General features: G+C 39.0%; 5 protein-coding genes and 4 long non-coding RNA genes across 10 annotated transcripts; 6 read left to right on the top strand and 3 right to left on the bottom strand.

Moving 5' to 3' along the window:
* Nucleotides 1-18,623: 18,623 nt before the first annotated feature.
* Nucleotides 18,624-28,062, top strand: LOC124288612 (sulfotransferase 1B1-like). The gene is made up of 6 exons (XM_046725170.1): nt 18,624-18,776; nt 22,596-22,794; nt 24,021-24,341; nt 24,579-24,682; nt 25,467-25,629; nt 27,543-28,062. Exons 1-6 carry the CDS (start codon nt 18,750-18,752, stop codon nt 27,659-27,661), a joined length of 933 nt encoding a protein of 310 aa, XP_046581126.1. The 5' UTR covers nt 18,624-18,749; the 3' UTR covers nt 27,662-28,062.
* Nucleotides 28,063-37,386: 9,324 nt separating this feature from the next.
* Nucleotides 37,387-47,876, top strand: LOC124288616. The gene is made up of 3 exons (XR_006901493.1): nt 37,387-38,381; nt 45,903-46,068; nt 47,774-47,876. It is a non-coding gene; the product is annotated as an uncharacterized LOC124288616 (long non-coding RNA).
* Nucleotides 40,946-60,492, bottom strand: LOC124288620. The gene is made up of 3 exons (XR_006901497.1): nt 60,382-60,492; nt 45,293-45,295; nt 40,946-40,957 (listed from the first exon to the last, which is right to left on the bottom strand). It is a non-coding gene; the product is annotated as an uncharacterized LOC124288620 (long non-coding RNA).
* LOC124288614 (sulfotransferase 1C2A-like) lies at nt 53,379-85,465 on the top strand. 2 transcript variants are annotated; one of them, XM_046725171.1, is made up of 6 exons: nt 81,451-81,565; nt 81,784-81,982; nt 82,923-83,244; nt 83,837-83,940; nt 84,274-84,436; nt 84,812-85,465. In XM_046725171.1, exons 3-6 carry the CDS (start codon nt 83,109-83,111, stop codon nt 84,943-84,945), a joined length of 537 nt encoding a protein of 178 aa, XP_046581127.1. In that variant the 5' UTR covers nt 81,451-81,565; nt 81,784-81,982; nt 82,923-83,108; the 3' UTR covers nt 84,946-85,465. The 2 variants fall into 2 exon arrangements, with proteins under 2 accessions (XP_046581128.1, XP_046581127.1); XM_046725172.1 differs by lacking the exons at nt 81,451-81,565; nt 81,784-81,982 and adding an exon at nt 53,379-53,503.
* On the bottom strand, nt 61,335-69,038 carry LOC124288623 (sulfotransferase 1B1-like). The gene is made up of 7 exons (XM_046725176.1): nt 69,012-69,038; nt 68,025-68,165; nt 64,794-64,992; nt 63,217-63,540; nt 62,331-62,434; nt 61,793-61,955; nt 61,335-61,456 (listed from the first exon to the last, which is right to left on the bottom strand). Exons 1-7 carry the CDS (start codon nt 69,036-69,038, stop codon nt 61,335-61,337), a joined length of 1,080 nt encoding a protein of 359 aa, XP_046581132.1.
* Nucleotides 70,894-76,138, top strand: LOC124288622 (sulfotransferase 6B1-like). The gene is made up of 6 exons (XM_046725175.1): nt 70,894-70,929; nt 71,302-71,500; nt 72,344-72,575; nt 74,292-74,634; nt 75,630-75,792; nt 76,023-76,138. The coding sequence occupies exons 1-6, from the start codon at nt 70,894-70,896 to the stop codon at nt 76,136-76,138; spliced, it is 1,089 nt and encodes a 362-aa protein (XP_046581131.1).
* Nucleotides 80,517-82,914, bottom strand: LOC124288617. The gene is made up of 3 exons (XR_006901494.1): nt 82,735-82,914; nt 80,901-80,902; nt 80,517-80,528 (listed from the first exon to the last, which is right to left on the bottom strand). It is a non-coding gene; the product is annotated as an uncharacterized LOC124288617 (long non-coding RNA).
* Nucleotides 85,466-87,179: 1,714 nt separating the features above from the next.
* LOC124288618 lies at nt 87,180-87,494 on the top strand. Its single transcript, XR_006901495.1, has 2 exons — nt 87,180-87,232; nt 87,380-87,494. It is a non-coding gene; the product is annotated as an uncharacterized LOC124288618 (long non-coding RNA).
* A 26,971-nt stretch (nt 87,495-114,465) lies between these two features.
* Nucleotides 114,466-122,240, top strand: LOC124288610 (sulfotransferase 1B1-like). The gene is made up of 6 exons (XM_046725165.1): nt 114,466-114,569; nt 115,118-115,316; nt 116,799-117,119; nt 120,006-120,109; nt 120,445-120,607; nt 120,835-122,240. The coding sequence occupies exons 1-6, from the start codon at nt 114,534-114,536 to the stop codon at nt 121,053-121,055; spliced, it is 1,044 nt and encodes a 347-aa protein (XP_046581121.1). The 5' UTR covers nt 114,466-114,533; the 3' UTR covers nt 121,056-122,240.
* The last annotated feature ends 4,230 nt before the right edge of the window (nt 122,241-126,470 follow it).

Below are 126,470 nucleotides of genomic sequence, written 5' to 3'. Positions count from 1 at the left end.
ATGCTCATGCTGTTGATGACTGGATCGTCTGGTCCAGACTCGATTATTTACAGACCGCCGCCATGTAGCTGGAATATTGTTGAGTGCAGCCTAAAACTAAACTCACTCGCTCACTCACTCCAAACTGTGAAAATTAGGAACACCTCTAGCTACCAACAATGTCAACAAGAACATAATGGAGTCCCTGCATCAATACATCTTCAAGACTAAACGAATTGATAAATTATTCTAGACCAATATCTGTAAACAAATAATGAAATGTAACTGCAAGTTCAAGGTTCCTAAGCACGTACAATGCACATTTACCCTACCTCATGTAATAATGTCTATCTCTGATTGATTCACGTGACCTTGAACAAATGGTGGACGGAAAAAAGTCATGAAAAAAAAAAACTATTATAAAACATCATGTTCTCCAGTTATTAACTTTATTTATACTATTTCACTTTCAAGTTAATTATTCCTTCAGTGTGACGCTGTATGACTTTATTCCTACCCAATCTATGACTTTTTTCCATGACTTTTTTTCCTATGACTTTTTTTCTACAACCGAAGAAATTACAATGTATGCCGGGTGCACGGTTGTACACTGCTTGGGTGGTGTTGTACAAATCATCAGGCAGAATAAATCATTTATATCCCGCCCCATGGAAAAAACCGGTATCTTCCCATAAGATAGACCTCCCAAAAGACAAACCGCTTAAAACGGTGTCTGCACAGGACGTCGACCTTTGGGTGAAATGTCACGGTTCAGGTAAGAAAAAAGGTCGACGTCCTGTCCATTTGACATTATCAGGGGATTAAAAAAGACAAGTGTTTACACAAGGTGATAATCCGGATTATGCGGTTGAAAGCACAGACAACAGGAGAAAAGTATTATATTTCGTCCATTTTATTTCTGATTCCAAAGCAGGTGAGATGCAGCATCTGCAAAATCTCTTGTGTTTATGAGGCCATTCCTAAGATTATGTCTTAGGACGTCCAGGCGACGTTCCAAATCCCTGTACTTTTTTTTTCTTCAAGGGACGTTTTTGTCCACCGCCGAACTGTAACAGGCGGACTTCAGTGTGAGTCTGCTCCTTTGCAAGAAACTTGATCATTTCAAAGATATTGGGGTGCGCCTTCCCCACCAATCTCTTGAGACGAGAGTGCCACCCTTCTAAATGGTTGTTGGTGCGGGGGCCATCAGAATCATGGTGGTTCCACTGTGGTCTATGGAGGTCACCCTCGATCCAGTAGCTGGTGATGTAGTCACTGATGTCTCGGCATCGTGGGTCGTCGGGTATTGTTGGTAATGTGTCCAGCCACAGCTCCTCAACCTTTAGATATAGAAAAAATTGATTAATACCATGCATGATATATCTACATATTGTGTTTAGTAATTGTAATTTAGCAAATCTTTATTACACATATTTTAATACATACCTCGTGGACTGGTATCAGTGGCAGCACAGCACAGCACAGCACATCTCCTGATGAGGCTTTATGAAGCTGTACCCTTGATAGACAGACAGACAGACAGACAGACAGACAGACAGACAGATATAGTTTATTAAGGTGTCACGTGAACGATTACATGAAATAAAATACACAATATATATAATAAAATATCGTTCACCCAGCCAATAAGGCTTATGGGACACCATACACAATTTAATAACTATGTATATTTTGTTTTAGAGTAAAATATAAGAGGTAGTTTAAATGAGTAACATTTTTACAGGAATAGGAGTCGTCTTCTAAACATGTTATTCACAGTGGTTGGTAAAATTAGCGGGTCTGACGACATTAAAATACTTTATAAATGCACATTGTTATCATACTTAAAATCTCCATTTATAAGATGATATCTAAGATCCTGATAAAAATAACAGTGCAAAAGAAAATGTATCTCGTCTTCCACACAATTACAGCAAGGACAAATTCTCTCACACAGAGGGGTGGGGGGTTTGCTATAACGACCTGTTTCTATACGTAATTTTAGATTACCGCAGCGTAGTTTGGTCAGGTTACTTCTCTTAGCTCTGTTGATAATTTGTAGGTATAACTCAGGATGTCGATCTTTCTTGAATAATCTGTACGTTCGAAGCTTATTTCCATTTACTTTGTTCTTGTCGTTCCACATTTCTGTAAACCATATTTCCTCATCTAGTTTCATTAAAACACTTTTCATTGTTAAAATAGTCATCTTCACAGGGTCTAGAGATGTTAAAATGGAGTCCAACTTCAGTTTTTTCCCGAGATGCTGTGCTGTGTAAGCAAAGGATCCTCTTTTCTTTATAGACCAGTGGAAAAGTATGTTTGGTAATCCGTTGGTTATCTGTTTGGCTGATTTGATATAAAAACGGAACGCTTCAATCCTCTGCTTTGTAAGACAAGTTGCCCAGCCCATTTCACCGTGGATAGCAATAGTGGATGTATTACGCGGCACTCCAAGGAAAAAACGACAGGGGTTCTATTCTGTATACTACTGATTTCACGGTGTCCGTACATCCCCCAGATAGGCGCACAGTATAACAGTATAGGTTGTACAGTAGATTCGTACAGTTTTCTGTAGACGTCATAAGCCATGTCACCACACTGTTTATACTTTGTAATCAGGAGAGATAGCGCTCTACTTGCACTCTTGGCAATTTCCTTCACTGCATATTTCAAATTCAAATGTTCCTGGAACCATAGTCCTAGATATTTGTAAGTATCAACGTAGTCAAGGCTCATATTACAACAGTTAAACTGAAACTGAACGAGAAATCCCATCTTTCCTGAAATGCACAATCTTAGATTTGTTGATATTTATTGACAGTCTCCACTTGTAACACCAACTTGAAACAATGTTCAACATTCTCTGAAGCTTTTCTTCTGTGGGGGCGATTAAAACAATATCATCAGCATATAGTAAAATTGACACAAACATATCATCAACTGGTACACCATCATTAAGCTCGTCGATCTCTTGAGCCAGGTCATTTATGTAGAGAGAAAACAGAGTTGGCGACATCATGCAACCTTGCTTCACACATGTGTTTACTGTAAAAAAAGGAGTAAGGTGTTTATTAACTCTAACAGTACTGGTAGTGTTCCTATACAGCGACTGTATGGAGGCAAATATCTTCCCACCAATTCCAGCTTTCCGTAGCTTCAACCAGAGGCAGTTCCTGTCAACGTTGTCGAAAGCTTTCTTTAAATCAATAAAACACGTAAAACTTCAACACTTAGAGTCCAACCGCGACTTCAATATGGTATACAGAGAGTATATGTGGTCGAAACAGCTTCTTTCCTTCCTAAAACCATTCTGAGCATCTGATAGCAAGTTACTTGAATCTAGCCATTTTGATATGCGTTGGTTTAAGATTTCACAGTATATTTTACATGGCACGGAAATGAGAGATATTCCACGGTATGACAAAGGTTGACGGAGATCTGTATCACTCTTGACAATCGGGTTGATAATCGACTGAGTCGAGCTTGTGGGCGCTGTTCCAGTATCAAAACAGATGGTAAAAAGTTTAAACAAAATGTCAATACTGCTGTCATTTTTCAATGCTTCAGCTGTTAAATCATCAATACCGGCTGCTTTCCCATTCTTAGCACGGTGTACCGCTCTCGTGACCTCCTCCCGGGTAATAGGGCCGTTAAGCGTAACGTTCTCGTGCTGCTGCTCCCCGTTACCGTTACTCAGCCGTTCAAGCTCGTGCATCACGTGCGTCATGTGATCTTCGTCATACGGCTGATCGTTGTTTCCCGAGTACAGTTTCTCAAAGTCACTGTTCCACCTCTTTAGAACATCATTAACATCACAGACAACTGTACCGTCCTCTAAAATCACTTCCTCTGGAATAACACATTTTCTTTCATTTGCGATACCAATGTTTCCTATTAACTTCCAAAAGTCTGTATCTGTTTGATTTAATTTCTGTAGTAAATTGTTCTGTTTCTCTGATTGGTGTCTCCTCTTGAATTTTCTATTCATTCTGTCGAATACCTTTCTCTCTACACAATACTGGCGTCTCAGTTTGGATCTAGTGTTACCTCCGCCTTTACACTTGAGCCAAGCACGTTCACAATTGCTGGTAATGTTCCACTGTTGTTGCAGCTCACTGTTCCAATAAGGTTTCCTGAAAGAACTTCTTTTTGTGTTATCAGGTTTACGTTTCGACACACCACACCTATCCTCAATTTCGCTGTACATCAAATTCACAAATTCGGAGTATGCTTCATTTATGTGTACGCTATCTGACACACACTCTTCTATACGTTCAATGGTAGAAGGAACCTTGTCACGTGACGCATCGTCTGCAAGGAAGTCATCCGGGAACTTTCTACGATTATAACGTTTTCTATCATCACGTGGTGAGGGGGGACGGTCTTGCCTCTGAGCATCTGAGGTAACGGGCATGAGGGACGACAGGTCTAAGGTAAAAGACAGAATGGAATGGTCTGGGATCGAGACGGGCACATTCATACCATAATTATCAATGATAGTTGACATTGCTAAAACTTCAAAATTTGAATATAAAGATAATTGCTCGTAAGGCACTAAAACATAATCAACAACTGACCTTGATAATATGCATCCACGGCAGTCAGTGAACCGTGAAGCAGTGGTTCAAATCGACTAGTCAGTACCATGTTAGTGAAATATATGACTGAATTTCATGCTATATTTACAGGAAGAGAGATTTAAGATATTTTTGCCTAAGGTTATGTATTTAAATGGTTTTATAAAAATCTTTCTATGATGTATATTTTGACCCTCTAGATAACAGTGTCTCATAAGCCTGTTAGGGCTGGATGTATGTAAAACATTATGTGTTTATTTTATATGAATTTTATATCTTGTTTACATACATGGGGCACTTTAAAAAACTATGTCTATCTGTCTGTCTGTCTTTAAACATTCGATAAGATAATTTCTGTTTACTATTGTGATGCGGTGTATACTGGGATTTTTGCGTCCCGTTTTATCCACCTAGCCGAAGGCGTCAGTGACAGTTTGCTACTACTTATGATAGGAATTAATTTGACGTTTTTGTGTATCCAGTTCTTGTGTATTCTGTTATATTATATATGTACCGGTGAGGTATTAATAAAACAAGCAATGGTTTGCACAGAGACACACGGAGACACACAGAGACCCAGGGAGACACACATAGACACACAGAGACCCAAGGAGACACACGGAGACACAGATTCTCTGAGAATATAAATATGTTTAAAGCATATGTTCAAGATTGAAATACAATATGAACATGCTCACAATAGCAACATTGAAAGGCATGTCTTGCCAAACAAGGTTTTCAAGAGCATATACGCATAACTGTGCACGTCTTGAGAAAGGTCAAAGTTCCTATTCCTATCTCAGTAAATAGGGTTGTTCAATCACACATATATACCCACCAATTTTGCATGACAAATAAGTTAATGCACAAAAGAGAATTTAACACCATTTCGACACCTTATAATACAATCAATTCGAGATTTTCTTAGAATGTACGATATTCGGCTTAAATATCGTCGTTTTAAAAAACCCACACTCACGAGCACCTGTACATCTCACACCTAGCCAAGGGTGATCAATGGATTGTATATATGGAAAGCAAAATACACTTTGGCTGTTTAACTCCAATACACAAGACCAGCGGATGGCACACAACGACATTTTCGGCGCAAATTGTCGCAGGCGCTTTGCGGAAATTACGTAACTGAACGCGGAGACACACTAAACGTTTTTGCGAGCTACACTGATATACACAACTGAGTTGAAACTCAGAATGATGAAATTGGAAATGAGGAAGAAACCAGCTAAATCAACATGTGGATGACAACACAATAACTTGAAAATCTCTAATGAATTCGTATGACAATGCAATATCTGTTGAGACCATGATAATTTGAACAACGGAGAAAGTTATATGGATATACAACTTCTTTACTATAATGTAAGCAGCGTTTCGGCGGTGTACCCCCAGCAGGCAGCAGGGGATACCTGGGATAAGAGGACACACATGAATGAGCGTGCAGGGCAGGTTGTTCCGTGGGTAATATGGTCCAGGGTATTTTGGCTGCCCATAAAATTGACGCTGTGACTTCATTCATTCATTTATTTCAATAAACATATTATCATCATCATCTATCTCATCAACAGTATCATGAAATACAACTATTAGGCAATATTAGCACTACCATCATGATACAAACATACCTTATTACAAACTATCACATTATACACAATATCACAAGCATACATCATTATTCATAGTCCCACAAGGTGAGACACACCGTAAGCAAGTGGAGTCTCGACACCATCTTGCAACAATCTATCCTGGCGGTCTAGCCGTTCTTCAAGCGGGCGATATTTGTTCTTCTTAGGTCTCACACAACCACCACCCTGCAACTGCATCAGTTTTATTTCTGTGTAGTTTGTTGTGACCTTATCAGATTGATACGTCAACGAGATAAGTGATGTGTTCAGTTTAAACATAACATCAATCATTAATTTAATCACTCACTCGTATTCGTGTCAGTTCAGGTTAACTGTGTTCACGAGCTCAGCGTAGTGGTAAGGTGAACTGTGTTCACCAGCCCAGGGGTAACTAAAAAGTGTATCACCTGTTGTTTCAAGAGATTAGCATGGTTCAGTGACCTGAAGCCAGTTATGGCAAATGCACAATTAGACTTCAAAGTTTTCCCTACATTTCGTGGTGGAAGATACCTTTGTGTAAATGGTTATATGTTCATAGTGAAAAAGAGGAAAAGGGGAGAATGGATCTCGTGAAAATGCATGCAGAAAGACTGCATACAGATCAACACTCTCAACTGTCTTAACGACATAGTTTCTAAAATACCAAGAGACCACAACCACGGACCTGTACATAACGAAGTCAAGGTAAATCTTTTCGGCTGTAGCAAAAATATTGACGATTTTTAAAAAGGTAAAAGCAAACTCAATCTTGAATATATTGTGAATTCCTCACTGCCTAATGTAAAGACTACATATTAATACTATGGATATTTTAATGTATAGTTTAAACATGTTTTCTTCAAGTAATCATGACGGGATTGGCAAACAAACATAAACATGCATGTCAATGCCGCTCCATAACAATAATACAATTACATAGATAGTGACGTACACTACGACTTCTGATCTCGTCTGTGGTAAAACAGGAATCGTCTTCTGGCGGTGGCGGTACATGGCGCTGCACATGGATGGAAAGGATGGCATCGTGCGTGTCTCATCATTGGTCAGGTTGGTGAGCTCGTCGTTGTAGATGGTGCGCATCTGTGTTGACTCCTCCCTGGCTCTCTTCCTCAGGTTGCTGACAAACCGGACCTTCTGTCTGTCCTCTGGTGGGTGATTATGTTCTGTCGTATTCCTTACAACATTGCCAACAGTTGTGACTCTTCCTCTGCATGTTGACTGAACACACTTCCAGTGTACACAAGACTGTCTCTCGACATTCTTAGTGTGAAGATAGCCGTCAAATAGGACTTGGGGGCTACCTCTCCGTGACATAACAAACTCAACATTACGCAGACGAGCCATGTTGATGCCATGTTAGTTTGTTGTCAACAGCTATATACTATACCGAACTATCTCAATTTACTTTCTCGTCTCACCTTCTCATTTCCCTCCACTTCTCAATAATACTGTGTATCTTTTATCATGGCACTAAAACAACTTTTCAACACAATTTCAACATTTAACAACCTACACATTATCCAATTTGTAAAATTGTTCTACTCACTAGAGGTTTATCTTTCATCATGAAACTAAAACAACTTTTAGCTAATCCCAAATTTCCTTGACACAAAACACTAAAGAACAGTTTAATCCCTCCCTTGATCTCATCTGTATACTCTATGCACTAATCTCTCTTTGGGTCAGTTCATTATGCCAGACAGGTAAATGCCGTGTGTTGTTTTAACTAATTGTAGGGGTACTGGGCTGTAGGGGTAGTGGCATGTAGGGGTTATGGGATACAACCGGCAAACAAACATAAACATGCATGTCAATGCCGCTCCATAACAATAATACAATTACATAGATAGTGATGTACACTGTGTGCAAAACATAATGTGTGCAAATCATAATGGAAATCCACAAGGGCAATATTAAAAATATTGCATGCAACTTACTCTGTGGTGTCCTCCGATCAGTTAGACGTCCCAGACTCGTTAAATCAACAAAGGTATTGGTTGGTTGCACTCAGGTACACTGCACTGTTACCTTTATTGGGTAATGGATTGATCCAAAGTTATGTCCATAAGAATATATTAAGCGATCTAATTAATAGGGCTGTAATGATGCATCAAACTATCGATGAATTGCAATTATTCCGAAAGCAATTAATCGATGTAGAAATGAAAAACTATCGATGCATCGATAGTATGTGTGACTATCGATAGTTTAGTGATGGTTATTTATTCTTCTTAAATAGTTGTGTTGTTTTGATTTTTTTAATTGTTTAGGTGCAAACTTGCAGCTTCATTGAGTTTATGTTTTAACTGTTTACTCGATCTTGGTTTCAAGTTTCTTGTCAGTTATTCATAAGGGGGAGCAGAGGAAGCCCAAAAGCCCGTCGTATCCACCTCTGTACCTCTGGGAGTAACTCAGTTAGTTACATGGGAAATCTATAATCCTGTTTTGATCAAAGTGAACATTATGAACACAAACTGTGAGAAGCCTATGGGAAGGTCCAAGTTAGAATGAGCTCGTTAGTCTATGGGATAGGTCTATTACGTCAGTGGGTAACACTAGGTTTGTAATCACAGTAAGGCCTGATTGGTCCAAAGTTGTCTGATAATCGGCGTGTCTGACAAATGGGATGTCTAACTTATGAGAGCAAAAGCATACATGGAATTGGAGACCCCCGTCTTCATCTCGGTTAAATGTGTGTCTAGCAATAATAAATCGTCAATTAAAAAACCCAACTTGCTTATATATACAGGATGTACAGGAGGACTGCAATAGTCACAATGGATTGACATGAGAGTGACGATGAGAGCTATCGGGATAGGTTTGTATGTTGAGGTACAATATCTTCTTATAAGTTTTCATTACTATCAACGCATCCCGCTAATGTATGATAACATTCATGATAACAGCACTCCATGTCCAGCTCGTTAAACACCACAATAAAAATACAATTATTATAATAGACTCACTCAGCGGGCCCCAGCCGTTAAAACACCAAAATAACCAAATAAATGAAATACTAAAACTCACCAAGAATCTGCACGCCTCAGGTAAAAAAGTAGAGTGCAAAAGTGTCCTCTGGTGAGGCCAAAATAATGCCAATCTTACTCTGCTAAATAAATCAGAATGGTCTCAGTGTTAGCATTGCCATATTGTGTGTACTTTGCATGTTTATTTATGTGGAATTGCTTCATGTTTCTATTTGAATAGGGGTTTGGGGGACGGGGGTGGGGTGGGGTGGGGTGTACTCCCCTAAAACCTCGGGCGAAGAATAGCCGTGACGGGCAGACGGGAATTACAAAATAATTGATCACAAAATATTAAAACGAAACGTGCGAACCTGGGTAGGTACACCTCGCAAGTGTGGGGTTGCCCACGATAGAATTTATTCAACAATGAATACTATGACGACATACCGAGTGTCACGTAGAATAAAACACAGTTTTGATGCTTTTTTTTTCCTTTGTGAGAAGGTTTGACAATGCCCTTTGCTCCTTAGTGGTGACGTGTGACGTCCTGGGCAGGAAGTGACAGTGTATTGATTTCTTTCCTTAATTACCCAGTTGGGGCTCCCTAATTAACCTTTATTTGTTCTGAAGCAGCGTAGACTATTTATTTTATTTGGAAGTGTTTATTGGCAAATGTCTATAGGATTGACAAGACCTATTTCAATACAGTTAAAGTTCTCACAATACTGTTTATGTTAAGAACTAAACAAATAATAATCTGTTCATTTCTCCTGTTTTGATGAGATCCAATTGCTTACAGCGTCACACTAAAGGAATAATTAACTTGAAAGTGAAATAGTATAAATAAAGTTAATAACTGGAGAACATGATGTTTTATAATAGTTTTTTTTTTCATGACTTTTTCCCGTCCACCATTTGTTCAAGGTCACGTGAATCAATCAGAGATAGACATTATTACATGAGGTAGGGTAAATGTGCATTGTACGTGCTTAGGAACCTTGAACTTGCAGTTACATTTCATTATTTGTTTACAGATATTGGTCTAGAATAATTTATCAATTCGTTTAGTCTTGAAGATGTATTGATGCAGGGACTCCATTATGTTCTTGTTGACATTGTTGGTAGCTAGAGGTGTTCCTAATTTTCACAGTTTGGAGTGAGTGAGCGAGTGAGTTTAGTTTTAGGCTGCACTCAACAATATTCCAGCTACATGGCGGCGGTCTGTAAATAATCGAGTCTGGACCAGACGATCCAGTCATCAACAGCATGAGCATCGATCTGAGCAGTTGGATGAGTGAGTTTAGTTTTACGCCACACTCAGCAATATTCCAAATATATGTCAGCGGTCTGTAAATAATCGAGCCTGGACCAGATAATCCAGTGACCAACAGCATGAGCATCGATCTGCGCAATTTGGAACCGATGACATGAAGTGAGATGACAGAAGTGAGAAGGTTATCGTAGCCATTATGTGTGTAGAAGGAGTAGGAGTATAGCTTATGAATTTGGTAGTACAGGTAAGCTGCAGCTGATAAAAATACAGGGTCCTAATAACCAAATTAAATTGGGTTACACTTTAACTGTAAGCATAAACGTTGACCTATGGGGCTTAAAGAGTCGAGGTAGGACGGCTGGCGAGTTTGAGCACAGACAATCACTTTGGACATATGGGTGGTCTCTGTTTTGTCATCACGTGGACTACTTTATATGCTGATAACGTACACTGAAGTATACAGGCTTGACACTCTCAAACGTCATGATACTTGACAGCCCTGGCAATCACACGACACAAGCCAGCAGGGCATGATACAGAATGATACGGGCATGTTGGAGTAGCTACAGATATAATATACAGTAAAGGATAAAATTATGTAATCTGCTTTGAATGTATCTGGACGTCTGTGGTGAGTCTATCGGCAGTGTCTGGTTCGTGCAACTTGATTACTTGCCTGTAAGATAGATAAAAGTACTCGTGAGAGACCTTTATCATCTTTGTTCGCACTTTGTTCCTGTAACAATTCGTTAAAATCTTGATAGTGTTCTGAAACTCGTCCTCTATCTATTTTTTAATATTGTTCTAAGTTTGTTGAATTAAGTCAAATGAGTTGAAATTTGTGTCATGATGCTTATAAACATACACTCATTCATTTACAACCTCCAAAACATAAATATTGAGTAAAAGTAAATATTCTCGCCCATGGGCCAAATGTTTTTCGCCCATAGGCGATATTTTTAAATATCGCTCTAGGTTAGTCGAACTAAGTCAAAATGAGTTGAAATTTGTGTCATGATGCTTATAAACATACACTCATTCATTTACAACCTCCAAAACATGAATTCTGATCGAAATTAAACATTCTCGCCCATGGGCCACTGTTCGCCCATGGGCGAGCGAGTTTAAATTTCAAGTTTTCGAAAAAATATTTTTCATTTTTTAATCCTTGGCATATATTCATAACAACTGCATGTTTCATTTGGTCAAATCTCTTGTCAGGAAGTGCCCACAGTGCGGAGAGTTTCTGGACTTTTGTGAGTCCAGAATTAAATTGTGACGTGTTGATTACTTTTAATGACTAAGTTGACTCATGATTATGACTGTGTTCAGTGTGGTCGGCTAGTGACCTTGGTGGTGGGTGGGTACTGAACTCCACTTACTTGAACAGACTATAATTGTGAAGGCACTGGACTGTTAACCCTAATCCGCTTATAGCCAAGTAAAGTGCAGGCAAAAAGAGAATACACCCAAGTTTCTATGCCTCTCAAAGAAGCCTGTGAAAGTAAGTTACATCTTTGAATGGCATTTAGAAGTGGAATGCACATCAAAAGCAAGATTGATTGATGTCAACTTCTGTATTGTGACCTGATTTTTACCTGATGAAGGAGCAAGCATACGCTCCGAAACGTCGTGTTATTCACAATAAAGAAGTTGACATCAATAAATCTTGCTTTTCCTATTTATATTTTAAAAGGGTAAGTTATTTAAATCTGCTGAGCTGTAGGTTTGTTAAACATGTCGCGATGTGATTATCGCTCTAACACACCTGAGAGATTCGTCAACAGTGTGGTATGCACAGGCGGTGAAAGTTGTATTGTATTGAATTTGGTTGGTTGCATATTGTTTTGTGTTCAGCTGTCAATTTGTATGAATGTGTGGATGAGGAACCTCGCATAATTATGACATTAAAATCAGACTGAAATTAACATGATTCCATGGTCAATGTCGCAATGTTGGTGAAATGGTAGTATACGGAAGATTGTTTCAGATCTTTTATAATCCCTTCTTTTATGCAGATAAAATTATTTAAAAATTAACGAATAACGCCATGCTTCTCTCAGAGTGAGTGAAGATAATTTATGTAGTGTTTCAAATTAGATATTTCTTTTTCGTCTGAACAGAATTCACAAATTACGTATGTTTTGCGTGAATGTGCGTGCATACACTCATATATAACATCTAACTTGTTAGGTATTAAAATCAAGCCGTTTGTAACCATAATGACTATATTGGTTGGAACACTTGAAGAACGAACTGAACTGGAACAGTAACATTTCTCATGACATCATGTGAGATTCAAAACATTGAATGAAATACATGATGTACGATGAAATGGATCAGAGAACATTATAATGGCATAAATGACGCTTAATGACACATGTAATGACAATAAATGTATAATCACTACGTTAGTTAACTCATGACCAGACACATCAAACTGGTACTGATAGATTTATATCTAAAATGTAAAAATACTGTATTTCTTAGTACCTGAAATAGGATTACACGAATTTGGAATGAGATGTTTTAATCTGAAATGAAATTATTAGGATGTAGTTTACTAAAGTAGAACTTAAATAATCTTCAAACGTTTGGTCATTCGCAAACTGAATCAGATCTCACTTATACTGCAGTAAACAGTATGGGGATACATAACGGAACATACCTCTTAAGTGATAACAACTCCCTGTTTATTGAATAGAGCGGCATTTCGATGTACATCGGTGTAGTAATAACGGTGTAGTAATAAACATGGAAACACCCCTCTATGCATCAACAAGAAATTGGCATTTGTAAAGTCGTACTTTAAGAATGTGGTGTCCTCCCACTTTGCCAGTTTCATTGTCAAGCAATTAATTAAAGTTAATGGTGCAACAAAGGGGGATGAGTAGGGGATTCAACACTTTGCCAATTTATTTCATTTTACAAATTTACAAAAATATATACGATTCATGTTATATATAAAGTTACAGATATACAAAAATAAACAAATTATGCATATATAATATAGTACATGTAGTTTATAGTCACATAATGTTTCTTTAACATTTTTATCATTTTAAGCAGGTGATTAGTGTTATAAATTTAGTTACAGATAAATAAATGATACATATATAACTTATAATCATGTGATGTCATTTTAATCAAATACAAACACAGTACAAATATTTACAATCCGACTAAGTGGGAGACAGCATAAGAGATTGATAATTGAAGCTACAAATTGTGAGCACTTATTGATTAAAATTGTTTTGCATGTGGTGAACACTGTTCATGGCTCACCACGCTCAGAAACAGTTCACTCTCACTCAGCCAGAGTCTTCCTAAAAAGGTCTTGTTAGACAACATTGCACTATGGCTAGGTGAGAGATCCTAGCCAGGTAATTAGCATTAGCCACTGAAGCGTGAGCCTTTGTTCTAGGGTATATATCTACAATGCGACACGATTGAAGATGTATGCAAGTGTGTGTATAGTTTGAACAATATTTATTCTTGTACCACTAGTAGTGTACAGTGGGATTGACAGTGTTTCCCCTGTATCAATGTCGCTCCCCAAACAAATACATATTACAACAGTCCTTCAAAGATTAGATAATGCAGTGTCCAAGTTGCTGCATCCCAGTCTAATGCGACAATGTAAAATTTAGTTATTTCTCAATCCATAGTTCTGCACAATTTCGTGTCCACAAGGCTGTCCCACCGCCCAGTGTCACTAGACAACTGGTCCATACAGGAATACAGGAACATTGATATGAGAGTCATCACACTGTAGGCAGTTTCTATCAATTTATGTTGGAGAGTAATAAACAGAATACTAAACTCGCTTCCGTGAAATACCATTTTTATTAAACTCGTGAAAGATTTAGTATCAAACTCGCTTTGCTCGTTTGATACCAAATCATTTGCTCGTTTTATAAAATTGGTATTACACGGAAGGTCGTTTGGTATCCTCTATATCACACTCAACAAACTCGTGATTATGCCTGGGTGACCATGTCAAGGTGACGTATGTAATCGAGTCAAACTGTTCCAGATGTCGAACTGAAGGCATATTTCAGCGGGGAAAACAAGATAACATAGCCGTGCATTCACCACATGATAAATGAGAACAACCATATGTTATATTTAGTGCAAACAGGTCAGGTAACAAATCAGTTGAAGTTAAGCAACGTTGAAACGGTGACCGTGTTTGGCAGCTTGACTCCTGAGAGTTTTTAGCACTTCAGTCCTGCTCCACAACATGTGTTGCCTCTGTTCACCCAGCAGAAAATGGGTACCCAGTGGGATAAGAAATGTGACTGTAACATCTAGCGCCTAACAGGCAGCTTGGGTTATCCGGGGTAATAATGCGTTAATGCGCTTTGAGCATACCTTCATGGTGTGGAGACAGCGTAACATAAATGCCATTATTATGTTTTACAGATTAAAGATAGTATGCAGCAGACAGGGTTCGGGTGATCCTGGCACAGTCAGGCTGGTAAGGCTCATCATCAGCTCAGAGCCCTTGGCCCCTCTACACGCAGCCCAGACAGCAAATGGGACTTCTCCCAGGAAACACTGCCTAGTCGAACCCACCAAGAACTTTGCGGAGAATATGAAGGCTCCCCAACACTGCAGTCTTCTGCATTACCCAGATTGTCAGAAGGGCTGTGCTCCCGGTGGATAACCCGGGGACTCTCCTGATCTGCGCCAAGAGATCAGGAGGTACCAAACCAAGGGCACCGAGAACAATGGGGAGCCTGACGACAGTGTACTTGGGATGCAAGCGAGACATTTCAAAGGCGAGGTCCGCATATTTATCATGCTTTTCCTGAATCTTGCCAATCACATTGGTGTCAAAGGGACAGAAAATTCAATGATATAAATAAATTCATTGGCTTTATCAAAAAGGACAAGATCAGGTTTGTTGGCAGGAATTCTTCTGAGGCTGTATATGGGCCTATTCCACAGAAGTTTGAAAGCATCATTTTCCATGACGCCCTGGACATTTTCAGGGTGGTAGCATGGATGGACCTCGGAGTCAAAGCCACAGACATGGCGGAGACGGTAGTAAAAGCAACGAGCCATGCCATCATGTCATTTAAGATATGCTGTTTGTGCCAAAGAGGGGCATCCACTGACAAGGTGTTGGACAGTCTCTGTAATTTCATTACATAGTCGACATTTCATATTGATATTTTCTTTAAGAATCACATTTTGGCGATTGCGAGTGAGAAGTGACTGGTCCTGAGCATTGCTGTACCGTCCAGCAGTACATCGCCATCAACAAAATCAACATCAGATTTCAGATTCTGTCCAACAACCTTGGAACGCTTAAAAAAGCTGTGGAATTCCTTCCTTTCATCATGAGTCTTCACATGCATCACCAGAGGATCATCCGATAAATAAATTTGGGCAAAATCACACAATAAAATTCTATTATGAAGAGCCTCCACATTAATCAAACCCCGCCATTATTATTATTAAATGTATTATCATAATTAACGAGCATCAAGATGCTTTCAAATGAAATATGTGATAGCTGTACAGATATGGTTAGGCGTATCATTAGCTATGCACCCCTGCACACCCAGAACTTTGGGTTCCGCATTACCCGTGTGCCTGGCAGCTACCCGGGTACTCTCCCAAAGTCAGCAACACAGATTGGCGGGTACCAAACCTTAAGCACCAACGTGGAGTTGGATTTATCCCAGTGCACGTTACCAAGTCGAACAAACCAAAAATGATTCGGAAAATGCAAATAATCCCTCACAGCGCAACCTTTTGCATTATCAAAAGTGCCTGAAGGGCTGTGTTCTGGGCAGCATACCCGGGTACACTCCCAATGCCAGTCAAGAGATTGTGATGTACCAAACTTCAGACAATGGGCACTTCGACTACTGGTACTGCAAGTGTGATCACATTTATGCCAAAAGGAGACCATTTCATTAGTTTCATCTAAAATAGTAAAGTCACACCTCTGAGTCAAACAAGCATGATCAAAATGGTAATAAGAGAAACGAGCAACTCATAATGTTGCTGTGTTGTTGGCAATGCTGGGTATTGACTGACACTAAGCGTCAGGCGGTCTGATTACATTAATTGCTTACACTACATTTCACATTTAAATTCAGTTGCTAATTCAAACATTGACGATTTTGAGTGGAAAGTGACTGGTACTAAGCAGCAAACGGAATACCTTCTGTCGGACAACTGATGTCATGTCACTCGCGTCTGCTCTTCCTTTCAACACACTGCACAAACACTCAGATGCGGAGGTCGCTCATAAAGCCTTCTTTTAAAAATACAGACCTTGTACCAATTTCAAATGGCACTTCTCTTGGTTGATACCATCCAGCAGTACAGGTCCAGCAACAAAATCAACAATGGTTTTGAACAATGACCAACATTGATGGTGGAGAGGAGAGAGAGGATGATGGCATTCATTGTTCGACATGATGGATAATTTGGCCACCATTGCTTGGACAGAAATATGCAGTTGGTAATATATTCAGCAGCAAGAAAACGTAAGTACGAATTCAAAATTAGATAGGCACTGTAATCAAATCATTACAGAAATGGGCATAATAAATTGATCAAAAACATTTTTGTGTACAATATCTTGGCATATCAATGAATTACTCAGCACAATTCCAAGACATTACGTGAAAGTTTGCAGTCCATTCACGCTCTTGACTTCAGTATCTAGTGTGAAGACCACGAGCGGCAATAACTGCAGCACAGCGTCTATGCATGGAGTGCACCAATCGATTGATGAAGGTCATTGGCACCTGGAACAACGCTTTGAGAAAGGCCTGGCGCAATAAATCGGCTGTATTCGGCCTTGGAATGACATTATTCAGTCTCTTCTGAAATTCATCCCAAAGATGTTCAACTGGGTTTTAAATCAGGGCTAAGGGCTGGCCACTGCATAATGTTGACACCGTTCTGCTGTAGGAAGTCCCGTGTTGTGCCGGTGACGTGCGAAATGTGGTATGACGTGGGGTCTGAGAGCTTGGTCGATGTACTAGCGCACCGCTGTGATGCCGCCTCCTCTCCCTGGACCAAGGTTCTGGAATACCACAGGACCCACTCTCTGGTTCAGGCCTATTCCACCCCATACCATGATGCTTGCACCTCCCCATGAGTCTCTTTCCATAACACATTGGTCTGAGTAACGTCGCCGCAGTATCGACTCTCATCTGTGAACAGAACAGTTCTCCATTGCCTGTATCGCCAGTTTTGGTGTTGTAGGGCAAACTGTAAACGTTCACGCCGATGACGAGGGGTGGGGATAGGTCCACGGTAAGGTCTACTGCAATGGAGGTTCCCGCTGTTAAGACGTCGGCGTAACGTCGGCGTACTGTATCAGTACTGATTGTTCTTCCGTGTGTTTCCACTGTCTGGCGTGCTGTTTCGGATGCCTGCATGAAGGGATTCAGTGCATGCTGTCGCACAACATGGCGGTCTTGTCGTCTTGTGGTCACCCTTGGTCTGCCAGTACGGGGACGATCATTTGTGGTGTTGGTGGCCCGGAAACCTTGCTGCAGCTGCCTGTGGATGGTCAGAACGTTGACCTGGAAGTGATTGGCAACGGCTTGTATAATGTGATCAGCTTCAAGTCTTCCTAGCGCCTGGTTCCTCTTAGCTGTCGTAATGTGAATGTTTCAACCAGGTTTGGGGATGCATTTTATAGGGCTGGTCCTTGTGAACAGCACGTGCAGCATGAGTTGCATGAAAAACATGGAGAACACCGTACCATCTCCGAGATCAGGTTGCGTTTTTGAGACCATTTCCTGAGTTCCATTCTGAGTTTGGGAAAAAATGTCTTTGCTCAGGTAAAGTTGGAGATGTTGTCAAAAATATACAATCAAAACATTAAATGAGTTTACAGTTATCCGTTTCTGCGAAGGAAAATTCCAAACTGACGTTTGTTTTGCTGCTTAGTATACATATCCACTCTGCTATCGTGATTCAGTTTTATAGGCTTGAACGCGTCCAACAACAACAACATTAATCAATAGTGCGAGATGTAAATATCTTTTTATCTGCGGACGCTCAAGGGCATAGCAAATGCGATTGTGCACTAATATGGCGCAGTAGGTTTGGGGGCACAGTGAACCAGGTCAGGGTAAAGTGTACATAATCTTCACAGATATGCATGTAAAAAGAACTGGAACAGTATTGCAGTGGTTTGGGACACAGTGACCCAAGCGTAACTCGTACACGGCTTGCATAGACAGATATCCATGTAGAAAGTAGTGGGGCGCCATAGGATCAAGACGTCTATAATACATGCTTGCATATTTAAATCGGAAACAAGAAAATGGCTTCGTCCAAGCGCATCCTTTCCGTGAGTACTGACTTTAACAGACAACTGCTGACTTGAAATGGAATGATGATACATGAATAGTAAATTGTAACTAGAGAAAACATGTAATTGTTATTCATATGAAGAGTTTAAATATTATGTTATTGAAACTACCAACATAATATTGGGTAAGTCGACACATTAATCATAACTAGTGTTGGGAATTGGTTTATTTCTGATAATTGATGATTGGTTCATTACAACCGATCAATCATCGAAAATAATTGGTTAGCGTCATTTATCAAAATGTCCTGTTTATGTTTTTTAATTCTCAAAAAAACCCAAAAAACCGTGTAGTTCTTCCGTTGGTTTTTATCAAATTTCACATTTTAAAAGGATGCCTAGTAAGTTAGGAACATAAATGTCCTGGAGTATTTAAGATAAATTCAATTATGACTTGGAACGAGCCTGTAGTGTTTATGAAATGTAGCAGACAAAACCAACCTTGTGAAAAATATTGTTAATGCAAGCAAGTGTTCCAAAATTGTTTGTGTTCGATTATGAGAAAACATGATCGATTGCTTGGTCGTTTAGTCATTGCGACCAATCTTCGATTATTTCAATTAATCGGACTACCACTAATCATAACCAATTCACTGACAAAGCCCATACCAGGTAAAAGGGAGACCGAGTGACAAACCAGAAGTTTTTTCTGTTTCTTTGTTGTTTAACGCCGCACACTAGCGAAAACAAGAGACTGTGAGTCCTATGAAGATGTAAAAAACACCATCATAATATTTGGTAATTCGTTTGTTTAATCAAACATAACTCACTGACAAATCCCACTCATGGTGGAAGAGAGACATAGTGAAAAGCCGTAAAAGTGTGTTGGTATAACAGAACAAAAATCGGGTGTGACCACCATTTACATTGTGAAAGCGAGACTGTAGCGGCGACTTAAAGGCACCAGGTGACTGACAATATGGGTGTTAAGTTTCTAAATTGCAATCAAAGGTCTATCTAACTGAGCTAGCGTTACCGGGTGGTTTTTGTCCTCACTCAGAGAGTGGTCAAAAGAAACACTCGACCACAGCGGTACAGCGATTACTTGCTGCCTCACAAAGTCTGTTTTTACAAGTACAAATTTGGGCGGAGATTATCCTACTTCACCGTGAAATCCCTTCATTTGCATACAGGATAGAACATGATCTATAACAATGTCTCTTCTGTATCGTACAGCATTAAAATATCTTGCAATTGATGAGGTGTGATGTCACTTCAAACCATGACACTCGCAACTCACAATTGGTGAAATTAAATTACACAAACTTTCTCCTGGATGCATGTAGACCCGTTCACAACCATCAACCAGTGTCAATGGACTCTTCATTAAACAGTACACTGTCCCTGCCTTGGGTTCAGAACCTCAGATGATGCCTAGGGTGAAACGGTATACCTCGGCATTATGCTAGGGTTTACACTACGTTCCCGGTGGCCACGGCAGCCCTGTTTCCCAGAAACTTAGTGTGCCATGGGACTTTTGCCATTTTGTTCCCTCCAAAGTCAAGGTAGGTCCTGCTAAGATTTCATACGGTCTATCACGGCATCCGAGATGGGCTGTTGGGAAAACGAGCTGCTGAGTCCCGGAAGCTCAAGGGCGCACTACGGTCCAGTCCGCAGACTACTACGGATGCCAATATGTTTCCTCCCGGCCTGTCGCGTTCTGATGGGTTCCCTCACGTTTTGATCAAGGTTTTGACACGTTTTGCGCGTTCTGTCAAGACTTTCTATGGATAAAACGTGGACTCCGGGCAACTTTGGAGCACGTTTGTGCCCACGGTATAAAAATAAGGCCTCCCAAGCAATAGCAGCCATTGTATCCTGAGAGTCAAGAGCAGCATGAACCCTTAAGATGTGTTTGCATGTTTGCTGGGGGAATACATCGAGTCCTTGCGTCATACTCCCTCCCAGACCACGTGCACAGAATCAGACCGGAGTAGAACGCATCTTGCCTTATCTCGTCGGCCCTGTAAACAGTCAATCACGGTAATCACGGCATCTACGGTAATCACGGCATCCACGGTAATCACGGCAATCACGGCATCCACGGTAATCACGGCAACCACGGCATCCACGGCAATAACGGTAATCACGGCATCCACGGCAATCACGGCATCCACAGCAATCACGGCAATTACTGCATCCACGGCAATCACGGTGATCACGGCATCCACGGTAATCACCGCATCCACGGTAATCACGGCATCCACGGTAATCACGGCATTCACGGCAACCAATCACGGCAATCAAGGTATCCACAGCAATCACGGCAATTACTGCATCCACGGCAGTCACGGTGATCCCGGCATCCACAGTAATCACGGCATCCACGGTAATTGCAGCAATCACGGCATGCACGGTAATCACGGCATCCACGGCATCCACGGTAATCATGGCATCCACGATAATTACGGCATCCACTGTAATCACGGCATCCACGGCAATCACGGCATCCACGGCAATCACGGCTTCCACGGTAATCACGGCTTCCGCAGCAATCACGGCAATTACTGCATCCACAGCAATCACGGGGATCACGGGGATCACGGCATCCACGGCAATCACGGCATCCACAGCAATCACGGCAATTACTGCATCCACGGCAATCACGGTGATCACGGCATCCACGGTAATCACCGCATCCACGGTAATCACGGCATCCACGGTAATCACGGCATTCACGGCAACCAATCACGGCAATCAAGGCACCCACAGCAATCACGGCAATTACTGCATCCACGGCAATCACGGTGATCCCGGCATCCACAGTAATCACGGCATCCACGGTAATTGCAGCAATCACGGCATGCACGGTAATCACGGCATCCACGGCAATCACGGCATCCACGGTAATCACGGCATCCACGGTAATCACGGCATCCACGGTAATCATGGCATCCACGATAATTACGGCATCCACTGTAATCACGGCATCCACGGCAATCACGGCATCCACGGCAATCACGGCTTCCACGGTAATCACGGCTTCCGCAGCAATCACGGCAATTACTGCATCCACAGCAATCACGGGGATCACGGCATCAACAGTAATCACGGCATCCATGGCAATTGCAGCAATCACGGTAATCACGGCAATCACGGCATCCTCGGCAATTGCAGCAATCACGACAATCACGGTAATCACGACAATCACGGTAATCACGGCAATCACGGCATCCACGGCAATCACGGACTGTCATTTTTACTCATTCAGTCCCCTCATGTTGTCTCACGTCCATCCCCTTTTGTCCCCGTTTCACTACATCTCGGCGATATGGGGTTGCCGTGGTCACCGGAAACACAGTGTAACCCTAGCATGAGTAGAACTGCGTTATTTTGCCTTCAGATCGGTATACCGTAATGCAATCGAAAAATTCGGTATTTTCGGTTTTCCTACCGTCATTTTGTTAACCTTATTAAATGACGGTTTTGTTGATTCAAAATAACAAAGAGTTTGGCTATGTTTTTCCATTTTATTATACAATGTAAGGTTTGGCTCTTGTCAAATTTCTGCATTGTGATCATGTACCCAATCTAAACGGACCGAACCGAAGGCCTTGTACCCCAATACGCACCGTACCGTGGTAAGAGCTTACCGTTTCACCCCTACTTCCTACACCAAGCTATGCGTGTCTGACGGGGGTATGGAAACAAATCAGGGCCTATCACTACACGTCTGAGTCCGATGCAATTGTCCAAACTGCGAATGCAAAATGTAACAGGTAGCAGTGGAATTCCATCAACGAAATGTACATTTGTACACAAATCACAACTGAAAGTTTTCTTGTTCGCCTTTTTCAGATTGACGGTGTAGTGCACACTGTCGACCATACCAAAATGAACATCAAGGTAGAAACAGACAAGTTTGGCAAGACCATCAAGTACATGATGTTCAATGGCCGGCATCACCTTCCAGCATATCCTCCGTCAGTCCTCGACCAAATAAAGAGCGTCTCTATGAGGCCTGATGATGTCTTCTGTCCTGCCTTTCCAAGAACAGGTAATCTGCTCTTTGCATAATTAGTGTCTTTTTCTCCTTTTGCGCATAGAGAGGCACCTCGCTGGTCTGGCAATGTCCCTTTTCAGTCTGTTCGGATGGGAATAAATCCTGTACTGTAACAAACTCCTGACCATTCCCTTTACCAAATGTCAGCAACATACTGAGCCAGAACACTAATGTTACATAAAATGACCGAAGGATGCCTGTGGGAGTATGGACGACGTAAGTGCTTCATTTACTTTCCTTTCCGGGACGTCTTGACATACACAGTATATTTCACACATGGAGTCAAATATGATCCATCCATCATTGAGTGACGTGAAAAACGTCTTGTATATCACGTTTCGTTCAGCCCGCGAGAAGACAGATGCATCATATTTAACTGGACATATGTCTTATTTATTAGTACAGTGTATGTTACTTCCGTGTTTTGTTTCATTAAAATTTAGGTTTTAGTTTCAACTGGGAATCGACATCGTACAATATTTTCACTGTAGTGAACACATCAAATTTCTGTCACTGTACTGAAGATATCACTTTTCTCAAACACTCAAATCTTCGTCTGTAAAAGAACATACAAAGACAAAAACATGAGGATTGCATGTCAAACATATATTTTGGCTTTAATATTCACATCAGTGATATTTTACCTTGATAAGACCTTACGCTAACGTACTGTATGACATGAAGTCTCCATGTCCAGAAAGAGTCATGCCTGTGTGAGTGAGTGAGTTTGGTTTTACGCCGCTTTTAGCAATAGTTCAGCAATATCACGGCGGGGGGACACCAGAAATGGGCTTCATTCATTGTACCCATGTGTGGAATCGAACCCGGGTCTGCGGCGTGACGAGCAAACGCTTTAACTACTAGGCTACCCATCCGCCTCTTGCCTATATAGTATGACATCTTGCTGTGTAAAAATAAAGTCACAAATCACAAATGTCACAGACTTCTTTTGTGGAAATCGTCAGATATCTTCAGAATAGTGATAGAATATTGCAAAAATTGCGCTGAACTATATTCTTCCAAAATCGCTAAACATAATGATGAGAACACAACTCTGACCAAAAAGTCTTTTGCATTTTGCAGTGCCTTCCTGTAACCCAAGCGGGCTTAATCCAAACTATTACATAATAGACATAATAAAGGGAACATTGTACGTGTCTGCGCTATACTTTTTTTTTAATAACATTTATTTCCACATATTAAACGATCACATGTTTCAGGAACTCACTGGCTATACGAAATGGTAAGCATGCTGTTGAGTGGCAAGGCTGAAACCATCCAGGAATCCAAGATTAAGCACCAGTTAGAGTTTACGCCGAACGAGGAGTTGATTAAGCTTCCTTCACCAAGGGCTATCAATACCCACTTCCGGTTGTCAGATGCTCCCGAGGACTTGAAGGAAAAGAAGTGCAAGCTTATCTACAATCTTCGAGATCCGAGAGACGTGGCAGTGTCCCTCTATCACTGCTACATTGATCTAGTATATTCGGAATGCGAGTGCTCTTTTGAAGGTTTCTTGTATCTGTTCCTTGAAGGAAAAGGTGTGTTGATTATTTTTATGAGCATAAGCTAATGCATCTAACAATGGAAGAGTCAAATTGACTGTTTTACCGCCAGTTCGAAATAATTCTAATTTTTGGTGATAGATGACATGTTTGTGACCTTTACACAGTTTTCTTTCCATCCTTTATCGCTGTTTCATGAACTCTTGTATTATAGGATACATCTAATCTGCATGACAGGGTTAGTGAAGATGAAGTACTGCTTTATGGTTCCAGCTGAAGCCGGTGGTCTATTTCATCATTGCCGTGATGCTGAGGAATATTTCAAGGAGAATCCGGATATTCCCGTTTATTTCAATATCTATGAAGAAACTCTAAAGGTTGTCAATGCGTATCAGAATTGTACTTGATTTATCAGTCAGTTTTAGGGCCTTAGAAATGTTTGGGATGGGGGTACAACGAGTGAGTAAGTGAGTTTAGATTTACTACTACTTTTTATTGCAATATTCCAGCAATATCACGGGTTGGGGACACCAGAAACGGGCTTCACACATTCTTAGGCGTGACGAGCGAACGCTTCAACCACTACACTACCACACCGCCCCTGGGAATGAAATAAACATTTTGCAGCCAACGTCACAAGTATCGAGTAAACCCATCTCTTTTGATCAGACATGGACGACTTCTTGTCGGCATCAGTCTGATGAACAATAGCATCATGACTCATGCTGCACTACTTCTTACTAAAGGCTTTCATTGAAAGTGGTGGTTAGATTTTGGGATAGACGTCTTAAACCTAGATAAGGAATCTCCATTTCTAATATTAATAGCCACAAAATTCCAAGCTTGAACAACATATGGCAGAAAAGACCGATTATACTGCCATAGCGCCCTGCATTGGTCATCTCCAAATTCCTTCTGTTATGGCCCCCAGCCGCGATATAGCTGGAATATTGCTCAAAGCTAGATTGCCACACATTGGGGCACTTTAGATATTAACATTTATAACACGTAGAAGTTATGTTTATAAAAGTAGGGTATGTAACATAATCATCAAGCATTTCATGCTGTAAAAAATGTAGGATAGGTTGCCGAAAAGGAATCTTTGCATGAATTGGTATTGGAACATCATAATCATGCACAACTATTTCTGCTTTACAATAGGATCCGGTGTTGGCTGTGCAACGCCTCTCTGATTTCCTTGGTCTCCCACGAAACGATGAACTTTGCCAAGCCATTGCAGACAAATGCCACTTTTCCAACATGAAGATAGACAAAGACAAATTCGCCCTTAAAACTGATGGGGAAAACCTGCTATATCGAAAAGGTATATTGATCACGCTTACGTTGCAGACCAAGTGTCGCTAGAATGTCTATATGTATATATAGGACATGACATTGGCAGAAAACCGTTCTAAAACAAATACACGTTATGATATTACCGAACTGAGCAGAATGAGGACGCTTGAGAATAGCAACCGGATATTGTGTTTTGTGTGATGTTGTCAGTAAGGTAATTCTGTGTTACAGTACAACCAGAAATCATTGAGAATTTAAAGATTGTAATTGTTTATATTTTTTTCACTCATTACTCACGTATTAAATGTGAATATTAGCAGAACATAACTCCAGATTCAAAGACAGGTGAACAGTTAGTATTTTGTCAAGTCACCATGGTCAGCAATGCAGGCTTCAATGCGGCGGGGAATACTACTGATCAAATAAGTTAGAAAGTCGTGGTCCATGCTGTCCCAATATCGGACCACCTCTTCTTTCATTTCAGCAATATTTGTCAGATTTTTCTGATTGACACTTCCTTTCATAAGTCCCCAAACAGTTTCTATTGGATTTACGTCAGGGCTATAGCTTGGTAAATCTAATAATGTCATATTTTGGGTCCGAAACCAGGCCTGAGAATGCTTTGAACGATGTTTTGGGTCGTTGTCCTGCTGGAAAATCAAAATTTTTTCCATAGAACACGTGAGCAGATGGAAGTAAATGTCCCTCGAGAATATCTGTGTACCGCTCACTGTTCATATTCCCTTCAAATACACAGAGGGGCGTTGCCCCTAACACAGATATGCCACCAAACACGTTAAATTTAGGACTGTACTTTGGGCGCTGATACAAAGGTTTTTCAGTTTGTTTGGTCCAGAATTTCAGTGTATTAGGAAACAGCCACACAGAACTTTCATCTGAGAAAATCACATTGTCCCAGTTAACATTTCTATGCTGTAAGCACCAGTTCAACCTTCGCTCCTTTTGTTCAGGTTTCATGATCGGTGATGGAATTCCCCGACTTTTCTGCCAAGCCATTGCATGCAGCTCAGTTCTAATTGTCTCCTTACAGACAGCCACAGATCCTCTATCAATCACATCCAGCCTTAAGTTTTCTAACCTCCTTCGTTTGTTTTTTTAAAACAAGAATACCAAGCCGCCTCCTGTCACCGACAGTCAATTTTCTGGGCCTACCTGCGCCTCCCTGGTGCTCAGTGCCATATCCATTTGCAATAAATTTCAAAACACGATAAACAGTGGACAAAGGGTTGCCTGTTCTACTTGAAATCACTTTAGCTGATCTGATGTCCTTGTTATTATACTCTAAAATCAACTTCCTCTTCTCTAAATCATCCTTACTGAGGATCACTGAAAATGTCGTCTGCTAGCAAGTTAACAAAGGGGGATAACTCTTCACAAACTAATGAAAAAGGATTAACGGAGTTGTCTCTCTTGAATGAAACCAAGCACTTGATAGCTGGTCAAGGTTGTTTATACTAGAAATCCAATTAAACATATTCCTAAAATTCTCAATAATTTCTGGTCATACTATACTTAGAGAATGACGAAAAGCTAATGCTTCTAACCATGGTAAATACAACACAGGAGCTTACAATAAACCGCATTTTACCAGGGAGCTAACTCTGACAGGTCGATAATGAAATCGTGTTTTAAGGAACATTGATTTGTATTTTAGAAACCGAATGATATGAAAAACAAACATATTTGTGTGGACGTAAGAAATCTCCAATCTGTTTCCATGTCTGCAAAGGATAGGGAAATTTGTTCAGACGTCTATTGCGATCCTTAATATTTTGGCTCTATTCGTTTATCATTCGTTAATAAGTGTACTTTTTCTTAAGAAAAATTATATTGTATATTTCAATTTCATTTTCATTTTTGCATTCTGTCACAAGTAACCATTGACAATTTTTAATTAGTCCTATTTGTATTGACTGACAGGTAAAGTTGGCGACTGGAAGAACTATTTCACAGACCAAATGTTGGAGGACTACTATCGAGTGTATGAGGAAAAGATGGCCGGCTCGAGATTCTACAAACTGTACGCTCGAAACGCATGAACAGTATTCACATAATATCCATGTGTTTTCATAACATGAAGAAGTCAAACGGAATGTATAAATTTAGGTCGAGACTGGACTGAACAGAGAATAATCGTGAGCTTGATCCACTTCAAGAGAGCTTAAAAATTTGATTTAAGATATCATAAGCAAAAGGAAAAGAAAACGTTTACATGAATAGCTTCATGTACTGTGAGTGAGGGAGTTTAGTTTTACGTGGCTTTTAGCAATATCCCAGCATTATCACGGCGGGGGACACCAGAAAGGGGCTCCACATATTGTACCCATGTAGGGAATGGAACCCGGGACTTCAGCGTGAAGAGCGAACGCTTTAACCAGTAGGCTACCCCAACACCCTGATAAACTGTTACAATTGAAATATAGGACAGTGTATATACAAAGATAATAACCATATAAATTTACAGTTTATATGTGCGCGCAAAACAGAGTATATTCACAAGGGAAATACGAGTAGTATTGCAGGAGTTTAAATTTATTTGAATCTTGAGTCTGACATATAGGGGCAGTGGGGAAAAACTGAACGTTGCAGTTGAGGTGAGCGCTCTCATTTGACAATAACATACGCAGGGACTAACCTCATTTTAACATGTTTCTTTACACTCTTAAATATGTGGACCGCCTCCGTGGTGTAGTGGTTAGAGCGTCCGCCTGCGTCATACCAAAAGACGTTAAAATATTGTACTTGTTGGTCCCTGCCTGGCGCTCGGCATTAATGGGTACATCAAGGACTGGTCAGCTCGGAGTCAGTATAATGTGTCTGTGTGAGGTATTCATGCTTCACTGCGGCATGGTATCTCAGTGGGCTAGCACTATAAAACGAGCTTCAGTCTGGGCTAGTACAAGCAGCCGCACATACACATGCACGTCGTCATATGAGTGAAATATTCTCAAGCACGACGTTAAACCGAATTTCACCTCACCTCACCTTATATATGTGATTAATTGCAGTATATTAGCCTAGATATTTTATGAAGTCGTGATATATGTTTTCACACGGAGGACTGCAGAGACATTTGAGTGTGTTTATTAAACCAATTCTAAATACATATATAACTCATAATCTAATTGGAGTAATTTAGTATAATGTTTGCGGTTAAAAACAGCTTACAGTACAACACTAATTGTCAGTGGCAGATCGTTCCAAAGGTTTGCAGTGGAAAAGGTGCTGATCAAATAAGTAAGTTTAGGGAATCAGTGATTATCTCCCTCACACCAATGGTTCCATTGCACACTGCGTTTGCACTGCATCGTAAATGTTTCAGGTTGCCAGAATTTAGGTCACGCCTTCAAATCGCAGCAGCGGAGTGTGCAAAACTGGCCGTGTGATTAGACTCGGATAATGAGACGATGAAATGCAATCGAAACGAAAAATGATGTTTATTTCTTTTATGCAAACTTGCTTGGAAATGTTTTAATCTGTTTATATGTAAGGTTATAATGGACAATATATATATTCCCTATATAATCACGTATATTATATTTTTACATTAAGAGCCAGTAGATTATGAATTTTTTCCACCTTTACACTTAAATCACTACATCTAGTTTTAGGTTGGCTCTAGTCACGCCAACGAGACAACTCCGAAAAAGTCCACAACGAAATCTAACTATATGTATCAAACCAGAAGTGGTTATCCATAGGTTTGAACCTCTCCGTACTTTAGTTCTTTTGGAAGTGAATATTTTCTCAAAGTGATGGATCTTAACATTCAAACTGAGAGTTTGTTCCATAATGCAATTCATTGCCTCTGTTATGTACATGTTCATTTCAAACTTTGTTTTTTCGTAAATCACATTAAGACACTGTTATGATTTCCATCAACTCATCTGAAAAGACAGAAATTTCCAAATATCACTTCCATAAGTAGAGCGCACTCGGTTGTCTATGTGGATGGATTTAGAAATGAAAATTGCAAACATTCTCATGCCACTGTCTCTTGATGTTAAGATTGTGTATGTTCATATTACCTTCCAAATATTTATGTAACCTCCTATGATAATCAACAATACAATCTTTACAATTCTGTACTTGTGTTTTCTCTTATAGTAGTTCATTGAATATAATGCATGCCGTGACATTTCATAACAGTTAAAACTCATGGTTGCATTGCTTTGCTTTTGCCTATTTCGTATATAAGATTATTTGAACATTTGATGCACTGCATCGGATTCTATCACCGTTGTGGCGTTGAACCGCATCAGGATTGAGAAAGTGTAAACCCATATATAACATGTAGAAGTGTGACGATACAGACATTTCACGATACGATACGTATCGCGATATCTTGGAACGATACGATTCGATTCGACGAATATCACGTTATGCTTTCTTTAGTTATTTTCGTTAAAAAATCATATTTTAATAGCAAGAAATTTTGACACAACCGTCAATATCTAAAGAAAATTAACTATTTTAAGGTCAACAATACATATCACGATACGAAAAAAAGTATCGATATATTTATCTTCAGATAAAGTATCACGATTGTCGACACTACGATATATCGTCACAGCTCTAATAACATGTCTGAGATTAGCATCAGAGTCTATGACTTACTGCCCAGTGACACGTCCATTAATTACATGTAAAGGGGTTCTAACAGTCACAGTGATCTTACCCTACACAATTACTGAATCAGGACTGATAAAGTGTAAACCCATATATGACATGTCTGAGATTAGCATCAGAGTCTGTGACTTATTACCCAGTAACACGCCCGTTAATTACATGTAAAGGGGTTCTACTAGTCACAGTGATCTTACCTACACAATAACTGAATCACCTCCGATACAATCCTGTCTAATGTTCACGGTATGAAAACGCTCATTGCTCCTGTCAACGAAGTCCAAAGTAAACCCCGATTCATCCGAAAACATAATGATTGCACAACGATTATGTGAGGAATAATCTTTGAACATTCCCGCTGTTCGGAAACAAGAACGCACATCTTATTTGCCATGCCTATGTAGGCTATGCGCCTAACTGGTTTATCTACCATGACGTTAACCAGACACAAAGCGTCTTTGAGCAGTTGTTTACTGGATATGAGTTTTATATACAAAGGTATATATACTAGGAACATAAAGAAACTGTGCATTGTCAAAATGTTATCCCAGTAGATAAGTGCGATAACAATGTCAAAGGTACATATAAACTTTAATGGAGGGATCATGAGACCATAACAAGTCAGGGGTCAAACGACCATGTCACAAGCTCAATAACGGGTATGTCCACATCGGCATTGAGAACAGCAGTGCATCGACGACGCATAGAGCCTATCAAACGTGCAAGGAAGGCTTGTGGGATGTCACGCCAGATTCTCTCAAGTTCTGTTGCAAGGTCAAGGACGTTATCTGGCGGATGAAGAAGACGGCCTAGACGTTGATTCATCTCGTCCCAAACATGCTCTATCGGGGAGAGATCCGGTGAATTTGCAGGCCAAGGCAGTAAGTCAACGTTGTGGTGTTGCAAGAAATCCATAGCAACCCTTGCCGTATGAGGGCGGGCATTGTCCTGTTGGAATGTTAACCCAGGGCCATGACATTGCAGAAAAGGAATTGCCACAGGTCGAAGAATCTGATCCCAGTAGCCCACACCAGTTAAGTTGCCCTGAACAATCACCAAAGGAGTTCTTCTGGAGTGCTGTTATTACACCCCAAATCATCACGGAACCACCACCAAAGCGATTCCTCTCCAAGACACAGGCCTGTGCATAACGTTCTCCCACGCGTCTATAGGCACGTTGACGTCCATCACTATGGGAAATGTTAAACCTGGACTCATCTGTAAAAACAACATTTCTCCACCAAAACAAGGGTCTGCGGACATGATTTCGGCACCACATTCGGCGAGCTTGTCGATGACGTTGTGTCAGGATAGGCCGTATGGTGGGACGTCGTTGTTTGATCCCGTGATGACGTAAACGTTGTCGAACTGTGTTGGTGTGGATATGGCGAAGTCCTGGGATGGTTCGGGCAGTCATCACTGCAGTCTGAAACCTGTGGCGAAGATGGGTCACCCTTATCCATCTGTCCTGTCTTGTCGTTGTTACACGTGGACGTCAAGAACGTGGCCGATCGATGACGTCATTTGTGTTCTGGTAGCGTCTCACCAGTGCAGAAATGGTGTTCCGGTGGCAGTGGAAATGTGCAGCCACTTGTCGTTGAGACATTCCCCCCACGGACCATCCCAATGGCCTCATGACGTTGTGCAGACGTGAGCCTTGGCATGCTATGCGTTTCAATAGCCGTTTAATCTTTGAACGATCGCAAGGGCAGGGGTTGAGCTTTCCAAAGTGACAGTATTGTGTGGCATTCATTTGCTCTGTTTCTCTTTCCCGTAATGCACGTGCAACAACGTATTGCACGTCTCAAGGACGAACCCACTGACGTCACGGAACGTGGCACGTGCATGCATGTTGGATACATGTCACTAATCTCTGAGTTTAAATCCTTATGTGTCTACACAGGTTTGATAAATTTATATTTTAAATTTTTGTATGCACAGTTTTTTTATGTGCCTAGTATAGTTATAATGACTGTGTTCGTTGTGATAGTGCTTTTTTGGTACAAGGACATTGTTTGTTTTTTTAGTGATACAATTAATTTAGTGCCAACGATAGATGGATCCTCTTGTAAATGACTTCCTTCAATAGAACAGTTGACCTTGGTTGACCTATGTCCGCTTAACGTGATATAACGAAAACTATCAAGGGCATAACAAATGAGAGATATGCTCCATTGCAGTACGTTGTTGGCGCAGTAATTAAGGGTCAGGTAACGTGTAAACAGCATGCACAGACACGGACATGCTGAGATTCATAGGCGCGTCTTCGATACTCTTTCAAGCTTGCATATTTCAAAGCAGAAAGTTGGCATTTCCTTAGATAACTTTTTAATTTTTTAATTTCTTTTTTGTTCCAAATGTGATGAGTACAAAAACATAATGAGTACAAGCATATAGAGGAATATGTGCACATTGCAGCTAGTGGGCTCAATAGCGATATAGTACACTAAGTACATTGAATATCAATATCAGTAACATGTTTTTGTTTAATAGTCATTTAGGGTTAAATTCAGGGATGAGAGGAAACCATTTGGCTAAAAAGCTTTCAACATTATTATTTCTTCTGGAGATGAATGATTCAGTCGTAAATATGTCTTTCAATATCCTTAAGTAATTATCAACTTTTGGAATTGTTTTTTCAAAGAGCAAGGGTAAATATATCTCTTAGCAGATAAGATTATGTGGTTCAGTAATGGGTTTTTACCTAACAAGCCAAACCAGATCAAAGATTTTGTCAAATTAAGTGTTTGGATACGTTTCGTAATCCACTGTTCAAGTTTCTTCCAGAAAGTTTTGGTTTCATCACATTCCCAATATACATGGCATAAGGTTTCAACAGAATCATTACACAAAGAACATATTGTATTGTCCACCAGATTCATTCTAAAAAGTTCTTTTTTGGTATAAACAATTCCGTGCTGAAATTTATATTGGAAATCTAACAGTTTCACATCTCTTAAATTCTGTCTACAAATATTAAAAATCAAATGCCAATCAAAATCAATACAGTCAAATAATGCTTCCCATTTTTGGCACATGTGAGGTTTAACATTTTCAGATAACAATTTATCATAGAATAATCTTGAACCTTTTCTTAGGGATATGAAATCCTTTTGGAGTGAATTTATTGTGAGGTCCTTTATGTTTATGTATCTATATCCCTTTAAAGTCTTTTTCCAAGGTTCAGGTAAAATATATATAACACATCCAAGATCTAAGTGAGTACATTTTATATCAAATTTAAGCTTCAATTGATCAAAGGACATAAACCCATGTTCATCACAAAGATCTTTGATCGTCAAGATTAGACTTTTAGCCCAGTGACTAATGATGTTATTTGAGTTTTTGAAATTGGTATTCAGCCATAAAGGTTGGGATAAGATTTTATAAATGTTCTCTGCATCTATAGTATTTTTTATACAGTATAATTTCCATGCCTTTAATACGTCTTTCCAAAAAGGATTATGAACTGCAACTATATTCTGAAAAAAAACAAGTTTTCATCTGAGCCATTCAAAAATAATTCAGTGTCATCTGCATATTGACCTAATTAGTATTCTTGATCATCAATTACAATACCCTTTATAGTTTCATGTTGTCTTATCATACGTCCTAGGATTTCAGCCAAAAAAGAAATGATATGGAGATATGGGATCCCCTTGCCTACAACCCCGTTGATTTGGGAAGAAATCAGAGAGATGTCCATTCTGAATAACACATGAAGTTGTGTCATATGTTATGACATTAATCCCACGTATAATCTTTGGACCAAAACCCAATTTTATTAGGACAGAATTGACCAAATCCTTGGAAAATGTGTCAAATGCTTTTTCGAAATCGATCAAAATTAATAAACCTGACATGTCTCTTTTCTTAGTTTCAAACATAATGTCACATAATAGTCTTGTGTTTTCACTTAATGTTCTGCCAGGTATAAATCCAGTCTGGTTCTTATGTATCAGGGAATCAAGGGTAGTTTTTAACCGATTTGAGATACATGCACTTATTAATTTATACAGAGCATTTAATAAAGTAATTGGTCTCCAGTTCTTCAATAAGGTCCTATTTTTATTAGCTTTAGGTATACAAGTGATAACTCCTCTCTTCATGGTAAGAGACATCTTATTTCTTTTTTATACATCTTTGATAAATCTGAAAGTCCAGACCTTTAGTTCTTTCAAGAAGAATTTAAAGAAATCAATTAGAAATCCATCTATACCGGGGCTTTTGTTATTTTTCATACTATTTATTGCCAATGATATTTCATTTATGTCTAATTCTTTTTCCAATTTGTCTCTCTGTTGGTGACTCAAGGTTGGAGTTATCACATATTCTAAACAGGCATCATTCCCATAGTTCTCAGCAGAAGAATACAGTTCTTTATAGAACTCTTTAAGTTCATTTACGATTGCATCGCTGTCAGTAATTTCGTCATTCTTATCTGTAATAATTTTATTAATTGATTTGCTCACATATTCCTATTTTCTAAGTGACAGAAATATTTTGTTGGTTTTTCCCCTTCTTCATACCATAGATTTCTTTTTCTGAGTTGAATTCCTCGAATCTCTTCTTCCTTAATGTGCTGTAGTTCTGATTCTAATTTAGAAAGTTCAGATAGTAAGGCTTCATCCTTAGATGACTTCGTAAATTGTTAGTAGGGTATGCTGGGTATCCACTGGCTCTTATGTTGAGCAGTCATAGGGGACCGTTCATAACTCATGGCTAGGTGTGTGTGTGTGTGTGTGTGTGTGTGTGTGTGTGTGTGTGTATGCGCGCGTGTGTGTGTGCGTGTGTGCGTGCGTGTGCGATGATAAGTTTTAAGGAGGTCACCCTTTTTGTCCTGGGAGGCAGGGGGTCATCAATTTTGTTCACATGAACTAGGGGGGTCAGCAATTGTGTACATAAACATACTAAAATAACATGCTTAAAAAATATGGTATGGGGGTGTCATTGACTTTGTACATGACATGCAGGGTGGGGGGTGTTGGTGGTGGGGGTGGTGTCAACTTACTTTGTAGATACATTCTAGAGGGGGGCATTCACATTGTACAAGCCATAGCCCTAGCCATAAATTATGAACAGTCTACATTTCAGATGCGAAAAACCCTCAACATTGACTGGTCCTGAGCAGCAAATTTCACCCAAAGACTAGTGCTACAGAACTCGAGTTACATGACGATTTTGGCCATCACCCATCCCAGAACCCATACTTGTCGTAAGAGGCGACTAACGGAATCGGATGGTCAGGCTCGCAGGCTTGGTTGACAGGTGTCATCGGTTCCCAATTGTGCAGATCGATGCTCATGCTGTTGATCAATGGATTGTCTGGTCCAGACTCCATTATTTACAGACCTCCGCCATATAGCTAGAATATTGCTGAGTGCGGCGTAAAACTAAACTCACTCACTCATCCCAGACATGCTCTGAAGGGGAGAGGTAAAGAGAAAGGGTACAACGATGATATGCTACCTCAAAACGTCTGTTTCAACTTGCGGACTGGCATTATCTTGCAGTAACGTGAACATACGTCCTTACATTTACACAAAGAACAGAACATATCTATGATCCGTACAACATGAAAATCTCTGTTACCAGTGATGAGTACCAGTGTTACCAGTATTGAGGCCACCTCAAGCCATGATACTTCCAAATAGAAACAGACGAAATTGAGCTACACAAACGCTCTGTGGACGCCTGTAGATCCGTTCAAGAACGTCAGAGTTTTTTTCATTGACTCATCAATGACAAGTATATTGTCCCTGTCTTGTGTTCAGAACCTAAGATGCTGCCTATACTAAGCTATGCGTGTCTAACGGTCACATGGAGCATATTGCTGGACGTCAAGGCCTGACGTTGTTGGATATGACTCTGCCACTAATTATGTGGTGTTTAGTATCTACGCCGTAAGAATGTGGTTGTCTTCTTACAATGCCGTTGTTGTTGGTTTGCTGTGTAAACGCCGCATTCAGCAATATTCCAGCTATATGGCGACGGTCTGTAAATAATCGAGCCTGGACCAGACAATCCGGTTATGAACAGCATGAGCATCGATCTACGCAGTTGGGATACGATGACTTGTGTCAATCAAGTCCGCGTGCCTGACCACTCAATCCCGTCAGTCGTCTCTTACAAACATTTGTGTGTTTGTCTTTCAATGACCATACAGGTGTTTGAGTATTCCATGTTGTCCCATTATTGTTTGCAGCTTCAACACAGTGCGACGGCATCGTGTAAGGTCAGATATAGTTGTTAACGAATCAAAACGATTTGTTGGGAACATGTGACCAAGATCAGGCAAGGTTCGAACCATTTATACAGACATGTTAAATACGAGGAGACCAGTGCGAGTGGTGCGCGTTTTGCCATTGACGGAAGCCAATCCACGTCATTCAGTTCCCACTATGGGATCAGCCTACCCTGTCTTGTGTTGAAGTTGTAGTAAGAGAGATGGACTGAGGTAAAGAAAACCTATGTGAGTGTTCTGAAGGCATTTTGGTTTTATCACTAAAACTGCTCAAACGCACTCAGTGCATACTAGACGTATCGCCTGAACACACCTGGGGATGTTGCACTTGAAAAACAAATAGGTTTTGCATATATAAGACGATGGTCAGCGATACACGGGGTATTCGCTCCTTTCTGCCATTCGGTGTTATTCGTTCAAGTTCGTGTGTAGGCATTTAGACTACGAATGACTTTGTTGTTAGATGTGTAGGTTCATTTGGCTATTGTGGCGTTAGATTGTTGAACTTGCATTAGTATGTTTAACAGGTTAGGCAATTAGCGGTATTTAGCGGGTCATTTCATTTCAAAGTTCATTTAGAATCATTTAAGAGAATCACGTTTAGTTCTTTGTAAATCATCCATAGTTTTCTCACTTATAATAGTTGTCACGTTTAGTTCCTTGTTTTGGGCCAAAAGGTCAGTTCAAAATTTTATTTGATTAGGTTTTCAGTTAATTTGCATAGCTCTGCACAATCGTTTTATTTTCCACTGCGCAACAGTGAGTATAGAACCTGATGTTGTGTTTATCCTTGAATGTATTTGTGCCAGTACATGAATGAGCGCCACTTAGCGGGTAACGAGACCGGGTGTGCGATACAAGGGCTCCGTCAAATTTGAACTTTTCCCCTATTTGTAGTGAGAAAATGGAACCCTAACACCGTCACAACCTGCAGTTTAGATGTGGAAAGATAATGGCGTGTGACCTTGGTGCATACAGAATTAGAATTGGCTATTGTTAACCTAAATTCATCTTTTTCATGTCGAGGAGAGCACAACGAAGGACCGCCATGTATCAGCGCGTGTTGCACGTGCCTGACTGCACGAGGACCGGTCTCCAACTTTGTTCACGTCTCTGCTGCTCATACTGACCAGTAATGACGTTGAGAAAAACCCGGGGCCACCGAGGCGACAAACAACCCTTGATGGTAAGGTTTGTTTCGTCTGAACTTTTAAAGAAGTGAAAGATATGCGCCAGGAAATAAATGAAAACTTCAATAAACTGTCACCGAAAATCACACAGCTCGAGGACGATGTCGTCGGCTTGATGGAAGATAATACCGACCTGAGGAGACAGTTAACACACTTTCTGAAAAAAATTAAATCCTAGAGAATAAACACAGAATGAACAACCTGATACTCCACAACATTCCAGTGGAGATTAGCGAATCTGAAAAGAATATTGACGATAAAGTTCGGGATGTAATCAGCGATTCGTTGGAAATCACACATGAAATTGATATAGTGAATATTAAACGCATATCATCCAAATCTTCAGGTGCTTGTCCTATTCTAATCACACAAAAGGACCTGAAAACAGAAAGGACTTATATTGAGAGCTTCAGGAAAACTGAAAGGTAAACCAATGAGTATATCCCAAGACTTCAGTGAGAAAACTAGACAAACTCGGAGAAAATTGAAGATATTTATGGACAAGGCTAGAGATGAGGATAAATATGCTGCACTGAGACTTGACAAGCTGCAAATCGACAACAAACTTTACAAACTAAACAGCAATGGCGAGGAACTGTTGCCTATCAAAACGTTACCATGGAAACAAAAAAAACCATCCGACCCAACACAAGCAGGATATAGAGATGTGACCAAAGCCCAGGACTGATAAAGCGCAAAGTGAGTACAAATATACAAAAATCGCAACTTAGAAGGCCTAAAGCGAAATTTGAATACAGAACATTTCCGGAACTTTCTTAATGACTATGACGTGATTAGATTAGTCGAAACGTGGGCAACTGATTCGGACATATTTATGTTTCCTGGGTACTTGCAAGTTAGCAAAGCTAGACAGAAGAAGATTGGAACCATTAGAAATTCAGGAGGTATTTTGTTACTTATTAAAGATTCTCTAACACCCAAAGTTAAACAGCTTCAATCGACCTCGTTTAATATATTATGGTTAAGATTTGACTTTGATTACACGTATCTATTTCTGTGCACTGTTTACTTTTCACCAGAGAGATCAAGTAAACACTGTTAGATATTCTGGAAGAAGACAATATACATATCCATTCTAAGTGGCCGAATTCTGAGATAATAATTCTAGGTGACTTTAATGCCAGGACCGGTGATGGTGAAGGCTTTTTGCTGACGATACCCCGCTTGGAAAATCATCGAAAAATACTAAAGAAATCGAAACTTCTCTTAATACCAATTTAGACATATTATATAGCTGGAGCAAAAACTGGCTGGTCTCATATAATCCTGAAAAAACAGAAGTAGTGTTGTTTTCCATGATTGACGAAACTGAAGAATTGAAATTATTTTTTGACGGAAAGCAAATCAATTTGGTAAACAATCATAAACATCTCGGAATAACATTTGAAGCAAAAAGGCAAATGGTCTTGTCATACTAATCAAATTATCAAGTCGTGCTCCAAAATGATATCATCAATGCGGAAATTGAAATACTTACTTAACAGAAATACAATCAATACTATTTATAAGATATTTATCAGACCACACTTTGAATATGCTTGTGAATTATGGGATGGCTGTACTGTAAAACAGAAAGAAAACTTAGAGAAACTTCAGTTAGAAGCTGCCAGAATAGTTACGGGTCTACCTAGATATACTTCGTCAAATTCTATATTATGAGACAGGCTGGGAAAGGCTGGATGAACGAAGAAAAAAGAAGAAAACTTTGTCTATTCTACAAAATTCAAAATGATTTAGCCCCTGTATACTTAAAAGATATTACTCCAGATAGTGTTGGATCAAGATCTAATTATAACCTTAGGAATGCTAGCAATATTATTCTACCTTCTGCAAGGTTAAGACTTTCATATGATTCCTTTTTTCCATCAACTGTAAGAATGTGGAATAATATTTCTGATACCGAAAAGAAATCGACCTTCATTACAAAGTTTCAAGTCGTACTTAAAGTGCGAGAGCAACCTGTAGCTCCATCATATTACTCGTTTGGAATTAGAAAATTAAATATTATACACACAAAGTTGAGATATATGACTAGTCAGCTAAATTATGATCTGTATCGTTTCAACATAAAAGATTCAGCTCTTGTTACTGTGGCAATACTTGTGAAAATGTACATCACTTCCTATTAGAATGTAAACTGTACAACATCCAAAGGAAATATTAATGTTAAATTTAAAAAGTATTGTAAATCGAGACTCTCCAATCACATTGTCATTGATGTTATTTGGAAGTCCTGATATGACTATTCAACAGAATGAATACGTTTTTAAAGGTGTGCAAACTTTTATTCATCAATCGAAACGTTTTGTGTGATCACATGAGTTGTATCCCTGCCTCTACTTAACTTTCCTATCTCTTCTCTCTATTCTTTCCTAATATGTATATAATTGAAAATGTATGTATGTAAATATTAGGGAGCGGGTATTTTAAGTTGGATTACTTGTCCCCAATCCCTTTCACATTTGTGAATAAAATATGTTTAAATCAACCGGTGATGGTTCACATGCTGACTTTATCCTTAATGACGACCCGACACATTTGCCTGTAGATGATGAGGTTTACTATGCGGCTGATGACAGTTCAGGCATAAGATGTTCTCAAGATCATGTTCTGAATAAACGTGGCATTTAATTGTTGACATTCTGTAAGTCGACAGGATTACGTATATGCAATGGCCGTCCATTTGGAGACAGTGGCATTGGCAAAATTTCTTGCTCTGCGAAAGAAGGTCAAAGTGTTGTGGATTATATTCTGTGTGACAGTAACTGCATGGAAATAATAACCCAATTTGACATTCTTGTGAAATCGACTCTACCCACATGCCAATCTCTTATTCAATTGCCGTAACGATGTAACTGTCGATCATGTAATCAACTGCAACCTGACTAAACAACCACGTTTCGTCTGGAACGAAGACAATAGACCGGCTTACATTTATGCATGGAGTTCCAAACAAGGTATTAATATAGATGACTTTAATAAACATATTGAATAAAATAATGTGAACAAAGCCCTTGAATGTCTTCTAAAATCTATTGAATCATGTGCTGTTGACTTCAGAAAACAGAAAAACAGCCTTGTAATAATTGAAACAAGGGCGACAACTGGTTCGATACGGGATTGTAGATCTGCACGGACGCTTGCTCGTCAAAGCTCCGTGCATTCCATGCCAGCAATCTGGAATGCGACCGCCTCTACTTCAGTGACGCGAGAAAACAGTATAAAGAACTGTGTCATATAAAATCATCAAACTCCTTCAGAAAATATGTTAATAAACTTGAAAGTGCTCTCTACTGTGTAGGAATAGTAAGTTGTTCCTGGTCCCAGGTAAAGCTGGGTCAACCTTTAGTTTGTAGAAACATTGCTCCAACTGACTGGACTAATGAGGGACAAATATGTCACCAAACGAACTTGATTTTTTTATGCATCTGCGAATGACTTTGTTTGTTCTATATCTGACGAACTAATTAGCAGTACTATCGATAATGAAAATATTCTTGATCAAGATATTACGATTTGTAAAATCCAAGAAGCTCTTCTGAGTATGTGAAATCTGGACAAACACCAGGATATAGTGGAGTGCCAATTGATTTTAAAAAATGCTCCATGTAAATGTCTAGACATGTTAAGAAGTTTGTTTAATCTAATTTTATCGACTGGTATATGTCCAGAACAATGGACAGTAAGTAATTATTCCTATTCACAAAAAGGCTCAGTTAACGACCCATCTAATTATAGACCAATCACTTTGTTAGAAATTTGTGGGAAAAATATTCTCGAAAATATTATGTAACAGACTTATCAGTTGGGCAATCGAAGAGGATTTTATTACCCAGAATAAGCCGGTTTTCGGAAAGGATTTCAAACAATAGATAATATTCCTGTGATTGATACTTTCATTATTAAGAAGAAGATATCTCTATATAAGGAAGGTTATACTGTGCCTTTGTGGATCTAAAGGTTGCATTTGATTCTGTCTCGAGAATGTCACTGTTTTTGCATAAACTCTGGATCGGTAATGTTAAGGGTAGGACATTTAGACTTATTCGCAATATGTATGAAAATGTGAGGTCGTTTGTGTCACTTAAAACAAGGCTTGTACGCCCTTCTTTGATTGTTTATCCGGTGTTCGCCAGGGCTGCCAGTTGTCTCCCTTTTACATAAACGACCTTGTTAAGGTACTTAATGCAGACGGACAGAGGTGTATCGATATCGGTGTTTTGAGCATGTTTATTCTGTTGTTTGCAGACGATATCATCTTGTTCGCTAGTACTGTAATTGGACTTCAGAAGAGATTAGATAAATTGTCGTCTTATTGTGATAAATGGCAATTACAGATTAATTTGGAGAAAACAAAAGGTTTGTTTTTCGTAAAGGTGGCAGGCTGCGAAAGTATGAAAAATTTAGTCTGCAAGGTAATTCCATAGAGATTGTATCTACCTATAAGTACTTGGGGGTTACCTATCTAGTACAGGTTCATGGTATACCACTCAGAAAGTGTTGTCCCTACAAGCTTCGAAGGTTGTTCTTATGTTAAAACAACGAAACGTTATTTTGATAACTTACCTGTTGAGGTTCTGATACATATTTTTTATATTAAAATCTTACCGATTTTGCTTCATGGGTCTGAGATAAGTGGTATCCATCCGTCTCTTAACATAAGGAATATTCATGACAAGTTCTGTAAAATGATCCTACATTTGAAAAGAAGTGTTCCTAACATTGTGGCTCGAGAGGCAAATTAGGAAGATTCTCGCTTAAAGTCAATCAGTATGTCAAAATAATGAAATATTGGATAAGATTATTATCCCAGAGTGATAATTATATTCTCAAGCATATCTGTTTGTATCAATATAATCTTGCTGAAAGAGGAGTAGATTGTTGGGCATTAAAAGTGAAAAGGTTAATATTTAGCTATGGCTTTGGAAATGTATGGGAAACGCAGCTTGTGAGAAATAAAACAAAGTTTATATTGGATTTTAGGCAAAGGTGTATCGATATTGATAATCAGCCTTACTCTGAGGCACTTGGTAAATATTCTAGTTTGTCGTTCTATAGAAGTATTAGAATTGATTCTGCTGTTGAAAAATATTTGACAGAGGTAGATATTCAAGTTTATAGGATTTCATTATCACAATTTCGTTGTTCGGGTCATAATCTTATGGATATCAGATGGTAGAAAGTTTAACATTCCAAGAAAGGAGAGGTTGTGTCCCTTTTATATATTATACCAGAAGTGGAAACTGAATTTCATTTTTGTTTTATATGTCCATTTTATAACGAACTAAGGCAGAATATTTTACCTAAATATATTTGGAATTACCCATTAGATAGAAAGTGTGTCCAATGATTTTCTTCAACTATCCATTAATTATAAAAAGCTTCGCTAAATTCATCTTTTTAGCCAAAAAAAAGAGACAGAACTTTCTTACATCTTGACAATAAATTGACAGCGATGATATTTCTTATGACAATATGTCCAACACTTCACCGTTTGTATACTGGAGTTCGTCGCATGTACATGTGAAAATGTAAAATGGGCCGGTGGCCCCACTACAAGGAAATAAACTTCTCTCTCAGTACATGAATGTAATGCGGTTACATTCCCCTGATGAAGGGGCAAGAAATAGCCCAGAAACGTTGTGCTTGTAAATATTAAAGAAGTTGTAAATCCATACCACATGTTTTTATGTAATGCGGTTATGTAAGAGTCACGATTGCCCGACCCGACACTCTTTGACTTTGCATCCTGCAACGAACCAAGAGAATGGAAAGCCTGAGGTACCATCTCGCCTGGACAATGTGGAACATTAATAATTAGTGGGTAAGCACTGTAGGGTTGCAGCATTTACTACAAAACGTATATTTCTACCAAATTTAAATCAGAATTAAGTTTTCTTGTTCCTCTATTTCAGATTGACGGACAAGTGCACAATGTCAACGAAGGTGAAATGGATATCAAGATTGAAACGGACAAGTTTGGTAAGACCATCAGATACATGATCTTTAGAGGCCGCCACTACATTCCAGCATATGCGTCGTCAATCCTCGAACAAATAAAGAACGTTTCCATGAGGCCTGATGATATTTACCTCAATGCTTATCCAAGAACAGGTGATTTTATTTTTGTAAAACGTATTAAGTTTACCTCCTATATATATATTTAAAGGTTGTGTGCCCATGACTGACATATCTTTTGTCTCCCTTTGTCTCTGCTATCATTCTCTTTCGGGCAGTTCGGGAGGAAACGTATATTGTAAACAATCTTCTGAACAATCGCTTTACAAATAATTGACACAATACTGAAACTGTGCACGGGTGTCAACTACTGCTACAGAAAGAGGTTTGCAAAAATAAGATGGACTTCAATGCCTCATTTATTGTCCCCTTGAAATAATCAAAACACGAGGATTGTATGTCAGTGATGTGTTTTATATTATCGTTGATCATTATTAATGTTGGGAAATCTTTTCACTGCCGTACTGTATAAAACCGTGTCCTCCCTCAGAAACAAAAATACACTTGCCTGAATAGTCCAAGGCTTGTGGCCTAAAATCTCAATAACTAATTAAACTGTCAGAGAAACAATTACTCAGAAAAACAAAGTAATAATAAAATATTGTAACCATGTCCTTCATGACAGAATGTCACACTGTGCCATATCCCTTCCAAATCTCCAAACCTGATTCGAAATCCACCTGATCCACGCTGACCAAAGCGCCTTCATGTTGCAGCACTTTGCCTTGACCAAAGTGACGGCAATCCGTATTATACATGGAACAAGGTGTCCTACAACACTTTTACTAATTATTTCCACATATGAAACAATGATCTTTTCCAGGAACTCACTGGGTATACGAAATGGTGATCATTCTCTTCAGAGGCAACACTGAAACCATTCAGGAATCCCAGGTGACCCACCAATCAGAGCTTGTGACGAACGACGGCTTGAGTAAGCTCCCTTCACCAAGGGTTATTGATATCCACTTCCGGTTGTCAGATGGTCCTGAAGTGGCGGAAAAGAAAAAAAAAAAAGAAAAGAAGTGCAAGGTTATCTACAATCTTAGAGACCCATGAGACGTGGCTGTGTCTATGTATCACGCCTATATCGATCTGAAGTTTTCGGAATACGAGTGCTCTTTTGAGGGTTTCTTGTATCTGTTTCTTGAAGGAAAAGGTATGAGGAATTTGGTATGAGTGTAAACTAATAGATCTCACAACGAAAGAGTCAAATGGACTGTTTTACCCTCAGTTCGAGATAATTCTAATTTTGGGTTAATCTATTCCACAGTTTTACTTCAATCCTATATCACAGCTTTATAAACCATAACAGGGTTACTGAAGGTGAAGTACTACTTTTGGGTTTCAGCTGAAGTCGATGGTCTATTTCGTCATTGGCTTAATGCCGAGGAATTTTTCAAAGAAAATCCAGATATTCCTGTTTATTTCAATATCTATGAAGAAAATCTAAAGGTGGGTAAAAACATTAAAATGTATGTTATGCTGGTACTTGACTTATTAGTCAGTTTTATAAAACCTAGCAGGTAAATGTTTCTCACACAACAGGTAATTATGTAAGAGCTTAGAACTGTCTATTATATGTGCCTGTCTATTTCAGAAGCCATTTCGTGTAACATAGTGTTCATTTTTCGGTTTTAAACAAATGTCACAGAAACGAAGAATGTTTATATTTTATGCGAGGGCCTATTCCAATAACCAGTTCGTCATTATATTCAGGTTGAACATAATCACCTAGTAGTTCATGTTGTAGAAGGTACGTAAGTCCCAAAACAATTCAAGTAAATGTAATCATACTATACTTTAATTTTAACTGCAGTATATATGTTATTTAAATTCATGGCTAGATTGTGAAAATTGAAGGGATGGTAGCAATGGCACTGTAAGTCCCTATAGTCCCTAGTATGGTGATCTACCTTCAGTTGATTGAAATATATATCCTGCTTTTATATTGTGTTGTACTCTAAAGTTAAATTGTATTAGATTTGAGTGCTGGGTTTACTTTTCTATCTGTGAATTTCTAGTTATTTTACTGTCCTTCGTCGACAGGTTTTGTAATTTAATTCCATTTATTATCAATTTATAACTTTTTAAGTCACGATATGGCTGAAATATTGCCGATTTGACTATAAATCTTAACTCACTCACTCACTTATGTTTGTTTTTACTAGTGTGTGTCAGTATAATCCCCCTTCTGTCTGTGCAACGCCTCTCTGACTTTCTTGGTCTGCCAAGAGACGATGAACTGTGTCAAGCCATTGCTGACAAATGTCACGTTTCTAACATGAGAAGAGACAAAGAAAAATACTCCACTCAATCTGATGGGAAAACATGCTATATCGAAAAGGTAGATTGATTAAGCACATTGCAGAACGACAATTACACCTAAAAAGACTAAATATGAAAAAAAAAAAAACCGTTGTTATATGTGAAACATAGCCATGGAAAATGTCGTTCGAAATCAAATACACGTTAGGTTACACTAAATGGAGCAGAACAAGCATACTTGAGAGTTGACCCTTCACATAAACAGCAATAAGACAGTGTGTTTGTTTGTTTTATGTTGTCAGTTAGATATTGCTACGTTTCTTAGAGAATAACGGAAAACAGGTGCAATTTAACAATGGTCAATACATACAGAGTTTTACAAGTGACAAAAAATAGGCCTGATTTGACTGGGATACTAACTTCGACATGTCGATAATGAAATAAAATGTGTTGCAAGGAAATGTATTTGTATTTCTGTAAAGCAATGGGTATAGCAAATCATTTCTAGTTCAGATATATTGTGATCCTCAACATATTGGTTCTATTCGTGAGTAACCTGCTTGTGTCGTAATGACAAATTCTTGTTCGGACTCTTTCACTTGTAACCATTACAATTTTATATTAGTCCTATTTTGTTGATTCATAGGTACCGTTGGCGACTGGAAGAACTATTTCACAGATGAAATTTTGGACGACTACTATCGAGTGTATGAAGAAAAGAATACCGGCTCGAGATTCTACATTCTGTACGCTCGAAACTCATAAAAATGCCTCGTATTCCACGATAAAACTAATTTCATCAGTGAATGGAAAGAATGTTTTCTAACAATATGGAACAATATGCCAGTATTAATTTACTCAGTGCTATAAGTGGTTTTATAAGCAAAACTATAATGCAAACTGAATGTGCGCCTTCATATTTATATATAGTAAATTATTATTTGCACATCATATATGAAATGTCTATTGAGGGACATGGATGAAAACCAAATTCAGCAATGAAAAGTGGTGTTACAGAACATTCAAGAATCGTTTTTTCGAATCAGAAATAATAAAAATGTGTATTTTTACAGAAAATGAAACTTTAATCGCCTATTAGTACAGGGAATGTTGTAAAGACTATTATCTTACTTCAGACACATAAATGCCGCTTGTACCCCGCTTACAAGCGAGGTACATTTCAATGTACCCCGCTGTCAATGCAAACTCATTTGGTACTTCGTGGTAGTAATTCTTTATCTCGAATAACATTGAATCACGTATGATGTACGGAAATTACCGATGTTTTGCGAATGCAAATCGACGAAAAGGGAGATAACTCTGTTTTACTTGTCAGCAAAATCTAGCGCTGGCTACAAAAAGATTTGTACCCGTGCTTCAAACAATTCAAAATTAACATTAAGGTGTTCGGTAAGATAAATACGTTGTTCACTGGTCCCTGGGGGCCGATGTACCCTCGATGTTTGTACCCTTCGGGCTCAGGGAACATAAACAAACATCAAGGGTACATCAACCCATGCCCCCCTCGTGACCAGTGAACAATTATAATGTTGGCAAGAGAGGCATGGTAACTGCCTGTGATGAGCCGGATTTCCTATGCGGACCAGTCTTCGTAACTTGTCACCGTCAACTTGTCAACATACACCTGTCACCGGGACAGTTTCACCAGCTTCTGTCAATATCTGAAGTTGGCGCCCTGTACACTGATCACATTAGCAAGGATCCTCATTATGCTCGCGATGAAGACTAATTTCTTAGAATTGTTTATATTTATTGATTGGCAGGTATTATTGGCGACTGGAAGAACTACTTCACAGACCAAATGCTGGAGGACTACTATCGGGTGTATGAAGAAAAAAATGGCCGGCTCGAGATTCTACAAACTGTACGTTCGAAACGCATGAAAAACAACAACACTCGTATTTAAATTATTTTAACCATCGCTGTTCCACGAAAACCTTCATTAGTTATCAGATGGAAAGAATATCATATTTCACGTATTCATGCTACTACCAAATAATTTGTTTGCAGGAGAACCGCATAACATATCATATGCACCTGTTTTCTTGAAACGAAGAGGTCAAAGTTATGTTTACTTGAATGTATAAATGTGGGTGTATAAAGCTGGTGTAGATGTGGGCTCAATACAAAATAGATGTGAGCAGGATCTATACATTTGCATGTATGAAACCTCTCTTTGATACACCAACTGTATGTAATGACCTACTGACTTGCCCGAGACCACCACAACCTAAAACAACTTTGTGTTTGTGTTTCGAGACAAGTCCAAAGGTGAGTTTAGTTTTAGAACTCTTCCAACGAAATCACGGCGGGGGACGCCAGAAAAAGGCTTTGCAGATTGTATCCATGTGGGAAATCGAACCCGGGTCTTCATTGTGACGATCGAACGCTTTAACCACTCGGCTACCCACCGCCAACAAGTCCAGACGACCAGTGTATGCCTTATTTATCAGTTTCGTTCAGAACAAGTTCGAAAGAAAATGTGTAGCAGTGCTTCCGAATTGTAGCCTGAAAATGAATGCTGCTTGCAGGGCTAACATGATAAGAAATTAGTCTTCAGCATTTGCCTCGCGGACTAGTGTCTTTGGCTAAGGGTGCACTTTGAATCATTTCTTAACACTAATGGCAAAAGTCAGCAAACCTGTGCAGTAGAGCCCAACTGTGACGCGACCCGTCGAGGTTCCCAATAATCACATTTTCGAATATGTTACGAATACACTGTACTAAACGAGCACAAGTGAGGTAAATACATATTGTGTGTGTATTCCTAAAACTGTGGCAATAACCCTCTCCAAACCGACAATTGTTTTCATGTAATAAAGTCTTCAGAAACGGTTCCCACATAAGTTTTAATGAAAGTTGAAACTGAAACTATTGATCTCCATTGATCTCCTTGTAACTTGTGATCTCATTGTAACGCACCGCCATATAGCTGGAATATTTCGGAGAGCGGCATAGATCTACACAAAACTCCTTGTAACTCGCGAGATTCTGTCACCATTGCTCTCACAACTATAATTCACTAATGAGAATAACCCGTAGATCTAAATAAGGAATCTGATGTAATTTTAGAATGATTACGGCATGTATTTTGTACCTTATAATAATACGAATGCAAACCTCTACTACTGTCGATCCAAGAAGAGGTGAAGGTTATGCTGAAAGCATCCCTTATATGTACCAAAGGGATAGGCTCTGGGTCTCGTGCAGTACAGATGACTTAATTTGCACCTCAGTGCTGTCACATCGTCTGGAGAATGGGACAGCTTTACTTGTTGATGACGACGCCAAATGATGGCAGCTAAGCTAGCTCTTCATGAGGAGATAAAGTGCTAGAAATTATGGACGATTTCTGCTTTACCGGTGAGAAGCACTCCCGTAAATTCAGACACCCAGTGATCCATTTCCAAAGAGAGTATAATCTGTCCAATCCTGTTCATTATTTCTGTGAAGGTTTAGGTAATTTTAAAAGACACCTGAATTGTCATTTTGAAGTGTATAAATAAGAAGAACTGTATCATTAAAGGGGACTTATGCCATTTTTCAAATGACATTTGTAAGAGTGCCATGCCATAGCGTTTACTTCACAGAGTAACCATTAATTTTTCCATATATACCCGATCACCACCTGGCATTAAACTTCTTAAACACTGAAATAACTGAATGCATCACACAGAGCAGAATAAAATATTTAAAGGCAACAAAGAAGGTTCAGGGGATCCTGCTGTCACAGTAAATTGTGTCATTTCATAAGCGAAGTCTGCATATACATCATGCTTTTCTCCAGTCTTGCCAATGATATAAATGATCTCATTAAAAGGAAGATCGGGTTAGTTGGCTTAACCCGAGTCTGCATACGGGCCTATTCCAAAGGATTGTATAACTGCCATTTTAAATGACACCTTCTAAATATTCTGGGTCGTACCATGACCGGACCTCTGAGTCCACAAAGATGGAGAAAACGGTAATAATAGGACTGAGCGACGCCATCATGTCGCTAAGGATAGTTAGTATTTTTGTGCCAAAGCTGGGCATCCACTGAAAAGGTGACACGGAAATTCATTACATAATTTCATATTTACATTTTTTTGGTGTAACATCATATAAAGACGTTCCACCCGTGAAAATCCAGGCTAGAATAGATCTTCCGTAGCCCATGCTTGTCGTAAGAGGCGACTAACGAGCTCGCTGACGTGGTTGGCACATGTCATCGTATCCCAACTGTGTAGATCGATGATCACTGGATTGTCAGGTCCAGACCACCGCCATATAGCTGGAATATTGCTGAGTGCGGCGTGAAGCTAAACTCACTCAATTGAAACTGGTGACAGCACCAAAACTCCAGCGCCATGTATATGTCATCCCTGTGTAAGTTTTTCTACATACAAACACATGAACTGAGCATGACAAACACATGAACTAAAGTCAATGTCCTATCACAGCTGACCTCGTTTCAGGTAATACTGTTATCTCTGGTGTATGGGACGTTACATCAGTCTTATCACAACCTACATTCACATGCACTTGACACAACTGATAATATATCCAAGCCTTCGATAACTGTGAGGTGAGGTGATGTGATGTGAGCTGAAATGGGGTTTAACGTGGTACTTGAGAATATCTTGGTCACACGACACATGTGTATGTGTGGCTGGTTGTACTAGCCCAGACTTAAGCTGGTTTTATAGCGCTAGGTCACTGAGATACCATGCCGCTGTTAAGCATAATACCCCACTAAGACATTACACTGACTCCGAGCCAACCAGTCTTTTGTGTAACCAGTGATGCCGAGCGTGAGGCAGGGAACAACATGTACGTCTTTTGGTATGACGCGGCCGGGGACTGAACCCGTGACCTTCGCTCTCTGTAAATGATACAGCTACCATATACCGGACCGCCTCCGTGGTGTAGTGGTTAGAGAGTCCGCCCGGAGAGCGGAAGGTCGTGGGTTCGATCCCCGACCGCGTCATACCAAAAGACGTTAATATATGGTACTTGTTGCTCCCTGCCTGGCGCTCGGCATTAATGGGTACCACAAGGACTGGTCGGCTCATAGTCAGTATAATGTGTCTGAGTGGGGTATTCATGCTTCACTGCGGCATGGTATTTCTGTGGGCTAGCACTATAAAACCAGCTTAAGTCTGGGCTAGTACAAGCAGCCGCACATACACATACACACGCATGCACGTCGTCACATGAGCGAAATATTCTCAAGTACGACGTAAAACCCAATTTCACCTCACCTCACCATATACCGAATTATATATAACATTTACGTACATAGAGAATACTACACGAGGTCTCATTACATACGAATTATACGAAACGAGTGTCCTTCCTATGGTATCTGACCGAGCGAAAGCGAGGTCAGATAACATAGGAAGGTCACGAGTTTCGTATAATTCGTATGTAATGAGACCGAGTGTGGTATTTTGTTTATTACCCACGTCTTACATGCATTTAAATTGACAAAATAGCGTATTTTTGTTGTGTTTATGGTTTCAAACCGAAACCAGTTTCATAAAGAGGTTGCGGAAGAGTTTTGTACTGTAGTACAATATGTGCATGACGTCACACTAATGACGTCACTGCCATGGTAACCGACGTCACGATGCATGTCAGTTGTCATCGCCTCGTACAGCCTCCTACAGTAAACTACTCCGTTGCACCTCGTTTCTTGGTTTCCAGTTGCTTCATTCGGTTAACATCACTGGTGGAAACATTGCGTTTATGTTTTTCGACAGATATAATGTCTCAGTTCGACTCACAATTAAACAGCGACACGGCAACGTTCGCAATGTTTACATTCCCACAATGCATTTAAGTTGTAGAATGAATGAATTCACGTGTTTGTTATGAATGAAAAATAGTTACGTCAGAATGTGACCTAATTGAGAGGTCATCGGTTATCCAATCAAATCGTTAGAATTTCAGGTCAAGTCGTTACGACACAGGTCAACGCGATACGACACTCGTGTGACGTACGAGATTAATATGCAACTACCCATACGTTGACCACGTGGGTAATAAATGATCTTATGCAATATTGCAGAAGTGTGGAGTCAAGCCTGATCAATGATTAAGTTTAAATGTATTCAAAAGGGCGTGAATGTCAGAATCTTTAAGTGTTATTATTTCCTCAAGACAAAACTTCCAAGACACAACAGTGCATGAATTTGGTGTGTGATCTTTGTTGATTTGTAATATGAAGAAAAGGGTTGTATATCTACTTGAAAGGACCAGTACATTGTTTTTTTATGACTTACAAGCGATGAAACTCGATGAAGCTACAAATGTGTGAGTGGTGAAGAGAGAAAGGGTTTTCAGGAACAGCAATCACCGAGCTGTTTTAGCGTGGCCACTTGCCTGAAATTTCATTGAGGCAATCCTCGGCTCCAACCGCTCATGACCCAAAACGCCTTTCTCTTTATCACTTGAGGATACCCTAAACGTCACTGCACACAAACTCGGCTACATCAGTGTGAATATTTCAAAACTTACAAACCAACAGAACAGTTACCTTCTATCACGCTTTTAATTGCACATGTACCGTATTTCATTAAAAATGTTTATGTATTGTTCATAAACATATTTTTTCAAATTTTGGGGAGAATATGTCCGTTTTACGCGATAGTTTAAATTTTCACCACTCTGCTAAAACCATGTCTGATTTTCTCAAAAAGTAAATTTTCGTATGGACACGTCTCCTCTGAATTTGCCAAGCTGAAGGACCTGAACTTACTGTGAAATGTTACTTTGTTTTGAGATTTTCAACTTAAATTTACAGTATTAACCCAGAAGGAAAGTGACTAACATGGCAATTTGTGTCCAGTGGTTACTTTACATTTGAACAATTGAGACTATAAAATGATGCCTACATATATAGGTGAGCTACAGTGCCATGGTACATGTTTGTAATGCACTGCTCCAGTCATCAATCACACGAGCTAATGTGGATATCTTAGCACAATTCGCTCGTTCGCAAATATAACATTGGGCACGTTACTGACTCTGTTATCTAATGTACAGGCGCAAGGGGTATCACACGTATACTATTTCATGACCTACATTCGCTCGACACGACCAGGAACATGTCCATGCCTTACTTTGATATTGTACGTGTTTTACATTTACTGAAATTCAGAGATGTTGCTCTCTTGAATTCATCCTGAGCAGTGATCACTTTTACGTGTATTCTGTGGTTAGTTAATAAGTGGAATAACTTTATCCAGGCGTGCTGTATGAAGACACAACAGTAACTAATGTTGGTGGTGTAATCATTATTGATTTGTAGTTCGGAGGAGAGGATTTTGAGATTGACCAGGAGGATCAAGAAATTGTCTTTGTGACTGACAAGCGAGGAAACTCACTGCAGCTACAGATGTTTGAGAGTATCCTGTACCCCAACGTCTACAAACGAGAGGTTTTAAACCAGCTGAAAGACGTCCAGCTTCGGGAGGATGATATATATCTAGCAGCCTACCCGAGAACCGGTTAGTGAGAATAGGGTGAAATATGGAGAGACTCATGTCTTCATCTAATCTCTTTAATGAAACCATCGAGAAAGGTTATGGAGATTTCAGTCCAACAATCATCGTCAGTCATTTGTTGATATCATATATTATTACTCACCCGTTCACGATATCACTGTTTAATATATCTACAATCTTATTACACATTGTGTAATAACATTGCGTCTGCCGGAACTGTTTGCTCTCGGTCACATGACCAAAGTAATGTGATCAAAGCAAAATGTCGGCTGTCATTCACAACACATCTCGATATTTCAGATGTTATATTTAAAACATTTTTTGTTACATAGCCACATATTTTTATACAATAAAATAAAGTCTGGCAGTTACAAATTTACAAAAAATAAACAAAGGTAAGTAATGAAATGTATTCATAGTCGTAGCCCTGTTATGATGGCGTAATACACTCGTTCCGTAAGTCGAATTCTAAGATGCTAATTGGGTGAGTAATACATATAAATACTGAACGATGTCCAGTGTAATTCCATATTTATGAAATGAGTGAGTGAGTGAGTTTAGTTTTACGATGCACTCAGCAATATTCCAGCTATATGGCGGTGGTCTGTAAATAATCGAGTCTGGACCAGACAATCCAGTGATCAACAGCATGAGCATCGATCTGCGCAATTGGGAACCGATGACATGTGTCAACCAAGTCAGCGAGCCTGACCACCCGATTCCGTTAGTCGCCTCTTACGACAAGCATACTGAAGACCTATTCTACCCCGGATCTTCAAGGGTCTATGAAGCGAGTGAATGGTCTCGTTTAATAAATATGGTATTACACGGGACATCGTTTAGTATTCTCTTGCTATCATTTTAACTCACGCTCATATGTATACTCACTACATACCCTTTTGAATGGAATGAATTCTCTGTACTGTTGGTGAGGCAGCTGGCACGAATCATTTAGCAGGATTATCTAGCTGAGCTCAAACATCTTTTATATCGTTAGCAGTTGGTAAAGTGCCTCTTAATTCATGTTTTTTCTGTGTCAGTTAGAAACACTTACTCATTTTTACGTACCTTGCAAATTTTACAGTGCAAATGGTCGCGCTGGCTATCGATATAGCTCACAGGGGTCGATAATCGTTAACTGATTATCAATCGATTATCGATAAATATCGGTGATGTAACATTGATCATAAAGACCACTAATGTCTGAAAGATAATGAATATATTTCACATCACTAGTGAGTGGTGACATGTTGTCTGCCTGGATTATTAACAAACAAATGCAGACCATGAAAAAAGTCCTAAATTTGTATATTGTGTGAGAAAATTAAAACTCTTTTCCATCACAAAGCGATATCATCGATAACAGAATTTTCAGATCAATAATCATTAATAATCTTCCTATCGACGATATTTCCTATTATTGATAATTTTAGCCACGCCGAGTAAATAGAATCTGACTAGAACGAGTTTTGAATCCTCTATAGGTGTACCCATATAAAACATGTACACTAAGCATTAATGTGATAACGACTGTTCCTTTGATACTGTACAGGAACACACTGGACGTTTGAAATGGTTGGAATGTTGCTTAATGGAACTGCTGACACCATACCCACATACAAGGAAAAGATTCAACTAGAATTCACAAAGAATGATGAACTGAGTAGTCTCCCCAATCTACAATCTAAGAGACCCAAAGGATGTTGCAGTCTCACTGTACTGTTTATATATGGATATAGGGGTGACTGGCTACCAGGGCACATTTAAAGATTTTCTAGAACTTTTCGACAATGAGAAAGGTACATATGTCCATAGAGCATATATTTTCAATGAAACAGATAATTGTTTATGGATTATTTTACAACCAAACTAGGATTAAACGGACCCTATTGGCATCTTTGTAGTCGAAAGTCATTCAATACATGATGTCCCATTTAATGCATGTGTTGAAAACCAGGGTAAGCACTTCGAACTGTATGTTAATCACTGATGGGTGTGCTATTGAAAAACCAGCGCGTTTCGGGGCTGTGACAAAACCGATCGCGTAGCTAGCGTTTGATGTAACTTCTAAATATGATATTGTGGAGTAAGAAGATCACGGAGTATTAAGTGTTAATCGTTGGAATGGTACTTCGAATGTAAAAATATAAACTGAAATACGAGGATTACATCCCCAATGAAGCTCAGTACAGGGTGAAACATTAACACTTTCCTCAGACGCACCCTTAAAGGTCTAAGCCAAACATGCCTCTTCATTAAAGAGAAATAGTTGAGGTGAGGTGAAATGGGGTTTAACGTCGTACTTGAGAATATTTCGCTCATATGACGACGCTATGTGTGGCTGCTTGTACTAGCCCAGACTTAAGCTAGTCTTATAGTGCTAGGTATAGCTTACTGAGATGCCGCAGTAAAGCTTGCATACCCGTCTCAAGACATATTACACTGACTCCGAGGCGACCAGTCCTTCTTTTACCCATTAATGCCGAGCGCCAGGCAGGGAACAAGATGTACCATGTTTTAACTTCTTTTGGTATGACACGGCCGGAGATCGAAACCGCGACCTTCCGCTCTAAAGAGAAATGACACCACCCCAATTAAACTCACGATAGGTATAACTGTGGTTATAACATTTCTGTTAATGATGAGATCTCTTATGCACTTTTTACGTTTTCCCAGAAATTATTGAGAAAATCTTTGTTTCCTAATACTGATGATAGAATTTTAAAATAGGTGTAGTAAGGTACTCGATATGGGAGGTAACTCTTGTAGACTTCAGAATGAACCTTACTACATCCAGAGTTATCTCCCTTGGTGTAGCAGACGGCTTCCTTTGTTGGCATGGCAGATTTGACAGCAGAAGAGAAAAGAAAGCTGGTTGTAGATGATTTTGAAAGGGGTGTCACTAGTGTAAAAGAGTTAGCTGGTAGACATGACATTTCTGTCTACAGTATGCAGAACTTTGCGGAATATTCAGTCAGGACTTGTGATTGAGCACAAGACATGGGCAAGGAGGCCAAGGAAGTTCAGTACTACAGATCACCGAGGAGAAAATTGAAAAGCGTTGATGATATCAGAAGAGATATGATTAATAGAAGTAGTCCTCACGTATGTAATAAAACCCTTAGACAAAAATTACAAAGACTTAACTGTATGAAAAAGCGCGGAATTCTCTCACCATTGATGAGAGACGCAAAAAAGAAAGACGTTTAAACTGCTGTAGTGCTCACGAAATTCAAGATTAGGATAATGTTTTCTTTTCTGATGAAAGTTTTGTCTGGCTTTTTCCGAACTGTGTGAAACTTTGGACAAAATATACCGTGAAACCTATTTACCAAAGCCCAAAACATAGCTCGAAATTTCAAATGGGATATCATCACGTGGAGTGACGCCATTGTGTCTTCCACTGGAACTTTGACGAAGAAACGATATGTTGACATCTTAAATGATCACCCCCTTCCAATGGCCCGAACACTGTATGAAGATAATTGGTTGTTCTAGCATGATAATGACCCAAAACACACTGCGGGCTACACAAAACAGTGGCTGTGCGACGAAAATGTTCACATTTTAAACTGACCCAGCTATACCCCAGATACTAACCCTATTGAGAATGTGTGGGGACTAATGAAGGACGGAATAAACCAAAAAGGACTTTAAAATATTGAGGATACGAAGAAAGAAGTGATCGAATATTGGAATACGCTGTCATATGATTTCCTACAAACTCTGATTGGTAGTGTACCTAGGCGCATTCAGTCGTGTATTGCAGTCTCACAAAGAACTGAAAAATCTCTTAGACTGTAAGAGGATCACATCTCAACATATTCATGCAAGTAAAACTTCTATAGGTTATATAGGTACATGTATTAGCTACATATTTGCCGAACCAACTTTCTCAATAATTTCTGGGAATACTATACGACCGTCATAACAAATGAATATTTTGTTTCAAAGCTTATGAGACAGCGGAAATACTCTTCCACTCAGCCATTATAAAGACGTTGACAATGGCTTTTAATGAGTGATATATAAGTGTATGATCTGCATTAACCTTCTTTTGAACATTATCAGTTGAGTGTAACAGGCGATCTCCTGCGCCTTACAGGTCTTAGCCATACTTGATTCCTCCTTAAAGGGAACCAGTCAAAATGAACACACGATAGGTATATCTATGATAACATAGTTACTATTAACAATGAGATCATACCCTCTGGGGACATTTGTTAAGTTTCAAGACACTCGCAACACACGCTTCTTGGGTTTCAAGGCTTATGCTATTATGAAAACACTGGCAACATCTCCTTGTGAGTGATTATTAAGTGTATCGGCTGGGTTAACTTCGTTTTGAACATTTCAGTTGAGTGCAACGGGATGTTTGAACACCTGCGTGATGCAGAAAAATTCTTTGAGGAGAATCCTGAGTGCACTTCCAAGTTTACGAGGAAACACTAAAGGTACCTGTATAATGATAACATTATGTGCCCAGCTCGCAACAACGCCTTAGGTTTCAAGAGATCTGCCTAGAGAATAATCTGGCGTATTTTTCTGTCCAATACATGAATCCAGTTCTGCTAAATATATTTCCATGAACACACATCTTGCATCTTCGGAAAAGGCATCTAATTTTGCTGATTGTTGATGCTGTTGAGAGTGCCTTTCGGGTGGTCGTACATGTATGTATAAGTGTGATCATGATGTTCTTACTTGTATTTCATTTTCATTTTTATCACATGTAAAAGCCAGATATATTGATATAAAATAAGTATGAAATTTATGTTATCCAATTTGTTCTCATAAAAAAGAATCCTGTAGCAGAAGTGAGAGCTCTCTCTGATTTCATTGGGCTTGAGAGAGATGATGAACTGTGTCGTGCCATTGCAGAAAAGTGTACCTTTGCAAGGTTGAAAGCTGACAAGGACAAGTACTGTTTGAAAGTTGATGGAAAAAAAATTGAACAAAAAAAGGTATTCTAACAATGCAAAACAAAACCAAAGTAAATACTTTCAGACATAATAATATGATTTTGGTAAAACTGACATTTAGTGATTGGTAAATAATACAAATAGCAATGAATAATATTGTTTCAATACTTTGCCTTACTGTGTATTATTGTGTTGAAAACAACAAATTATTACTGAAGCGAGAATGGATTCCTCCTTTCACTAATGGAACGGTAAATTAAATCGAAGTGATAAGTACAACTTAAAGGATATGAGGATAACTTTGGCGTTGATATAAAGTGCAATAGACTACCGACCTGATGAACATTAAACTGCTATGAGAGGCTATTGTAGAAGGGATGTAGGAAAAAATTATGATCCTGTGAAATTATCAGTTAAAGCTGCACATTGTTATGTGGTATTATGAGTCATAAAATTGTGACATGTTGAGTCATGATGGCGCTGTTCTTCAGGTGTCGTTGGAGACTGGAGGAACCGGTTCACGGATGAGATGTTGGAGGAGTACTACAGTGTGTATGAGGAGGAAATGGCCGGGTCAAAATTCTATGAACGTTATGCCAGAACGAAGGTCGACAACAAACCCTAATGATTCATTTCATGAAGTCATTTCTCAATGATTCTAACCCAACGTTTATCAGTGGAGATAGCATAATAAGCAGAACATATAACATTTTTGTGTGGCTACATTTATTTCTCGTTTTCCTGTAACGTGAATCATCATTTCTCGAATGACACACGATTACTATCTCGGCTGTAGCCTTTATGCTTTACCAGGCCTAATGCGCGTTAAAGTTGACGAAGTTGTACTGGAACCAGCTATATATTCCTTGCACACAAAATGCTAAATTTCTTTGAAAAGTATGTGAACGGATCACTGTAAAGGAATGATGACACGAGGTGTGAAAGGGGTAAGCAGGGAAAAGGTGTTCAAGTAAAAACACCATCGGCTTCATAACCAGGAACAAGGTATTAGAGGGAAATAACCAGTGAGAATTCGGGTGGATTAAATGTCTGAGGCACGTTTCTCAGTAAAGATGTATTTCATAATTCTTGTCTCATCTAGTGAAGGCAAGCATTAAGTTATGTGTGATATGAATATTGTCTTTTAATGGATAAATGAAACACACAAGTTCAAAAGTCTCAGTGTTAACCTGCCAAAATGTTACTGTTCCTCTGGACTAGAGGTATAGACCACGCTATTTTCATCCATCGTCTCAAACAAGATAATGACATTGATGGTACAATACTAAACTGGTGTACCTCCTTTGTGACAGATCTCAATCAACAGTTATTGGAAACAGTTTCTCAGAGTGCAGTGCTTTCATGTGGCGTCCCTCAGGGCTCCATTCAAGGGCCTCCACTCTTTAGCCTATACACAAGACTTTTTACTGATAATGAGATTGGTCACCAGTCCTATGCATATTATTCCCAGATGACAAGATTCGCTGGGGATAGAGCAAGTCAATGAGAGACATTACATGCTAAATCGTAATGCAGACAAATCTGCAGAAATGCTGCAGCAGTAGTGTAACGGTCAGGAATTTATTCCAATCTCACAGTTCGTTAGTGGAGTCTTTCATGACTCACAATGGAAGACCACATGAGATATCTAAGTCACTTCAACCTCAGGAAACTTGGTTTTATTCGGTTATATGTTGCCAACGCATCACTCATCACGAATTCTTTCCCGCCTGGACTACAGCAACATCCTACTCTATGACATTACAAAGGATCAACTTCACAGATTGGAAAGGTTGCTGAAAATAGCTGCAAGGCCACTTACTTTTACAAATCCTAAAGAACACATCCAACCGGTACTCAAATCACCTCATTTCCTACAAGTTCATGAACTGAACACGACTTAACTAATATCTTGCCTACCAAACAGTCCACTAGATCACCCTTCCATACTCTTTATACAGTGTATGAACCTTCCAGAAACCTTCGTTCGGCAGTCAAATTCCTTTTTTAGATTCCTGCCGTCTCCGTACATGGCATTTGGTCCCATATCCTTCAAACACTATGCTTCCGTACCATGGAACTCTCTTCCCCTCTACCATTTCTGGTGTCCCCCGCCGTGATATTGCTGGAATATTGCTAAAAGCGGCGTAAAACCAAACTCAGTCAGTCAGTCAGTCTTCCCCCCTACCTCAGATCCCTTTCTTCCTTACATCTGGCCTTAAGACCCACCTACCCCTCAATTGCTGGCAATTGTTCATATTACTAGTTATATATGTTTAGAGTTCAGAGCCACATCAGCCTTATTATAAGTAGTAGTATTCGGACTTTTCACAGATGTGAATCAAGACAAACCTACGTGCGCTAACGTTGAACATGCAATGTTACAAATCTTCAACATACAGGACATCGAAAATGACAATGGAATTGTAAATCTTTGTTTAAAGTGGGTCGGGCATACCATTCAACAGGGCATATGCATGTATACGCCGCAACTAAATGTCCTTGTATAAGGAAATGTGTTCTTATTTTGTTGACTTAGTAGACTTATAAAACAAAACTTGTGTTGTTATTATCTGGAACAATGCACAAAAATACAATGACATTCCCCTACACCCTACCCATATGAAAAATCAGTGCACACCACATTTTAGTTTTATTGAAAGTAAATTTTCTTGCACAAAGAATTGTTATTTGTAACGTTTAATACGTGATCACTAATTCTTTAATAACTTTGCTCACGAAAACAAATCGTATGACAAAGGGTATGCACAGTTACAATGTTCATACGGTACTTCTTTATATGAATTATCTGTTTGCATACTAGTATATATTCTACCTGATTAAACTATCCATTCTATTGTTTAAAAGTATTCCTCAAAGACACAGTCTCGCATTATGAACTTTCCGAACGACTACTTCTGTCGTCCATATTCTTCACGATAGAATCTCGAGCCGGCCATTTGTTCTTCGTACACACGGAAGTAGTCCTCGAGCAATTCGTCAGTGAACCAGTTCTTCCAATCACCACTCACGCCTACAATAGAAGCAAGCGTGGGTGAATCACATGACGAGTTAAGATTATATTTCTGTTATGAGGTTCATATTCAAGCCAGAAACATATGATTCGGACTATGTTTTTTGGTTTCTCATCATAATTCCGGTCTCGTGGGATTCGGGAAATGTCAGAGACCTGCACCACCTCGGGCATTTAGCTCACATGTTGTTGATATTCCGAGGTATCACTGGAATACTGATTAAAGCGACATTATACCAACTCACTAACTCACTCTCCTGTGGGATGACACCGTATTTGGTGTGTTTATAAAGAGTTAAAATGCATTCATTAGGTCATACTGTTAGAGTTTCGTACCTTTCCGGAAAATAGTGTTTTCTCCACTGAACTTTAAAGTGTATGCACTCTTGTCAACCACCATTTTCGAAAACTGGCATTTTTCTACAACAGCTTCAATCAGATCAACATTCTTCGGGACGCCAAGAAAGTTTGCCAACTTTTCAACTGCCATCAGCTTATTCTATGAAAAGAATATATAAACTAGTCATTGTATAATTATGATCTTTTCGAGTAATCACACGCTTGGCTATGATTGATTGAATTTCCCTTTTAAGGATGAATCCTAAAACAGCGTTACACCCCAAAAGCAAATATTTACGATGAACGTTAAGAGTATCTGTTGTAATTAACTGAACAAAACGTGATTTACTGTGATTGCTATGGTTTAGACCCGATTTGTTTACAAACAACAGCATACAGCTGTAACACTGCTGAAACAAATATCTCCTCGTGATATAGTCACAATTGTAAATCGATTTTGTATTTAGCAGAGATTTCTTATGAATGTGGAAAGGGTTTTGTCGCTTCTAATCAATAACAGGCTGGTCATGGTTACCTTAAGCATCTCCTCATATACTACTGTGAGCACAGGGATGTCTGGATGTTGTTGAAGATACTTTTCAGCACTCTTCATGTGATTAAAGTACCCATTAACATCAGCTGCAAATGAAATCGGTGAAATTACGAATATTTGTCCTCCTTTGGTGGTCACATGTATCATAATAACGGACTATACGTCTGAAAGGAGGAATAATTAATCTGCTAAATATAAATTTGATTACTGACATGAAATGATGTTTCTTCAGCAATAATTCATGTGTATGATGGCGGTCTGAAAACAATCCAAAATGAACTAGCCAGTCCAATAATTGTCATCATAAGATTCAGCTTCAGTAGTAGGCTAAAGTATTGACCTTGTCATGTACAACATCGACATTTCAGCTGAGATTATGTTTCGTTTGTTATGTTGTTTTATATATTTGTTTTGTTTTGTATAAGTCATCTGCCGTTAACAACGACTTGTAGCATCAACAAATTATATTTTCCACTGGAATTAATCACAGTAGGAAGGTACATTGGGAAAATATATTGCTATAAAATCTTCTAATAACTTAACTTCACTTTAACCAATCGTAGGGCTTTAAAGTAACAACAAGCACGGCAGCGGTGGTATAGCATAGAGGTTAAACCGTTCGCTCGTCACGCTGGAGGCCGGGGTTCGACACCCTACAATGGGTTAAACATGTAGAGGACCTTTCTGGTGGCCTCTGCTGTCAAATTGGTGGAATATTGCTAAAAGCGCCCCAAAACCATACTCACTCGCTCACTCACTCACAAGAAGCCCACCAAAAATTCTATACTGGTCTGCCATTTTGTCAACCACGTAATACAACAAGTGATAGAAATAAGCAAAGCCTCGGAACGTATTAAACGCACTCTACCTTTCCCTTCAAGGAAGAGGTACAGATAATCCTTGAAGTCTCCAGTGTAGTTGGTCACAACAGACCCACTACGACTCAGGTTATACAAGGACACGGCAACATCCCTGGGGTCTCTGAGGGTATACACAATCTTACATTTCTTCTCTTTAAGATCATCGGGAGCATGGAGCAAATTGAAATGAGTATTTAATATGCGTGGAGACGGTAGCGCGTCCAGGGCTGCAGCTTCCACAATCTCTAATTGGTTCATCCCTTTCCAGAGAGCGGCGGTTTCAGCTTTCCCCCTCAGGAGCATGCTCATCATTTCATACGTCCAGTGTGTGCCTGTTGAATATATAGTTTTCTTCAAGGATACTGTCTTCAAGGATACTGGAACTCAGGTGAATGTGAAGTTACGAATGATGGCATTTTACTGGTTGTCAGATGTTTGTTTTGTTTGTTGTTTAAAACCGGTGGTGTGTAAATAGTCGAGACTGGTCCAGACAATACAGTGATCAACAGCATTAACATCGATCTACACAACTGGTATACGATGACACGTGTCAAGCGAACTTTACCACCTTGTCAGTCGGGTTAGTCTCCTCGTATGACCAATTGTAACCCGGATTTTCACGGAAAACTAGTTAAATAGGCAAGGCCACGGGTAACCAGACACGTTACTGTGTATTGCAGTATACTAGTATTTATGTAATAATCATGTAATCATTAATACGATTTAATAATCTAAACTTAGTTTCATCTTATACACAGTCGCAAGGCGAACTTTGTCATTATATGGGGTTTATTTTGCTATTAGTGATTTTGCTGCATGCGGAATTACATGTATGATTATACGGAAGCGTAGTAGGGCCACGGCGAATTATTTTTAGTCTCATTATCTCCTACGTAGGACATAGTATCTCCAATGTAAAACATGCTATCTCCTATGTAGGACTTAGTATCTCCTACGTAGGACTTAGTAGCTCCTACATAGGACTTAGTATCTCCTACGCCTAAGTACTACGTAGGACGTAATAACTCCTAAGTAGGAGATAGTATGTGATACGTATGAGATATTAAATCATACGTAGGAGATAGTGAGATCAAATTGTTTTTTCACAGTTGTCCTACTACGCTTCCTTATGATGCTAAGATGGCGGTCTGTAAATAATGGAGTCCGGACCAAACAGTGCAATTAGTGACATCATGACTATTGATCTATGCAACTGGAACAAGACCGAGCCTAACGGTTCTATACATGTAGACATCTCTATCTCACTGGAGTCAAAACCCCTAACCACCAAACTCAAAGATTTCAAAATTAGAAAACGCCAAGCAGCTGTCTGCATCAAAGACTCCAACCAACGATTACATACCTCCATCACTTGCTTCATAACGGTGCTCCCAACTTCGCTCACTATTGTCTTAAATAATTTTATCATCCATATATTACATCTCCCCATTACTCTAACTTTTTAATGAATCTCAATGTAGTTAAATGTGTTAGGGGCGATCATTCTTCAGGATTATAGAAAAACATGAATGTCATAATGTAGCGGATCAAACAATACTTGTACCACTGTGTGTTTGTTAATTACCTGTCCTCAAATATCCAGCAAAGTAGACATCGTCCGAACGCAGTTTAAATCCTTTGATTTGCTTAAGGTGAGCCACGCTGTAGAAGCTGTTGTAATAGACGCCATCATAGCGTTGTAAAGTGTACACCTTTCCTCCTCTGTCCTTGACAATAACCAGGTCCTGTTCAGACTTGGGTAGTTCAATCTCATGGCCACAGATCTGTGTTAAGACACATATTTACTAAGAGATACTAGCAAACCAATACTATTTACTATCACTAGATACTATTTACTAGCGAACTGCACTTAAAACGAACTCAAAGGGATGACAAGGTTTAGTTCGGGAGAACCGTAGTTCGTTACACAGCATGCAGTAAAATAAAATATACAGTACAGCAAGTGGCATTATCGTTACACATACACACAGACACATATAGATATCTAGCTATATCTACCCCCCCCCCCTCTCTCTCTCTGTATATATTCATACATTGAAATGTAAACACTTACAGCATGTAATATTTACAAAAAGTCTTGGGATCCTTCAATGCATCTAATTTATTCATAATACATGTCCCCCGAATCAAGAAACATTTTTTAAAAGAAATTCTGAAATATAATATTCAAATTTCCTGAAGTGCACATATCTGAAACATCTCGTCTCGGTGCATGTACCTCAGCGAAGTCTCCGATCCTCCTCTGACTCTCTCCTCACCCAACACAGATCTCCAAACCAACTGTCTGACCGAACCTTCTCCTCTTCCAAAGGAAATCAGGAACACTTCATCGAAATAAACTTTTAAATCTCTGCTAAAGACCCATCTATTCACTGCTGCCTTTCTGTAAAGTTATATGAACTTTTTCCTTCCCAAATATTGTCACAGCGCCACTGAGCATCTTTATGGTGGATATTAGGGGCTTTATAAATACAATATTATTATATCAAAAGTCACAATGTAATGCAACTCACCGTTATACCTTGAGACATTGCGGCAGATGAGGACATAAACAAGGCACCTTTAAATACGCGGTTTAACCACGGTTTTAAACTGTAACATAAAAATTAATACTTAAAATTGACTAAAAGGCAAGCAGGTCTGTATCAGATGTTTGTTGAAACAGCAAGAGCCAGCTGATCTGATCTGTAAAGCTGTGCCTAGTTGTGTAATGAATATTAGGACTTCCGTGGAAAATAAATACAACTTTTGATCCTTAAACCATATTGGTTTCCATAACAACAATGACGTTTGTAACAATTGACATAAAATATATTAAATTTATTTCTATACTGTAACAATGGCTTAAGAGTGGAGAACTGTTTATTATTGATCAATAAATTTACTTGGTATGAAAACATAATGGCAGAAGAATCTGAGTTCATATAGAAATATTGTACAGTTTAATAAAATATGTTTTGTTAATGTCAAGGAACATATTGTTCTATTATAAAGCATCATAGATTTCTTGGTAATAATATAGGACTGTGAAGGTGATAATTAATACCTATTCTAATATATATCATTATTTATGATAGTCTATTAAATTGAAATCGCGTTGTTGTATGTATCATGTTTTGTTGTAGGAATAGACACACAATTACAACACAACAGACCACTTGTTCTGAATACTTGTGGTACAGTTGTTATATTATTGCAATATCTAAATTGTCAATAGACACATTGAAGTTTTCAAGCCATATTGAAGTTCGCGTGAATGGAAAATTTGGCTTACTTAGCCGGTAGCACTCGTTACTGACTTACGAGGGGCGTTCATTAAATATTTCCCCTGACCCACTCATGGTTATAATACCCGGCTGACAGTTTACTTGTATAGTATTACTTGAAGCTTTAGGTCAGATGATAAGCTGCAACGCTGACCTCAAACTGCTTCTTTTTTTTGACAATTGTTAGATTGGAGCAAAGTGTGACTATGGAGCCAGTCGACTAATGGGCAGTCATCACGTTTTTATTTTTGAAAGGACGCACGCCAACAGCAACCTTCGATGATTTGAAAGAAACGTATTGGGGGATGATACCCCATCATGTATAAACGCCAGCATCGCCAGTTCAAGTGTGGCAGAACATCTGCTTAAACGTCTCCCATTCCTGGGCGCCCCCATTCTGCCATTGATGAAGACACCATCTACAACTGGGAGGTCGCCATTTTAGAAGACGGACGAATAACTGTTCGCCAGTTAAAGTGTAAAGATTAGTGTGGGGTCTGTAGAAAAAGAAAATTGCACGTACATGCATAAGGTGTGTGCATAAACGAGTCGATTGCTTAAAGTCACTTTTGGACATGTACCAAGAAAACCAGGACGCCCTTTTTGACCGACTTGTCACACAGGTAGAAACACGGGTCTATGCTGTGGACGCACTTTTACTCCCTCCTCCTCCCCCCTCCCCCCAAGAAGACAAAGGTTCAAACCTTGACACACATGAACATATCATGCCGTATTTACGTCTACACAGGTCACGACGAACCGGCCTAAATATTAACCTGGTAGCTGGGATGTACATGTGCACCTCATACTAATCAATATATTCTTATCCACCTGCCAGGACGGCGTGACATTTAGGCAATTTCCAGATTAGGGAGTAGGTAGGAGTCACAACGTATCTGTAAATGGACAAGTGTCTGAATAAAGCATTGCCCGCGTCGAAAATAACTGCCTGTCCGACAGCCAAAGATTGATGTCTTGTTTAAGTGGCATTAGAAGGTGGTGTGATGAATATACACCTTCTTTAATATGATATGAGCGACGTTTCGGTGTAGCTACTAACACCGTTATCAAGCAAATGATGTACAATACTAGATGCAGGTATATTTATATACATAGTAAAGTTGAACAGTAAGTGATGACGTTTACACATTTAATGAGGTAGATGTACAAGGTGGTGGATGTTTACACAAGAGGCCAATGGTTACACAAACATAGTAAGCTATGGGGGATTAAGGGAGGAAGCCAGTGATATGACAGACAGGAGAATAATAGGATTAAGATTGCTTGGTGATGAGTTGGTTGTAGGCAGTGGTGATGTAATATCCTTGGTCTCTGTTAATGGCCGGTTGGAGTCTCTTGATGTGAATGGCTTCTAGTAGCTTTCTTATCTTGTAGTAGGTGTGATTGCTGGTTAGTACATTGATGCTGTTCCATAGGATGTTGTGGTCTGGGTGAGCTTGGGTGTGGTCAGAGATGGCGGATTTAGAGTCTTTCTTCTTCACAGAGGCTTGATGTTCTTTGATTCTTACAGGCAGGAGTCTTGAGGTTTCGCCGATGTACGAGTCTCCACAGTCACACTTTATGTGGTAAACTGTGCTTGAGGGGTCTTCTTTAGTTGTGGGGATTGGTCTGCCATTGGCTTTAAGGAGGTTCTGTATAGTAGTACCTCTCTGGAACACAACATCAATGTTGACTTGGTGTTTTAAGAGTCGGCTGATCTGGTGGCTGGCTGAACCTATATAGGGCAAGCTTATGATGAACGGAGCTGTTTGATGGCGTTGGGGCTTGTTTGTCGGGTTGAGGGTGGCGTTGATGGTGCGGTCTACAAGATTGATGTGTTTAACTGCAGCAATGAACTTTTAGAAAATGGACCTGCGCTTGTGCTGTTGATATTTTATGTCGAAAATATAAAATCTAGGAAGAGCAATTTGTTCAAAACAAGATGCCATGATGAATGACATATCCAACAAAGGAAGTTATTCACTTAAACATTATGCAGAAAATGCGAACAAAGAGATTAACGCGCAAAGCTAAAGCGAGCATGCAGTACGTTGTAGGGTGGGACATTTAAGGGCGCCAAAATGTTGTGTTTCCAAAATACTACATATTATGTTGACAAAATATGGGCTGGCACCTTTCGAATTGTGAGTGAGGGAGTGAGTCTAGCTTTACTCAGCTTTTAGCAATATTCCTGCAATATCAGAAATGGCCTTCACGCATTGTACCTATGTTGGGAATAGAACCCGGGTATTCGGCATGACGAGCCGCTAGGCTACCCCTCTGCCCCCTTGCCAATAGAGCAGGTAACGTTTCTGAATTGACAGCTGGACTTTCTGTGACAATATTCAACAATTTAAGTTAGCGTGCGTAGCTGACAATTATTTCACAATGTTATATATTTCTGGATTATATTTTCAGTTGTTGTTTCATTTATAAAACTGAATGGTGCAAGGCTCATGGTAGTCCGTAGAATCATGGTGTGTCACTGAATACACATACTCTGCTAGGTAACTTACATCCAGATCATAGACCTCCTGTGTCATTTAACGACAAATAGACACGGCTTAATGGCAACCCTACAGCACGTAGACCCTACTTCGAAATGTTACAAGCCATAGTCCTTGCTAGAAATATTAAAATCGCATTATCCATGGTTACCGTGAGTATATACACGTGTACCCTGCCTTCAATACACGCCAATCTCTTTGTGTCAAAGGAATATACACTCTATCCAAAAAACAGCTGTTGGGGACTTAAATCGATCATATCGATGATGAAAAACCCCCTTAAAGTCTTGACACTCATAACCATATGGCCCTTACGTACACCCAGGTCACGTCGACCCGGCCTAAATAGTATCCTTTCACATTATGATTGTTTCCTTTCGGTTTGTGTGCATGTACTATTTGGGATTCGGAAAGTAGTGAGCAGTAACTGTGGCAACATTAAACTGAAAGGAGTCGGTGCCGCAACAGACGACGCTTTGGGCGAATTGAATTGACTTAGAGTGAGTGAATGAGTGCGTTTGGTTTTACGCCACCTTTGGCAATGTTCCAGCAATATTATGGCGGGGACACCAGGAATGAGCTTCATATATTGTACCCATGTGGGGAATCGAACCCAGGTCTTCGGCGTAACGAGCTGACGCTTTAACCACTAGGCTACCTCACCCCCGAATTGACTTAGAAACGTATAATAGAAACAATACGGTATGTTGGTTTAGACGGAATGGGCTGCACAGCATCCAGCTGGTCCTACTTTTCACTTGTTTATAATCACACACTTGCACTGAAAAAAGAGCACGCTGACCTAAGGAAAAGCTTTCAGTTGTATTCACAGATTGTTATGCGTACGGAACCGACTGAGGGAGCTGTCCGTCACACTCGGGCGACGAGTCGGAGGCAAATCTCTCGTAAGAAAAGAAAGATTTCTGGATGTCAATTTTTTTATTGTGAATAACACGACGTTTCGGAGTGTATGCTTGCTCCTTCATCAGGTGTGTGTATTCAGATATGAAGGAGCAGGCATACACTCCGAAACGCCGTGTTAAATCTTGCTTTTCTTATGCATTCCACTTCTCAATGCCCTTCAAAGATTTAAATGCCTCGTGTTCCCATCATGTTGAAAACGTCTCCATAGAGTTGAAATCGTGTTTCGATGGACACAAAAATATCTTGCCATTTCATTTTGGGCCATTCCAGTCTCCAGTATACCCTAGGCGCGGTCAGGATGAGTTTCTGTGATCCATGGCAGGGAGTACGCGCAGGTTGATTTTAACGTCTTTTCCACAAAATTAAGAAGCTGAAAATTATCAACCGTTCTTCAGTTTCCAATATCAGGTTTGTGAACCTCTTTATGTGGTTTGTGATTGTTCATTAATGTCATGTTCGTATATTGCTCAAATGAAAAAAACGACCAAACTCTTTGAAAGCAGAGGCAAGTGTACAATTCTGACGATATCATCTGTCTGTGTTCGCTTGATGCCACATTACCCAGTATCACAGCGGTACACTGTAAACAATCGAGTCGTGGACCAGACTATCCAGTGAACTATGGGCATGCATGGTTGTCGAAAACTGAATACTTAGCCAATAATGTCGTTGGACCCGACTTCCAGGCAACCCCTCTCAACTGAGCACCCGTGCGACACACTTTGTGACACTAAGTGTATTGTTATAACAGATGGTATTGGCCACTTTCTTAATGACAGGCGTTCTCAACGCATTCAAAGTGAATGAATTTCAAGGTAGTTGTGTATTAATGTTAAATTTGGGGAGACACCTATATGAGAAGAAACACGGTAACGCCTTACGCATGACAGCAACATTTCACTATATCGTTATACTGTAGCAAAGATAGTGACAGGACTGTGGACAATCCAAGCATCACAGTACAAACATGGATGACGCTAAGAGTGAAGAGAGCACATGGACTGTAAGTACATTGAAGCTAAGTTTCTCATTACAATACCTTTGCTTCCCAGTTCATTTTTCTGAAGCTCCCCTCCTGTCTTCAAAACAATAATTGCTGTGATCTCATGTATCAGTTGGAATGCAGTTCCGGAGTCGTCCTATATGTCCTGACTGGTATGAAATGATAATGAGTGAAAATGAGCACAGCATTGAACAAAGTATACATTGATGAGACTTGTAATAACAAACATATTGAAAGTGTAAACATAGGTTTTCATTTTGACAGGTTCTAATTTAGGTACTGCATAAGGGCACTATTAAACATTCCTAATATGGGATGTGTTTTGCAATAATTACATGAAGGATATAATCGAACACCTGTTTCCTATGCTAGGTATCTGGGAAGACGCTGGACGTGGATTACAGCGGGCAGCACATTGTTAAAGTAACAGATCGAAGCGGCCAAAACCTAACCTTTCAGATATTCCAAGGGGGACGCTACTCGCCATTGTTTAAAATCGAAATACTTCAACAAATCAAAGGTTTCAACATGAGACCAGATGACATATACTTCTCCGGATATGCTCGTACAGGTAAATTGACACCAGATATCGAGCAATTAATTGATTACCTGTAAAAACAGAATCCATTTGGAGTTGGTAGAGAAATAGTTGTGAAAATTATAAGAATGCAACACTGAAATGATGGAAGGATTTTTTGCTAATCTAGCTTTAGCTGCCACTAAACATAGACGCGTCATAGAGACAATAAATCTAATCGTCATTCACCACATATCGTCAGTAAAAGCAGAGTCTATTGTGCGATTGTGATTATGTCATCAGCATGTGTTTATGGCACATTATCAAGCTCTTGTGATACAGTTGATCTTGAAAGGTTCAAAATTAGTGAACTGGACCTACTTCATGAAATTCTTCAAAGGCATTGACCCCCTGAAGAAGGGACACAAACTAGCCCAGAAACGTCGTGTGAAACAAATAATTAAGTTGTCATCCATATATTTGCCATGTTTGTCACTGATGTATGAAGTGCCCAAAATGCCATGTAGACAAATAATTGTGTAACAAGTAGTATATTACTCTTAACATTTACCATAATATTTCAGGAATGACTTGACCAGGACATTGATTGCGAAACCTTGAATGAACCTTGAATGAAAAGCTCTATGTAAAATGTGCGTTTCATTGAACTACCAAGTAAAATTATCTGTACCTATTGCACATTGTTTGACAATATTCTGTTTTAGTCAGTGTTCTGCCGATATACACTGCAATGTTTACAAACTAACATAAGTACTATAAAACTAGGTGTCGGGCCAATGAGGAATCTATAATGTAATAATGGAAGTTATGTTCTAGTCTTTAATACTATATGTCAGCTGGTTTTGACAGTTTAGTCTTTATTTTTCTTTTCCAAAGGGACAAACTGGACATTTGAAATGATGAGCATGCTTCTTAATGGTAAAGCTGAAACCATCCAGAAAGCCAGGGATCTCATGGAGTTAACTCCTCATGATGAACTTGCACAGCTGCCATCACCACGCATCGTCAACTCTCACATGAAGCTGTCCGACTCTCCAAATGATGTTACAGCTCTCAAGTGCAAAGTCATCTACACCCTGCGTGACCCAAAGGATGTTGCCGTCTCTATGTACAAAATCTATTATAACAGAGCGTTTCCCTTTGGTACATATAATGGAGATTTGAGGATTTCCTTCACCTTTCATGGATGGAACAGGTTTGACACTTTCGTAACCCTTAAGGCTTTTCCTTTTTAAAACACAGGTTTTGTTAACAAAAACAAGCAATCGAGATGTTTTTGCATGCACTTTTTACCATAGTGCCGCAATTTCTCCGAAATCAAACAATACTTATTTCTAGTTGATACCATGTGACCGCGGAAGATAAAATAAAAAATCGTTTTATCACCAATTCTCCTAATGATGTGAAAAGAGTATATTGACGACAATACTCATCACTTTTTTATGAAAGATCTACAAAGCTTTTGGCCCCAGAAATATACAAAAACACGCAAATCCTTCAGAATTCTTGATATTGCAAGGTCATCTATAAAACATTGATAATCAAAATGACCTTCAGCCAAGCATCCTTTGTCGTAAGGTGTAACTAACGGGTTCAGCATGTCATCATATGCCAAATGTGTTCTGGACTTATTTATTAACAGGCCACTGTATATGCAAAATTACACAGTGCAACGTCAAACAATAAGCTATCAAGGAGAAAAGGAAACAGCATACATAATGCACACTGGGATCTGTGAAGTTTAAAATATGTGCTAGGAACCTTCCAAAGCCTAGGTTTAACTACTCAGATGGATAAAACGAGTAAAGCTCATTTCTGGTGTCTACGCATCGATATTGGGAAGAGGGCAGAAACACTACACTGATCAATGCATACTATAATGATAGACATTTGAGAAATGTGATAGATTTTGCGAGAGGCCAAGTGGAAATCATGTGAATTAGTTCGTCCTAGGTTGATTGCACAATGCGTAAGTTAAATCAGTTCTCTGTGTCTTTAACTTAATTGTCCCTGCTATTTCCAAATGACAAAGTGAGCTATTTAGTTAATTCTAACGTCGCATCAGCATTATTGCAGCCATTAGACGACAATAAGTCCATGTGTATATGTTACAGGAATATGTATAACCAGGGAATATGCATAATCCTTGAAAATGTCAGGTTATATGTGTAATGTCTGATTCACTCCGAATATACATAATACCTAAAAATTTTCAGGAATTATACATATTCCCTGGTTTCAGGAGAGATTTTTTAGACATATTCCCTGAAACTGTATGAAAGTTTTGTTTTTGTGTTTGTGTGTGACACCTTTTACCTTTAAAAATATAACTTTTATCTTGTTTAGATAAAACAACTTAATGATTGTAGTAACAACATCTCGGATGAAGTAGTCAAAGATCTCCCACTCACTTTCGATGAGTATGTGATGTTTTCGTTTTTGTGTGTAACACCTTGATGTAAAAATATAACTTTTAGCTTGTTAATATAAAACAACTTAATGATTGTAGTAACAACATCTCGGATGACAACATTTGATCACAATAATATCAACCAGGATATAAAATAGTTGTTTCTGCAATGATAGTCACATTTGCAAAATAGAGCTTGAAGAGAACTTTAGACAGTCCCTGTACAAGACCTATGAAAACATCAAGATAGTCCTGGTCCCTAAAGATCTATAAACATTAAAATACTGGAGTGAAATTATTGATGCTACTAACACTTCCAAGAAGACCCTCTGCAGTATTACATCCTGAAGAAGTATGAAATTATATAGTGTAGGGATGTACAAAAGTTGATGAAGCTCCAGTCTACTCTGTCAGCATAGAAAAGAGGCATTTGATGTTATCCAGCGAGCCCATTTGGCGACTGGTCATGGTGGAGAGAAGTGATGGTGAAATAAGCTCCAAGAAATATGCTAAGATGACCCAAGATGCTCTCTTCAAGAACATGTGTGCGGAGTGCCAACGCAAGATAAAGAGACCAACTACGAAAGGCACTGTTGTTAAGCCTATTGTCAGCAAGAACTTCAATTCCAGATGCCAAGTTGATCTCATAGACATGCAGTCAATGAGCCAAGGACAGTTCAAGTTCATCATGGTTTATCAAGATCACCTAACTAAGTTCTGTGTTCTTCGTGCCCTTACGTCCAAGCGTGCTGCTGAGGTTGTTTACCAGTTATTGGATATTTTCCTTTTGTTTGGAGCTCCATTTGCGTTCTCCAGAGTGACAACGGATCAGCGTTTACTGCCCAGGTAATTGCCGATCTGAAGCAAATGTGGCCAGATCTTGTAATAGTTCACGGTAAGCCTAGCCATCCACAAAGCCGGCGCTCTGTTGAGAGAGCCAATTTTGACGTCAAGGACATGGTTAGGTGACAACAATACAACTGATGGGACAGATCTGGAGATCTTGTTTGATTTTATGTTATACTACATGTATGAGAAATAAATGTTTTCTTCCAAAAAGTTTTTTGTTAATATTTTATTTCTATAATTCCATCAAAAACTGGAGGTTCTACAATGATAAGTTAAGCATTTAAACTTTCAAACAGTTTCAGGAAATATATCTAAAAACTCTCTCAGATGAGTAATAAATTTAAAGGTTTGCAGCTATGAGCTATGAGTTACCAGCACTCAAAGGTGGGCAACCTTGAGGTGGATCATGGTGATTTTGATATGTTTCAGTCGACAGTAATGGCATATTTGAACACTGGAGAGACGCTGAGAAATATTTCACTGACCATCCTGAAGTCCCAGTGCACTTTCAAAGTTATGAAGAAACCATCAAGGTAGACAGCCTAATTCCACAAATGATCCTTGTGCTAACTACTCAGATGGATCAAAAGTAAATTTCTTTACTTAAGCATCAGCATACGGTTGGAGGAGCATTACGAATGCTAAGTGGAATGAGACCGATGGTAAAGGTTTACACATTTTCATTTGTTTTATTGTTTTACTGTATTATATTAACACTGACTCTTGCCAATCCGGGTTATGATTGGATTAACACGAGGCTAACAAGACAACCAAGATGTGTAAGTATTCACAAAAGAAAACAAAACCCTGTCTATATCTACAAGATACCGCTGACAAACTAATGGTAAGACATACTTTTGCACATTTGAGGACCAGGGTATGACTTTTACCTTCTGTTCTTAGGATCCTGTACGTGCTGTACAAGCACTGTCCGACTTTCTTGGACTTTACAGAAACGATGATCTGTGCCGAGCAATTGCAAAGAAATGCAGCTTTTCCACAATGAAAATCGACAAGGAACCCTTTGCAATAAAAGTGGACGGAGAACACTTTCTGTACAGAAAAGGTAATTTAATGAATACTGACTTATCAAATAAAACCAACTGTTTAAGGAGGATCACAATAAATGACGTAAATCAAATATTCCAAAAAATAATCATTCACAAGTATGTAAGCACAACGTTTGTTAAAGAGTAATCTTTAAAAGAAGTGCACTATAATGTGTTTTCTGATAACACACGAGTACTTTCGAGAACTTCTATTACTATGACGATGTTTAAAAATCACATACCTCAGGAGTTGTTGGTGACTGGAAGAACTGGTTCAACGACCAGATGTTAGAAGAGTACTACAGAGTGTACGAAGAAAAAGATGGCGGGGTCCAGATTCTACGCTACATATTCAAGGAGTAAACAGTAATACACTCAAAGGCAAAGTTAGTGTGATTGGCTTGAGTTAGGTATGTGAATTAACAAACTGACATTTTTATGAAGAGACTTTGTTTAATAAAATCATTCCACAATAGAATTGTAAATGGCACATTTTAAACTGTCCTGGCTGATACGTACTAGTGAGGTCATAGTGAGCGTCAAAATGGTCAAAATGAAATTCAGTTAATAACGTGTACGTCCACCATGAGCACCGATGCACGCTTGATACTTGCACCTCATGGAGCCAATCAAACGTGGCAAGAAGTCTTGTGGAATGGCATTCCATATGTGGAAGCACTTGGCGGAGTTCCTGAAGAATGTCTTTGGGATTTGATCAACGTCTCAAACTCCTCTCCATTTCGCGACGTGTTCGACATTGACAGATCTGGGGATTTAGCAAAGGAAGGGAAGGATGTTAACATTTTGCTGTGACAAGAACTGCTGAAGCACCCTCTGGCGACACGTCTGGCATTGTCCTGCTGGAAGACAATTCCTGAACCGTTCTGCGCCCGTGCTTTCCGACGGAGATGTTGTCTGCGCCACTGCAATCGTAGACGTTGGTGATGTAATGTCAGAATGTTTCGTCTGGAAGGTCATCTGGAACGTATCATGCAGCAAGACGCCAGCGAATGGTCCTGGCGATATCCTGTCGATACCAAGAACTGATCGGGCTGTCAGTGTGGCTGGTTGGAATCTTGGGCCCAGATAAGTGCTTTGAATCCAACGATTATTGCGTGGGGTAGTTACAGGTGGGCGGTCACTTTGGGGGCGGTCGACAACGACGGTGTTTTGGTGATAACGTCTCCACAAGCGGCATATTGAGTTCCCGTGCAGGTTAAACTGCTGTTCAACGTTGCACTGGGGTCAAGCATTCCTATGGCTCGCCTTCCTTCATTTTCTTTTTTCGTACCCGTCGTCTTCTAACAATCATTTGGGTGACAATGATTCGAGGTTTAAAGCCACACTTTTTAAAGGGCACGTTTTATGCTTTGAAACCACGAAAAAGGCTTGCAAAACAAGGGTTATGGATAAAGTGCATTATAAAGAATATTAAAATGCGTTATTAAAATGTTCTTATTTATAATATTATAAATAAATGTGTTGATCAAACTAACGTTTGCTATTGGGTATATATCTGACCTTTCGGGTTTCTTTTCGGTCAGTTCTCTTTTACATTTTCAGATGTATCGTAATGTTCGGATGTTATGCCAAAATATGTCCATATATTTCTGTGACCATTTGTAAAAACATTTTATTATTGGAGACACATTATGTAGCACAAAAAGGGTAACTTGAATACAATCTCTCCCCAACAAGACCATACACCAGTGTATCGTCGTTTTGTTCACTCCCAAAACGTTCTTCTTGGCTGTCCTCGAGAATAAGGACTGCGCCCGTTGTCTTTAGATGTATATTTCGCCGTTGGTGTTAGAACATTGATGATATTGTTTTATCCTTACATTCTCCAGAGCTGGAACAATTGACAACGATGATTACATGGTTGTGTTACATCAACATCATACTATTGGTCGAACATGTTCCTGAACACATTTTCATTAACAGAGATTTTGGGTGATCGTCACATGTTCTGTCATATGACATGTCTTCTAATGCGTTCAAAAAACGAGTGTCATAATCCGTGCATCAGATGAGGGAGGTCTCTTTGTTCGATGTTAATAATTGAAAGCTCTCATATTTTTCAGAACATGGTCCTTACATGAAAAAAAGACTTGTAGCAAGCTTCATCATTTTACACACATCACATGATTGTACATGCTCAGATTTTCGACATGGAAGTCTATAGTTATTTTAGGGCAGTAGATCAATGTCCAATCAAAGAGGTTCAACCGTTGATTTTGTATGCTTTTATGTGCACAATGTGTATTTCTAAAGAGAATATAAAGAGTTTTACGAGATAACAACTGTTGTCTTTTTGTCAATTTTCAAGATTTGTCAAGCTCATAATTGGCGCCCTGAAGGTGCCCCAAAGGTTTTTAAAGTGTTTTTGGTTTTGTTGTTGTTACACTCTGGATGTGGCTTGCTACAGCTACACGAAGGCAGTGCGTGAATAATTGAGCCACACCCAGAACATACGGTGATTGATATCAATGTTAGGTTACCGCCCCGCCAATGGACGGACAACCAGAAGTACAGTGCAGGATGAATCTGTATACTGTGTATACGTGCATGCATAGCAATGCCAACATGTACATTTATCAGCAAAAAGTTATTAGGAATTAGGCTGAAAACCAAAGGCTGTAAACGTTGATTAAGGAATAAAACCCCACCTCAGATACACACATGAAAGATAATACATAGCATAAAGACATCGGCTCTTTAGGTATGAAACCACAGCGACCACTGCTGCGGCAAAAACAATACAAGTGTACTATTTCTTTCCAAAACGTCACCTGTGTGTGATTGAAAACAGCTTCAGTGCCAAAACGATGCTATTTTAACTTTTTCCCCTGTTTTAGAAGCGTTTGAAGAAATATTCGCGAAAACTTGCCAAGCAAAATGCACGTGCAAGTATGCAGAAAACCATGCGGTATCGATCACTATTAAAAGGCAATCGTTGTGTTTAATTTTGTCATTCGTATTTACCTGGAAGCTGGGGAGTCGCAGTCTGCAGTTGCCCGACATTTCAACATCCATCAGAGCAAAACAGGTCGCCTTTTGGGATCGTTTCCTGCAGACCATTTCAACCCAAGATCACTCGAGAAGAGACCGTCTGGCCACATCATCTTCCCACAGCCGTGGGGACTGTACAACACATCCCTGGTTTGGGAAGAGTTTCCGACCAAACTGTCAGGAATCGATTGCGTTAAGTGGGGCTTCAACTAAGAAGCCCAGTAGTGGCCCCTGTTTTGAGAGACTTCCACTCGCGTAATCGTTTGCTGTGGTGTCGTAGACTCCAGAACTGGAACCTTAGAAACTGGAGGCAATGAATCACAATTTCTTCGTCACCGGCGAGATGGAAGACAGCGTGTTTACGTTTGAACGTTTTGACCCTAATTCCAGTCGTCAGTTCCATAGATTCACGGTGTGGGGTTCGATACCCAGCACACAAAGATCTGATTTAGTGGTAGTTCAGGGTAATTTGACAGCAAATCGGTACATCAACGAAGTCCTTACACGACACATACTTCCGATTATAGACCGAGAGAGGGAGTTGTTCCAGCATGACAACGCTACTTGTACGTCACCGTCAAAGCACGCCTCGGACACGTCCACAACTGGCCATCGCATTGCTGGAAGAGTGTGGGAAGAATTCCGCAAGAGCAGCTTCGTCGACGTATCCAGCCTGTGCTGAGGCGGTGCCATTGTGTTGTGCTGCTGTTGTGTTGGCGAACTCTATAGACGTGTGAATTTTCACCTATTTACCATTGAACTGACTGAGTTTGGTTTTACGCCTGTTTTAGCATTATTCCAGCAATATCTCGGCGGGTGACACCAAAAATGGGCTTCACTCATTGTGCCCAGGTGGGGATTCGAACCCGGGTCTTCGGCGTGACGAGCCAACGCCTTAACCACTAGACTACACAACCGCCCCATTTACCATTGAAACTAAAACAATTAACTCTTCTAAAATTGTCTTATGCGTTTCCCTTTAGAGTATTTATGCCAGTCTGATGTGGAATGAAAGCATAAAGTGATGCAGTAAAATTGAAGCGTATAAAACATGGTTGTCTACCTCTTGTTTTAAAGGTGAAAGTGTTGAACGTACAAAACCTCTGTACGGTATATTCATTGGAGGTACGAACTAACAAAAATGTGTGTCGGATAGGTTGCTGAAAAGTCATCCTTCTATGAATCGGTAATGGAACATAATAATCATGCACAACCTAGGCTCAATACTCCATTTAGTTCCAGGTGCACGGGTGACCTGATCATCTTAGGTCACCTAAGTGACAAACATATGTTTCACGATAAGATATTGTGTGGTCTCTTTATGATACGCTTTTCAAATATGGTAACCCTCCCAACACGACTGTGTTTCTTTATATAAAAGTGTTCATTGTCTGTATGCTAGCGTGTGATTTTTCATTTTCAGCTGACAAATATTGATACTCAGACAACATTATTTAGTATCACAAAATACATAATTTCGTTGTGAACATCTCTTCTGAAATTAACAGAGGAAGCTGAATCCTGGAATGTGTTTTTTTTCGCAAGATGACGTCGGAATTTGTTAACTCACTTCAGTTCAACTTCATTTTGAAATTGGTGACAGCATATCGTGAAAAACTGCAGCGCCATGTATTAGCACTCCTGTATATGTTTGTCTACACACGTCCAGTCCCTACCACATTTGGAGCTGAGCATAAGAAACACATGAACTAATGTCAATGTTCTATAACAAAGCTGATATCTTTTCAAGTAATATTATTATCTATGGTGCAAGGGAGATCACGTCTATCTTATCATAACCTACATTCACATGTTCAATTCTACGATAACTGTAGGAAATACATTTAAGTCGGATTATTTCATCAGAGCAAAACTTTCAAAGACAGTACAGTACATTTCGAGTGTAAACTTTGTTGATATGTAATGTGAAGGGAAGGTTTACATATTTGCTGGAAAGGACCGGTACATTGTTTCTGTGACTGACAAAGAATGAAGCTACGTGCGTGAAGAAGAGAGAAAGGGTTTTCAGGAACAGCAATCTTCCCTCCCCGAGCTATTTTAGAGTGACCACTTGCCTGAAATCATTGTCATTGAGACAACCCTCGGCACCTACGGCTCTCGTTCCAAAAAGCCTTTCTATTTATCATTATCATTTGAGGATACCCATAACATCACTGCATAATAAACATATTTTTCAAGTTTTGGGGGAGTATGTCTCGTTTAACGAGACAGCCTTAATTGTAACCAAGCTGCTAAAATCTTCCTCGTCAAATTTCCTAACACGAGAAGCTGAAATCACTGAGCAATTTATTTATGGATGTCTGAATTTTCTCAAAAAGTAAATTTCGTGAGGAAACGTCTCCTCTGAATTTGCCAAACTGAAGGGTCCTGAACTTACTGTGAAATGTTACTTTGTTTAGTTCAATAGATTTTTCAAATTAAATGTATTACGTTTCACTCAGTATTAACCCAGAAGAAAAACGATTACCGTACCAATTAGTGGTCAGTAGTTGCTATACATTTGAACAATGGAGATGTAAAAATGATGACTACATATGTAGGTGAGCTACAGTGCCACAGTACATGTTTTATACACTGCTTAAGTAATCAACCACACGATCCAATGTGGGTATCTTAGCACAGTTCTTTTAATAGAACTTTGCGAACGTTGCTGACACTGTTAACCAAAGTACAGACGTGAGGAGCATCGCACGCCTAGTATTTCATAACCTACATGCGCTAGACACGACCAGAACCATGTCGAAGCCTACAATAACTGTAAGTGATACATTACTTTGATATTTTACTTGTTGTATATTTACTGAAATTCAGTAAGATATTTTGTGTACTTAACTTCGGCATTATCAGTGAAAACATTTACATGTATTCTGTGGTAAGTGAACTGGTGAATTTGAAGTGGATACTTTTATCAGGGCGTAATTGTTGAAGGCACAACAGTATGCAGCGTCCGTGGTGTATTCTTTATTGATTTGTAGTTCGGAGAAGACGATTTTGAGATTGACGAGAAGGACCAAGAAAGTGTCTTTGTGACTGACAAGCGAGGAAACTCACTGCAGCTACAGATGTTTGAGGATATCCTGTACACCAACGCATACAAACGAGAGGTTTTAGAGCAGCTTAAAGACGTTCAGCTTCGGAAGGAAGATATATATCTAGCTGCCTACCCGAGAACCGGTCAGTGAGAGTAGGGTGAAATATGGAGAGACTCATATCTTCATCTAAACTCTTTAATGAAACCATCGAGAAAGGTTATGGAGATTTCAGTCCGACAATCATAGTGATTTGTGGATATTTTATGCTGTCATTTTAACTCACGCTCATATGTATACGTACTACAGATCCCTTTCAACAGAGTGAATTCCCTGCACTGTTACTTGCTGACATGAATCATTTCTCAGGATTATCTATCTTAAGTCGAATATCTTTTAAATCGTTAGAAGATCCTCTCATTAAGTAAAGTGCCTCAAAATTCTGGAAGGCATGGTTTCTTTCTGTGTCAGTTAGAGCCACCTTTAAGGTGATTGGTCTTCAGTGTCCCTAATATCTTAACAAAATGTTAATGCGCAAAGCAATATTTACGCACTCACTCATTTTTACGTAACTTGCACATTTACCATCTGATCTTCGTTTCTGTGGGATTCATACCGTGTAAAGTAGTGTAAATGGTGGGGCAGGGGCTTACTATCGATATGGCTCATATGGATCGATAATCGTTAACTAACAATCGATCAATTATCTAGAAATATTGGAGACGTGACTGTGAGCATAAATGCAAAATGTCTGAAAGATTGTGGATATATTGCACATCACTGTGACATGTTTGTGCCTGGAATATAAACAAAGCAGCATCGTGAACACAATTTACAAGCACACTATGAATAGTGTCCTAATTGTGTACACGAAAATTATCACAAATGTTAATATACGATATTATCGATAACACACTTTCCATATCGACAATCATTAATAATCTTTCCTATAGACGATATTTCCGATTATGGATCATTTTAAAATGGAATCTGACGAGAACGAGTTGTGCATTCTCTATAGGTGTACCCATATAAAACATGTACACTAAGTATTAACGTGATAAAGTTCATTTGATACTGTACAGGAACACACTGGACGTTTGAAATGGTTGGAATGTTGCTTAATGGAACTGCCGACACCATACCCACATACAAGGAAAAGATTCAACTAGAATTAACAAAGAATGATGAACTGAGTAGTCTCCCCTCCCACGAATCATCAACACCCACTTCCAACTTTCTCGTGGACCAACGCAGTTGAGAGAAAAGAAATGCAGGATAATCTACAATCTAAGAGACCCAAAAGATGTTGCAGTCTCTGTGTACTGTTTATATATGGATGCAGGGGGGTGACTGGCTACCAGGGCACATTCAAAGATTTTCTAGACCTTTTCTGCAATGGGAAAGGTACATATGTCCATAGAGAATATATTTTCATGGAAACAGATAATTGTCCATGGATTGTTATTCAACCAAAATAAGATTAGTTGGTATCTTTGTAGTCGAGAGCTATTTCATGCATGTTGTCCTATGTAATGCATGTGTTGAAAACCAGAGTAAAGCGCTTCGAAATCTAAAAAAACCCTTATATGTTTAATCACGGATGGGTGTGCTTTTGAAAAATCAGCGTTGCATGGGCTGTGAAAAACGATCGTGTTGCTCACGTTTAGTGCGACTTCTAAATATGTTATTGTGGAGTAAGACGATCACTCAAACTTGGTACAGTGTCAAGCATTAACACTCTCCTTGGACGCATCTCCGGCGCCTTTCAGGTCTTAGCCATACAAGCCTCCTCCTTAAAGGGAACCGGGTCAAATGAACACACGATGGGTATATTTATGATAACATAGATACTTTTAACAATGAGATCTATCATCCCTCTGGGGAAATTTGTCAGGTTTCAAAACCATCGCAACACACGCTTCTTTGGTTTCCAGGCTTATGCCATTATGCTCCTTGTGAGGGATTATTAAATGTATCTTCGTTTGGAACATTTCAGTTGAGTGCAACGGTATTTTTGAACACCTGCGTGATGCAGAAACATTCTTTGAAGAGAATCCTGACATTGAAGTGCACTTCCAAGTTTACGAGGAAACACTGAAGGTACCTGTATTAATGACACCATGTGTCCATTTCGCGACGCATCCCTTTGGTTTCAAGTGATTTGCCTAAAGCATATTCTAGCGCGTGGTTCTGGCTAACACAGAAATCACGTTTTGCCGCGAACACACATCTTACACCTCTGCAAAAGGTGTCTTTTTTGAGTGCCTCTCGGGTGGTCGCATGGAGTACATGTATGTATGAGCATGATCATAATTTTACTGTCCTTACTTGTGTTTCCTTTTCACTTTATCACATGTGAAAGCCAGAGATAATGTGTATGAAATAAGTATGAGACTTATGTTAACAGGGTTACCCAATTTGTGTTTCTAAAAGGATCCTGCAGCAGAAGTGAGAGCTCTCTCTGATTTTATTGGGCTTGAGAGAAATGAGGAATTGTGTCGTGCTATTGCAGAGAAGTGTACCTTTGCAAGGATGAAAGATGACAAGGACAAGTACACAGTAAAAGCTGATGGGAAAAACTTTTTGTACAGGAAAGGTATTTTGATTAAACCAATCGTTGAAAATCGTGAAAAATGCAGATAACCAACTAATTGTTTCTATATTATTTGTGACTGATTGTGTATTATCATATTGGAAATAGAAATCATTGCTGAGGATTGCTGTTAAGAGTCAGATGGAAAACTTAAATGCAATAAGTGTGATTAACACATCACACGGTGTAACTTTTAAGTTGATATCAAGTAAATAAGATTACCGACCAGGTGAACGCTGAAATGCAAGGAAAGCATCTTTGTAGGGAGGATGTAAGAAGTACTGTGTTGTTGCCAGTTTCCGTTGCACGTATTTAATTTGATCGTATAATGAATGATAATGAGGTGACGATTTGAGTTGTGGTAACGTTATTCTTAAGGTGTCGTTGGAGACTGGAGGAACTGGTTCACGGATGAGATGCTGGAGGAGTACTACCATGTGTACGAGGAGAAGATGGCCGGGTCAAGATTCTATGAACGTTATGCCAGGACGAAGATCGACAACACGCTCTAATCACTCACGCAGAATACAGATAGAATTTTGTGTGTGGATAAAACATTTATTTTTTGTATTCCTGTAACAGGAATCATCACTTCTCCTATTATACACGATGAATATCTTGACTCTAGACCTGATCTCTGACCTGGTCTAATTCGCGACTTTTTCAGATAGAAACATGAGAAATCACAAAAATAAACTTAACACTTAAAGGTTGGTTCAGAATGGTTGACGAACATGAACATGATCGTCGGTATCCACCAAAATATATTCTGTTGCGCGTACAATGAAAAGCATATGAATTGATCACTGAAAATCAATGATGACAGCAGGTGTTTGTGGAGAGTGCAATCGTTCCCCACACCCGAAAATGAAATGTTGTCCTAACACTGCATATCAGTTCTTGTGCCACTGGATTGTATTCTAGTGAAATAACCAGAGGCATAACCAGGGAGACGTTACTCCAGCGAAATAACCAGAGGATTCAAACCCAATGAACCAGTATTCCAGTGAAATAAAAAATAGCTAAGTGTCAGGGGTGTTTTTTTTTTAAATAACTGACCTGAGGCCCCCGTTCCACCAAGCCTCGACCAGCATACTACCGAGCGCGATCACTGGGACCAGTTCGATCGCAGCCTGTCGCAGAGTTTTGCGACCGATTTTAACACATTTTGACTTTCCGGTTACACCAGGCCAACTGTGCGATCCCACTACAGTGCTCCGGCTGGGTCTTAGTGCGCTTGACACAGATCGCGCACTTTGGTCGCAAGTGAAAGAATCGCGCAAATGCAGTGCGAGTGAGTGCGATCAAGTTGCGAGTTCATGCAACCGACATGCGACTGCACCAGGATCCCTCTGCGACCGATCCGAGCACACTGCGACCGAAATAGCGATTGAGCCCTCGGTTGCATAAGTTGTGCGAGTGTATGGAACCGTTTCATACCCTCTCAGAACCCTCTGCGACTGATGGCGATCGAGTGCGAGTGAGGGAGATCCTTTCGGCGAGTTTGGCGAGCTTCCTAAGACCAAACAACGATCTCAGTGCAAGTGTGCGCAAGTGAATGCGACCGAGATGCAAAAATCGGCCGCAGTGGGTTCGCAAGCTTCGTGTAGCGGTGGTATAACGGTGGCCTGTTCCTATTCACTTCTGTGAAACAAGTGCAAGGAACTTTCCTGAATGTACACCGTTGCGAGTGAGTATTTGATAAAGTAAATGTTACGCGATCAAATGTCACAGAACAATGACATTCCCCCATCCAATTAATACGTTTGTAATTTTTACGAAACTCTGGTTGTAGCTGTGTTTGTTTGATAATACTTTTTATGACTTTATTCTTGATGGCACGTTGGCTCGGAATTGTTAACTGATATTGGATTTTTAGCAATATTCCAGCAATATCACGGCGGGGACTCCCGAAATGGGCTTCTCACAATGTACCCATGTGAGGAACCGAACCCGGGTCTTCAGCGTGACGAGCGAACGCTTTAACCATTATGCTACCCCAACGCCCCGAAACAAATAGAACCAAAATTGCCTTGCGCTCAGACATTGTCTTAATGGAAAGCTCGCTACATCTTTAGGATTAATGATAAAACGCCAGACCCAGATATTGATTTGTCTCGACTAACTAACTATAACCCCACCCAAACGTCCATACAGATCTTAAAAATATTTATTTCCCTATCACATACTATAACGACTGATAAAAGTCTGAAGCAAAACATCAAAATAGAAACGACAAAAATACACTTTCCACATTCATAAGGAATATCAGGATCGATTGTACAATTGTGAGTATATCATGAGCAGATATTTGTTTCAGCAGCATTACAGTGATTGTCACCATGCGATACGATCACAGAGCATGTGTTTAAGAACCACTTTTAAATAGTGATGATACCAGGTGATCAGGTGAGCATGTTCTGCCCCACCCGTCATAAACATATGCGAAATATTAATGGTATAAGTCAACATAGGGAATTGCATCGGACATCATTCTTCTCACTTATGCATCGAATTTCGAAATGTCCTCCACATGTCTACCACAAAGGTCTTGAAAGCTTTACTGAGGCCTTGAATGTTGTAACCTTGATGAAACAACCCAGCAGGCACATCAACGTTGTTTCAACGTTGAGAATAGGTTGATCCTCAACGTTGAAAATAGATTGAAAATAGGTTGTATATGAAAGTTTTTTTGACGTGGAATCAACGTTGAAGTTTAACCGATTATCAACGTGGAAAAAAGGTGGTATATGAAAGTTTTTTAGACGTAGATATCCGACGTGGAATCAACGTTGAAGTGTGACATATTGTTAACGTTGAAGTTCCGTGGTTGTATATGAACGTTTTTGACCTATATCCGACGTGGAATCAACGTTGAAGTTGTACCTATTATCATGAAAAAGGTTTTTGAAAGCGTAGATATCTGACGTGGAATCAACGTTGAAGTGTGACATATTGTTAACGTTGAAAATGGGTTGTTTCGTGGTTGTATATGAACGTTTTTTTGACGTAGGTATCCGACGTGGAATCAACGTTGAAGTTTGACGTATTATTAACGTTGGAAATGGGTTGTTCCGTGGTTGTGTCTGGTAGGTATTACGCTTTCCTGTAAATAGACTCGCACTTCATCTTTAAACTACACTAAAGTAGCACCAAACTCCTGCATCCAGCTAAAATACCCAAAAAGCTACCTGCAATAAACAGTGTTCAAACAGAAAATTGCAGTAAAAATATTTGCCTGATAAAATAGCCTGGTTAAAATTCCACATTCAATATAATGTTCATTTAAGTTTTATGTCAGTTGGACGTATAATTCAAGTAAGAAGAAAAGAGTAATTCAAATTAAGAAAAACTATTTACTGTTGTATTGTTACCTTGAAAAGGTGGAAATTGTCCCGAGAAGACATTTTGTCTGAATTTCAGCTATTAGACAGACCCCTGAATAAACACAATGCAATTACTTTCACCATGAAAGGGATCCAAGATGACCAGGAACTATACCTTAAAACAGCACATAAAACAAGTCACTTTTCATGAAATCTTTATGAACACACACGCACACAGAGAAACGTGGTTTAATGCATAATGTAAAACATCACACATGACATAGTCTGTAGGTGATCTCTGTTGTGCTAATAACACAATATCATCTGCATATAGCATCAAAGTGACATTTACGCCACCAATTGCAATACCACAGTTCAGATTTTTCAACACAATTACAACTCCAAAAACACAATTATCAGCTCCTCTTCTTTCTGCCACTCCCTGCCTGGCGGTCAGGTGGATACTTCAGAAACGTCCCTAACTCTTTCTTGAAATTTGCTTCGGATGCATTCCCATCTCATTCCCATGAGATAGGACACATTCTGAAATTTTATATTTAAATACATGAATAAGTTATATGGAAGATATATTGTCTTAAATGATTCAAGTATTTGTTTAATCAATCACTTGAAAGGTTCATTTCACTGCTGTAACTTGGCATGTGAACATATGAACAGCATCAATACAAAATATGACGAAAAGTGTAAACAATTTATATTTTCAACCGAAGGAATGGAAGTTTTCTTAAACATTTTCAAAGAAAATCCTCAATTGCAAGTTGATTATTCAATTAGACTATGAATTAGGATGAATTTGACGATGCTTTACTGTCATATATTATTTGCTATGGTCATGATGAATATGCTGCACTTGGTAATTAACTTACCAGAGATGATTGAATGCAACCTTGTATTCTTAAAAGAAAACTTGCCGTTTTGCCCATCAACATTCACTCCTGACATCAAATTGTTTGACATTGTCCTGCGAAACAATGGAAGATTGTTGTTATTCTGTCAGGTTTAGTTTTTTTTTAGAGATTCTTGGAAATGATTTTTTCAAATTAATAGAAGTTGTACTGATGTAGCAATTTTGCTACCAGGAGTTATAAATTGTAACAAAACCCATGAAGGTCCGGGGTAGAATAGCCCTTCAGCAACCCATGCTTGCTATAAAAGGCGACTATGCTTGTCGTAAAAGGCGACTAACGGGATCGGGTGGTCAGGCTCGCTGACTTGGTTGACACATGTCAACGGTTCCCAATTGCGCAGATCGATGCTCATGCTGTTGATCACTGGATTGTCTGGTCCAGACTCGATTATTTACAGACCGCCGCCATATAGCTGGAATATTGCTGAGTGCAGCGTAAAACTCAACTCACTCACTCACTCACAAAAGCCATTTTACATTAAATGATAAGAAAACTAAATGGGTGGTGGTTCACAGGTCAAAGAACAAGTCTACTGTGGGAGGTCTCCCAACACCATTTGTTCCCAAACACAAGGAAGTATGGATCATGGAGTTCTGAAAACAATGAGCTCTCATAAGTATACAATATATTCTCTATTATCTACTCTCTCTCTCTCTCTTGTCATTTGTACACTCATACAACTCAGATAAATAACTTCTTTATAATTCATAAATGTTTACACTTAATCTCTTATAGGAACGCTTAGAAAATCTCTCATATAATGAATTATGTGTGCGTATTATCTGCGACGTCATAACTGTGCTTCTCTGAATGATGAATAATGAGATTAAACTCTACACTGCCAGAAATAATCTATCATATCCTGAATAATAAGACATTGAATAACATTAACTCTTACAACTCCAATCTACACTCAAAAAGACTTAAATGTACTCGTAAACAAACATCGCTGGCACACGCAAATTCTTGGAAACAGTGCATCTCTGACTCTCAATTCCAAGAAATGGAAGTCCTACTCTATTTGACCAAAGGGGTGACAGGTGGCCAAAACATATTGAAATGTACCTCATACACTGAAAATAACTCTGATTTAAAACACTACAAATATACACCTTCTCTCTAATATACTCGATAGATGATCTTAACAAGGGAACATGTACATAAAATGCTGATATCTAACAACATCTGTACTTTAAATAATGGACTCTTCCCAATCTCAGTATGTTTTACTGCACACATATTAGATTGCAAATAATGAAAAACCTACCCTTTGACAATAATAAAAAACATCATATTCAAATTCTACAGCTGACCAAATACCTGAAGAGTGTGTCCTCCAGCAATAAACATCTATATATATCTATAAATGTATGACTTCTGTCCTCTCGCGTGCTATCGCGCATCCAGCTGTTTACGGCGAAAAACAATATAGCGCCAAGCAAGGGAGTGCTCATTAAACTAAACATCTCCGGGAGAAATCATTGTCAAATTTTTCTCTTAAATGATCAACCTTAATATATAAATGAAAATAAAGTCCAACTATTATCACCAAAAAAGACAAAACATTATCACAAATATTCAAAACAGGTGGTAATGAAAGAGCATTATCATCTTTCTCTTAAACTTTGTGGTGGATATACTGGAAACAAGTGAAATGTTAAAAACGTGTTACCTTAGCATTGCTCCTTTTATGTGATCCACAAAATTGCTGCCACCCAGTCTTCGAAGATGAGATTTCTGCAAATTCCATTAAAATTATACCTTATTTCATAATTAAATGTTCCTTACTTTAAAATTACTTCTTTTGTATGTAAGATTTTAACCTTTAAGAGACATGAATTATCATATCCCTTCCAAACAAGTGTAAGAATGAAAGTCTGTGGGTGCAGTTTTGTTAATTGTCCCATCAAAGAATCATTAGTGAAATTACACTTTTTGTAAATAAATAAAAGTTCAAATAAATTATATGCAATTTCATGCTTAACAAAGACTTTCACAAGACATTTTGATGTGAAAATTTCGTTGCATTTCCTTACGCCATTCTCCACCACCCCCCTCCCCCAAATAATATACATATGTTGACAGGGTTCAGGGCGTGTCAATACATAATTTACTGATAGATCTATTCAAACGAACAAATGTTCATAATAATGGGATGCAATATAAAATGTTGATTAATCCTATCCGATTTTGTACAGCTGCCCTTAGGGACCGTTCATAATGTATGGCTTTGGGGTGATGTTGATTTTTATGGAGAAGCATGTACAACGTGAATTCCCCCAATGTGAGACGGCCCACCCTGCATGTCATGTACATTATCTATGACGCTCTCTCCCCTTCCAATAATTTCTAAGCATCATATTAAACATAGTGTGTGTACAAAAATGCTGACGCCTTAGCTCCCCTGAACAAAATGGGTGACACCCCACCCCCCCCCCTTACAATCATCACCCCCACCCGCAGCCATATATTTAATTATGAACGGTTCCTTATATTGATGTACTTCATTGATTATTTGAAAATGTATATTTGCAAAATTCAAATCAGGTGATGGGTACGAAAGGAAATCTTATTCGATTATATAATAAAATGCCAAATATATGCATGTAAATAACAAAACAAGTTCATGGAAAACACGGGCTTCCACTAAATTTTGAGAAACATGTACTGTGACATACCGGTAACCTTGTGAGATAAAACATGAGCCCTAATTCGGAGTTTCTTGCTACTTTGACCTGCTAGATTTAAACGGCATTCCTACGTTTTCAGGATACATGAAGGACATACTTAGCAAATAAACACCAGCATGCCGTGAAGATGGCGAAAATAGAACGATATTGCGTTGAACTTCGCCAAAGTAAACTGACAACGATCAGCTGCCTTTGCGCGCGCGATAATTGTGGGCATGTCCGGATATGGCCAAACGAGGCGATCGAAAGGTCAACATCTGGCATGTGTTTGAAAGCAAATTGTCGGGAATTATACAATTTTCACAGTTTTGTTGGAAAATATCAAATGTACTGCAATTTGGATAACTGATGACTTTATACCTAAAATTGCGATTTACGTAATATTTCCGTCCGTTGATCGATGCACAATCAAACAATATATAAGATTATATCTGTCACTAGCTCGATCTTGATCTTTTATGAAAATAATGTTCCGAAATGATAGTTGCTAAGTTGGATACCTATTACCAATATGAATTATGTATCAAATTTGCCAAGGAAACAATTAGTTGACATTTTGTTGGTTCCTTACGTTGAAACAACGTTGACAACTAAACGAATCTCGACTAACTTTCTTTGGTCGCATGATAAACGTTGAATCAACGTTTATGAAAGGTTGATCAACCAAACAACCTAAATTCAACGTTGATTCAACGTTGTGTGCCCGCTGGGAACCTTTGAACAAGATTGATATGAGACTCCTCGAATTTCTGATAAAAAGAGCACGCTCGGTTGTATCTGAAAGGTTGTGAAACGTTAACACCAAAGGCCTGAGCTGTTGGAATATTGCATGACATGAAAGGGAAGTTGACTATTGCAAAGTTAAAATCATCCCTTTTGTTATACAGCCCTGTGGAGAGTTTTGTGTGACTGAATCTTTAAGCATAGGTCTAAATATGGTACAGTTGAGGCAATCTCACTTGTCTAATTTTCAAGCTGAGGTGGCTAAATTAGTTGAAGGGAATGGGTTGTTTGATAGGTATTGAACGATATTAGATCATAGATGTAATGGAAACTTAAGTTAAACTTCCTGGCTACATTACCTTGTTTTGATTTTGCAAACCCAAGCAGAAATTCTGATTCATGTGCATAAAGAAACAGATCCGCAAGAAGGGGAGCACACTTGGTGCCCATGGGGATGGCTACTTCTTGGAAATGTTTTACCCCCAAATTTCACAAAGATGTTTTCAATGAGAAACTCAATCATTTCACATATTGTTTTCATTTTTGACAAATTGTCCTGAACCACTGAAGATAGATATGCATGCATGTCTGTGTTCACCACTTTTATTCACAAATGCCCTATGGATCAATGAATATGGGATAGTGCTAAACGCAAGGTACATTTCCATTCAAGGAAGAGGTGACAACAATCATTGAAGTCTCCGGTGTAGCTGGTCAGAGCAGATCTATTACGACTAAGGTTATATGGCAACATCTCAACAAATGGCCATGAGTATATCATATCTGCATAGGGCTGCAGGTCAATAAAATGGTGTTTTCTGCTTTTCGTCTCAGAAGCATGCTCATAATTTTATATGTCCAGTGTGTGCCTGGTATAGTTTTCATCAAGGATACTGTATCTCAGGTGAATGTGTTTTAAGTTGTGATCAGCAATGTTGCAAATGCTTTAATAACAAATATCTGATCACATCAGTCTCCGTTTACGACCAGCTGCGAATCTATCAATATTTTATCAGACCCAAGGTACTAGAAGTTTAATTGTCAACGTCCCAGAGAATGATATCGATTGATTAAGAATGTATGATGGGATGATGGAGATAGCCCAGTTTTTGTATACATTTATACATTGAATTCAATGCAGACACATGTGTAAACCCATATCTAGTTCATAACCCTGAAACAAATTTGATATATTAAAATATTCAAAAATAATTGTGTCATGTGGCTCAAATGGCGGTAAATAGGAACCTTAGTGAGAAACAATATTGTTTTTGAACGAACATGTCTGAGAAAACGTTATTGAATATTGTTAAGAGTGACCTGTGGTATACTTGTCACTGTAGTGATTCTGGATTAGAATTTGTCCTTAGTAACCTCTGCTAATTCATCCGATTCGTCATGGTAGGTTACTTTATTGAAGGGTGTTGCTCACAATCAATAACCAAATTCTCTCTTGTGAAAGGTATAATCGAAGGACGTTTCTCTTGATGTAAATCCATTTGTGTCTGATGAAAACTTGATTATTTGCACTCAGCGAAATAGTTTTGGAATGTATCTATGTGTAGCTTTAAGCAACGATCAGCCGAAAACAAGCTTGACATGCTTGCCAACAAGTTACTTGTTTAGGGAACCAGAAACCTGATCACGTCGACCCTACCTACTTATTACCTAGTTTGGTCATTAGATCCACTCATGTCACATCAACGTACACCGTGTATCAGCATGATAAGACCATTTATTTGATACTGTACAGTAACACACTGGACGTTTGAAATAGTTGGAATGCTGCTCAGTGGAACTGCCGACACCATACCCACATACAAGGAAAAGATTCAACTAGAATTTACAAACAATGGTGAACTGAGTAGTCTCCCCTCCCCACGACTGACTGACTGAGTTTGGTTTTACGCCGCTTTTAGCAATATTCCAGCAACATCACGGCGGGGGACACCAGAAATGGGCTTCACACATTGTGCCCATGTGGGAATTCGAACCCGGGTCTTCGGCGTGACGAGCCAACGCTTTAACCACTAGGCTACCCCACCGCCCCTCCCTCCCCACGAATCATCAGCACCAACTTCAAACTTTCTCGTGCACCAACGCAGTTGAGAGAACAGAAATATAGGATAATCTACAATCTAAGAGACCCAAAGGATGTTGCAGTCTCACTGTACCGTTTATATATGGATGCAGGGTTAACTGGCTACCAGGGCACATTCAAGGATTTTCTAAAACTTTTCTACAATGGGAAAGGTACATACATCTTAATACATTTTCAATGGAATGACCAATTCATATTTAAACATTGTTTATGGATTTCAGGCCTAGTTTCAATTAGATCATCCATCTAGGATTGAAAGTTTGTGTCTTCCTATTCGCCAGTTCGTATTTGTAATATTTCTTTCATGTTGTCCTATCTAATATACATGTTCAAGGGACAGCGCAAAGAAAGCTGAAAGGCTATGTTTTACGGAAGCCTTTTAGGGCCACGCTACGCTATTATTCAGCATCTTTTATGTTGAAAATTCAACTTGCTATCTTGAAAATTCAACTGAGTATCTTGAAATTCAACTTGCTATCTTGAAAATTGAACTTAGTATCTTGAAAATTCAACATCCTATCTTGAAAATTCAATTTACTGTCCTATAAATTCAACTTGCTATCTTGAAAATTCAACATCCTATCTTGAAATTCAGCATCCTTTCTTGAAAATACAACTTAATATCCTGAAAATTCAAGAAAATTAGTACTGAGATTAAATATCCAAATTCTCTGTACACGAACTGTGGCCGATGACAATGGCGCAAAGCAGAAACAATATCATCTCTATGTATTTTTGTAGTATCGTTAGGATGGGGTTACTTCTGTCTGGCAAGAATTATAGGATTAATATAGGATGTTTATATAGCGCAACTTCACGGGAGAAAAGGCCATTCTGATATCATGGAAGTGGCTTTGTTCATTTTGCAACAGTGTAACACATCGGGTAATTGTAATGGTTACAGGTGGATGCATCGTAAATGTCAGTCTAATGGACTCATAGTTTGAAAGGAAACCATTTTGATATGATACCTTGCACGCCGCAGTTATAGGCTCGAGAATTACGTAATTAATATAACTCGGGAAAAATAATCTGTCATTCCCCGTCACTCGTTAGTTATTGTCTAAATCATATCCGTCCACATTCGGGCAGCGCTCAAGGTGGCGTTTCTTGCGATTTCTTATTCCTTCTGGGTCAGTTAGGTTCATAAGTATCAAAATGGTTTCAGTGTCCTTATACTTATAATCATGCCATGGTACTGTACAAGAAAGCATAGAATCTCTGCGTTAGATAACTTGAAGGAAAAATACGAAAAATACTTAGAGATGACATTGTGTCTGCTTTGCTCCATTGTCATCGGCCACAGTTCGTGTACAGAGAATTAGAAAATGCACAAAATGAACGAAGGGCATTTCATTTAAGTACTGATTTACTTGAATTTTAAACGCGGGATTTTGAAAATTCAAGATACTAAGTTGAATTTGCAAGAAAGGATCTTGAATTTTCAAGAAAGGATGTTGAATTTGCCAGATAGGATGTTGAATTTTCAAGATAAGATGTTGATGTTTCAAGATAAGATGTTGATGTTTCAAGATACCTACTTGAATATTCAACAAAGTTAAGTTAAGACAGTAAGTTCAATATTCAAGATAGGATGTTGAATTTTGAAGATACTATGTTGAATTTTGAAGATGCTAAGTTGAATTTTTAAGATAATAAGTTGAATTTTAAAGATGCGAAGTTGAATTTTCAAGATAGGATGTTGAATTTTCAAGATAGCAAGTTAAATTTTCAAGATACAAAATGCTGAATAATAGCGTAGCGTGGCCCTAATAGGCTTCCGTAATGTTTAATCACGAATGGGCATGTTACTTTAAAAAAATCAGCCTTTCGGGGGCTACTAACAAATACCTTGCGCCTAAGATAGAACTTCTAAAATATGTTATGGCGGAGTGAGGAGATCACTCAATGATGCGGCATGAATCAATGAGATGGGTGACTGAATAATGTAAGCAACCACAGAGCGTGTTGGAGAATAACTTTTTTTCTGGGTGACACATATAACACTATAGACCATCATATTTTAATTCATCGTCTCAAACTGGACATTGGTAGTACAATGCTTGAGTGGTGTGTCTCTGTCCGTTGGAAACACAGTCTCTCAGAGTGCAGTGCTTTCATGTGGCGCCCGTCCTACAAGTCCATAACAAAATACGACTTAACTTATGTCTTGCCTACCAAACAGTCCACAAGATCTCCCCTCAATATCTTCAAACTCTTGCAGCTGCATATCAACCATCGGTCAGCACCCAATTCCTGCACTCTGTTCCTCCCAACAAGTTGAAGACATTTGGTCCCATATCCTCCATACGCTCTGCTCCTGTGCTAAGGAACTCTCTCTCTCGCCCCTTCACTGCCTTTAAATCTGGCCTTAATACCCATCAGTTCTTCAATTGCTGACAATTGTTCATATAATTAGTTCTATACGCTTAGCTTAGAGTTCAGGGCCTAGATTTTCGAAGCTCTCTTAGCGCTAAGATAGTCGTAATTTAATGTTAATGTATGGCACTTATTTTATCTTAGCGCTAAGAGAGCTTCGACAATCTAGGCCCTGAGCCATATCAGCGGCCTTATCTTTTTTATTCCCAGATGTGAAACAAGACACACACGCGTGCGCGGACGTTAAACATGTAATATTACAAATCCTCAACATACAGAACGTCGATATTCACCAACTCAAAATGACAATGAAATTTTATTTGTAAATTTGATTCTTCTCTTTGTTTAAAGTGGGTTGGAGGTACCACTCAACAGGGGATATACATGATGTACGCCGCAACTTAATATCATGGTACAAGGAAATGTGGACACTTACTTTGTTGATTTAGGTAACAGAAACGTATTTGTCTTAATGTCATTGTTCAAGGAAAGTTGTTCTTACTTTGTATACTTAAATAACAAAACCCAATTTCTGCTTGGGTTAGCAAAATCAAAACAAGGTACTTTGGCCAAGAAGTTTAACTTATGCTTTCGGTACATCGATGATTGAATATCCTTCATTAACGATCAAATAGCAATTGCCTTCCACTAATTTACCAACCTCAGCTTCAAATTAAGGAGACAAGTGAGACCGCCTCAACTGTTTCATATTTAGGTCCATGCGTAAAGATTCAGAGTGACAGAAAAACTCCCCACAAGGCTTTTTAACAAAAGGGCTTATTTCAACTTTCTAACAGTCAACTTCCCTTTCATGTCGAGCAATATTCCAACAGCTCCAGCTTCATTATGTTGACTTCAAAAGTTTAGACTCACTAGTATAAATATAGCCACTTACTTCAGGCAAGTGTTCTAAACTAAATAAATTTTGCAAAAGATTTCATACTGTTTAAAGGTACTGTCTACGCATGCACTGATATATTGCAATACAAATTCGTAACATTGAAAAAATTATTGTCATACGTTCAATAAATGATAGAAATCAGTGAAAATTGGCGAAACTTTTAACAAAACTTTACACCAAAACGCAGTTATTCACATGCACTATATTTGCACATGCTTTCAACAATTTGATGCATGATCCTCGTGCAATTCATCTGCATTAGGTTTGAGTTGGTTCCCCCGTTAGTGGAGTAATTCTTCTGTATAACCATATATATGTAAATAGCATTTAGTGAACGCTTTAAGTGAGTCTAAACTTTTGTATATTTAGTATATGTAGTATATTTCAGGTGACCAAATGACTAGACTTCGCATATGTCTGTGACGGGGCCACCGTTGGGGCAGGATACGCTCAGCTTTCCGCGAACACCTGGTATCATCACTATTTCAAAGTGGTTCATAAACACATGCTCTGTGATCGTATCGCATGGTGACAATCACTGGATTGCCTGGTTCGGACCAGATTTGTTTACAAACAACATCATACAGCTGTAATGGTGCTGAAAGATTATAATATCTGCTCATGATATAGTCACAATTGTACAATACAATATTTCTTATGAATGTGGAAAGGTTTTTTTCATTTCTATTGACTTAATGTCATTGTTCAAGAACATGTGTTCACACTTTGCAGACTTAGATAACTAAACCATGTGTTGTCATTATCTGAACAATGTACAAAAATACATTGACATTCACTCTCTCCCTACCCTTTTGAATTCGGTTGTAGAAATATCCACGAACATCTGTTAAAAGGTAAGGTACTTGTTTGATACATGTTTACATGTCTGTAAATTATGAACAATTACTTCTTTATGTATCATGTTATACAGGTTTAAAGTGGTTCATTGATATTCGATTTGAGTTAATTGAATATCTTAATTATAACTACCAAAGTTGACTTCTGTTCAAACATCGCTCTGATCAGAAACTCGTAATATCATTTGCATCAATTCAAAACATCTACTATGACGAATTCATTTGGGTGTAAAGGTAAAACCAATGATGTATATGTAATGAATGGGTCACTAAAACCCCGTGGACACCACATTTTCATGGTTTTTAATTTTAATTACTTTGCAGGAAAATGGAATTGGTAACGTTGAATACATGGACACAAATGATTTAATAACTTTGCTGACGACAACAAGTTATATGACAAAGGGTATGCGCAATTACAGTGTACATACCGTACTTCTCTATATGTCAAATCTGTCTGTATATGCATGTCATTTATGTCCGTATTCTTCACGAGAGAATCTGGAGTTGGCCATTTGTTCTTCGTACACACGGAAGTAGTCCTCCAGCAATTCGTCAGTGAACCAGTTCTTCCAATCGCCACTCACGCCTAAAATAAGAAGCAAGAGTTTGAATCACATAACGAGTTAATAATGTGATTCTGTTTTGAGGTTCGAATGCATGCCGGAAACCTATAATTTTGATTTCGGACTATATTTTGTTAGGTTTCTCATCTCGTGATATTTAGGAAAGTGGTAAAATGTCTGAGACCTGCATCACCCCGGGGATCTATCCCACATGCAGCTGCTATTCCGAGGTCATCAAAGTGACATACCAACTCACTAACTCACTCTCCTGTGGGATGGCGTCGTATTTGGTGCGTTTATAAAGAGTTAAAATGCATAGTTACATTTCATTCAGTCAAACTGTTAGAGTTTCTTACCTTTACGGAAAATAGAGTTTTCTCCACTGATCTTTAAAGTGTATGCACTCTTGTCAACCACCATTTTCGAAAACTGACATTTTTCTGCAACAGCTTCAAACAGATCAACATTCTTCGGGACGCCAAGAAAGTTTGCCAACTTTTCAACTCCCATCAGCTTATTCTATGAAAGGAATATATAAACTAGTCATTGTATACTTGTTATCTTTTCGAGTAATCACACCCTTGGATATGATTGATTGAATTTTTCTTTTGAGGATGAATCCTAACAGTGTTACACCCCAATAGCAAATATTTACGATGAACGTTAAGAGTAATACTATTATAACGGTTGTTATTAACTGAACAAAACGTAATTTACTGTGATTGCTATGGTTCAGACCCGATTCGTTTATAAACAACAGCATACAGCTGTAATACTGCTGAAACAAATATCTCCTCATGATATAGTCACAATTGTAAATCGACTTTGTTTTTAGCAGAGATTTCTTATGAATGTGGAAAGGGTTTTGTCGCTTCTAATCAATAACAGGCTGGTCATGGTTACCTTAAGCATCTCCTCATATTCTACTGTGAGCACAGGGATGTCTGGATTTTGCTGAAGATACTTTTCAGCACTCTTCATGTGATCAAAGTACCCATTAACGTCAACTGCAAAAAATCTATTACGAATATTTGTCCTCCTTTGGTGGTCACATGTATCACAATAACGGAATATACGGCTGAAAGGAGGAATAATTAATCTGCTAAATATAAATTTAATTTCTGATATGAAATGCAACGCATGTTTCAAACAGCGGTTTTGTTTCTTCAGCAATAATTCATGTTCATGACCACGGTCTGAAAATAATCCAAAATGAACTAGACAGTCCATTGATTGTCATCATTAGATCCATCTTTACTGGTAGGCTAGTGTATTGAATTCGTCAAATGCAACATCGACAGTTCATCTGAGATTATGTGTCGTGTGTTGTTTTACATATTTGTTTTGTATGATTCATCTGCCATAAACAACGACTTGTAGCATCAAGAAACCATATTTTTCCACTGGAATTAATCACAGTAGAAAGGTACATTGGGAAAATATACTGCTATATAATCTTCTAATAACTTAACTTCACCTTCACGTATCGGACCGATTCATAGAAACCGCAAACACAGTGGCTGTAGGATAGCCAAGAGGTTAAAGCATTCACTCGTCAGACTGAAGGCCCGGGTTTGATACCCTTCCATGGGTAAAACATGTGGAGACCCTTCTTGGTGTCAAATTGCTGATATATTGCAAAAAGAAGCCAACCGAAACTACTATACCGGTCTGCCACTTTGTCAACCACGTAATGTAACCAATGATAGAAAGAAGCAAAGCATCGGAACGTATTAAACACACTCTACCTTTCCCTTCAAGGAAGAGGTAAAGATAATCCTTGAAGTCTCCAGTGTAGTTGGTCACAACAGACCCACTACGACTCAGGTTATACGAGGACACGGCAGCAAACTGAAATGAGTATTTAATATGCGTGGAGACGGTAGTGCGTCCAGCGCTGCAGCTTCCACAACCTCTAACTGGTTCATCCCTTTCCAGAGAGCGGCGGTTTCAGCTTTCCCCCTCAGGAGCATGCTCATGATTTCATACGTCCAGTGTGTGCCTGTTGAATATATAATTTTCTTCAAGGATACTGTATCTCAGGTGATTGTGAAAATCTGTAGTGTTACTAATGAATTTTACAAGGGGTCAAATATGTGTTTTGTTTGTCGTTTAAAGCCGGTGGTCTGTAAATAGTCGAGTCTGGTCCAGACAATTCAGTGATCAACAGCATGAGCATCGATCGCAGTTCAGATACGATGACACGTGTCAAGCGAACCTGACCACCGTGTCAGTCGGGTTAGTCGCCTCGTAGACAATCATGAGTTGCTGAACACCAATTTTAACCCGGATTTTCACGGGTAAGCAGTCAGATAGGTAAGGCCACGGGTAACCAGACAAGTTACTGTGTGTTGCAGTATACTAGTATTTATGTAATAATCACGTAATCAATAGCATGATTCCATAATCTGAAGATAGTTTCAAATTATGCACAGTTGGAAATTATAATTATAGCTTTTTCTTAGTTTGTTAGCAATTTTGTTGGATTTGGAATTACATCTATGATGTTAAGATAAAGAATTTTATTATCCATATATTATTTTCTCCCCAATACTCTAACTTCGTAATGAATCTCAATGCAGTTAAATGTGTTAGGGGCCATCATTCTTCAGGATTACAGAAAACCACGAATGTCATAATGTAGCGGATCAAACATTACTTGTACCACTGTGCATTTGTTAAATACCTGTCCTCAAATATCCAGCAAAGTAGACGTCATCCGAACGCAGTTTAAATCCCTTGATTTGCCTAAGGTGAGCCACGCTGTAGAAGATGTTGTAATAGACGCCATCATAGCGTTGTAAAGTGCATGCCTTTCCTCCTCTGTCCTTGACAATAACCAGGTCCTGTCCAGATTTGGGTAGTTCAATCTCATGGCCACAGATCTGTGTTAAGACACATATTTACTAAGAGATACTAGCGAACTGATACTATTTATTATTACTAGATACTATTTGCTATTTACTAGTATTTAAAACGAACTCTAAGGGACCACAAGGTTTAGACACAAATAGATATCTAGCTATATATCTATCACTCTCTTTCTCTCCCAGCCCCCTGTCTGTATACATATATACCGGATATCCTCCGAAGTTCAGGCACCCTGGCTGCTGTGCTCTCACCCGTGGCAGTACGATCACGCAAGTGTAGTACCCGGATGTACCGATGTTGGGCTACAGTGGTGACTCGAGGTCAGCCTGTATGGGGACGGTCATTTGCTATGCCTGTTTGGTTGTAACAAGTTGTAAGCCGTTATATCGTGCTCAGAGTAACATTCAGACACCTGTCAACAGAAGATTGGTAATCTCCAGAGTGCATTCTTTCAATGGCGATGTTCCGAATCGCAGCGTCAAGACGTGGCGTAATGATTTGACTTTGAAACTCCTTCAAAACGAATGCCAATTTCCGAAAGTAATCTGGATTTATATAGCCAGACAGTGCATGGTTTTTGCTGCACAATTTCAACTGGAAGGTGATTTCTGTTGCGTTGTGGTGATGCATTTTTAATCCTTGTAAGAAATCTAATCAAAATCAACCTTTTGAGGTAAAATTGATTTTTTACTTGCGCAATTGTGTAAAATCATGTTATCAACACTTTTGTTACATATTTTGACCATTGTTTGAACACAATAGGTAATTAATAGATTTTTAAAAATACAAAACGCCTATGCGTTTGTTTTTTAGGTATATATATGTTGCACAACATACATACATTGAACCGTAAGAGAATCGACAGGACATCTCTAGATTTAGCACCAACATGAAGAAACATTTACAGCATGTGATATTTACAAAGGCCTTGGGATCCTTCAATGCATTTAATTCATTCATAACATATTTCCCCCGAATGAAGAATAACATTTTTTTTAATTTCCTGAATTATAAAATTATTCAAAATTCCTGAACTACACATTCCCAAAAATAATAATTTAATGAAACTCACCGTTATACCTTGAGACATGGAGTCAGATAAGGACATAAACAGGCTCCTTTAAATACGCGGTCTAACCACAGTTTACAAATTTAAAGTAAAAATCCTAAGTTAAAAGTGACTAAACAGCAATCAGGTCTGTATAGGATGCTTGTTAAAACAGCAAGAGTCAGCTGATCTGATCTGTGTAGCTCTACCTGGTTGTATAATGAGTATTAGGACTATCGTGGAACATAAATACAACTTTTGAGCCTTAAAACATATTGATTTCAATAACAACAATGGCGTTTGTAATAATTGACATAAAATATATTAAATCTATTTCTATACTGTAACAATGACTAAAGGGTGGAAAACACTGTATGCTGCTTATTATTAATCAATACATTTACTTGATATGAAAATATAATGGCATAAGTATTTGAGTTCTTTTAGAAATATTAAACAGTTTTATTAAAAAATGATTCTACCATGACTACGTGAAATACCCGAATTGAATTGGACAATCATTAAAATTAGACACTATTAATTTGGATTGAAAATGCGTCTGATGTCATGACCGCTTCACTGCGCACGTATACAACACTGCAACACTACTTCAGCTTGACCACGAACATGCCTAATATCAACACAAAAGACGTGATGGAAATGCTCATAAAACATTATTATTTTCCTCCACAGTTATTAGGTAGCCTCGCTATCATATCACCTTCTATTATAAGAATATTCAATCAATCAATTCAACTCAATCACAATGTACAACCCCATCCAGAAACAAACGGTATCTAACTTATAAATCAGAAAGCCTTTCAAAAATACATCCCTATTTATACAAAATTTACAGCAAAACGTATTTAACATTTGCATACCTGGTAAAGGATATATTTGTTTCCGTTGAGAATGGTTTACACAACATGAGACATCCAGTAAGTTTGAAACGCTTCCTTTGCGTCACACTTTAGCTATTACATTGAATAAACAGTTTGTTTTCTTTGGACATAATATATTTTATGTTGTAATGTTTACAACGTACGAACGGCACCTTCCACACCCTTCACAGACGAGTTCAATTCGCCCATGCCGGATTACGCAGTTTCTTCCGCCGAACGCCGAAGTTCGATTTTAAATCGTTTATGAGAATTTAAATCTGTGTTTAGAAATTACGTTAGACCGACCTGATAGTCTCTAAATATCATTGGAAACCAAACGCGTGGTATATGCAATCTGCGTTAAAAATAATGGATCCGGTCGTTTCTGTCCTTGTTTTCACATACAGAACGTAAAAGGATTTACTGTCTAATAAGTTACATGACTGCACATACATGCTTACAGACATGCATGCATGCCTGCCTGCCTACCTACCTGAATACCTACCTATCTACGTACCTACGTACCTACATACCTACCTACATGCACACGCATGCATGCACACGCACACACACACACACACACACACACACACACACACACACACACACACACACACATACACATACATACATACATACATACATACATACATACATACATACATACATACATACATACATACATACATACATACATACATACATACATACATACATCCTTACATACAGAGACGAATTTGCAAGATGAAAGGTTTTGGTTAGCATCAACCAGTCAAATGTGAGAATCGCCCCTCAGCCCCACCTCCTGTTATGTTCAGTTTAAAGGGTTAATGGTGTGTTGTTTTCATTAGTGTTTTAACAAACTCTCCAACCCGTTCCTTGATACATCATGTAAAATGAGACTCGGTTCCTCTTTCTGAAGCTATAAACAACCAATTCCCTTTAAACAGTGGCTCTCTTTGGGGTTACTCTTTTATGAAGAGATATGAGTGAGTGAGTTAAGATTTAAAGTCCGATCGGCAATATTTCAGCCATACCATGTCTATGGTTGTCGAAAAAGATTCAATTAGCCAATACTGTCTTTGGTCGGACATTGCCCGACGTGTTCGACGTCTAGGCAATCCCTCATTTTTGAGCACCGGTGACATACAGTATGTATTCCTGTAACAAGCGTATTAAACGCGTGCAAAGTAAACCAAATTCAAGACAGTTGTCTATCAAGTTGTGGCCTTGGAGCAAAATTAGACGTATTCCATGCCGCCGGGGCCGGATGCTGTGCTCCCTCAGTCGGTTCCGTACAATCCTGGAACTGATTGGACGTAAGCCAGGAATGTTCCGAGCAGTCAAACTGGCAGTCTAGAATCGAATCCTTAGATGGGCCAGCTAGTCTTGACGCGATGTCACGCGTTGACGACCGGTCCGAGGTAAATCTCTCGTGTTCCCATTATGTTGAAAACGTCTCCATGGATATGAAATCGAAGTTTGATTGACACCATAATGTCGATCCACTTCATGTTAATATTCCAGTCTCCAGCATACCCTGGGCGCGGAGACACTGAGTTTCTGTAAGTCATGGCATGTCGTAAGCGTAATTTAGGTTGATATTAACGTGTTTTCCACAGCATTCAGAGACTTAGAATAATGAACCGTTTCTGAGGTATCAGGTTGTGAATTTCAGGTGTCAAAAAGCAGGCAACAAGTGAAGTAAGGTCATTGTGCATAACGTGCATGGGACATCAAATACGTGACATCAAATTTCATGCAAAGTGACTTATTGCATATTTATTGTTATAACTTTTATTTGTTTTACAGATTAATGGTAGTATGCAGCAGAGAGGGTTCGGGTGATCCGGGCACAGTCAGGCTGGTAAGGCTCATCATCAGCTCAGGGCCCTCGCCCCCTCTACACGCAGCCCAGACAGCGAATCGGACTTCTCCCAGGAAACACTGCCTAGTCGAACCCACCAAGAACTTTCCGGAGAATACGAAGGCTCCCTAACGCTGCAGCCTTCTGCATTACCCAGAGTGTCAGGAGGGCTGTGCTCCTGGTGGAGAACCCAGGCACTCTCCTGATCTGCGCCAAGAGATCAGGAGGTACCAAACCAAGGGCACCGAGAACATTGTTATAACTATGATTTTATGCAATTTTATGTAATGCAGTTACTATTAGTTGTATATGTTCCCTTTTTGTGGTTTGTGATTGTTCATTAATGTCATTTTCGTATGTTGCTCAAATGAATAGAAATGACAAAACTCTTTCCACAAGAAAGAATTGTACAATTCTGATTATATCAGCTTTATGTATTCGTTTGAAGTCGCATTACACGGTATTACAGCTTACAACGCTGACTGTAAACAATCGAGTCTGGACCAGACTATCCAGTGAAATATGGGCATTGTTGTCGAAAACTGAGTACTAAACCAATAATGTCGTGGAACCCGACTTCCAGGCAGCCCCCAACCCACTGAGCACCCATGTTACACAGTCTTAACTAGAGTATCCTGTGAAATATGGGATGGTTGTCGAAAACTGAGTACTTAGCCAATAATGTCATTGGACCCGATTTCCCGTCAACCCCATCCCACTGAGCACCCGTGTCACACACTTTGTGTGTTGGCGATAATGTGCCGTATTGTCGGAGTGTGCGTTCGAATCCTGGATGGAACTCAACCCACAAAGGTACTAGAATTTGTACTTTAATGACAGAGTGATACTGAGTGTATTGATATAACAGATGGTATTGACCACTTTCTAAACGACAGGCGTTTTCAACGCATTCAAAGTGAATAAATTTCAAGGTAGTTGTGTATTATGTATTATGTATATTTGGGAAGCCTCATACATCAGAAGATAAACGGTAACGCCGTTACTATACTCCCCATCAAAAGTTTAGACCCACTAGTGTAAATGTAGCCATTTACTTAAGTCAACTGTTCTAAAACAAATTTTGCGACACTTTCCATATTGTTTAAAGGTACTGTTTACACATGAACTGATGTATTGAAAATCACATTTGTAACGTTGACAAGATTCTTGTCGTGAGTTCAATAAATGATAAACATCTGTGAAAATTGACGAATTCGTAACAAAACCTTACACCAAAACGCAGCTGTTCACATGCACGATATTTACACATGCTTACAGCAATTTAATGCATGATCCTCGTGCAATTCATCTGCATAAGGTTTACAGTTGGTTCCCACAAGTTAGTGGAGAAATTCATCATCGATGTAACCATACATATATATACATAACATATAGTAAGTGCTTTAAGTGAGTCTAAACTTTTGATGGGTAGTATATGTTACGACTTCGACCTTTTACTATATTGTCGTTATACTGCAGACAAGACAGGACTGTGTGGATAATCCGTGTACTACAGTGCAAACATGGCTGACGCTAAGAGAGAAGAGGGGGACATTCACTGTGAGTAAATTGAAGAAATGTTTCTCATTACAATGTTACAGAAAAAGGTAATACGTACTATTCCAATGGATATGTAAATTCTTGCGATTTCTTGTAGATTTCACCCTGTAGTGACAAGAATCAGAATTGATTGATAGCTCGACAGTACTTTATTGTTTGATATAGGGGGCAACAACTATGAATGCTACGACGATTGTGTTTTTTACATGCCTTTTGGTAGGGATTCTTTAAATATTATCTTCAGCGTGTCTGTGGATGAAACATGCCTGAAACCTTCTTCAAATTGCAAACTATAGTTAGTTTAACCAGTGAATCATTAGTAATGGAATAATGTAGGTTGGTTCATATAAACCATATTTTCCATGATCATCTTATATTTTGCTTTGATACCACATAACTGTTCATAAGGTAAAACATGTCTGTTTTTCTCCAATTTTGACTAATCATGCGAAAAGATATGAAAAGTGTACACTGATGACAATACTCCTTCAAAGTATTCACAAGTATTAAAGAACAACGTTTGATAAAGAGTAATCTCTCAGAAAGGTGCACAATATTTCGTTCGTGATAACAAACAAGTACTTTCGAGAACTTCTATGACTATGATGATGTTTAAAACACATACCCTAGGAGTCATTGGTGACTGGAAGAACTGGTTCAACGACCAGATGTTGGAAGATTGCTACTGATTGTACGAAGAGAAGATGGCGGGGTCCAGATTCTATGCTAAATATGCAAGGAGTAAAAACTAATATAATATGTTATCTGAAGTTTCGGTTCATTGTCGGTTAGTTCTCTGTTACGTTTTCAGATATATCGTAATATTCTAAATTTATGCCAACATATTTCAGTATGTATTGCTATGACCATTTGTCACTCCCAAACAGTTCTGATTGGCTGGTCCTCCAGAATGGGGATTGCACTCGTTGTATTTCGATGCATATTTCGCTTTGGTGTTACAACACTGATGGTATTGTTGTATCCTTACATTCTCCAGATCTGGAACAATTGACAATGCTGATTACAAGGTTGTGTTACATCATACTATAATTTAATTGGTCGAACATGTTCCTGTATGCATTTTCATTAACGGAGAATTTGGGGTGATCGTCACATTTTTTGTCATATCATTATGACATGACTCCTCATGCGTTCGTATGGTCGTGATGTTCACAAAACGAGTGTCATAATCCGTGCATCAGATGAGGGAGTTCTTTCGTTCGATGTTAATTATTGATTACTGTCATGTTTTCAGAACATGGTTCTGGCATGAAAACTTGCAGCCAGCTTCATCATTTAAACACATCACATGATTGTATCTGCTCAGAATCCTCGACATGTAAGTCTATGGCTATTCTTGGGAAGTATTTCAGATCAAAAAGGACCAACCGTTGACTCTGTATGCTTTCAATTGTAAAATATGTATTTATAACCAGTATAAAAACGTGATCTTTTCAGAAATTCACAAATGTTAGTTTTTATCAATATTTTCATAATTCATCCAGCTCAAATTTACGTCCTGTAGGTGTCCCAGTGATGTTAAGTGTTTTTGGTTCAGTATATGACACCTACATAAAGGCAGGCGAGTCACTCCCAGAAAACATCCGGTGATTGACATCAATGTTATATTCTATAGCTATTCTAGGGAAGTATTTCAATGTCAAATGAAAGAGGTTCAACCGTTTGCTCTGCATGCTTTCATATGAAAAATGTGTATTTCTAACCAGAATATAAAGATGAGTTTTACGAGATAACAATTGCTGTATATTTTATCACTTAGATTTATATGATTCATCAAGGTCAAAATTGACGTCGTGTTGGTGTCCCAAAAATTCTTAAGGTGTTTTTTACACTCTGGATGTGGCAGTGCTACAGCTACACGAAAGCATTGTGTGAATAATCGAATGATACTCAGAAAGAGCGGTGATTCATATCAATGTTAGGTTACCGCCCCGCCCATGGACGGACAACCAGAAGTACATCGCAGTATTACTCTGTATTCTGTGTATACGTGCATGTATAACAATGCCAACATGTACATTTATCAGCCAAATTAATTAGGACTCCCAACACGTTGATTACAGAATAAAAAGTCTGAACACTGTCACTTCCTGCCAAGGGCGTCACAGCTCCTGAACTTAATTAAGTGAAAGCCCGTCTCAGATACACATATGACAGACAATACATAGGTTAAGACACCGGGTGTTCCGAGCTGACTTTCGGCATGTAGCCATAGCGAGCACTAAATAATATTTTTGATTATGCATTCAAACTCAATTGCATTAAATAGATACATTTGTGAACGGAGATTTATTTAGATGTATTTAGTATGAATGGGTGACAGTATCATCGATGTATCCGCCAACTCTCACGTACACCTACATGCTTCTGCACAAGAATCAAATGAGAACTCTAGTGACCTTGACTTGGTTCAGCAACGTCCAGGATGTATTGAACCTCCTTCTGCAGGCTTCAAGCTTGATTGGATTTATCCAGTAGGGATACTTCACAGGCACAGAGCCACCTACATCTACATCATGGCACTAAATATGTACTACCAGGTACATCCAGGAATAAGTGAACAAACTCTTCAATAAATCTGACACTTTAGCTTAACATCTAAGTTAGCTAAAACTTCAGCAAGCAGATTCGGCGATGCCATCAAACTTTACAAAGTGACATCACTCATCCATATCATTATCCGTTACATTATCTAATGTAGTGCCTTTTTACGACGGCTTTGAGTCAACACCACACAAGGAGTATTGCTGCCTTTTTTATCAATAAAATATGACCCAACGTACCTAGCACACAATGTTTGATCAGGGATTTGCAAAACAATAAATCGACGGGACTGAAATGTCGTGATGATGGGACTGACTTCTTGTCATGATGTACTTTTTCTTATTCAGGGATTCTTTCACAACGTGTAGCATTCCCACATACTTTCAAAAGCCTAGTCCAAAGTGATGAACCATAGTCCAAGAGACTGACTTCAGACTGGTCATTCAGCCATTGCTCTTTCAAATGGTCAGAAGGTCCAGTATGACCAAATGACTGATACTTAAAGACTCTTGAACTGACTTTCTGAATGCAAACAAGAACAAATGACTGTCTTCATCCCAGTCCTCTGACCTAGCAAAGGATCAACATAATCAACGGTAACCTTGCTGAAAGGGTCGTTGACAACTGTCATTTGATGGTATTTTCCAAACCATTTGATACATGTCAGGTTTTGCAAAACATACAACCTCGTCAAGAAATGAGACAAAGTTTTGTTGACCCAAATGAGCTGCGAAAGGAGGTTCGTGTGCCAAACTCAAAACATGTTTTCGATAGGAAAGCAATCTCATGAAAAACCCTCCATTCATTATCAGCAGGTACCTCTTGCGGTCTCCATGTCCTCATCAAAATGCCATCTATGAAATAATAACAAACGGGAACCTGTCATCTCTAAAGAGAGTGTAGCCTTGTGGCAAGAAAATGTGTTCTGAGCCTTCTACCTGTAACTGAACCATCTGCCCCACAGCCGAATTGTCAGAGTAATTTTAGTACTCTCCATGGAAGAAACAGACAGGTCAAAGGAATCATCCATGAATGTGGATCATAACTGGACTCATTCTCAGAAAAACAGATTGCCTCCGCTACGAACGAGTATCGGCACAGTATGGAAACATACCGGAATTTCTATTCCAAAATTTTAGTCCTTTCTGAAGTGTTAGGTTTATGACAGGATTAGCCAAACATAGTCCCGCTGCAAACTCGTTCACAATAAGCCACACCTTTAATAGAGTTTCTACAACCACCACCTTAACCAATCACCATTCACAAAACGGAGGGATGACGCAGTAGATCAAATTTCTGCTGATCAAGAGAAGTTTGAATGTCTCCTGAGACACAATGCTCAAAATGTCATTTCAAGCTGACAAAAAACGAAACTGCCTCAAACTTTAAAAAGATCCTCGCTGGAAAGGAATGAATGTTTCTTTATGAAGAACACGGACTACCTACCTGGTTACACAAAATTAATCTTTATCTCCGTAGCAAACTGAACATTTCAAGCAAAGTACCAGCAGCCCCCTTTTACATAGCAGACCTAAACCGACGCCTCTGAACTCAAGGATCCAATTCATAAACCGTCAAAACAGTCTTAACAGTCTGGTTATTGAGTCTGAGTGCCTAAAACTAACCTTTTGTGTTAATGAATAATCGTCTGCCTTATGCAGTTGCTCAACTTTCTGCTCATCACAATAGATCCGATTGTCTCCTGGGACACTGCCTAAAAGTAAATGCAAAACAAACTGCCTCAAACTCTCAAAATCTACATTGATCTCTTTAAAAGAACCCCACCTATCAAACAGTGTTTTCATTTCCCCAACAAACTCGCACACGAACCATCAACCCTTTTCTAAGCAGACCAGACAGTGGGTATATTTGGAGTTACACTTACTCAGTAAAGTAAAGATTCCAGTAATCGAGCCTGGACCAGACAACTCCATGATTGACACCATGAAATATGGGTGTGTTTGGGTATGGTTGTCGAACGCCTTAGGCAATAATTGTGTATTCCTGCTACAGGCTTCCTCAATTTGCGCGAAGTGAAACAATTGCAAGGCAGTTGTGTATCAAATTGGTATTTGAGAAGGAAAACAGTAAGGTCTGACCTATGATAAGACTTCCTATTGTAGCCAAGAGAGTGACCGGGCTGTGTGGACACTCCGTGTATCACAGTGCAAACATCAAAATGAATGAAGTGAAGCGTGAAGGTGGAACATTCTCTGTAAGTAAAAAAAATGAAAACCATTTTTGTTTAGCTGTCCTGTGGCACATCTACATCGAGGAATGATTTTTCATTTTGTTGGTGAAAGGTGACCTACCAGTGGGCACGGTCATCTGTGACGTTATTACCGTATTAAGTAGCAATGCTAACACCCCTCCGTGAATAATCTATATAGTAATACTCTGCTACCCTGTATATTTTTCTGAAGCACGCTATCATCTACAAAATTAAAAAGGGGCCTTCAAAACACTGCTTATAGCTGTGATCTCACATATCAGCTGAAATGAATTCCCTGAGTGAGCGAATGTGTGTTTGCTTTCACGCAATATGCCAGTAATATCACTTCAGGAGACATCAGAAATTTCCAAACGTTGTTCCCATGTGGGGAAACGTACTGTGGATTTAGGCGTGACGAGCCAGCGCTTTACCCACTAGGCTACTCTAACCACCCGCCCCTTTCGAATAGAGCAGGGAACGTTTCTGAATTGACATCAGGCCTCACTGACTAAATACTCAACAATCTAAGTTCGCAAGCGTAACTGACAATTATTTCACAATGTTTATACTTCTGGATTATATTTTCAGTTGTTGTTTTATATATAAAACTGAAAGATGCAAGGCACATGGTGACCCCTCTTCGAAATGTTACAAGTCATATTCCTGGCTAGAAGTATTAAAATTGTTACCGTGATTATATACCCTGTCTTCAATACACGCTATCCTCTATGTGTCGATTGAAAGTACGTTCTATTCCTAAAACTAGCCCTCTGCCTTTAATAATAAAATAAATGATATCTTTCACATACGGCTTGTCATGATGTATTTCCTTTCAGTTCGTATGCCTGTACAATCTGGGATTTGGTAAGGTAGTGAGCAGCTACTGTGGCAGCATTAAAGCGTACAGACGCAGGGCCGCAACGGACGACGACTTGGGCGAATTGAATTGAACCTGAAACGTCTAATAGAAGCAATACGGTATATTTAGTTAGGGCTTATCTTTGAGCTATCAGGGTTTGAAGGACTGACCCTACTTTTAACTTGTATGTAGCTTGTACTGCGTAGAGGACAGTGACCTAGAGAGAAGCTTTCAGTTGTCTTCACAGTTTGTTTTGAGTAATTATGAATCGATAGCTGCACCATATGCTGACATAAATTATGATCAATACGCGAAGATAAGCTACCTAGAACAGCTTAGTACGATACTTCAAGTTTATCATGCGTGAAGAGTTTTGGGATTAAAATGGTGATTGGTGATTGTTCACAAGTGTCATGTTGCTTTAATACAATGAGGCTATGGTAGTCGAAAAAGGAGCGTTTAGTCAATTCTGTCTTTAGTTGGACATTGCCCGGTGTGCTCGAGGTATACTTGTTAAGCACCCTTGGCATACACTTTATATTCCCGTACCAGGCGTTCTAAACACGTGCAAAGTAAAATAATTCAAGGCAGTTGTCTATCAAGTTGTGGCGTTGGAGCAAAATTAGACGTATTCCATGCCGCCGGGGCCGGATGCTGTGCCCCTCAGTCGGTTCCGTGCAGTCCTGGAACTGATTGTGTCGTAAGCCAGGAATGTTCCGAGCAGTCAAACTGGCAGTCTGGAATCGAATCCTCAGATGGGCCAGCTAGTCTTGCTGACGCGACGTCACGCGTTGACGACCGGTCCGTGGTAAATCTCTCGTGTTCCCATTATGTTGAAAACATGGATATGAAATCGAGGTTTGATTGATACCATAATGTCGATTCACTTCATTTTGGGCAATTCCTCCAGCATACCCTGGGCGCGGAGACACTGAGTTTCTGTAAGCCATGGCATGATGTACGCGTAATTTAGGTTGATATTAACGTGTTTCCCACAGCATTCAGAGGTTGGGAATAATCAACTATTCTTAAATTTTCATTAGCTTCATTTGTACAAAAGCATGCAAAACGTGAGTAAGGTCACTGTGCGCAACATGCACGTGACATCAAATTCATGCAAAGTGGTTTGCAACATGTTTATTTAGGGTTATTTTTATAACTTCTCAAACAACTTATATTTTATGCAATTTCATGTTATGCACGATTACTTGTTTCCGTTAGTATATGTTGCCTGGTTTGCGATTGTTCATTAATGTCATGTTCGTATGTTGCTAAAATGAAAAGAAATTACAAAACTCTTTCCACATCCGAAAGAAATCTAAAAGCTGAGTCAATTGTACAATTCAGACGATATCATGACTTTTGTATGTAGTCATTACGCCAAATTACACAGTATTACAGTTGTACGACGTGGTCTGTAAATAACTGGAGTCCTGGACCAGACTATCCAGTGTTGACACCAGAAACTGGGCATGGTTGTCGAAAACGGATGTACCTAGCCAGTAATGTCGTTGATAGAGTATACTCTAAATATAACAGATTTTAAATTTGACCACTTTCTATAAGACAGGCGTTCTCAACGCATTCGAAGTGATTGAATTTCAAGGTAGTTGTGTATAAATGTGAAGCCTCCTATATCAGAAGAAAGACGGTAACGCTTTACCCATGTAATGACTGCGACCTTTCACCATATTGTCGTTATACTGAAGCAATTATAGTGACAGGGACAGGACTGAGTGGATAATCCGTGTATCACAGTGTAAACATGGCTGACGCGAAGGGAGAAGAGGTGGCATTCAGTGTGAGTAAACTGGAGAAAAAGCATGGTTCTCATTACAATGTCCCTGAAAAAGATTTTGTTCTGCTGTCCGATAACACAGGCACGTTGAAGAATGCCTTTTCTCTTTGCTGGGTAACGGTGAATGACCTGGAGGCGCGGTTATTTACGTCAATTTTACCGTATTAAGTAGAAACGTGGAGATGCATCTATAAAATAATACCATGCTTCATAGTTCGTTTTTCTGAAGCTCCCTCCTGTCAACGAAACGGAAAAGGTGTCTTCAAGATAATCATTGTTGCTGTCATCTCACATACGAGTTGTTATAAAGTTCCCGAGTTGTTAAGCCCTATATGTCCCGATTGATCTGAAATGATAATATGTGGAAATGAGCACAGCATTGAGTAAACATTGATTAGATTTGTAATAACAAACAAAGTGAAAGTATAAACGTAGGTTTCCATTTTGACAGGTTCTATTTTACATACTATATAAGGACAGTATTATACATTCCTTAAATGGGATGTGTTTTACAATTACATGAACGATATACACGAGCACCTGTTTCCTAGGTATCTGGGAAGACGTTGGACGTAGATTACAGCAGGCAGCACAAGGTTAAAGTAACAGATCGAAGCGGCCAAACCCTAACCTATCAACTATTCCAAGGGGTACATTACGTGCCATTGTTTAAAGTCGAAGTACTTCAACAAATCAAAGGTTTCAACATGAGGCCAGATGACATATACTTCACCGGATATCCTCGTACAGGTAAATTCAAAACGTCAACACAAGATCTCGATTATCTCGTAAAGAGCATTAATTTAGAGTAGGAGACGAAACAGCAAAGATCTCCACTTACTCATGCTTCAAGTTGACAATACACAGCCATGAGCTTTAATCAAGCACCACCCTTTTTAACGAGTAGCACAAAATACTACATGTTGGTCCGATTCCCAGTACAAGGGCAGATGTACATTGTGTGAAGCCCATTTCTGGTGTTCCCTGCTGCAATAGTGCTTGAATATTGCTCCAAAATCACCATAAACCTAAACTCACTCACTTACATATGCTTCGTAATCCAAATTCCGCGCATGAAAATTGTAGTTGTAGTTTACTTATTACAACAACAAAGACCGAAAAGGAAATTTAGTAACTATGTACTGGCGTTCTGTGAAAATACATACACCAAAATGAAATATCAACAGTGTCGGAAAGTTCGGCCACTATGAGGACACCTATCAATCTAATTGTTTTACCCACCACTAGCGATGACATCTGTTTTGATGTAAACACAAGATGGAGTTCCAAAGCGCGTTCACAAGGTTAGTAGCGAGTTCATTTTGCTTCGTTGAGGACACTAAACGTCGATTATTCCATATCAGCTAAAGGGTTCCCTCAGCGTTGTTGGAGGATTCGGATGACGTCGTAAACGTCTCTCAGAGTGTTCATCCCAGAGTGTTCAATGAGTGAGACAGTAGGGATTATGCAACTCGAGTAACGTATGGCCTGGCGTTATCGCGCTGAAAAGTCACTCAAGAGCCCTTCTGTTGCATAAGCGGTAAGAAGCAGTATTCAATTCCCCTCGGATGTAACGTTTACCCATGCGCCACTATGTGACTCATCACTCAAGAGATCTCCTTTCTAATGGAGACGTCAACGTCGATGTTCCAGCGTCAGAACTGGACGTCAGTCTGGACGTTTTACAAAGACGCTTAGACGTCATTGATCTGTTCTCACAGAAACACCCCTCCCGCCAAGTATGGTTTGGGCTGTAAGGGTTTCTGGATGGAACCTGTGACGGAGATGCGTGTTTCAAACCATAGGTCATAATGTGGGGTCGATACTTGTCGGCGGCTACTGCAGGGACGGTCTTTCACTTGGTTTCTTTGTTGATGTTTTGCTAACAAGTCACCGTGTGTGTGTGTGGACGTTGAATCGTCTTCTTCAGACTGTAATAGATGGAAACTGTCTTGCCCTTTAAAGTGAACAGTCGTAGCTATTTTCTCGAATACGCCATGCTTCTTTCACATTTCGAACAACATGTGCCTGGTTGCGTTTCCTTGACCATTGTTTCCTGATCTAACTACCTGTTTCAAATACAAAATGTATCCTCAAGCCTACCAGGGAAAACAACAATGTCGCAATAACTGTTGCATCTGAATATATATATAGTTTCAGTTGTCTCACATCCGACATTGAACTTCTTTGTACAAAAATGTTGACTGGATTAATTGTTTTCTTTTAACCAAGGGACAAATTGGACATTTGAAATGACAAGCATGCTTCTTAATGGTAAGGCTGAAACCATCCAGAGAGACAAGGATCAATTGGAGTTATCTCCTCATGCCGAACTAGCCCAACTACCATCACCGCGCGTCATCAACTCCCACATGAAGCTGTCCGACTCTCCAGATGATGTAACAGCTCTGAAGTGCAAGGTCATCTACACTATGCGAGACCCAAAGGATGTTGTCGTCTCTCTGTACAAACTCTATTATAACAGAGTATTTCCCTTTGGTACATATAATGGGCACTTTGAGGATTTCCTTCATCTCTTCATGGATGGAACAGGTTGGTCACTTTCTTAACCCTTCCGGTTTTTGCTTGTAAGACTCAGTAAATGAGATGTTTTTGCATGAATTATTAGCACAATGCCACCGACTTCCTTGAAATCAAAGAACCTTTCTTTCTAATTATCACAGTTCATATTATTATGAAGATATAATTTCGTATCGACAGTTTATGTATAAGGTACAAATGCAGCGGAATAGTATACATGTACTTAGTTTATCAATTCCTCCTAACCCGAAGCATACATAATTTCTTAAGAAATTCGCCCTTTAGTAGATACGTGGGATCGTTTGAGGATTATCTTCAACTCTTCCTGAACGGAACAGGTTTCTTTAGCTTTCAGGTTTTGTTAAAAAACCTATCTGTAACAATATGACGTGAGCGAAAAGGTGGAATTGCAACAAAAATACAAACCAAAAATATAATTACAAACTCATACTCCGCTCACCACGCATCCATCATTCAGATTCATATCATCTTACATACCTGACACTAAAAATCATTCAACATATTCATCATACATGATCTCACCAATTCCTACACATGACACTTCTGGCCCGATCTCCCCAAATAAAACACACAAAATAATAGCTAGACGATTACACAGTTCAGTTACAACAGAGCGTTACATGCTCACAAGAAAGCTGCAGATAGTACAGTTCTCAATGTATACATCTCCACAAGAATTTCACAGGTATGAGTATCGATATACTTCCACAGTGCACAGGTCATATTACCAAGATCTGTTTGTACAGACATAGTTCAACGTGACTTGGATTGTGTTTGTCGTGAGCCACATCCTGTACTTGTTGGTTAGACAAGCGAGAAGAGGTCACACAGGAACTGTCCCTTACATGATACAGGAGCGCACTGGTCCACACAGGCCACACAGGTTGAGGGTGTTACAGGATACATTACCGCACTGGTAGGGGGTGGGGGTCAGCAATTTTGTACACATAAATATTTAAATAATATGTTTAAAAATAATGGGAAAGGGGGTCATTGATTTTGTTCTTGATATGCAAGGGCGGGTAACTTTGTACATAAATTATAGGGGAGGCATTCACATTGTACATGCTTCTGCATAAAATCTAACATCCCCCTTGTCATGAATTATTAACGGTCCCTACATACATTGTACTCAGAATGATTACACTTTACAGAATGATTATAGCACTACATTCATTTCACTAGAATAACGAACGTTATTCAACACACGGACAAGTGATGATGCACACTATAACATACAGTCAAACCAAATTACTATGTGATCTTGCCACAAGCAAACGTGATCTTTTGGTATAAACTATGAGCACAGTGTGCAATTTTCTTCGAAATCAACGAATATTTCTTTCCAATTATTGACTTCCTTATCATAAAAAGGCTATAATTTCATATGAACAATTCATGTGTAAGGTAAAATGCCCAGGAATAGTATATTGATAGTTCTTACTATTGGAATGCACATATAATTTCTTTAGATAATTAGATTTCACCCTGTAGTGACAAGGATCAGAATTGATTGACTGTTCAACAGTATTTTATTGCTAGATATAGGGGCAATAACTCTGAATGCTACGACGGTTGTGTTTCTTACATGCCTTTTGGTCGAGATTCTTTGGGTATTATCTTCAACGTGGTTTTGGATGGAACATGTCTCAAACCATCTTCATCTTTCAAACTATAGTTAGTCTAATCATCGACTCATTAGCAATGTAATAATGTAAGTTGGTTTATATAAAACATAATTCCCATGATCATCTTATATGTTGCTTTGATACCACCTACCTATGGAGAAGATAAAATATGTTTATCTCCAATTCTCCTAATCATGGAAAGAGTCAATCTACAAAAATACTCCTCATTAATTTTGTTATGAAAATCTACAAAGCGTTTGGCTTCAGTGAAATACAAAACATGCAAGTCATTTCTGAATTCATCATATTGTATGGTGATCACAAGATTGTCTGGTCCAGACTCGATTATTTACAGACCGCCGCCATATAGCTGGAATATTGCTGTGTGCAGCGTAAAACTAAACTCACTCGCTCACTTCATATTGTATGGTCATCAATAAAACAATGACTATACGGATCAAAAAGGCCTTCAGCAACGCATCCTTGTGGTAACAAACAACTAATGGGATCGGGTGATCAGACTCGCGGATCTGATTTAGCATGTCATCATATCCGAATTGTGTTGATCGATGATCATGGGATCTAGAATCGATTATTAACAGACCCTTTTGTGTCAAAATTACACAGTGCGGCGTTAAACGATAAGCAAAGAAGTAGAAAAACAAACACCCATATAATGCGTACTGGGGTCTGTAGAAGTTGAAATATTCGCTAGTAACGTTGACACACAAGGTGTAGCTACTTAGATGGAAAAAAACACTTGTAAAGCCCATTTCTGGTGTCCACACCTCGATATTGTGAACATGGTAGAAAAATATAATTATCATGCATAGCATATTGATAGAAACTTAAGAATCGTGATGCCAATAAATAACACTTAGATTTAGTGACGAGCCAAGTGGAGATTATGTGAATTTGTTCTTCCCAGGTAGATTGCACAATGTTTAAGTTAAGTGAGTTCTCTGTGTCCCTAACTTTGATGTTCCTGCTATTTCTAACAAATAAAGCAATCTACTTGGTTAAATTGAAACATCACATCAGCATTGTTGCAGCCATAAGACGACAATAAGTATCCGTGTAGACACAGATGAGTAATAAATTAAAAGATTTATAATTAAAGACAAGTTTGTGTCACACATGTTTGAACATTGCTACATATTTCACCTTGGAAACATGAGCTATGAGTCTCCAACATCCAAAACTATGCAACTTCGAGGGGATTCATGGTGATTTTCCTATGCTGTTTCAGTGGACAATAATGGCATATTTGAACACTGGAGAGACGCCGAGAAATATTTCACTCACCATCCTGATATCCCAGTGCACTTTCAAAGTTATGAAGACGCCATCAAGGTACACAGCCTAATTGCACAAAATGGTCTTAGTGGTATGATTACCGAAATTCCTTTAATTAAGCATCAACATGAAGTTGGAGGATCATTAAGAATGCTTAGTGGAATGAGATCGAGGATTGAAATTTTACACCTTTTCATTTGTTTTATTGTTTTACTATATTACATTAACAATGACCAGATTCATGCCAATCCGGGTTATGATTGACCTAACACGAAGCTGAGAGGACAAACAAGAATTGTAAATATTCATAAATGAAAACAAAACAGTGTCTATATTTACATTCATGGTAAGACATACTTTTGCACATTTGAGATTTTACTTTCTATCCTTAGGATCCTGTACGTGCTGTACAAGCACTGTCCGACTTTCTTGGACTTCACAGAAATGATTATCTGTGCCGATCCATTGCAGAGAAGTGCAGCTTTTCCAGAATGAAAATCGACAAGGAACCCTTTTCGATAAAAGTGGACGGGGAACACTTTCTGTACAGAAAAGGTAATTACATGAAAACTGCCCTTTTAATTAAAACAACCGTTAAATGTGCATCACAATACATCACGTAAAACATCAAGTTCAAAATTAAATCGTTCATAAGTATTTAAGAACATGTTTGATAAAAGAGTAATCTCTAAGAAAGGTGCACTATAATGTGTTTCCTGATACCAAAACGAGTACTTTTGAGAACTTGTATGACTATCATGATGTTTTAATCACATACCAAGGAGTCGTTGGTGACTGGAAGAATTGGTTCAACGACCAGATGTTGGAAGATTACTACAAAGTGTACGAAGAAAAGATGGCGGGGTCCAGATTCTATGATGCCTATGCAAAGAGTAAAACTAATACATCTGACCTTTCGGTTTATTTTTTTGTATGTTCTATATTTATTTTTACATATATCGTAATATTCGGATTGTATGCCACAATATGTATATATCTATGAATATTTGTCCAAACATTATATAATTGGAGACACATTACTTAGCACCAAAACGTAACTTGAAAACAATCTATCCCCAGCAACATCATACACAAAAAGTGTTATATTTATCTTATTGAAGAAACACAACCTGTGTACTTTCTTTTGCTCGTCAGTTTAGAAATATGTCTGGTACAGCGTTAGTTATCTAGAGATGGCGTTGGTACACCTTGGATATTGAAATCAATTGAAACATGTTACAACTCATCATTTTATCACCTTGAGTTACTTTTAAATAGAAGTGACACATAGAATGGTGGTTACAACATTTATTTTATTTTGAATTACAAATTAAACAGCTGAAATTCAAACTGTTCGTATCTCAGAAAAACACAAGCAACATATTTCTTCATAGATGGACTTATTTGCTATAACTGTAAGATCTAAACCAGAATGAGACAGTAAATATATTCTCTATTTGGGTGAACGAAATAAACATACGAGGCACAAACGAAAGAGGAACTGTTCAGGAACTGTGCACAAAACGCACATGTATTCAAATAGTTACAACTGCCAGAATCTTCAGGAGTGCTGTTTGTATACAACTGACGGAATGGTACCGTGGTGATGTTAATACATGTTATAACAAAGGTCAAGGTTCCAAACCCAGATGACCTACATCGTTGAAGATGAGCTGGAGACTGATACTGCCCATGCTCTCATAATCAGGGCTGGTCACAAGAAGAGCTGTCGAATAAACTGAAGTGTCAAGGTGGGGTGATGTGGTCATTTCGCTCCTGTTGTTCATTGTAGACATTACAACTAATTGTTAAATTAATACCATTTGTGAAACTTAGACAACCCTTGGTGTTATTAATGATTTCCATTATCTGATAAACTGATAAACAATTAGTCAGTTCAACGTCCGCTTACATGAAGGCGGTCTGTAAATATTCCAGTCAAGTCCAGACAATCAAGTGATTAACATTCTGAACATCTATTTAATATTTTTTTTTTTATTAATTTCGTTAGAGCTTGGTCCTTGTTTATCCTTGTCTGACCTTATCTAACTTTATTTGTAAATGCGGACGTTGCTGCTTTGAACTGTAAATTAACAGCGTGTCAGTAACCTAGCTAGATGCAACAATATATTTGAAAAAATGTACAAAAGCATGAAACGATACGAACAGAATAAAAATACAATATACAGTTTTGCTATGTTATTATTTAAACAGCCACGGGGATTCACAATGTGTGTATTGACATCTCCGTCAGGCTGCAAAAAGATCTTTGCCGAGAATTTGCAGAAAAGTGCACCTTTTCCAGAATGAAAATCGACTAAGGAAACTTCGCAATGAAACTGAATGGGAAAAAAGATAATTTCGTGACGCTGATTTTTAGATAATTGGGACGTAATTGTGTTAAATTGACGAAATTATTCACAAGTCTTTTAACACAACGACTTGATACAAAAGGTGCCCCTAAAGTGGATACAAGTATAATATATCCCCTTTTAATCATTCAAAGGATGCCTTACCAGAACGTCTATATCTAGAATAATAATTGTGAATTTGTAATGCGTTTTTCCATGTACAAGGCACATGATCAAGACGCTAACAGGATATCTTAAGCTTATTATTCCCCGGGATAACCCAAGCTGAGACGCTGAAAGGTTAATAGTCCCACACGATAGCCATTTTCTGCTGGGTGAACAGAGACAAGTTTGAACAAACTCACTTGCCTAAGGTGGCAGGACTGAAGTCCAAGACACTTTCAGGAGTCAAGCTGCCAAGCACGGTCACCCACTCAAGGACTCTCTGCGCCCAAAATTGCTTAATTTCAACTGATTTGTGACCTGGGCTCTACGCGCAGGACCACACACCACCACACACCAGAATGCTGTTTAAATGTCACAACCGACCTTGTATTTCCCAGGATTCGGTGGTGACTGGAGGTCTTATTCAATGAATAGATGTTGAAAGATTGCTACAGAGTGTACGAAGAAAAGATGGCAGGGTCCATGTTCTATGATACTTATGTCAGAAATATATATATCTGACAGTTAGGGCTTTTTTTCTTTTCTTTTAGGTTTTCAAATGGACAGTAATCTTTGGATTTTATCTCAAAATATGTCTATTCAAATGGTTAAAACATTATATTATTGGCGACACATTTGTTAGCAATATTACACTAATAAGAACTTGTGCACTATCGCTCACGAGTAATACAGGGTCCAGATTCTATGATACTTAAGCCAGAAGAAAATATATCTCACATATTAGGCTGATGTTTTATTTTCTTTTAAGTTTTCAAATGGACAGTAATCTTTGGATTTCATCCCAAAATGTGTCTGTTCAAATGGTCAGAATATTATATTATTGGCGACACATTAGTAAGCGATATCACACTGACATGAACTTGTACACTATCGATCACGAGTAATACCATATGTCCCCGTCGCTGTCAGTTACGTTGACATCTCCCCCTAAAAGGGGTTGACCTCCAGAATATGGACTAGGTAAGTTGTCTTTCAGATGGGTTTGCGCCGTTGGTGTTTACAACATTGCCAGTGATTGTTGTTTCTTTGCCTTCTGGAGATCTGTGACAATTGCCAATATCATATAGTTCATAGCACTTCGAGGCGAGGATTTGTGTGCTTACAATGTATAATGTGTATTCCTTTAAAAAAACCCAGAAAACTATGAACTAATGAACTATATGAAATGAACAAACGATAGTTATTTGATCAATTTCCATGCTGCTTTCATAAAGCATAGAGCTAATTGCAACAATATATCAACATGAAGACTTTGAATAATATGAATCAGTTAAATATAGCCTTTAAATGAAGCAGTCACCAGTGGAGGGACGGATTATGCACAATGCGGAGCCAAAGTTTAGGAAACAGCGGGGCTTCATGATATTCCAAGTATTGTACTAAAGAGTGACGTATGTGCACCGATGCTAAACAGAGCTATCTCCCAAAGCTTGGAATAGACGCAAAATGAAACCAATCCTTAAAGAAGTCAGTGATCCGCCTGACACATCAAGCTACATACCCATTACCATACTCTCCATTCCATCCAAGATTGATGCTGATATCATCAGTCAGAGGTTGTTCAAATACCCCAAAACCCAGGATAGTCTTCAAGACGAACAAAACGGATTCAGTAAAGATTGGTTTTGTCTCGACCATGCTCATGATTTGTATAGTGTTATTCATAGATGGGGACAAAAATCAACACTTTCATGTGTCGTTGATTTTACAAAAGCGTTTGACTTACTGAATAGGGTAACTTGTTTGAGTGGCATTTAGAAGTCAGTGTGATGAACAACGAGAAGAGTTCTATGGATATACGTCTTCTTTAATATAATATGAGCGACGTGTTTCGGTGTAGCTACTAACACCATTATCAAGCAAATTTTGTACAATACTAGAGACAAGGTATACATAGTAAAGTTGAACAGTAAGTGATTGATGTTTGAACAATTAATGAGGTTGATGTACAAGGTTGGAGGATGTTTACACAAGAAGGCAATTGTTACACAAACAGAGTAATCCCCCATATAATAGCTTACTCTGTTTGTTTAACAATTGCCTTCTTGTGTAAACATCCTCAACCTTGTACATTAACCTCATTAATTGTGCAATCGCTTACTGTTCAACTTTACTATGTATATATGTACGTACCTTGCCTCTAGTATTGTACATCATTTGTCTTGATAACGGTGTTAGTAGCTACACCGAAACGTCGCTCATATTATATTAAAGAAGACGTATATCCATAGAACTCTCCTCGTTGTTTGAATAGGAACATCTGTTGGTGAAACTCATTGAATGTAGTATTTCTGGCACTATTCTCCAAACTATCACCTCGCTGTATGACGATGTACATATTAACCAATTATGAAAGTAATACCTTTCCTATACAGTCCGGTGTTAAACAAGGACGTGTGTTGTCGTCCACTTTATTACCTATTAATATCAAAAGTCGTGCTACTGCACGCTGAACATATAGTTTTGCCGAATCCAGAGGCCCACAGTCCACAAGTACCACTCAACAGACTGTGAAGAGGGAGCTTTTTACATTTCAGACCGAGAAGCGGTGCAGTGGTCACGTGGAAATCGACAATGCTGATAACAACAGTTATCTCAGGCTATGGTTACGTGTCAACTGTGATATACGCAATTTTGCAAGGCAACAGGTTAAATCTGCGTCCAGAGCATTGGATTTTCTTAGGCCTAATAGTTAGTCCTGTGAGGTGAGGTGAAATTGGGTTTAACGTCGTACTTGAGAATATTTCGCTCATATGACGACGTGCATGCGTGTATGTGTATGTGCAGCTGCTTGTACTAGCCCAGACTGAAGCGGGTTTTATAGTGCTAGCCCACTGAGATACCATGCCGCAGTGAAGCATGAATACCCCACTCAGACACATTATACTGACTCCGAGCCGACCAGTCCTTGTTGTACCCATTAATGCCGAGCGCCAGACAGGGACCAACAAGTACCATATTTTAACGTCTTTTGGTATGACGCGGTCGGGGATCGAACCCGCGACCTTCCGCTCTCCGGGCGGACGCTCTAACCACTACACCACAGAGGCGGTCAGTTAGTCCTGTGTTTATATCGATAAGCACTTGATCGTATTTACAAGTGAAAAGGTTAAAGGTCACATGCAACGTAAAACACAACTTTTCAGATTCTGATACCATTCGGTATGGACTTACCGAAACAAATCATCAAAAATGTAAATTCAACTTATAAAGTTGAAAAATAACGCGATGAAAAAAACCGCGCGAAATCGTAGTTCAAACGATTCACTAACTTCCCCCCAGCGCTTAGGGGAATTGAAGTGGTTTCAACAGCTGGGCTGCGCTCATAGCACATGCGCAGTGAAATAGGTTCGCGGAGCTTGGAAGCGGGTTGTCCGGTGAATATTCGGTGAAGGCTTTGGTGTGAGCTATTTTTCTAATGTTTTGTTGATATTTCACAGGCGCGAGCTTTTTATATGTTATTACAGTAGATTACCGATTTAACTGTTTATATAATTTCATTTGTCTATTTCACCACACGTTCTCCTTACCGAGTCACTTTCTCAGTTCGATACTTAAAAGCAATGTCATTATTTAGCGTCGACAGAATTTCTTACTGTGATATAGACATGTCGTTGTCACAGACTAAACTCAATGTCTGTTTTATTGGCACCTATGTGTCTGCCTGCCCGTCTGCTAATGACAATATTCAATACACAATTTCAATCACTGACCACATGCAATTTGAACTTAACACCAATCAAGCTATACACCATAAACAAAACGCATTGATTTATGGCCCGAGTTCGGTCTCTGTCACATTATGTAATTACACAGACAGGCAGGTGTGATACTTGTACACATGACATGTTATGATGTCTGTTGATTGCAAAATGTTATAC

The sequence above is a fragment of the Haliotis rubra genome, unplaced genomic scaffold (assembly GCF_003918875.1).
Source record: "Haliotis rubra isolate DU_JTF1 unplaced genomic scaffold, ASM391887v1 Scf421, whole genome shotgun sequence".
NCBI classification, from domain to species: Eukaryota; Metazoa; Mollusca; class Gastropoda; order Lepetellida; family Haliotidae; genus Haliotis; species Haliotis rubra.
This window is presented reverse-complemented; position numbering and strand designations above follow the sequence as displayed.

Coding starts and splice junctions, on each gene's coding strand:
- LOC124288612 (XM_046725170.1), top strand. CDS start 18,750: ATGGCTTCGTCCAAGCGCATCCTTTCC. Junction 18,777..22,595: donor CGTCCAAGCGCATCCTTTCC/GTGAGTACTGAC, acceptor CGCCTTTTTCAG/ATTGACGGTGTAGTGCACAC. Junction 25,630..27,542: donor AAACCTGCTATATCGAAAAG/GTATATTGATCA, acceptor ATTGACTGACAG/GTAAAGTTGGCGACTGGAAG.
- LOC124288623 (XM_046725176.1), bottom strand. CDS start 69,038: ATGACACAGGAGGTCTATGATCTGGAT. Junction 68,166..69,011: donor AGGAGGTCTATGATCTGGAT/GTAAGTTACCTA, acceptor GTTGTGTTCCAG/AGAGGTACTACTATACAGAA. Junction 62,435..63,216: donor CCTCTTCCTTGAAGGGAAAG/GTAGAGTGCGTT, acceptor TTTCATTTGCAG/CTGATGTTAATGGGTACTTT.
- LOC124288622 (XM_046725175.1), top strand. CDS start 70,894: ATGGATGACGCTAAGAGTGAAGAGAGCACATGGACT. Junction 74,635..75,629: donor CGTCCAAGCGTGCTGCTGAG/GTTGTTTACCAG, acceptor TTCTGTTCTTAG/GATCCTGTACGTGCTGTACA. Junction 75,793..76,022: donor ACACTTTCTGTACAGAAAAG/GTAATTTAATGA, acceptor CACATACCTCAG/GAGTTGTTGGTGACTGGAAG.
- LOC124288614 (XM_046725172.1), top strand. CDS start 83,109: ATGCAGGATAATCTACAATCTAAGAGACCCAAAAGATGTTGCAGTCTC. Junction 83,941..84,273: donor TTTACGAGGAAACACTGAAG/GTACCTGTATTA, acceptor TGTTTCTAAAAG/GATCCTGCAGCAGAAGTGAG. Junction 84,437..84,811: donor AAACTTTTTGTACAGGAAAG/GTATTTTGATTA, acceptor GTTATTCTTAAG/GTGTCGTTGGAGACTGGAGG.
- LOC124288610 (XM_046725165.1), top strand. CDS start 114,534: ATGGCTGACGCGAAGGGAGAAGAGGTGGCATTCAGT. Junction 114,570..115,117: donor GAGAAGAGGTGGCATTCAGT/GTGAGTAAACTG, acceptor CCTGTTTCCTAG/GTATCTGGGAAGACGTTGGA. Junction 117,120..120,005: donor TCTCTTCATGGATGGAACAG/GTTGGTCACTTT, acceptor ATGCTGTTTCAG/TGGACAATAATGGCATATTT.